The sequence below is a fragment of the Doryrhamphus excisus genome, chromosome 5, assembly GCF_030265055.1.
Source record: "Doryrhamphus excisus isolate RoL2022-K1 chromosome 5, RoL_Dexc_1.0, whole genome shotgun sequence".
In the NCBI taxonomy this organism is placed as follows: domain Eukaryota; kingdom Metazoa; phylum Chordata; class Actinopteri; order Syngnathiformes; family Syngnathidae; genus Doryrhamphus; species Doryrhamphus excisus.
Window position 1 is genome coordinate 12,411,188 of NC_080470.1, and position 121,896 is coordinate 12,533,083.

Below are 121,896 nucleotides of genomic sequence, written 5' to 3' on the forward strand. Positions count from 1 at the left end.
AGAACAACTGCACCTCGGCTTGGTGTGGCGAAGAGCGGGGGGAAGACTGCACTCTTAAATAAGCAGGCCAAGATATACGTCTAAATCAGGGGTCTCAAACATGCGGCCCGCTGGCCTATTGTGGCCCGCAGGACACTAGTTTGAGGCCCCCGCCTTGATATGAAAGTTTAATGTTAGTGCGGCCCACGCAAGTTTGATATGGATGCTGTATGGTATCATGTACCCAGAAAAAATTATTACGTTTGATTAATGTTCATGTTAAAGGTTAAATAACTGTTAATAGTTATCCTCCCTATCCGTGTGGAAGTGGTAAGCTTTTGGCTATTTAAGTTTAAAGGAAATAACTTGAAGGCTACCGTTTAGGTTGCTAGCTCTCTAGTTTGCGAGTTAGCATGTGTCTCAAGACCCTGCAGTTGCGCAATATGTTGTAAATAAAAAAAGTATAAATGTGACTATAGTTGTGTTTTGTCATGTCTACAGGGCTCTAATAATGCTTTGTTTAATCTGAAAAAAATAATTTGTCTACCCACCAATTATATGTGGTTTCTTAAGTTTTTATTATTTGCCGTTTTATTATTATATTTATTCATTACTCATTGATTGATTTTCTTTATTCTTGATTTGTTTATTTATTTTTTATCTTATTTTGTGCAGAAAAATAAAAATTAAGATATTTGAGAACAGTGGAATGTTTTATCAGAGCTTATATTGTAGAAAATCGGAACCAAAGCACTGAAAAAGTTTAATAAATGCGTTTTTTTTTTTTTTTTGGAAAACCTGATGCGGCCCAGCCTTGCCCAGACCCTAGCTCCAGTGGCCCCTAGGTAAATAGAGTTTGAGACCCCTGGTCTAAATCGTGGGCGTGCTGGTGTGTGAGAAGTGGGTCCTGGGTACACTGACTCCATCGTGACCAGCCTGGCGTTTGGTCTCCATCTCCTTCGGCGTGTACCGTGCTGTCTCGGCCTTCATCGCCTTGAGGATTAGCTGGGTCCAGTAATCGTACTTCATCAGTTGAACTAATTAGCGGTAGTAATATTACTAATAACAGTCTTTATACAACCATGAAAATGTATATATTTTTGAAAAACCGTGAAGCCACAAAATTCAATGTGCAAAGTGGTGATGTGTGACTGTAGAGTTTACTTTTGCACTTGTATATGAGGAAGTCAACCAAGGACTTAAAGTATTTCTGGGTCTTGTTCACAAGTGAGGGAAAGTTGGAGCGTGAGGACGACAAGCAAATTGGTGCAGCCTCTGTAGTAATTCAGTCGTTGTATCGGACCGTCGTGGTGAAGAGAGATCTGAGCCTGAAGGCCAAGCCCTCAATTGATCTATGTTCCCACCCCCATCCCCACCTACGGTTATGAGCTTTGGGCCATGAACGAAGGAAGATTGCAGATACAATTGGCTGAAATGAGTTTCCTCCGTTGGATGACTGGACTAACCCTAAGAGATAAAGTGAGGACCTCAGTTATCACATCAAGAGGAGCCAGCTCAGGTGTTTCGGACATCTAGTCTGGGAGCTTCCCTGGTGAAGGCCCCAGGCCAGACCTATATGTCATGCTGGAGGTATTCTGTCCCACAGCTGGTCTGGGAATGCCTTAGTGTCCTCCCAGTGGAACTAGTAGTTAGCTAGCTCATATTAACTCATTTTCTCTTCTGTTTCATATAAGGATTGTGGCTGATGGGCAAAATTCCTGCAAAGGTGCAGTTTTCCTTTAAGGGTTTTGTTGGGTTGGACAGCTTGACTCTCATTCGGGGACCCTGGTTTGAGACCGGGTGGAATATGGGGCTGACTGGACCATGCGGGAATTACAATAACTTGGAGGTCAACTGGCATCTCATTCTGGACTTTGGAGGTTCCACTGTAGTTCCCCGTCGCTGCTGCCATTTTAGTCTCCAAAATTAATTGAATTGAACATGAATTTAGTCTCCACCCTCGGCATCTCTGTGTGGAGTTTGCATGTTCTCCCCGTGCATGCGTGGGTTTTCTCCGGGTACTCTGGTTTCCTCCCACATTACAAAAACATGCTAGGTTAATTGGCGACTCCAAATTGTCCATAGGTATGAATGTGAGTGTGAATGGTTGTTTGTCTATATGTGCCCTGTGATTGGCTGGCCACCAGTCCAGGTTGTACCCCGCCTCTCGCCCGAAGACAGCTGGGATAGGCTCCAGCACCCCACCCCCGCGACCCTCGTGAGGAAAAGCGGTAGAAAATGAATGAATGAATGAATGAATTTTGTCTCCAATTTTGCAATATGAACCCTGATATGTCAGTCATATTTGCCAGTTTTCTATCATTGCATGTTTAAAAAGAACAGCTGCAGCATGTAAAATATTTTTATAATGAGTTGTTGTTTTTTTAATATAATGGTGTGTTTAGGTGTCCCATGTAGGTCACCAGAGCAGCTCCGAGGACAGACGAGCAATGGGCCTTTGGCCTGGGCCTGCCTCTCTTTCTCTCTTAACGCCTCCCTCTCCAATATAAGCGGCGGTGCTCAGAGAGGCTGCACACTCACATGACCAAGCCGCAGACACAGTCAGTCACGCACACCTGCTCGCCGTGCACAGTCCTTGCTGGCGCTTGGATGTCCAGCTATGTCCACTGACCCATCCACGCATGCTGCCCAGCATCTGCGCTTTGGAAGACTTCTAAGTGCGCCTTTTCTTCTTCTTCTTCTTCCACCGCCTGCTGTGAGTCCTCAAACGGCTTGTGGAGTATAGTGGAGTATCTCCCCACAACAACCTTCCTGTACACCTCCCGTAATAAGACGGATCGAGTATACAGCTACATCCATGGAACTCTAACTATGGAATACCACTGGATTCTGCTGCTGTCTTTTGTGCTGCAATCTACCTTTCATACAGGTATGTTTTATGTCCTTTTAACCCCACTCCTCTCCACTGCACTGTACTAGGATGGTAACTTGTTGCTCGGAGCTCATCTTTACGCATGACGCGCATAAGCCATGCATTTACTGTGCCATTCATTTTTACGCGTAAAGACGTTGTTTAGTCACACTTGTCTCTGGTGTCTCTGGAGATAACTCACGCTGAGGAGACACCGTGGATGCGGATCTTAAACACACTGCTTTAATTATTCAAACGAGGCGAGCTGGGCGCCACTGAGAATATAATGCAGGTTCAAGCACAAACTGTTGCTGGCTGTTGCAGGCTGCTTGTGTCTCACATTTTTGATATATGAATAAATATTTACACAAATAAAGTCAAACTGTCAAGGCTGGGCATCATTTATAAATATGTTCTTTTAAAGAAACATTCCATATTTGTGGAATGCAAATGTTCCATTTTGTCATAAACACCAAAGATGAGCGGTCTCACGAGGAGCCTGTATGGAATTGTGCAGAGAATATCAGCAGTCCGTCTGTAGTGCATGCACGGGCTTACTTGTCATGTGATGCAATGGGCCACGCCATGAAGTTTGCCTTAAGCCCGTTTACGCACGCAGGTGGTGCAAGCAGGTCTAAATCATCTTTAGCGTGTCACTTTCGGGAGGCTGTTGGTGCTTTGCCACAAAAGTGCATCGTCCTTGGGCACATATTGAGACGCCATTGCAAACAGAGCCTTGCAACAGACTCGACATCCGTGATGCTTTTTGCTGGCACCTCCACTTATTTGTATTTGTAGGGTTATCAAAATGGCTCTTGACACTTTTTACAGCATTACACATTTCATTTGTCAGCAGAAACAGTCCCATAATTAGGTCCATTAGTGTAAATTGCACCTTGAGGGACTAACATATGAATACTGTAACTGCATGGTCTTACTTTGATTTGATGTTGACCACTTTCAAGCATGAATCCAGTGAAGAACCGTATTGACGATGCTGTACTGGAGCGCGGTTCAACCGCAGTTGGTTTGGGGGTGTTCGGAAGGAAGAGCATTCACACGACGACTTAATTCCATTCCATTTCAGCCTGCACATACTGTACATTTGATGTTCTTTTAGCAGATACCCACAGTCAATGTCTGGAGGAGTAAAATGATACATGATGTTTTAATAATCAACAAGCAGACATGTATTGGCAAAGTGTTTCTTGGCTCACGTTTGCTGTAATGAAGTAATGTCTGTTGTGTGCAATGTTCTGGCAATACATGATGTATTTTTGTAAGATGAGAACCAAATTCTTCCATAATTTGTCACTTGGAGAAGTACTTACAAACTTATTAGTACTTTCTCATAAAGTGAATGATGGATGCATCACAACTGCAACTGTCTATTACACAGAATTTCGCATTTTTACAAATTTTTCCCAAAAGTCAAAGCCGTTTGTACATAATAGCAACATAGGAAAATGCTGTAAACGCTGGTCTTTGAATGCGGTATCAAAGCTGTAACAGAGGCGGACTGGCGCCTGTATGTAAGGGAATACTATCGTAATGTCGGGGTAAGAGCATGAGGTTTGACACCTGAGACTCACTTCTCTTGTGCTGTTGTTTTAAAAGTAATTATGGCTAATCTGAAGTATTTAATTTGTGACACGGCACGCAGACCTTAATTGTTGCATACCATAGTGCTGTGTAAAAGCACTTTGTTTGTCTTCTGCGTGAAAGGCATCTTCCTTTTTAACCTTAATGTGGCAATTTTATGGGATCTTTGTGTAAACAAGGGAAAGGTAATGCCTTGGAGCAGTTCAGGGTACTTCATAAAGTGTAAACAAATTCTATAATTCTCTTACAGACCACAGAACCTTTTTGGGGGAAAGCTAAAAAGTTCACTTTAGTTTTGTGGTTGCAGACATGCAAATAGTTTTTGCCGCTGGATACATTCCCAAAAAAAAAATGTTGACTCCACTAAATGTTCCACACGCTTGAATTTTGTTAGCTTAACAAAGACGAAAAACTAACAAAAATGCAGTTGGGCAACGTTGAATAAAGTCAACACTGATTGACTTTTTAATTGAATTAACAGAAACAATATTGCGAAGGCTTTAGGGAGTTAGGGAGGGATGCTGAAGTTTTCATCTGTTGATAAAATATGAGCTGGCTGCATGTAGGGAGTGTTGCCGCTACAAAGCTTGTGTTTTCACTGTGTTTGATGCTGCTGGGACAATCTTTTGTTTATAGGGATTGCACCTTTAAGCCCGTTTAAGGCACTGGAATCAGTATGTATGTGTGTGCGCTGACATTGGAGAACAAAATAAAAATGATGGCAAGACCATGCCGGCTAAATTTGATTCTTTTAGCGAGTATTTATGATGTCACTCATGTCTTCACTCTGTCAAGACATCAATTCAAAGTGTCCATTTTGTCATGGGTTGTACATATAAAGTGTTGCGGGAGTTCAGGCTCTGTAGGATGCACTGTGGACAATGATACCTAAATTGTGACAGGATGTTGGACAGTTTCCATATATTTTCTCCTCATTCATCCTCTATGAAGTCACTTTAATATATCACACATAATACATGTTTGGGTATTAGGTACCTAGGAGGTACCTATTAGGTCTTTGGAGAATCACTCTTGAATGTTCTGAACTCCTGTTTTCATGCCAATACTGTGCTAAGCAGAATAATGTTCCATAATTGTTTGCTAAAGAACTGTAATTGTCTTTGTAATTTTGCATATTTTTGTCAGTCACAATCCTTCTGTGAGACATGAACACCCGTCTTTCTTATTCCGCCTATTAAGCCTTCTTAAAAATACTACAAAAAGCATCAATAATGCCAATAACGCACTCACAATGACTCAGCCCACTACAACAAAGGTAAGGCTAGGTATTTGAGCTCACATCACTGCTGCTGTGTTAAGTTAAGTTAACCCTAGCCATAGGTGTTCGTTTCTATGTCACTATGTCAAATCAATCAACTTCCAGTTCCAGTAATGCTTTGATTGGGCAAAGTACATGTTATTACATGTTATCATGAATGTACCTGTTACTACATGGTCACAGCATGACCTTGTTGGAGGTTTTTGGAGGTGTTTTAATAGTGGTCTGTGTAGGCGGCATAGATGTGTCCCATTCCATGCAGTACTCACCGGTCTGTTTTTGTATCTTCAGAACACACAGAACAGAGGAAGACATGTGTTCATGTGGGCTGTGTGGTGAATGAGTGATTAGCATGTTGGCCACACAGTCAGGAAAGTTGGGTAGACCTGGGTTCGAATCTCCGCTTAGACATCTCTGTGTGGAGTTTGCATGTTCTCTCCGGGTACTCCGGTTTCCTTCCACATTCCAAAAACATGTTAGGTTAATTGCCGACTCCAAATTGTCCATAGGTATGAATGTGAGTCTGAACAGTTGATTGTCTATATGAACCCTGTGATTGGCTGGTAACCAGTCCAGGGTGTACCCTGCCCAAAGACAGCTGGGATAGGCTCCAGCATAAGCGGTACAGAAAATGGATGTATGGACAGTCCAGGGTGTAACCCGCTTCTAGCCCGAAGTCAGCTGGGACGCGGCCCTAGTGAGGATAAGCAGTATAGAAAATGGATGGATGGATGTGTTCATGTCTCACATACGGATTGTGAATTGTTGGCAAAATTTTAAAAAGTGCAGTTTTTCTTTTAGTTCTTAAAGAGCAAACAAGTTGAAAATGACTGAACAGCGCCTCTGCTGGCTGCAGCCAAGCAGTGCATTCCATCCTGCCTCAATTGCTTAAAGACACCATCAGATTGCACTCCTTATCCTTTTACTACTTTTTTTTGTGTGTTGGAGCTTGCATGTTCTTCTTAAGCTTGCATGTTTTTGTTCAGGCCACTCAGCCTCCTCAATGTTTCTGCCCCCTACAGGCTACACCAAGCCCACCATTACCCCAGCTGGTTCCCACCTTGTTGTCCCGCTTCACGCGCCCTTTGACCTGCACTGCCATGGCAATAAGGAGATGCAGTGGCAACAGGAGGGGCGTCAAAAGGTGCGAGGAGAACAGAGGGCGGACGGTGTGTCGGTGCTACGCATCACCCGGGCTCAGCCGCTCCACATGGGCCGCTACATCTGCCTGGAGAGGACAAGTGGGCAGCAGACGTCCATCTACGTCTACGTAAACGGTAGCTGTGTTGAGGCTGAAGAGAGAGTTTGCATTTGTGCGTATGGTGTAATAATAAAGGCCTACTCAGGTATCATGTATGCATGACTTTTTGACGACACGTCCCCCTGGCCTGGTGCCATCTCTGCAGGATGATATCATGTGCTGATCAGTCCCGTCAGAACACTTCTTCCTTCCGGGCAACAAACACAAACTGTTTTTTTTTTTTATGCTAAGGCCAAGTCAGACGACAACCGAGCACACAGTTTGTTATTCTGAAATGTTTAGCGTTTTCTGGCTTTTCTGTTTATACGCTGATAATAAACCCCACACTGCACCTGTGAAACCTGCACGGCAAAGAAAAATCTTCTTTGACATTACATGTTCAGGGGTAAAATGTTGGAATGTAAATGTTAATGTGAAAACACCATATTAAGGCTGTTCATTGCAATGAAAAGCACATTGCAAATTGTAGTCAAATAAAACCTTGACTTCAATTTGTGTTTTAGATGAAATTAAATAGCTGAAGTAATTAAATAGGTGTAGGTGAATATAACTTAAAATATACTAAATTGCAAATTTGATAGAGTTTCTTATGATGCCGTTATGCATCATTAAACAGTGTTTATTCCGTGTGTTTCTTTACTTTGAAAAGGCTAAATTGGGTAAAAAAGCAAACCAGCATTCCCATAACTCACTCATAAGCCACCTCTGATCCCCTTTGTTTGTTTTTTTTCCCTGCAGATCCTGACAACCCTTTCAGGAAATCGATGGTGTTCAACATTCTCACTCGCGTGGGCGATGCTGCATCCATCCCCTGCCTGGCAACCGATCCCAGTCTGACCAATTTGCACCTGGAAACATGTTCCAGCGTGCCTCTGGCTCTCGGTCTCAGTTTCTCCGCCAGCCTTGAGAAAGGCCTGGTCATCCAAGACACGCAGAAGGCCTACGAAGGCTGCTATGTGTGCACTGGGACACTGCAAGGGCGACGCGTCACCTCGCACTACTACCACCTGACAGTCAAGCCAGGTAAACGTGGCAAGGAAGGCGGCTTTAATCATGTTCATGCATTTGTTTGTTGCAAGATTGTCACAGTTCTTCTTCACTCCCTCAGTGCCAGTGGCGCCCCCTGTTATAGAGATGCAAGTACCCGAACGGGTCATTCTCACCCTGCAAGAGAGTCTGGTCCTCACCTGCAACACCACCAACGTCAACGGCGAGATCAAGCTGAAATGGGTCACGCCGCCTGGCTCGGTGAGACACTTCTGCATTCGTTCACTCTGCATGCGTCTTGTTTCCCAAAAGAAAATACTGCAACTTGTAGCATTGTCACGTATAGCGTAGTGGGAGCCTTGAGGTGGAAATAATATCCATAGAAAGCAAACTTATCACCATCATCACAGTGTAAAAACAAGTGAATCGCTGTTAATAGCAAAAGGTAATAACATTAAAACAGTCCATCTTAACTTTGATATAAAAAGTGGTTATTATTACTGTACTATGATCACTGATGGGTTCAGTGTTTGAAAGCAAAGTCATCCATTTTGGAGGGGAATATATCTACCGGAGAAAATGGCGACTTCAGTTGTTGAAACATTGTCAAGACATTTTGACTCATAAAAAAAGTCAGAAAAGTCAGAGTACAGAACTTGAAGGGAACTTCATTGACGGCAACACCGCCATTCACGACTGTTCTAACCGTATTTGACCCTTTATTTCACCATTATTGTTTCATTTAGGATTGTATTTTGTAGCTTTCTTTTGTTGATCTTGTTGATCACTGTGGATGATCATACTACTGAACAAATGTTTCTTATTATTTATTATGATCATTTCAAGCAGGGGTGTCCAAACTGCATCCCCTGGATCATTTCCGTTATTTTGTTATTGCCCCACAATAGGAAAATTATTTTAAAAAAATTGTTTTAGTATGCAGCCTTTGATGGAAAAGAAATTGGATACTCCTGGTTTATGGGTTTATAATGAATTGACCCCGATTGTGAAATAATTTTGTCCAAAAATGTGTCACAAAGCACAAATGCAGTATTTTGCGACCCTGCATAGAATCTCCCGCATGAGTACGAGCATTGGTTTGTGAATGAATGCGTAAGGGATCAAAGTTCACTGCAGTGTAAGCTTCGGGATGCGTGCAATGTATGTGGTCTCACCTTGTGCACGTGTGCTTAACCCCACCGCGTGTGTTTGTGCATGCGTAGACTTGTGTGTTTGTGTGCCAGCCCGCCGTATCAGTGTATGTGTGCTTGGCAAGGATAGGCGTGCAGACGGGGTTAATCTCTAGAGATCTCTGGGCGTTGACAGGGTGCCGTCTGGTATCCACAGCAACCAGCAAAGGTTGATGCTGCCTCGCGTATCCTGGCCGAGCACTTCAATCACATGCGTGGCGCCACATTGCACATCGCCAACGTTATGCACCAAGACGCTGGCCGTTACCAATGCGAGGCTGAGAACGAAAAGGGAGTCAGCACACGGTCGGTGTGGTTAGACGTCAATGGTGAGTACAGCAAACACTAAAGACAGTTAACGAGCTATTAAAAATGGATAATAATGCTTACTTTTAAAGGAATAAATGTAGTAATATGTTTATTATTGTGTTTGATGCACAATAATTATTAAGTTGACAGTGGCATGTTGTTTCTAATATTTTGACTACCACCATAGTAAAACCTGCTAGATTAACAGTCAAAAAGCACAACACATCTGAATTTCATTTTAACAAACTTTGTCACATGAGCAACGGAGGAACCCATTACATTTTGGCTCAAATTAGTTAAAACTCACAAGAACTAGTTGTTTGGATGTTGTCAACCACTGTTTAATATGCATGATTGCCACCTACAGGACTTTATCAAGTGTATTATCATTACAATTGTTAAATGTATATAGTGGAACCTTGGTTTCGATGAAAATTATTACCACAAATATTATGTCTTGGTTATTGTACAGCCAATTCACAGTTCACCCAACAAAGAATTAATTGTATTTTTGAGTTGAGACACTATAGACAGATTCTGACCAGGGAAGTTGGTTTATGTGTTCATAGAATGCACCCAGAAGGATGACTCTGTATCTGTCTCCTTCCTTTCAAGCACTGCACAATGCGCTGATGATGCATTCAAGCACACTGCGTATTTTGAAGTGTTAGAGGACATTGATACATTGCAAATAAAAATATTCAATATTCAATCAAAGTCAGTGTTATTTTGAACTCTCTTGTTATTTATTTTATTTTATTTATCAACAGCAGACATCCATACCTGGTTGCCAGCCAATCACAGGGCACATATAGACAAACAACCATTCACACTCACATTCATACCTATGGACAATTTAGAGTCGCCAATTTTTTGTAATGTGGGAGGAAACCGGAGTACCCAGAGAAAACCCATGCATGCACGGGGAGAACATGCAAACTCCACACAGAGATGGCCAAGCGGAGATTCGAACCCAGATCATCCCGATTGGCCTGTGTTTCACTAAGAATTGTTTTTTTTTTTAAATATTGCACCTGCAAATACTAAAACAATATTTGTTTTTGTTTTTCTATTAGATAAAGGATTCATCAACTTAATATCGGCGAGCAACAGAACCATCCACGTGCGATCTGGTGACAGTTTTTCCCTCACGGTGAACATTGAGGCTTATCCCAAGCCCCACACCATATCGTGGAGCTTCATGGGCCAAGAGCTGAAGAACACCAGTGACCATGTCATCACCACGCAAAGTCATGGCTACAGGTACAACCTCGCCTCATGATCCATGCTGGAATTTAGCACTGAGTTGGCTGCGGGCCCTCAATGCTCCACGGCAAATACAGCATAACCCGGAAAAGCCCCTCTGGGTTGTTGACCCATCAGTAATTCTAAATGGATTCCACAGAATGTGAACTTTAAGAGAAATATGACATAATGTTACTCCACATGAGTGTGACACTTTATGTCACACTTTGCAGTACAGTAACCTCTTGTTTATTGCGGTTAATGCGTTCCAGACCCGACTGGGATTAACGATTTTCCACAACGTAGAATTCCCTATTTATAGATGTTTATTTTTAGAGTTAGAGCATAGAAAACCTGTTTACGACCTTCTAAATACGGTTTGTAACATCATTAGAGCTTTCTAGACATTAAATAACACCCTTACAGTCACAGTCTATAATATCTTAGTGCTTTGTATTTTTATTGTACTTCATTTAGCCATTTTTATGCTTGAAAACGCTTGAACATCTGAAGCGTATCTGAAGTAGCCAGGGACGACTGTATGTAAATGTGATTGGAACAGGATGTGAGCTTTTACATCTGTGTTGGACTCTACTAAGTACGGTATTAGTTTGAAACATTAATCAATGAATCCATGTTTGGTTTGGAGAATACCCGTAAAGTGCATGTAAAAGAGTAAGCTTAGTGTCATTATACAGTCAATGTTCAGCAAAAGAAACACGGCTAAAATGACCCACACCAACGCCAAATAATACTCCTTTTGGTATTCTTGGTATTTGGCATCTTGGTATTCTTTGGTATTCTGGTAACGGTTCATATATTTCGGGCATGCTTGGCTAGTTACATCACATGTTTGCACTTGCACAATTCAACATGGCCAAAAAGAAGTATGAAGAAGCAGAGCTTATTTAATCCTACCCCTCAGCAATGACAGATTTTTTTTTCATTCTGTGTTTAAGATGTTAAATAGTCACACAGTAGGTACAGTGGAGCTGTCTTGTGCTTTTTAAATGTTGATTTCGGCAGACAAGCCATTTAGTTAGGGGGGCCATGTACCCCCTCCAGATATTGCAGAACCCCTATTTAAATAGGCATTTTTAAATTGCATAATTTTGTCCTTTGTCCTTCTTCTGTCTGCTGCTCTTTGTGTCTTTTAAAATACCCCACGGGGATAAATAAAGTATGAAATTGGAATTGAAATATATTTTATTTTGAACTGAAGCTACATATTTACACTTTTTTAGAAACAAATAGATCTTTTTTAAGCTATCTCAAAAAAAAATCTATCTCCTTGTTTATCAGGCACAGCAGTGAGCTGAGGTTGGTGCGACTGAAGATGTCAGAAGGCGGCGTTTACACATTTAAAGCCTCCAACCGTGATGCCTCGCTGAATGAGACCTTCACCATTTTTGTCATGAGTGAGTGTCTTTGATTTTTTTTTTGTGATGAGGAGGAGATAATCAGTAACTTCTGTATGTATGTTTCTGTGGTTGGTTGAACCTTTCCTCTCTTCTCAGCTAAACCTGAGATTGTCTCTCACGAGGGCCCAGTAGATGGGCAGGTGCGCTGTGTGGCCGAAGGTTTCCCTGCCCCGCAGATCACATGGTTCTATTGCGAGCAGTCTTATGTCAGGTAAGCTCGACAGAACAGGAAGTGGCTGAACTAAGTTAAAGTCTAGAAATATGTAGATAGATTAATCCAGCAGTCCCCAACGAGGCGAGGGGCTGTGGGTTCCAACATTATAGCGATGTAATGTGTCTTATTTGGTATGTATTGTGTAAAGTTAAGACAGTAAATCAAATTAAAAAAAGAAACTACTGTAAATTCAGACCCACCATCAAACAGTATGAGCCTGGAGGTTGTTTTTCAGAGAGAAGATTATTATCTTATTATCGTGCTTTGATGTGTGTGGTAAAAGGCAGTGAGCTAGCATGAATTAACTTAAGATTGTGTACTTACCTGCATGCATTCCCACATAGTATCAGCATTTGAGACCAAATATGAGGAGAAAAAAAACAGAAAATGTAGTATAGTACTAATAGTAATAGTAATAGTAATGGGAGCACATTGCATGGGAGAACAAGGACCATCGAACAAAGTCGAATTAGTAGTAGTAGTAGTAGTAGGAGCTGTGTTATTATTGGTAGTAGTTGGTCAAGGGGGTCATGCAGGTTGCACACACTGAGGTCACACCAGAGACGCGCCCGTCAATCAGGAATGATGATGACGATGTAATGTCAGATTGCGACATTTGAGGGGAGTTGACTTGTGATTGGCCTAGGTTGTGAGAAGTCACATGGTTGTACTACTATACAGAGACAATTTATGTTATATGGTTCCTTGAGGGAGCTGTATTGTCTTTCAGCTTTTCCCATCCCCATTTGTCTGGGTTGGGGGCCTGTACTGGACATCTCCGGTGGCTGGGACTAATTGCTGTAGATGACTTACATAAGACACATTCATTTTATGTAGTGCCTTCCTGTACTGCAGTATTCTGCACGTCTTTCTTTTGTCAAGCTGTTCCTAATCAGTTGGCAAGTACATGCGGAGCAGCGCAACCTGAGCTCACCCCATTGACTGCAAAGCACATAAATAAGCGCTGCGGTGTCAAATATGGAGCCTGGTGGAAAAATTCAAACTGCACTGAATCCAAATGTGCGTCATTGTTACGTACAGTCACAGTATGCAGATTTGTTTGTTTTACAGAAAAGAATGTATATGCTACTGTTCTAACCATAACACACATCTGCAAACAACAAAATAAATCCCTCTATCTTTGTACAGATTCTCACTTTCTTCCTTGGCCCATGCGTCAAAATTCCGCTGCGAAAAAGGTCATTAAAACATCAAAGCCAGTGTTGGCCCAAGACTTTTGCCTATACAGTACAGTGCACATCAAAAGTGTGTTAAATTAAAAAACAAATACCATAAAATAATACAAGAAGCAGTAGTATTCCTTCGCTCGGCTAGCATCGTATAGCATAGTACATAAGATTAGCATTAGCTTGACTTGCATCATTGCTGCTTTCTAAAAAACATTAACACTCAAGCAAAGGTGTGACACTAGCTCAGTTATTATAACAACAAGTACTATAAATTAATCACTTACTTCAAAACATTTTATTTTGCCGATAAAGACTTTAACCTCTGAGTTTTTACTGAACAATGAATACTGAACATTAGAACGCTTGGCTGCCCACAGAAGTGCCTGACTAAAATAGTAACAAATCATTGTCTGTATCAACCAAGACCACTAATAACAGATTGCTGATCTTGACAGATTTTTTTGTGTGTGTGTCAACAATGTCTAATCCTCTCCTCCTCCATGGTTGAACCCCCTCTTCCGCGCCTCACTCCAGGTGCTCCCAGCAGGTGAATGCCACCCAGGAAGAGAACAACATCATTACCATCACGCTGTTCAGTCCCATGTTTGGCAAGACAGAGGTTGAGAGTCGGGTGAATGTCAGCCGGGGACGCTTCAGCACCTTGGAGTGTGTGGCCACTGTGGAAGGGGAGCAGGCCTACACGCTCTTCTCCATCAGTGGTGAGGCAGCAACACAAACACAACAAAGTTACACCGAATATGCTTGTGTCGTTAACTCATTCAAAACAATATTTATGGATTTAAAAATATTTCAAAAAAGGCACATACAATTAAATGATAAAACTAATAATAATAAAACTATATCATTAAGATACCCTATACTTTTTGCTTAAATTACATTAAAAAAATATATTTATCTTCACAGAAGACGTTCTGTTTATTTGTATGGGTTTGTTTATCTGCATGGGCACGTATTCTCCCAACAAAGACGAAATTCTAATGATGATTCATACATTGAGAGCATCCTTCAAAAAAAGCTATATTTTCAGAAATCCTTTAGAAAAAAAATCATTAGATTTTTAAATTTATATTTTATTGTTTTTTAATTTTATTTTTCACTTTTGATAATTTATAAAAATGTCCATCAATGTGGAAAATATAAGAAAATATAATTAAAAAAATACTATTTTACTACATATTTTACACAGTTCACGATCTAATTACATCATTAAAATATAATAGTAATAGTAAAAGTACAACATTTGTTCCTTGTTGTTTTTTTTTTAATACAAGGTTTCCAGCTTTTGATGACATTATAAAAAATAACATCCAAACAATAATTATATTTATGAAAATGATCATTATCAAAATAATGATAAAAAATGATCATTATGAAAATAATGATCAACCCTTTTTTTAAATCCTTCTAAATGAAAACTGTAATATGTCAAACCAAATTTTAATCCTGAATTGTGTTCCTCCTGGTGTCAAATTAAATGACATTATACAGTATTATTATAGTTTTGTAAAATGCTTAACGTACAACACAATGTTCAGCTTGTATCAATTGGTTAAGCATACAGGGGTCAGTTTTGAACTCGCACTTTGACAAGGTTACCAAATATGGTTCCAGATGAGATGTCATCTTACAAGTTGTTGTTTTTTTTAAGTACAGTATAAATGCAGCCGACTGCAATAATCACATACTTAAAAGTATTAAAAGGCAAGACAGTCTGTCCCAACTCCAAATATTGATTAAATGCAAGATTTTGGCAAAGATGAACCGTCTGCCATAAACACAAGCAAAGAGAGATACGTCCCCTGAACATGATTGGCTCTGATAACTTGAGTCCATTGTTTACTTTATTACTCCAAATCCACCATGTCATAACAGCTTCCCCATCTGCCACTTCATGTCCCCCAAAGAGGCAGTACAACGCGACTGGCGGAGGTTTGAGAGGGCCGCCCACGCTCTCGCCGCAATTCTCCGCCAGACCGGGCGGAGGCAGGGGGGAGTGTGGTGGAGCGTGGCGGGAGGTGTGCTGTTTGCTGCTGCGGGGGCCTTTTCGGAGGCTCGGAGGTGTCAGTGAGCTGCAGCCAGCAGAGAACATGCAGAGCTTTAGAACTCACTGACAGGTTTACTGGGGATTTGTTCCTGCAGACTCTGCATTCTCAGATTTGAAGTGGGGAGAAAGCTTCTTATCTCTAAAGAGCTTACTTCAGCCCACTGGACAGAGGAACAACAGTAAGGCCAGGCACGAAGGAACTCAACAATGTATATACACAATGACTCACCACAGCTGGAAAAAGAAGACCACTCGGTCATTAAAACACATTTTGAAAAAATATTCAACCGTATAGGTCATGTGTTCCCAAAGCGGTCTCATAAACGGCAACATTTCAACCACCGACAAAAAATCTGTTCTTTATACTGGACATAAATTTGAAAAAAAGGGGATCAGAGTATCAAATTTGAATGGAGTTGGCAATGTTATGCACTGTACTGAGGGGAAAAAACAGTAAAGGCAGGCATGAAAGAACTGAACACATGATGAATGTAAGAACATAAAAACACTCTTTAATTATGGAATATTATGGACTGTGTTGGAAAAATTTACAAAAGTGTTGGAACAGAGTCCCTTTTAATTTTGATGGGAATCTGCCCTATAAACCATCCAAAAATTCAATGGAAAATACATTTTAAAAGTCATATTTTAAATTCTATACAATTTAAATTGAGTTTGCAATCATAGGCGGTGTATCCAAAGGCAAAACTGTAAAGGCAGAGCATTGTTGGCCTCTCTTAGAAAACTGCACAACTGCCATTGAAATGTATCTCTGTGGGTTTGTGCAGATAATCTTCTAACTAAACAGAATACCAATGATCTAGAATAGAAATAAAAGTCATATATATTAAATCTTAGCTTTATTAATGTTTGTAATGCTTTGTACTGCACTTGGTCACAGAACAATGAATAACACTACACAACATAAAACAAATATAAAAACATGGTAGTCATGTCTTTTAACCATGCTGTGTTTCTCATTTGCATAATTGATTGGGAAAAAATGGTCCCAATCAATTTTGACAGGAACCAACACATGGGTGGCGCCATAAAACATCAAAATTAAACAAAAACCAAAGGACAAGACATCTAAAAAGCCATATCTCTGAAATTATATCGAGCACTGCACCCAATAGTAAAACAGGAATAACAAATGAATGAAATGCAAAAACTCAGACGGTCGTAAAAGAAATGATATCATCGCAACAGGTTTTTGAGATTTGTTTAACCGTTTGGGTATTTAGCTTTCCAACAATATTCCCATTAAACCTTGTTGGAATGAGCTTTGCAATCGATTAGTCAATTAATTGATCATTGGGAATTCTGTCAAGCGTGTGGAATAATTAGTGATGAATCAATATCTTGAAGATACTGAGGATGAAATGGCAGACGCGCTGTTGATTCAGCACCTAGGCATGGCCATAGAAAGAAAGATTTCCCCAGCCCTACATATATTTTTGGACAACAAACTTAGTTTTAAACATCTGCTTGTCGCTGATAGACTGCTGCGTTTGTATCCCTGCAGAGAGAACTGTCCCCCATGGTCTGTTCACGCCACTGCTGATTGGCTCGGTATCAGCAGCATCCATCCTCTGTCTGATCCTTATCATGCTTTTCTACAAGTACCTGCAGGTAGGTACTCTAAACTCTCACCATGAACATTATGTTTATTTGGCATGCTTGTCATTCTTTGATTTTTATTGCTTTACTTTGATCCAGAAGCCTAAATATCAGGTTCAGTGGAAGGTGATTGAAGGAATCCACGGGAACAACTACGTGTACATTGACCCCACCCAGCTACCGTACGATCACCAGTGGGAGTTTCCCAGAAACAACCTGCGTTTTGGTGAGCATCCAGCCCGCCCTTGGCATAGTGGTGTCACACTTTTATCACACCGGTCTGCAGAGCGTGCCTTGGACCCTAGCATGAAGGTGTCATTTCTGAATCCAGTGACACAAAATTGTAAACTTTGGTAGGCTATATGCGAAGAAGAAAACATCATTATTCTGTGTAAATATAGACATGTGCCATGTGAATTAAGCCAAGCTAAGTGGACAGTTTAAAGTCATGTTGCGTCAGGGGTCAATTGGGCCACTTCTGATCATTCATTCATTCATTCATTTTCTACCGCTTTTTCCTCACGAGGGGCGCGGGGGTGCTGGAGCCTATCCCAGCTGTCTTCGGGCGAGAGGCGGGGTACACCCTGGACTGGTCGCCAGCCAATCACAGGGCCACTTCTGACCAGTTATGCTAAAATCAGATTCATTTCTTGGACAGTTCAGGCAGAGTTAGTCCAGAATCTGTGCCTGCACAAACTGACTAGAACATGCTAACTATTTTCTGAAGGTTGTTGTTTATATGTACGTATATCCCCTTCCTACAAAAGTTAGGGAAATTATGTTTTGTTGTTTTTAGCGTTACAAATTGTCTTCTTCTTATTTGGACAGTCGGCAACTGGTTAATAACACTTAAATAACACTTAACACTTAAACTATTTAAACATACAGTCTACTTTTAAAAATACATTTTCTCCTACAGAATTGAACAGACAACACAAATCAGTCATGATCCAATATAAACCTTTTAGCAGCTTCAGCAACTTGTATAGAGCAACAGATTGTTCCTGTTCCACATTTGCACTGCCTCCTGTTGCTAGGCAGAATTGATTTGTGGTAAAGCCCACAGAGTGGGGGGGAATGGCACGTACTGTATAGCGCTTAACATGTTAGCTTAACATTGATGTTCAGTCAAGAGGTTTGGTCAGCAAAGTAAATACAAACAGCATAGCGCAAAATCGTCATTGCAAAAGGAATGCTACTCTAACTCCGTGCTACCAGAGTTTTGGGGCATTTTTGCTGAACTTTCAAGACCCATGGGATATTGAGTTTTAGGACTACTCAATATGAACGTTGAAACTATGTAAGGAAACTTTAGACTCTCTTCTTTTATCAGAAAAAAAGGTTTGTTTCTAGCCTTTTTGGGTCTTTATAAATCGTCAGAAAAACATAGGGTGATTTAAAAATGAGCTTTTTCTGCAAAGAAGCAAATTCAAGCAGAATGGTGACTGACGTGCATAGTTTTTGTTTTAGTGACACGTTAAACATCTGAGCAGTTGTTTGAAACAACAAAAACAACACAGGAAAAAAATATTTAGATGACAACATAACTACATTTATTCACAGATTTAGAACATAATAAAAACATAACACAAAATCATATATTTACAGAACTTTGCTTGTGTTTGAACTATTTACAGATGTGTGTGTGTAAACTATAGACGTGTGTGTGCACGTGTGCGCGCGTGTGGGTGACGATCTTCTGGATTTGTCGCCCTTTGCCTGTCAGCATTTCGGCAATTTCATTGCCTACAGAAAATCACACACAAGATGTTTAAGACTTTGTTCTGTAGCTACCGGGAAAAAAAGCTAAATATGTCGAGAGACGAATGAATGAGTTAATACAGTGAATGAGTTAATACAGTTGAGAGCCAGCATTTCAAGAAATGCTGCAAATGTTGGACAGAAATTGCCTGTGAGAAAATACATATTACAAACGCCACAATTTTGCAACTTTACAGAGTGAAGTAACATATAAAGGAAACATATTAAAGAAAATATTGTATTATTATTTTTATTGGCACTTATAAATATTTTTTTCGGTTCTGGCTTATACAGACTGGTATATATACAGTGAAGAAAATAAGTATTTGAACACCCTGCTATTTTGCTATTTCTCCCACTTAGAAATCATGGAGGGGTCTGAAATTTTCATCGTAGGTGCATGTCCACTGTGAGAGAGATAAACTAAAAAGAAAAATCCAGAAATCACAATGCATGATTTTTTTAACAATTTATTTGTGTGATACAGCTGCTAATAAGTATTTGAACACCTGAGAAAATGAATGTTAATATTTGGTACAGTAGCCTTTGTTTGCTATTACAGAGGTCAAACGTTTCCTGTAGTTTTTCACCAGGTTTGCACACACTGCAGGAGGGATCTTGGCCCACTCCTCCACACAGATCTTCTCTAGATCAGTCAGGTTTCTGGGCTGTCGCTGAGAAACACGGAGTTTGAGCTCCCTCCAAAGATTTTCGATTGGGTTCAGGTCTGGAGACTGGCTGGGCCATGCTAGAACCTTGATATGCTTCTTACGGAGCCACTCCTTGGTTTTCCTGGCTGTGTGCTTCGGGTCGTTGTCGTGTTGGAAGACCCAGCCACGACCCATCTTCAATGCTCTGACAGAGGGAAGGAGGTTGTTCCCCAAAATCTCACAATACACGGCCCCAGTCATCCTCTCTTTAATGCAGTGCACTCGTCCTGTCCCATGTGCAGAAAAACACCCCCAAAGCATGATGCTACCACCCCCATGCTTCACAGTAGGGATGGTGTTCTTCGGATTGTACTCTTCATTCTTCTTCCTCCAAACACGCTTATTGGAATTATGACCAAAAAGTTCTATTTTGGTCTCATCTGACCATAAAACTTTCTCCCATGACTCCTCTGTATCATCCAAATGGTCATATGCAAACTTAAGACGGGCCTTGACATGTGCTGGTTTAAGCAGGGGAACCTTTCGTGCCATGCATGATTTCACATCATGACGTCTTAGTGTATTACCTACAGTAACCTTGGAAACGGTGGTCCCAGCTCTTTTCAGGTCATTGACCAAGTCCTGTCGTGTAGTTCTGGGCTGATTCCTCACCTTTCTTAGAATCATTGAGACCCCACGAGGTGATATCTTGCATGGGGCTCCACTCCGATTGAGATTGACCGTCATGTTTAGCTTCTTCCATTTTCTAATGATAGCTCCAACAGTGGACCTTTTTTCACCAAGCTGCTTGGTAATTGCTCCGTAGCCCTTTCCAGCCTTGTGGAGGTGTACAATTTTGTCTCTGGTGTCTTTGGACAGCTCTTTGGTCTTCGCCATGTTACAAGTTAAAGTCTTACTGATTGTATGGGGTGGACAGGTGTCTTTATGCAGCTAACGACCTCAAACAGGTGCATCTGATTCAGGATGATACATGGAGTGCAGGTGGACTTCTAATGGGCAGACTAACAGGTCTTTCAGGGTCAGAATTCTAGATGATACACAGGTGTTCAAATACTTATTTGCAGCTGTATCACACAAATAAATTGTTAAAAAATCATGCATTGTGATTTCTGGATTTTTCTTTTTAGTTTATCTCTCTCACAGTGGACATGCACCTACGATGAAAATTTCAGACCCCTCCATGATTTCTAAGTGGGAGAAATAGCAAAATAGCAGGGTGTTCAAATACTTATTTTCTTCACTGTATGTAATAATAATATATGTAATAATATATTTTTAAATATTACAAAACACCGGTTCAAATTCTCTGGTTAAGCACTGTACATGTCAGTCCCACCCCCTCGATTGTTTGGATTGCCCATCAGGAACAGCAATACTGTGACATTCATTCATTCATTCATTCATTCATTCATTTTCTACCGCTTATCCTCATGAGGGTCGCGGGAATACTGTGACAATGCTGCAAAAATAACACTATAAATAGTATGAAGCAATATTCTAGTTTCTATTGAATATACAGTAAATGGTGTACCTGAAAGAAAAACAGAGTTGCTACTGTTTGAAATATTGGACAGATTAGGGTAAAACTATCAGACAAACATCAGGATAATTAATGTGGCATGACATGACATCATCCATTGATGGACATGCGGACAAGACAGCAGTACTCCAGTCATGGTGGAATAAGAAGCAAAGCAGTTGCATTGTTAATCATGACGAAACCCCACTCCCTGACAGCAAACACAATACTGTTGACATATTCTGGGTGTTGTTTTTTAGCAGCGCTCCTCCAACAGGATTCTGCATGTCCTGGTGCTTGTGCACACAGCCCCAGGGCTCAACTGGTGTTGTCCCAGTAATGCTGGCAGGCGGCCAGTGGAAGGGAAGGGAGGGGGTGACGCAGGATGAGGGAATAACAACTTTGTGTCTGTCTTTATGTCCACAGGGAAGACACTGGGTTCTGGCGCCTTTGGGAAAGTGGTGGAAGCGACGGCGTATGGACTGTCCAAAGCGGACTCAGTCACCACGGTGGCGGTCAAGATGCTCAAATGTACGTTTTAGGTGGAGGTCGCTATGTGCTTAAGCAAATTTAACTGCTGCTGCTGCTACAGTATGTGCTGTTTTGACACTGTTGTGAATGAATTACTTGCCTGCAGGGGTTGAACAACACGAGTCAGATATCACATGCATTGGATTAAACAGAGACAAGATTATCAACATGATTAAGTAAAGGATGGAAATAAGTCAGGGTAAAAATATACCTAATCTAGCATATATATGATAGTCAAATTGCAAAAGTAAATTGACTTTGTTGATACACTTAGCATATGTTTCTTCTAATTTAAATTAGGGATGAGACAAAATATTGACATTACTAAGTATCACGTTGCACTTTTCATATTAATATATCTCTAGTGTTTTCCTTTCTTCAATTATATAAACACTGCAATGTAGATATTATTCTTGTATTAGTATGTCAATTATCGCTATATGGTGGTACAACTGTATGGTGATATACCGACCCAAACAATTAGAAACAGCACTATTGAGACTACTAAGAGATAGGGTGAGGAGCTCAGCCATCCGGGAGGGGCTCAGAGTAGAGCCGCTTCTCCTTCACATCGAGAGGAGTCAGTTGAGGTGGCTCGGGCACCTAGTCCGGATGCCTCCCGGACGCCTCCCCGGTGAGGTGTTTCGGGCATGCCCAGCTGGGAAAAGGCCCCGGGGCAGACCTAGGACACGCTGGAGGGACTATGTCTCACAGTTGGCCTGGGAACGCCTTGGTGTCCTCCTAGTGGAGCTGGAGGAGGTGGCTGGGGACTGGGAAGTCTGGGCTTCCCTACTAAGACTGCTGCCCACGCGACCCGGACCCGGATAAGCGGAGGAAAATGGATGGATGGATGGACTATTGTAATGCTATCATGCAACTACAACCCATCCATCCATCCAGCCATCCATTTTTTTCCACACTCACGTTCACACCTGTGGAAAATTTAGAGTCGCCAATTAACCCAACATGGATGTTTTTGTGGGAATGTGGGAGGAAGCCAGACTATCCGGAGAAAACCCACACACGAGGAGAACATGCAAATTCCAGATACCCAAAAGGACAACCATACAACTACAACCATAGGCTTTTAATAAAAACATATTGTTAACTGTCACATCAGTGAATAACCCATCTTTTTAGATTACCTATTATGCAACTGTGACTTTGTATTGATGTTCTGACAGTAATAGGTGTGTGTAGAGCCAGTTTATGATCACCAAACGTGAGAAAAATCCTTCATCTTCCTCAATTGTTTGCTCCAATTTTGAGAGAAGAGGCACTCCATCCCTTGTTCCTTCCTGATGGACATGATACCGCCTCTGACCCACCCCAAGCTAGATGAGGTCACCCTGTGTATACAGCTTTGGAACAAGCAGTCTTCATTTTACATTTGAAAATGCAGCCTGATGCGCTGCCAACCTCCAGTCAAATTTGATAATTTAGTTTCCTCATTGAATAGGCTGACGTAGTATGATGTGGCCCGAAGCAATATAGCCCACGTCGCTATGCCAGCGTTGCCAATGTTTGTGTCTTCCTGTTCCACTCTTTAATAATATAAGATTGTGGCATCTCTGTGATGGTGTGATAAAAAATTCAAAATTCCTGTTATTATTATTCTTCTGCAGCGAGCGCTCATGCCACTGAGAAGGAGGCCCTGATGTCTGAACTGAAGGTCCTCAGCTACTTGGGCAACCACATGAACATTGTCAACCTGCTGGGAGCTTGTACTGTGGGAGGTGCGTTATTCTCATTAAAAGTGGAGAACGTTAGAGCCCATGACAAAGTCGTTATGAGAGCATTGCGGTCATTTTAATTAACCATGATGTGTTTTGTGTGTCTGTGGCTGCAGGCCCCACGCTGGTGATTACAGAGTACTGCTGCTTTGGTGACCTGCTTAACTTTCTGCGCAGGAAAAGAGAATCTTTTATCATCTCTAAGATGGAGGAAGATAGCTACTATCGGAACATCCAGTCGCAGAGAGAAACTGCAGGGTCAGTTGTTATACCGCATTCAGAGTACCCACTTCCTGTTGTCACACTTTTTAGATCATCAAAAATTTTAATATTAGTCAATGACAAGGCACCTGAATACGGAATATCGAAAAAATCCAAACCTATATGGCCCTGTGTGAAAAAGTGATTTCCTCCAAACCCAATGACTGGTTGAGCCATCTTTAGCAGCAACAACTGCAATCAAGCATTTGTGATAACTTGCAATGAGTCTCTTAGAGCACTGTGGAAGAATTTTGGCTCATTGGCCTGCTGCAGAACCCAAGCTCGTTTCAGATTGAAGTCAAATGGTCACAATCTTCAGGATTTGTTGGGAGACAACAGAATTTATTCTTCCATTTATCACAGCAAGTCTTCCAGGTCCTGAAGCAGCAAAACATCCCCAGACCATCACACTACCACCACAATATTTTACTATCGGTATGATTTTTATTTCTGAAATGCGGCTTTACTTTTTTGCCAGATCGGACACATACCTTCCAAAAAGTTCAGCTTTTGTCTTGTCAGATCACAGAGTATTTTCCTAAGATCGTCAAGATGTTTTCTGGCAAAATTGAGGAAGTGGAGAGCCTTAATGTTCTTTTTGTTCAGCAGTGGTTTTCGACATGGAACTCTGCCATGAATGCCATTTGTACCCAATGTCTTTCTTATGGTGGAGTCATGAACACTAAACTGAGGCAAGTGAGGCTTGCAGTTCTTTGGATGTTGTTGTGGGTTCTTTTGTGACCTGTTGGATGAGTCATCACTGTGCTCTTTGGGGTAATTTTGGTTGGTTGGCCACTCCTGAGAAGATTCACCAATGCCCAAAAAAAGGACCATTTGGCTTTCACTGTGGTTTGCTGGAGTCCCAAAACTTTATAAATGGCCTATAACTTTTTCTAGCCTGATAGAGTTCATTCATTCATTCTTTTCCTACCGCTTATCCTCACGAGGGTCGCGGGGGGTGCTGGAGCCCATCCCAGCTGTCTTCATTCGAGAGGCGGGTTACACCCTGGACTGGTTGCCAGCCAATCACAGGGCACATATAGACAAACAACCATTCACACTCATATTCATACCTATGGACAATTTGGAGTCGCCAATTAACCTAGCATGTTTTTGGAATGTGGGAGGAAACCGGAGTACCCGGAGAAAACCCACGCATGCACGGGGAGAACATGCAAACTCCACAAAGAGATGTCCGAGGGTGGGATTGAACCCATCTCTCCTAGCTGTGAGGTCTGCGCGCTAACCACTTGACCGCCGTGCAGCCCCTGATAGAGTTCAGTTAAGTTTTAAAAGGCGGCGGCAATCATTTTCACACAGGGTCATATAGGTTTGTATTTTTTTTCTTCCCTTAACAATAATAGGTGGACTTTAAAAACAGCATTTTGGGTTCAGTTGTGTTGTCAATGACTAATGACTAAACACATTTTTTTAAATCAATTTGTTTAATCAATTCCAATAATGATACACCACATTTATAGCACTTAGGTAGTCATTAAAGCTGACATTCACTAACATATACTGTAAGTATAGTGATACTATTGTTATTGTACAAAACATTGAAATGCATTTTGGTTTTGTTACATTGTATTGATCACATTCATTGTGTTGGTATGCTATGGTTTTCATAACATTATTATTATCATGATAATATCATGATATGAAGTCGGATTGACTTCTATGTGGACAACGCAATATGTCATCCTTATGTGTATCCTTTTAAGTCAAAAATAGGTTGTATTTCAAAAGCGATGTGAACACCTACACACACAAATGAGAAAATAATCTGAATCGAGCGTGAAGGCCTGGAGTGTAAACCTAGCCTCCAGAGTGTTTAGTGTGAGCTTGAGGAAATAGCCAAGTGGTATTTACTATCCAGAACGTGCGTAGGAGGAGGGTGTTTGCACGTGGGCTCCTTCTCAGACTGCTCCTTTCCTCCTCCTCGCAGTGACAGCTTGAACGGCTACATGAGCATGAGGCCTTCTGCCGCTGGCGAGCCGCCATCATCTTCATCATCACCATCTTCATCCGGCGAGAAGAGGTGCTCGTTCCGGAAAGGCGAGTCGAACTCTCTTTGAATTCGTCCCCTCGTATTTGCAATGAAAAACATCCGAAGTGAAGTTAAAAGCCATGTTTCCTTCCTCTTTCAGGTGGTGGTTCCCACACTGGAGGAGACGACGAGGAAGAAATGTTTGATGACGATGGTCTGTGTCTTGATACTGAAGACCTTCTCAGCTTCTCCTACCAAGTGGCCAAAGGGATGGAATTCTTAGCCTCCAAGAATGTGAGTTACTTGGTCAGGTATAATTATGAATAACCAAATACAATATTATATTAGCTAACTAAATAATAACCAAGGGAAAACTTAAACTGTTGGATCTTGAGGAGGTTTGATGTGGAGCTTTAAAATGCAAAAATAAGAAATGGGAGTATTAATATAAAATATTTTTTTTGAGTAAGCAATTGATTGAAAACTCACAGGGTGTCACCAGCTGATGAAAAGACCATAGCTAAAAAACATTTTCCAACATTTGGACCGAGGATGGTCCTTTGTCTTGGACAGCCAATGGCATCCAGTGAGGCGGTGACCACTTGACTTTCTGCTCCATAACCCAGAGGATCTTTGAAGACCTTTCAAATAACTGTCTTACCGCACCCAACCTCAGCAGCAGTGGTGCACTGCGAGAGGCCTTGCTTATGCAGCTCAAGAATCTAACAGCTTTCAAAGACAGAAAGCTTTTTTGCCTTTGCCATCAAAACATTATGTCAGTGTGAACACCTGATAGAAAATGACATTGATTTTGGCTTTTAAACCTTATGGTTTTAAACTTTTGATCAGCTGGTGAACTGCCTATTTCACTTTACTGCTTCCATCCATCCATTTTCTATGCCGCTTTTCCTCACTAGGGTGGCGGGTATGCTGGAGCCTATCCCAGCTGTCTTTGGGCGAGAGGCGGGATACACCCTGGACTGGTCGCACTTTAATGCTTGTTTGCAATAAGTTACTCACTTTTTTGTCTCATTCCCATTCCTTCTGTTTGCCTTTTGAAGCTGTACTTAGAACCTCCTGAAGATCCAACAGTGGGCTTGGGCACATGTGGGCTACAATAAAATCTATATTTGTATAGATTTTTTATTTTGATTCCTCTTTTCATGTATTTTATACATTTATCTGAAAGACCTACAACAGGCACAATAATAAAAATGATAATCATCATAATAATATCACAGGCTACAGCCATAAGTCACGACAATCTAAAATTCAACCCTAAACCCCTGACGTCACTTCCTGTCCATCACCCATTCACGACCCATTCCTACCAACACCGAAACACATTTACTGTGACACACACACACACAACCTTGAGTTTTATTTATAACGTAAATGGTAGGCGTGCAACAATTTGTTTTAATAACGATTAGGTTCCTATCACGATTCGTGGTTGCCGATACAATTTAAGGATGATATTGGATCATTGAGAACGATACGATCCAGTAATTCGATTCAGTAACTTTTTAGTTAATTGATTCATTAACTTTCTAGGCAAACATTTAACCAGTGTGACTGTGAAATAAATACCCGGATGCTGGACAGTGCATGTTATTCCATTTATAAGGAAGCAATCCCATTTTGCAGAAATTCACTTCTCACAGTTGTGTCTGGAACCAATTAACCGCAATAAATGAGGTATTACTGTGTTTCCACTTCCTGTAATGCATCTCAGTACTTTTGTGGTGATCGTACTCTTGATTTATCGAATTCCTGTTATCCCTGTTTACACAAAGATTGGCTCATGTTTCCACCGCCGGTAAGCGTACCCAAAGAGCATGTTGCAGCCTGCTGGTGAAAATTTAATTTAACTTGCCAGCAGAGCCAGAGATCCTGTGGCCAAACACGTCTGCGTATTGCCGTTACAGAGTCGAGTGTCGGCACAGACACCAAGATGGAAAAACAACACTAATACGATATTGTCCATCAGTCATGCATAGAAGGTGTCTCATTAGTGCTGTGCTTTCTTCCCAGTGTATTCACAGAGACCTGGCAGCCAGGAACATACTGCTGACTCAAGGACGGGTGGCAAAGATCTGTGATTTCGGGCTGGCACGCGACATCACCACAGACTACAACTATGTGGTCAAAGGCAACGTGAGTGTGCAGCCAGGAAAACCCTAACAGAACATCTTTTCTATCATCTTTACCAAAGCCACTCTGTTCCACTCCTGTCATGTCGGGGACCGTACATATGTACACATATGTAATATACATATTACATAGAATTAGTCTCCATCCCATCCATCCATTTTCTATGCTGCTTATCCTCACTAGGGTTGCGGGTATGCTGGAGCCCATGAGTCTCCATATTTAAATCTTTTGTGATTTAACATGAATGGAATGAGTAACTATCACCTCACAAATATGAACAGTTATCCTTTATCTACACCCCGTTTTACTGTAACAAGTTCGTCCATGGGCTATGTACCACTTCTCTAATAAACTAAACGAACCCAAAAAATAAGCAAATGAAATTAATTAATTAAAAAGCATCAGAATGGAGAATCATTAAGAACCAGTATCGAAACGAGGAGTCTGAATCGTTCAAACAATGCCCAACTTGGACTTAACCAACATGGCAAATAAAGTCCCTGGCATCTTTCTATATAATACAATTACCAGGCTGCACTACCTAATGTAGTATATGTGGTAGGGCTGTCAATTGATTAAATAAAAAAATAAAATAAGATAAAAAATAATAAAATAAGATTCAAATAAATTTGTGATTAATCACATTTTGTCTACAGTTAACTCTGAATTAATCACATTGAATTGCAGATAGAAGTAAGTTTGTATCTATAATAAGTAGACATCCATTTGATCAGGAGGTGAGTTATCATAATCTGTAAATATCAGCAGGTTGCTGGTGCTAATGTTTGCAGTGCCATGCAACAATATCTTTTTGGCTAATTAACGCACAGTCTAAACTATGAGAAGTCTAAACCTCTATGTGTTTGCCAGGTTTGATGTGGAGTTTTTTTATACGCTGCTTGTTTGGTCTTGTTGGGCATACACAAATGTGACGCAAAGCTGGTCTCTTAGATGTGTTGGCATTTCCTTTGAGTTCCGCCCGTGCAGAATTGGACAGGCTTGATAGTTAGGTGGGTGATCACTGCTAGTGTTTGACATGTCTGGCTCCATCTTTAAGATCACTATGGCACCAGCCAGGTTCTCCTACCCATTAATCATGGCAGGTGAGATGTTTTTGCATCATTATTTCCCCACTTCCATTTTTTTTCCACTCAGTAAGGGATGTAATTTAAAATGTACAGTACAATACTTCAAAGTAAAAGTGAAGTAGTAAAATTACACATAAGATTAGATTAGATATGCCTTTATTCCCCTCAGTGGGGAAATTTGCATTGCACAGCAGCAAGAGTACAGAATCAGTTAAGCAGTACAAAATACACAATAGAGAAAAATAAACAATATAAACAACCCAAGTATTAACAAAATCAACAGTTTTTCCCAGAGTTATATACAATACAGTATGTAGATAATATGAAACGAGATGAGAGATATGACCAGTCTATACACTGAGATCTTGCTAGTGAGTTAATATGAGGCATTATGGAAATACTTCACATGGAACTTAGTATATTGCATTTAGAGGCCCTTAATATTGCACATGGAGGTTGACCAGATATCGCACAGTGAATGGGGTCTGGAGTAACTATACTGACTATAAAAGCAAGTATTACACAGATGTACATAGTGGTGTAGAAGTCTATTGGGAGCAGTGCTGGTTGTACAGCCTGACAGCTGCAGGAAGAAAGGACCTGCGATATCGCTCCTTCACACACTTGGGGTAAAGCAGTCTATCGCTGAAGGAGCTCTCTAGTGCTGTCAAATAAAAAGTACATGAAAGAACTGCTCTATTAGAGTAACGTGAATAAATAATTTGTTATACCCCTGCTCATTCGCCAGCTCGCCCCTTTTGCTCACCAACAAACAATGGGTGACAAAACCCTTTGCGCTGCCTTGTACTTAAAGCTGTGGCTAAATAGAAAAAGAGATACGATTCCCCAGTTCATATACAGTATTTTCAGCTCTCTTTTGTGACCAAATAAGGTGTTGTCTGCTTTAATAAATACCCTACCTCAAATAGATGCCTTGGGCTCTAATTTCGTGGCGAAGCGCAATGTGGCGCAGCTTGAGGAGTGGTAATTCGGTCCAGCGCACCAAGGGAGGTGTCCACATTTTCAGATTGGCGCAGTGACAATTTAGTGACAAAACATTGTACCAAAGGTGTGCTGAAAGCTCGCCAGCTCTGACCTGGTCTATTCTTGGCGCAGGCGAAGCGCACCGTGCATAGTGGTATATTGGCTGTCAGGCGCACGGGGTACACACATCACCAAAAAACCTCCCAGGCAGGTTTTTCAGAGTGTCGCGCACATTTCAGTGGAATGAACAATCACAGCAACCGCTATTTGATGTAACTGTCTGAACCTGCATGCACATTTTTGTATTAATTGTCCCATCACATCTGACGTCAGATCAAAGACATTATGTATAATGGGAACTGGGGCGGGGGCAGCGCCCCCCCGAAATATGTATAATATTATAATACATACTTCTCATGTCAAATAAGGTTATATAATATTATAAATAGCTATCACCCTAAGTATGTCTTTGTCAAGCTGGGAGATTTATGTAATTTTTTTGGTTAAAAGTATCAAGTGTACGCTTTTGTACAATTGTCTTTTCTTGATTTATTTGCGCCTGGGCTGCTTCCCAGATCATCATGTGCCTTCAGAGACCCAGTCAACAAAAGTTCAGTAATTCACCATGACATTTTTCCTGTTGGTTGTTTTTGGTGGTTTTAACCACAACTTTTGAAAAAAATTAAATAAAAATTCCCAATTTTGTCCCTTTTCATCTCAGGCTCGCCTCCCAGTCAAATGGATGTCTCCGGAAAGCATCTTTGAGTGTGTATACACGTTTGAGAGTGATGTGTGGTCATACGGTATCCTGCTCTGGGAGATCTTCTCACTAGGTGTGTATGCTCTCATCTGTCTATTTACCTGGGCCGCCTTTGTGAAACTGAATCTTTCCTGCTCAGGAAACAGTCCTTATCCTGGAATGCCAGTGGACGCCAAGTTCTACAAGATGATTAAAGAAGGTTACAGGCTGGAGTCTCCGGAGTTTGCGCCCAGTGAAATGTAAGTTTTGGGAGACAGAAGTGTTTTTGTTGAAAAGCGATGAGGAGTATCAAGAAATGTGAGATCTTAGGGGGGCCCACTCTCATCCTGTTGTACTGGCCGCTTGACAAGCATCTAAATTGCTAACTTTTTCTGCAGTAAATAAAAATAACAACAAGACCACACATGTTCATGAAAACACAACTTTGTATTAGCGATAAAACACAAATTGTTCATTTTCAATGTCGTGATTCACCTCAAAGAGCAGCCTCCACCCAAACAGGCACCATGTCTCAATTAAAACGCCTACTTTAAACAAGTGAGTATTCAGTGCCTCTCCCCAAATTCTATATATGACTCATTTTGGTCCTCGGGAAAAAGAAAATGTGTGGCAACTGTAAATTCCTCAAAAAAAGCACTAACATCGGAGCCCGTTTGAACTCTGATGCTAGCAGAGCAGCATTATATACCAAGACACGGTAACCAAACAGTGCAGCCCAGCCTTTGGCTCACAATAGTGCCAAGGAGAAGCCAGAGCTTCAAAACCTTCCATTTTTGTGTGTTTTTGCTATCAAAGTCCATGTAGTCACTGTTGTATTAACAAAACATTCCATCCCCCAGAATCATAATGGTTGCATGTTTGTCATCCTCCACGGACCAGGAAGTAGCCTGCTAACTACATCTAGACAAACACACATACAACCCAAAATGTATTTATTATTTTAAATGTTGTTAACAATTCAGCCTTGGTGGAAGTCTGTGCTCAGCTCAGTGACATTATAGTTTTATGTGAGCATTAAAGTATTGCAAAAACAACATACCAAATTGTAGCTTAAGACATTTAAATAGTACTGTTCATGATAATCACTGTTATCAATAGTAGTTTTTGTGTTACGCTAATGACGTACATGTGCTCCACAGGTATCAGATTATGCACTCCTGCTGGGATGCCGAGCCCATCAAGAGACCCTCATTCAGGAAGGTTGTGGAGAGGATCGAACAGCAGCTGTCTGATGCCACCAAACATGTAGGTGTTTTTTTGCTACCAAAGAAGTATTAATTGGTTTTTTTTGCAACTTGTACACCCAATCCCATGTCTTTTTTGCACAAGAGGCGAAAAGGGGTGATGACGCAACTGCACGAAAAGCATTTTTTCTGTCTTTTTTTTCTGATGAAAGATGACACTCCAATCTTTCTTTTGTCGGTACCATGTTTATATCGCCCTTGAGCACAATATTCTACGTGCCTTGAAAAATCAGTCAATATCGTCAAAAATGTCCGGTACTGATTGACTGTGGTAATGATGATTTGGAGTGCATTACAAAATGGAAATTACTGTAGCTCTCTTTGACCATATGGTAATTTATTACAAATTACAGTATATTGCAGCACACAGCAGCAACAGAACCAATGTTGTAATAATTGTAAGGAGCTCAGCCAGCATTTAATAATGTTGATGAGTTCATTGTAAACAACAGTTTAAAGTATAACGCTCATACATGAGTTTCACAGATGAGTAAGAGAAAGGACATTTTTAAGCTCATGCAGAGGTAGATAAAGCTGCTGTGTACTGACCCCTCATGATACTTAAAATACAGCTACTGTAGACTTGATCCTCCTATCTGACTTCCTTTTCAGATCTATCTGAACTTCAGCTCCAGGCTCATGGTGTCACCCAGAAATGCTACCACGGAGGAGGATCCGAGCATTCCGAGCTCTAGCACCAGCGCTCCCACTCAGCCTTTACTGGCCCAGCACGAGGTCTTCCTGGAGGGGACAGGCCTCGGAGCCCAGCGCGTGTGACAGCCCACCCAGCCCATCTGTCTGGCTGGCCTCATTGAAGAAGTGCCTCTCATGTTCTGCTACCATGACAAAACACTGCCCCTTAAATAACCTTTACAAATCACCACCTTGTGGCACTAAAACACTGGCCGCCCACAACGAAGAACAACATTTCATTATTATTAACATGACTTTTTTGTCTGTGGCTTCAAGGGAGGACAGTTCAAATGATCCCCCCAGTGCCCCCAATATCATTGTGCTTCAAGTCACATCTGTCGTCTGTATCTATTGAAGTTTTTCTGTTTTATTACATTTTTTGTTATTTGTCGTATATTGTTCGTAAAGGAAAAGTAAAAAACGCACTGGAGGCACTTCATATCATTCCATACATAGTGCAGCTTTGGTGTTTTTTTTATGTCAGTATTATTATCAAAATGAAGGTGACATTTATTCAGGGTTCAATTTCAAATGGAGCTACTGGGACACTGTTTATAATAAGCTATTAGCTTTTGAGGAGCTTTCAGATTCCTTTCACTGCCACGCCGCTGGACCACGTTGATGGTCCCAATGTACAATACGGTACACAAGACCTTCACGGACATGCTTTTTTGTCGCTGGGTTGCAATTTAATGTGAGTACGACAAAGGAGAAGCTACATGTAAAATATGTGTTTCCATCCCCTGTCCGACCATTGTTTACATGCTGTGGTACTGCCATTTCTGAGATTTGTTTTTTGTTTTTGTGTTGGCCGCGAGTACTACTGTTTTGGACTCATCACTGTTGTACTAACATTGGACTCATTTGGCTGCAGGTCGTTAAGTGTTGTTCATCTCATTGTTCCTCTCGTCCTCCTTTGACTCCAGATGTTCCCTACACAAAACTTCCTATCTTTGTTATGAAGATCACCGGGAAAAGTGTCCTGTTTGTTAGCATGAATGAACATTGTGTGTGTGCGTGTGTGTGTGAGAAAGAGAGAGAGAGAGAGAGAGAGAGAGAGAGAGAGAGAGCGAGAGAGAGAGAGACAGAAAATGCAACATCTTGTCTTTGTGTGCTTCTCTGAATGTTTAAACCAAATCATTTTTATTATTACTATTATATGAGGTGCCACTACTATTCATCAGACGATTTGAAACCAGATAAAACCAGTGTCGTTTTTGGGTGTTCGTTTACATGGCAACAATATTTTGGAAGCAAAAATATTGGAATAACAAATAATGATTAACTAATCAATTGATTGTCATTTTTATAACAATATTTATTTTTGCTTGATTATCGCGTAGCTGTTCAGCATCACAGAATAAACTAGTTGAGACCGGATCAACAGCACCTCTGCTGGTCACAGCGTAGTAGTGCACTCCATTATACCTCCATGGCTTTAAGTCACGATTAAATGACAATTAACTCCACTCATTGACAGATCGCAAATCAGCCTTTTTTTTTGTTATGTTACATTGTACATATGGTGACAAATAGTATTTTGAGAACTATTACGGATAAAACCTGGCACTCAATATTTCCTGTTTACATTATTCGACAATTAACACCACCCAATTAATTAATTAATCAAATGCAAAAATTATAACCCATCACAAATTTGAAGTTTTATTTGTTGTCTTTTACATCTAAATGCTGAAAGCAATTGAATTGGTTAGCATAGGCAAGGCAAAACAATGGCAGACCACGTGTCTCTCTTTGTTTTTAAACATATTGCCAGCTAAGATTTGTTTGCGCTGCTTACATCTGCCAAATTCTCCATAGTGTATCTAAAAGACTATTTGTGAAAAAACCCAGCACTCTTTTTTTTTTTTTTTCCCAAGACGCGGTTAACGGCTATTGATAGAATTCTACGCTATTAAATCGACTGATTAATCGAATGCTATGCCCTTCTCTAATGCAAAAATCACAAAAAGGATTTCTAATTGAACTTTTTGGGGGGCATTTGCATCAAAAGGCTGAAAACAATCATTTACACATGTGTGCTAAGTCTTGATTTATCTGCATTTAATTCCATTCAACAGGTAGAATTCTCAACAATATTAAGCAATAATTTCAATTATTATATTCCGTGTAAAAAAAAAATACATTTTTTTTGGTCAGTTTTTTGTTCGTTTCTTTACTGTGTTCGCTTTGCTGTCATGTAACGAATACCCAAAAACTCTGTACAGTACATTTCAGTGTGCATATATTGTAAAGTATTGTCAGAAGGTGATGATCTTAATGAAGAAATGGTACATGAATATCAAAAGTTCTGTTGCTGTTTTTCTCCATGCTTGTACTTGGCGACTTGGTTGCCACGACAACAATTTTTTTTTTCATCATTTCAGGAAGTAAACGAAGCCTGCCGGTCACATTTTAATGTTTTCCTCCCTCTGCAGTTTGCTTCATATTTATTGAACCTGAGGCTTGATGACTGCAGTGTTGCTGTGTATAACGGTTGTGTTACATGTGTCATTGTAAATAAAGAAAAGTCTATATTGAATTACCAATAAACACCGCCTTCAAATGCATTACATTCCACGCAAAAAATAACCATTATGTTTAATCCAAGCAGCAATAAATTAGGCGTATGTCTCGATAGCCGGATGTGTTTGGTCAGTGGAACATGCCAATAAGTGTTTGTCCCCTAGGGCGCATGTCACAAGTAATTCCCATAATCTCTTTGTTGTGAAATGGAGCTTAACGGGCTCTTACTATTGCCAAATGCAAAGACATGGCGTGCCAATGCGCTGCAGTGAGTTATCTCAGGTCACCTTTCGTTTAGAGCGGGTCACATGTGTCCTGTCAATGATGAGCTGGTCTGAAAGTAAATACAAGCTAGGTCTAGCTGAAATAACATGACGCCTATGACCTTAAAAAAAACAAGTGATTACAAAAGGATAATGGGCCTAATTTATATTTTATTTTCAAACTATTCCTTTGAAAACCAGAGTTTAAAATAAAATGTATTATCGACCTGTAAGTTTGCTTTTTCCACTTTTCTGACCTATAAATGAAGTTTGAATGTTGTATTCTCATGTTAAATGAGGACAAAGTTTCACATCATGAGGTTTGCATATTTGAAAATGAGCGCTGAAAGAAGTTTGGGATGGCTATGAACGCTCAGTTTCAGCAAGTTTTTTTCTAACACCTTCCTTATTTGGTGTGCTCGGGTACAAGTTGTAGGCTGCCGCACTGTTTCACTGCTCTGATTTCACACTATTAGCACAAACAATGGCTTCCAGGATATATTTGCTCAGGTTTGAAGGACAGCCAACTTGCCTAAAGAGGCGGGCAGAAGGGAAAAATGGCCATTTGTGCCCCCAAAACCTAATAACTAGTTGGGCCACCCTAAGCAGCAACTGCAATCAAGTGTTTGCAAAAACTTGCAATAAAAATTGTTGTCGTTCAGGATTCAGATTAGGCTACTTTGACTAGGCTACTCCAAGGTCCTCATTTTGTTTTTCTTTAGCTATTAGGTGGACTTCCTGATGTGTTCTGGATCGATGTCCTGCTGCAGAACCCAAGCTCGTTTCAGCTTGAGGCCATGAACAGATGGCCGGACATTCTTCTTTTTTTTTTGGTAGACAGCAGAATTCATGGTTCCATTTATCACAGCAAGTCTTCCAGGTCCTGAAGCAGAACAACAACCCCGGGGAAATTATGGCAGGCCACTACTGGGAAGTTTCACCATTGTTCCACGTTTTGGCCGTTTCCTTATAATGGATCTCACTATGGTTTGCTGGACTCCCAAAGCTTTTGAAATGACTTTGTAACCTTTTCCAGACGGATAGATCTCAATTAATCTCAGTTAAGCTATGATCACTTTCACACCGGGCCATGTACTCTAGGTTTTGTCCTTTAATAAAAAAAAACTGGACTTGTTTTTCGAAGAGGTTGTGCACCGGCCAGTGCACAAAAAATAGTGCCAATATTTGACAGCACAGTATAGTACTCCATTGCTGAGAACCATCATGTGAGAAGAGGAGCAGGTGCGTTTAGTGACGGTCAAACAGAATGGGACAAATCACTGCTTGCATTAAACATTTAAAAAACTGTATATTATTTTTGAAGCCAAATGTGAGGTGGAAAAAATACAAATACAGTGGTAGTGCAACATTCGTCGTACTGTCGTAGCACTATGCAGTGTGGGACAAAGTTGCAATGAGGTGCAAGGTGCATTCAAGGACTGTGGGAAAAACATTTTTGAATAAAACAATGGCCCGTATTTTCTTTATATTAACCCTTTACATAACATTTAATGGCGTTATCATTGTAGTTACTGTTGTGACGAGACATGGGAAGGAGGGCCCAAAGGCACAATTGGCAGGCACCACACATGGTAAGGTTCAAGGGTGACAGTTCGGTACCCTAGAAGTCAGTCTAATAAGGCAAAGGTACCCAAAAATGACAGACAGAAGAAGGGGTCGAAAAAACAGACAAGGGTGTTTAAAAAAAAAAAAAACAAAAAAAAAACAGGCAAAGCGATAATGAGGAGTGCTAGCACGTGACATGGAAGTACAATGAACTTGCAACAAAGAGAAGGAATCAGAGGGAATAAATAGGAAGCAGGTAATCAGGTGATGAGGAACACCTGAGTGCAATCAAGCTGAAGGCAGGAGCTCCAAGGTGAAGGAGGGGTACAAGGTAACAGTCACGACAGTTACGTATCAAATTGTTCTCCACAAAGAGATTTACATCCCCACTTTTTCTAGATCAGAACTTTTTTCATCTATGATTAAATATGATTGGTCGCGATTAAATATTCTAATTGACTCACAACCCATCAGAGAATGGGAAAAAAAAACATTGATATGCCCATATAAATGTCTGATGCATTCAAGGACGGCTAAGCAAAGTATGACATCATCAATGAAGCACAAAGATATTAACATGTACAAATTGTGGGCTTTTGAACAGTAGTGCATGTATGTTATACATTTTACCGGTATTATTATTGAACTGACTTATTGTGTGACGTTTTCTGCTGGGAAAAAAGGGCCAATTTTCACAGAAACATTTGTTTTTCATGAAAGCATATTTTTAAAACTGCAGATTTGCAAGACTGAAGGCTGAATCACAACTGTGTGGGGATCCACTGGATTATAAAAATGTTTTTTTAAAGTAAAATTAACTAATATTGATATGATAATCAAAAAAATACGTAAAAATCAAAATATAGAATAATTTACAATGAGTATAGAGCATATCTGTGAAATAACTGATACCTAATTATAACAATCTGAAAAAAAGAAACATAATATTGTGAAAAATATCTACAATTAAAGTAAAACAATCAAAAATAATACTAATAAAATGATAACTGATAATAATTCAAATGAAAACCTGATAATAAATGTGCGACAAGTCTAATCAGCACAAATGCTAAAAGAACAGCCAACAATTTTGTTATAAATATTAATGAAATATATTGTGTAAAGTGCGTGCCTGGGATTTTTTTTCGGATACTCCCGTTTCCACCCACATTCCAAAAACATGCTAGGAAACGCAATCTTTTAGCATAATGTACATATAATAAGATAAAATAATAATCCTGATAGAACATTTTAACATTTACCAGGTAAGAGCCTCCTATTGGATAATTCTTTGGTTGTAGTTGGTTGTTTCATCTTTTCAGATTCAAATGAAAAGTAACCACCTAAAACTTTCCAAAATGGATCCAGTAAAAAACATACTGCACCTGTCACCCACACACACCAAACCACGCTGTTATCATACCAATGGTGAGTCAGTATGACTTTTCCAGTTTTAATTTGTTGATGTAGCAATCTCCCTTGTCCTTAAAATCTAGTGATGCTCTGGTTTTGGACATGGAAATTTCGTCATGATGGAAAAAACTATGTAAAACAACTAAAAATATATTAAACAAATTCTCCATGAACTACTTATGGGTGAAATTCCAAACTTCTCGGTACTTGATGAAGTACTATGAAATCTTTGCTAAAGATCGATTTGTACCAGTGGAGGAAATGGCCGTCGGACACAAGCGGTTGGGATTTTGACATGGCTGTGGTGATGTTTGTCTTATAAAAAAAATTGTTTACAAAAAAAACATGAAAAACATGTCTGGAATGGATCTGATTTGTGGGTTCTTCCTGTTCTCCGCTGTCTCTGCTGACATCCAGAAGAGGACATCTGGTGGCAAGGAGGAACGCCACATTAGAACTCGACAAAACGACAAAAAATCCCAGTAATCCTGCGTGGGCAGCCCATTGTTTTTGTGATCAAACTGATAAGCGACGGGGAAGGAAATCCCACCATTGAGCGGATGAATGCCAAAGTTTGTTTGTCAGACGCGAGAGAACGTCGTTAGAGGAAGAGTGAGAGATAAAGTCATCAAGGGATTACTGTAACACTTCTCAACAGTCATTGCAAGGCCACGAAACATGTATGAATGTGTGTTTTTATGACCGCCTGCCCACACCATTAATCCCTCTGCTCAAAGAGTAAAAAAAAAAGTCATAGTTTTCATTAAGTTCTATTCAGAGCTGCTCATAACATCCACTCTTTGTTCCGAGTCATAATAATGGATCGTACTGAACCTCAGGCTTTTGGCATGCCTTTAGGGGGCCACACAACAAAATTGAAGTAATGAATATGAACATGTTTCACTTCAAGGGAGCGGACAGGAACCTTAGTAATATTGGCATTAACACTTTTTTTCACCTTCAGTCGCACTTATTATATCTCATTCGACTGTATGATGAGTGTATGTTTGCAATATCTGCAATTTTAGCATCTACTGTAGCCCCGATGTAAAAGTAAGCAGGTTCATTAGCATATACTATGATTATGCACATTGTATATCTGAGTACATATGCAACTTAAATATGAAAACAGTTTTCCTCAAAATGTATGTACCACAAAAATGTCTATTCAGACTTAAAATAAAATTTTCCCTTTTCTGTGGAAGCTAGCAAGTTTAAAACGGAAACTTTAGCATATATTATGAGCATATAACTTGTATATCTGAGTAAATGTGCTATTTATTTATGTAATAGGTATATTGTTTCCCTCAAAATGCATGTACTTTTAAAAAAAAAAGCCTATTCGGACACCAGATAAAATGTGAATACTAGCATCTAGCCTTCTTCTGTGGAAGTTAGCTAGTTTAAACCAGATTCTTTAGCATATATTTTGAGTGTATAACTTGTATATCTGAGTAAATATTCTATTTATGTACTCGATAGGTGTTTTTTTTTTACTTCAAAATATGTGTACTTGAAAAAAAGCCTATTCAGAGTACAGATAAAATGCTAATGCTAACATATAGCCTTATATAGCCATATAGCCTTAACATATATAGTTCAAAGTGAATACTTCAGCATATATTATGTGTACAACTTGTATCTGTGAGTAGATATGCTATTTATGTACACGTAGGTATATTTTTTCTGTCGAAATGCCTGTACTTTAAAAAAAAAGCAGTCAGACTCCAGATAAAACGCTAGCACTAGCACACTAGCATCGAGCCCACTTCTGTTGATGTTAGCAAGTTCAAAACAGCTAAATTAGCATATATGACAATATTTTATTTCTATTCAGTCTTTACATGTAATGATAAATGCTAGCATCTAGTCTTGTTCTACAACACTTAGCCAGTTGGGTACATTAGCATTTATTATTTCAGCCAATGATGTGCAATCTCAATTTTTTCCAATTAAATTAGTTATTCAGACTCCAAATGTAATTCTAATGCATGCACCTAGCAGCGTTCGGCAAAAGCTCAACCGTCCCCAACTGTTTTCAACTGTTCATCTGTTATATCAGAAGACATAAGGTGTGTTTTGACGGTGACAGAGTGCGATGTAGCCACTCAAACGTTCCGCTCCTCTGCGGTTAACCCGATGCGGTCATAAATTTCACCAGCATGTCATTCTCCTTCCGACGCAGTTAAACGTCTTCGAGGAAAGGAGGAAACGGTTGTAGAAAGCTAGCGTGGAGAATACACATACTGTGATGGAAACCCAAGTCTGTATACTCTACCACTTTACAGGATTGAGTTTTCTACCATGTGATGCTTGAAGTCCATCACGTTTAAGTTTTGGTCACATTCTTTTAAGTCACAAGACTCCAATGAAGGCTGCCGTTGTTGCACACACACGCTGTTCTGCAGTGATGCCGCAGCACTGGAGTCAATGTATGGATCACCTCAGTTATTGTACGTGATGTAACTACAGTTGCAGAGGGAGAAGTTGGCCACATATGGCTTTCTTAATGGGTCACTTCCCATTTTGTGCTCAAGCTGCTCAGGAAACCCACCACCCCTCATGAGGTACCAAAGGTGGTTATCGGGGGGCCGCCAGAGTGTGTGCTGAGCTTTCCCCAGCGCTATAGACACCGTCCCTGAAGCGGTCATGGAGCTTTAACAGATGGCTGCCAGATCCCTGCTGCACAGATACTAACAAACAAGGTGTGCTTGACTGTACTGTAAGTGTACAAAACTGAGGCATTCAAGAACCCTGGGAAAACTCCTCTACTCCCACTCCTGGTTTGTTTTTTTCTGTTCTGTCATTATTTCCTGTTATGTGCTTCATTTTGTTATTTCTGATTCCATTTCTGTTATGTTTCTTTGTGGGAGCTAGGAGAGTGCCTGTTTGCTATTGCTAATTAGGGTTCTATTTAGGTTGAGCTTCAACTAGTTGCTGATTCATTTGCTTTCGTTTTGTGTTTATTTCTGCTTGGACTTGTATTTCACTTTGGAGTGTGTGCTCGATTCTCCCCTTTGGTATTCCCGTTAGCACATTGTCCTGTTACCTGGATTCATTCTCCCTTTGAGATTTGAAATTGGACCAAGTTGTTCCTCCTAGTCTTTCTTTATTATACCCTGCCATGTGAGTTTATCTTTTGTTTAAGAAAATAATTGATGTCCTTTTCCTTGCATCGCAACACTAGACAAAATAATAATAAAACATACGAGTATCACTCTACTCTTGAAAAAGAGTAGGGTGAAAATTTGTCATAAGATGCATGCTTACTGTGTTACCTGTGCTATTATTTTTCTGACAAATACACACATGATGGCGATGTTGTTGACTTGAAATATCTCACATCTCATATTTGTCGCCATTTGCCCTGAAATTTGGGGACATATAGGGAAGAGACCAGCACGTATGTATAAAATTTGAACAAGGCGGGTTGAAAAACATGGAAATAAGGAAATAATTGTCCATATTTCATTGATGATTTGTCTAATAATTGTAAGACTTTGATGATAACTGTATTAAACTTATGATAGCATGTCTTCCAAAGCATTGTGTCCACAGCCCTTAGGGGGCGCCACAAAATGAGCAAATAATTTTTTAAACTTTGTTGTATTAGAATTTTTATTTTGTATGTTCTTGTTTCGGAACTGGTTCCCATTCGTTTGAGTGCTTGGAATAATGAACAGCGCGTTTATAAGAAAATATATGTTGACAGTTTTGCTGTTAAAGAAAATATGAGGAGACAGCTTGTCGAAATTCCTGGAGTGCCTGGGAAAAGACATTCCGACATTACCGCTAAGCTTAGTTTGCTTTTAAAGGTTCAAGAGCAGTTATGGAATGCTGCAAATACAAACAACCAAAATATGAATAGAAAATCGGCCTAAAAGTCAAACAAAAGACCTCAGTCAGCATTTAAAGGAGTATGTTTCACTTTTTATTTGCCTTTCCTGGAGTTTGTTGTTGCTGTTGTTGTTTACCAATGATGGCAGAGTTCAATGATAGCCATAGAAGACATAGGAACATAGGAAGGGGCTACTCAATATAATATGAGCCACGAAAAAAGAACTGGAAGATATTGCAAAGTGATGGCCATGTCTCTGTACTGGCTGCTCAGTACAAAATAGCAGAATCAACACTGATGCAGAATAACTTTTAATGTGAAGGGACTTGCTCACCATACACATTCAACACTCACACATGTATTGTTTTATTAAAAGTTTCATATACAGTTCTTTACTTCTTTTTACACTTGTAAAAATATTTTTTCCAAGAATATTGGCAGATTAAATCCAAATTGGTCTGTCACGCAACATCAAAGGCCAAGTGTTTTTCATTTTTATATAGTTTTATTATACATCAATTAATGTCTACAGGGCTCTAATAAGGGTACAAATCTCTAACTGCTCTAACTGCTAAACTTCTATGCGGAAATTTACTTATTGTGGTCGGGTCTGGAACTAATTAACTACGACAAACAAGGGTGACTGTACAGCGGTGAACTTATTCCACTTGTGGTTTTTTTTCAGTACTAAATAATTTAATTATTCAGTGCTTAACATTGTTTTACACTTGCATGACAGTTAAGAATAATTTTAAAAAACGCTATGAAAGAAGTCGACTCCCTTGCATTGCCACAACAAGCTATACATACAATTTATTGTTTTTTTTTTAAGATTTAATATGGTACATTGATGACTTTTGTACACTGCTTTGAGTCATTGGAGTCTTGTGACACTTGTATAGAACTTAGGAGCATTGGAAAGCATGACACATTAAGTCTGGATTTCATCAAAGGGATAGTGTTTTAAATTTTTATATATAGTTTTGTTATACTGCGGTCAACTTATTTTTAGCCTTTTAGCACCGTTATAAAATATACGTGCTGAAGGACACAGTTTGACACTTGAACAGGTTAATTCCATTCCAATTCCTATATTAGACTTTTGTCCAACAACTTTCCAGCGGGGTCAGCCACTGCCCAGAAGGTTCCAGTGGGCAAGACGATATCACCTGTCCGCTCATCAAATATTAAACAGGTGCGTGGAGGTATTGGATTCAGGTTCATCTCCGGTTTCTTTGGATATAACAGATGACAACAGAGGTCTGCTAAACATGCCACTATTGTTCCGTACGCTTTCATGTTCCTCTGTGGGGAAGTAAGGTGCAACACAAGCCACTGTATACGTTATGCTGACTATATTGGAAAGTTTCATTCCTCCAGTGAATTTAACTCTCTCATTAAGGGAACACTGATTGGATTTTTCAATTTGAATCAAAACATGTTTTTTGCACCTTTTGCAAGTGGGTCCAGAAATAGAGAAGGGAGGAAAAAAAGTATTATTTAGCGTAGGATTTATGATATTTTTCATCCCCTTATTTTGCACAGGTTCTATTGTCAAACTACAAGACAAAAGTGAACATGTGAAGTAAAATGTGAGGGGTCACATAACGAAGACAGACAGAGGCCCCTCATGGGTTTGTTAATGATGTGTGTATGTTGACAAGGTGCTTGAGGCATGTCTGTGTCTGAGAGTTGTTTTGTTCATTTACAGCAGTCATGCGTGCGTAAAGTGTCTAGTAATCAGTCACGCGCTGCACAGTGGGAGTCAGTGCAAGCTGTTTGCACTACTCTTCACATGTGCGGCCAATGAAAGAATCACGAGGGGTCAACATGTCAGGAGTGTCTACTTTACTGCAAAACTTGTGAAATTGCCCATTTTTATTTATAATCTAATCTCTCTGTTCCCGGGTTCTTTATTTTAAAATGTTCTCAGCAGTAAAAACCACTTGGACAAATAAGGCTGTCTTCCATGATCACAATAGGACCATTAATACTTACTGTACATGTTAGAAAATGTAATCTTCTGATATAGAGCATAACTGCCTCCTAATTTAGTTACAAAAATGAATGTTCCCATAGAAAATAATGTAAAGAGAATGAATCTCTTCCAGTGTCAAACTGCAGGCATCATATAACCTATATTAACTTTACAGGCAATGTTATATACACATTTTAACACCCTTAAATATCATGCGATTGTAAATAAAACTAAAATCCAGTAAAACTACTCACATGGCTATACCAATAATGTTTTATGAAATATTTTAACACTCTGAACTGTCATATGAGTTTTAATTAAGTGTAAATATACTCAATACAATTGTTTTTGCTCCCATTTTTTCATGAGATGGACTCAAAGATCTAAAATTCATTCCAGATAAACAATATTACAATTTCTTTCAAATGTTGTTCACAAATCTGTCTAAATGTTTGATAGTGAGCACTTCTGATTTGCTGAGATAATCCATCCCATCTCACTGGTGTGCCACATCAAGATGCTGATCTGACATCATGATTAGTGCACAGGTGTTAACCAGATCTGTTGCTCGTGCATTGACTGTTCATTCCTCCACAATAAGCCGATGGACGAAGCACACATGTGAATTTTAAATGCACAGAGATCCTGAGGTCCATTGTTGTGCCATACATCCATGAACATCACCTCATGTGTCAGCAAGATCATGCACGGCCATGTTGCAAGGATCTGTACACAATTCGTGGAACCTGAAAATGTCCCAGTTCTTCCATGGCCAGCATATTAACTGGACATGTCACCCATTGAGCATGTTTGGGATATGCTTGACCGGCATATACAACAGCGTGTACCACTTCCCACTGATATCCAGCAACTTCCCACAGCAATTGAAGAGGGGTGGACCAACATTCCACAGACCACAATTGACAATCTAATAAACTCAATGCGAAGAAGATGTGTTGCACTGCATGAGGCAAATGGTGATCACACCGGATACTGACTGGTTCTGAGTCCCCAGACCCCCAATAAAGCAAAGAAAATGCACATTTCAGGGTAGCCTTTTATTGTGGACAGTCTAAGGCACAACAATGGGCCTCAGGATCTCTGTGCATTCAAAATTCACCTGTGTGCTTCGTCCGTCGGCTTATTGTGGAGGAATGAACATTCAATGCACGAGCAACAGATCTGGTTGACACCTGTGCACTAATCATGGCGTCTGATCAGCATCTTGATGTTCACCTGTGAGGTGGGATGGATTATCTCAGCAAAGCAGAAGTGCTCACTACTGCACATTTAGACAGATTTGTGAACAATGTTTCAGAGAAATGGTAATATTGTTTATCTGGAATGAATTCTAGATCTTTAAGTCCATGTCATGAAAAATGCGGGCAAAAACAAAAGTGTTGCGTTTATATGTTTGCTGCAACAAAAATACAGTAAAACCACTGACTCAAATTGTGATTAAGTGAATTAATTAGTCCCAATGTTTTAAACATTGTTTTATTCATTGTTTATCATTATTAAAATTATTAAAAGTCATACAAATGCAAAAAGAAGTTAACCAGTCAGGGATTGGCTGGCGACCAGTCCAGGGTGTACCCCGCCTCTCACCCAAAGACAGCTGGGATAGGCTCCAGCACCCCCTGCAACCCTCGTGAGGATAAGCGGTAGAAAATGAATGAATGAAAGTTATGTATGATTGTGAGTGTGAATGGTTGTTTGTCTATATGTGCCCTGTTTTTGGCTGGTGACCAGTCCAGGGTGTACCCTGCCTCTCGCCCGAAGACAGCTGGGATAGGCTCCAGCAACCCTAGAGAGGATAAACGGCATAGAAAATAGATGGATGAAATGTTTTTTGTCCAGGGCACATTTATAATCCATAAAAGTCTGTAAAATTGTGAAAGGTGTTGACAATGTGATCAAATGTGATCTTTAACCTCAACTACTTTGCAAACTAATGCAGTCCTTGCTTTGATGTGCTCAGGAGTTAAGGCTGCTGTCAACAGGCGCGCTAAGCGATACTCCCAAATCTGTCATTATTGCACTTACAGTAAATTATCACACTTTGATTATCCTGAGAGATTCCTCTGCTGTGACGTCAACCTCAGAAAAAGGCAACAGCATTTCATGCCAATCTAACACAGATAGATGCATCCATCTGCATACAGACAATCATCACCTTCAGCGAAGCACCTAAATGGAGCAGGGGTGCATGACTCTTGTAGTTTGACCTTTTGAGAGGTCACAGTGACGATGATTCATCCTCTGTGGACAAATTCATATGTTCTGTAGACAAGCAGCAGCATGTCCGGCTTGCCTTTAGACGGTGTCATTACATTAAGCTTGAAGGTTAAATATAGTGGATTTTCCATGCAATCTGCCAAGGCTTCAAAGGCGCTGTGGCGCTAATGCAGCCTGGCTTTCATGGCAGTCATTGACTGTCTTGGAGGATTTGCAAGCAATGTTCAGTGTCCGGCTGAAAAGAACAATAAATACAAAAGATGTAAAGTCTCCAATATCATTCATTCATTCATTTTCTACTGCTTATCCTCACGAGGGTCGCGGGGCACTGGAGCTTATCCCAGCTGTCTTCGGGGTGGTAGGCGGGGTACACCCTAGACTGGTGGCCAGCCAATCACGGTGCACATATAGACAAACAACCATTCACACTCACATTCATACATATGGACAATTTGGAGTCACCAATTAACCTAGCATGTTTTTGGAATGTGGGAGGAAACCGGAGTACCCAGAGAAAAACCCACACGTGCACAGGGAGAACATGTAAACTCCACACAGAGATGGACGAGGGTGGAATTGAACTTGGGTCTCCTAGCTGTGAGGCCTGCACTAATCACTTCATTCACTGCAAAAAAAACTTATTCAATTGAAGATTATCCACAGAATACAAAGACTATATACTATAAAGACTATATATGAACTTATTGCTCACAGCCCACCACAGACAATTACTACATGCATGCTTTCTGGCACTGTACATCAATGAGAAGATTTGGGTACAAGATCATATATTAAGCCGCTACATGCCTCTGTCGGCGCAATTCTGCATCTCAGGAGACATGTCATCTGAACAATCATCCTAATTTCCAGAGTGGTCACAGTTGCACCCACTAAATTAGAGAGAAAAACAGATTTGTACATATATTTATAAGTGATGTGTTTTCCCCCTTCCTGATTTGTTTGTCACACTTAGTAAATGTTTCCGAATATCAAACAAATTGAAATATTAGTCAATGGCAAAACAACTGATTAGAAAATGCTGTTTTTAAATGACATTTTTCATTATTAGAGGTGAAAAAAGCCCTGTGTGCCCCCTAAACCTAATAACTGGTTGGGCCGCCATTAGGAGCAACAACTGCAATCAAGCGTTCGCGCTAACTTGCAATGAGTCTCTTACAGCGCTGTGGAGCAATTTTGGCCCAAACACCTTAGCAGAATTGTTGTCTTTTATCCACATTGGAGGCTTTTCCAACATGAACCCCATTTTTAAGGTCATGCCACAATATCTCAATAGGATTCAGGTCAGGACTTTGACTAAAAACTCCAAACTCCAAAATGAAGACTCCAAAAGTCTTCATTTTGTTTTTCTTCAGCCATTCAGAGGTGGACTTGCTGGTGTGTTTTGGTTCATTGTCCCCACCCAAGTTGGTTTCAGCTTGATGTCACGGACAGATGGCCAGACATTGTCCTTCATGATTTTTTGGTAGACGGCAGAATTCATGATTCCAGCAACGTGCAAATGGGTCTTCACTAAGGATTGTGTGGATATTGGAGCAAACCAACATCCTTCACTAATGGGGGTGTTCTGATACAGAGATCTTACCCAAAGATAAAGTACTGTTGCAGCTTTTTTGTGAAATAGACTTCATTCAAATATTGCCTCTGATTGTCGCTTCTCATATAATAATAATACCAACTTATTTTATCCACTGAAAAGAAGATAGTAACAAACAATCCTTCTTTCCTTCAACCTTAATAAGGGTTTTGCTGTGTTTACTAGCAGGTGGCCGCCGTGGTATAGTGGTTAGCTTTCTGGCCCCAGGTTTGAAGCTCCACTAGTCAGCATCATTGGTATTGGTCAGGAAGGGCATCCGGAATATTAAGTGCTCAAGCCAAAATCAGTATGCAGATCAAACAAGATCTGCTGTGGCGACTCCGTAATCAGGAAAAAGACGAAAGAAACAAACAAAACTGTGTGTACTAGCAGGTACTTAAGTCGGGCTCCCTAACAAGTCATACGTTAGTCTGGTCAGGGTCTTTTTTAGTCTCTGAGGTCACGTCGTCTCACTTGGCAACACAGTCCTCCTCCTCAGTCCTGTCATCAATAGTCTGTGTCTCAGTGTCTCGCTCAATTTCAGCATCCTGTTTCTGTGTTGCGAATCTGTGCTTCAGCGCTGTCCAAATCCAGACTGACAGGGTCGGAGTTTTTATCGTTTTGTAGTTCCACTTCTTCAGACTCTTTTGCTTTATAAAAAAAAAAACAAAAAAAAAACGGCATGGAGCTCAGTCAGCTGCAGACATGAGAGCTGCAAGTTTGATCATTTTGTTTTTCACTGTTGCCTGATGTATGGGAAATATGGCATATATTACATACAGAGATACACTGTATATGTAAATTGGATAATGTGCTCAATATTATCTGCTTGGAGACACATACTCTACACACCATTAAAGCTACAAACACACAAAATATTGCATTGTCTGTAGGGCTTACTAAAAGCACTTTTGAACCGTCTACATTCCAGCATCAAGGCCAGATTTTGGACCACTATTGTGGGACCTCTGAGACCGGAAACAAAGTAGATAGACATGTTGATACCACATTCCAACAAGTTGAAATGAGAGGCCCTAAAACAACAGTGAGTGTCCTCAGGGCAGTCTGCCTTCAGCCTTCATGTTAAACGTACAAATATTAAATATTATCATCTTTGCATTCACTGGGACTGTTATGACACATTATTAGCACTTGACCTCTGACCTAGTGTTTGTTGCTGTCACTCACCCACCCAACGCGACTTTGACGTCCACACAAGCTGGGGTTGAATGACGTGAGCATCCTGTGTTAGCGGTGATAACCTGAGAGGTTCCTGCCTTCCTGTCCAGCTGCACTTGACCAGTACAACAACACACACAAATCAATTATTCATGCTAACACACACACACACACACACACCAGTGATATACAACCACTTGCCACAACATTAGGAACACCAGCACTACCTAATGGAAGAACATTATGCTGAATATTTTGCCTTTACAGAGATAATAATGCAAATTTTAAAGTGATTTAATATTTGCAAATAACTTGCTTGCAGTGTTGTAGTTGTATAAATTACATACTTTTGTAATATTTCATATATTTACGTCCCTTAACACTATCTTACTGGATGTCGTCATAGATGTCGTCATAGATGTCTTGCGGCTTATTCATGATTTATTAAAATAAAATTAAACTTCTGTTGCTGCTGTGTTTTGTAATATTGTTATTAATAAATGAACATGTTGTCAAAGAGAGCTACATTTTGCCTTTCCACTTTCTCATGCACTCCAAATCATTATTAAAGTTGAACTTGCTATATATGATGGGGTTTTTTTTATGATTGTAAGTAGGGTGCTCCAATCGATTGGCCACCAATCAGTATCGGCCAATCAGCTCCGCCCCTATTGCAGCAGCCAGTCTAAAGCAACCGTTTCCTGCCCACTTTCCCATCACAAAACAAGCATGTCTGCCATATGGGATTTCTTGTCCTCGTAACAGGGATATAAGTTTTGCACCCAGTAAAACATGCCTTAAAATGCTTTAGTTTGGTGTGGCATTTGGGGTGCGGACACTTGGCAGGGTGTGTTGAGTTTTTGCGGCTCGCAATGTGATTGTCAGTCAGGCGGTAGAGCCCCCAATGACGACATGAGGAGCCTGCAAGCCTACTTTTCCTACAGGTTTTCAGTTAACAATGTGAGAAGACTGTGGATAACATTCTGGTACATTTAATCTATGTGATCGATAGCAGTATTGCTATCTGCTGATTTGATCCATGCATGATCAGTATTGGCAGCATCAAAACCTGATCAGAGCTTCTCTAATTTTAAATCAAGTCGACCATCCTGTGTTGTCATGACCCCCTGCTGGCCGTCCAGCAGCTGCGTGACCTCATGTGAGATTTGTGAATGGATAGCCATTTACGCCAAATCTGACTCACAATAACAGTGAAGCAGCGTTTCCTGCTTTGCTGCTCACATAATGTCTAATTGTGTGATCTAAACATATGCACACACACTCTCATTGCGTATGTCGCATTCACTTCACGTCCTGACAGCAGCTGCACATATTTAAACAATGTTGGACCGTTTTAATTGTTTCCTCTTGCATTAAAAAATTGTTGTGACAGGTGAAAAGTACCATGGGAAACCTCTGGTCAAATACAAAAAGGAGAAACACTCCACTTTTGTGTGTCTATTTATTAGCTTTGGAAAGTCACATTTTCAAGTTTTGCATACACAACATCAGTCATCCACCCTCGGCCATCTCTGTGTGGAGTTTGCATGTTCTCCCCGTGCATACGTGGGTTTTCTCCGTGTACTCTGGTTTCCTCCCTCATTCCAAAAACATGCTAGGTTAATTGGCGACTCCAAATTGTCCATAGGCATGAATGTGAGTGTGAATGGTTGTTTGTCTATATGTGCCCCTGTGATTGGCTGGCGACCAGTCCAGGGTGTTCGAGTGAGACCAGTCCTCTCACCCGAAGACAGCTGTGATAGGCTCCAGCACCCCCCACGACCCTCGTGAGGATAAGCGGTAGAAAATGAATGAATGAATGAACATCAGTCATGCTGCATTTACACATACGTATGACAGCCCATATGTACATATAACCCCTGCCCCAGGGACCACTTAAGACCTCTGGAATGACAAATATGTTCTTCATAGCTCAGTGCTCATCCAGCACAATTTCAGCTATATCATGTTACATAAGAAAGGATAGCCAGCACTGTCCACAACACACATCACACAGAAAACAAAATTGCTGCCAACCTGGGAGTCTTAGAGTATTAGTCTCATGGGCCTGTTAAAGCCCTCAAAAAGGTTATTTAGTTGCCAGAATAATAATAATATGTAGTGCTCCGGTGGTGAGCATATATAAAAGACAGCAAAGAATAAATATGAAATAGCAGCATTATACGCAAAGCCAACATAATAATATTTATAATAATGAATCTTGATTCATTATATTATTATTGTATTATATTTATATTATCATTGTTAGGATTTATATCATTACTTATTATAATTAAAATGTGAAGAATATCAAAGTAGCGCCCTTCATTTTTTCTATATGTGGCCAATTTAAAAAATATATTAAAAAAGTAAGCGCTATTGACTTGAATGTGTGATATAGCTCTTGTATTGGATTTTCTATGGTGCGAGTGTTTCTGATTTTGTGTCCGGTGGCTTTGTATTCCATTATTTATGTGCATGAAGCATTTTTAAGGTCAAAGGTAATTCATAAAGCATATTTAAACATGTCTTCAAACCCACTTAATTGTACATAGTACAAGACAATAACTGTTGATAATAGTGCTGAAAGTGTCTTTGAAAAGGGAAGTGGGGACAGCCATCATGGCTGCCTCCAGCCTTAGGCCACAGTGACGGACGGACAGGTGAGTTCTGCCCACTTGCTGCCACAAACAATAATACAGGGGACTAGGATAGTCTGTTGTGTGATGGATGTGCTCTCCGTGAGAGCTGCGTTCCGCCTCAATGATCCGTCTCCGCCAACTGAAGAGGTCAAAGATACTCCTTTTACACACATGAACAGCTTAATCAACTAGAAAAATCCTAGTATAAAGACTTTAACTTTCTATCTAGGGCCATCAATATTTCAAAATGATCTTATCTGCATAAATTAGGAATTCATGTAAATCAAATAGAGGTGATGTTTTAAGTCAACTTTTTTTTAAATTATTGGTTATTGTGCAAGTGTAAAAAGAAGTTAACCGCTCCCCTTTAATAAAGTCATACATCCATCCATTTTCTACGTCCCTTGTTTTCACTATCACTATAACAGCTGACTTTGGTTGAGAGGCGGGGTACACCCCGGACTGGTCCCCCAGTTTTTGTGCGAAACGTCTGCCTCGTACAACTTTGGTGGCAGATTCTCCCCAAATTACCCAAACTTTTAGGCATGTTCCTCTCGTCATTAAATTGATAACTCTCTGACAGTTTCAATGGGAAGGCAGCATTATTATCTTCAGACAATATGCAAAGTAAGGACGTCCAGGTACGGTCCAGTAGCAGTAACGCTTAATGCCATCATCACCCAGTGCGGCGTGTCGAAACAGCTTTACTGCATTGGCCCTGAAGGATTATGATCTTTTCCCTGTCAAGACGATTCCCCCCCACCAGAACCCCTCCACCCTGTCAAGCATTCAGCCACAAATATGAGAAGACGTGTCCCTGTCAACATTGAGTTGTCAGACTACTTCCCCCTGTCAGACTATCCATCCATCCATCCATCCGTATTCAACTGCATGATTTATTAATATTTGTAAAACACAGCGATAAAGTGAAGCCATGTACATAATTCCAACCGCGGAGCAGCGAGGGACAACTACGCTTACACGTATATCTTGACCTACACTGAAATATTCTTAAAAATACAAATGTGCAGAATATCAAAAAGGTCCTTTTCATTTTTCCTTGTCGGAAAATGTTTTGACACCCCTGTCCCACATAGTCTTTGCCCAGGGGCTAGACTCCAGCAGGACTCCCAAATTTCCTCCCCGCTCAAGTCAACAGCACCCTATACCTCAGTACTGGATTTTTTGTGGGGGAAACTGAGATTAACCAAACAACTCCAATTAACTGTACCCGTCATGCTGCGTTGTTGTTGGATTAATCACCACAGCGGTGAGCTTAGTTGGAAAAGAGATTCACACACACTTTTGATGCAATAATAACAGGAAACTATTAGCATAGCTTGACTGAGTGACAAGCTTGTACTAGCATGACAAGATGAGATAAGGTTGCCTGCAACAAACATATAGATCAAATCTGTCTGTGCCTGTAAATTCGTAAACTCAAAAGGGATAACCCTGCCCCATGACTATCAAGTGTTGATAGACGGATCACTTTCCTGGATTAGGTGCTGATTTGTGAGCTGACACCGACGGAGGCAGCATCTATTTGTTATCTCCAAGTGGCATGCCTCAATCTGACGGCTTATAACAAGACCTCTGTCAACTGGAGGTGTGTGTGTCAATGTGTGTGTGTGTAGATATGTCAGTGATGTGATCCAACAGGTGAGTGGAATTTCTTTTTTTTTTTTTTTTGCAAGGCAATCATCTGTCTTAACGTTCTAAGTAGGGGCTTTTGGAATCCTGACACTTGACTTTTACAACTTGGTATCACACCTGAACTTTTGCAGCCTTGGAAAAGGTCTAGCCATTTCCCTTCGGGGTACGTTTTGCAGGGTTGAATCTTCAAAACAAAGTCCATAACAATGTTTCCCATGGGAAATAATGTAACGTGAATTCATCACTTCCAGGGTCATACTCTCAATATTTACAGAAAGGGTAGTCATTATAGCCATGTGTATTAAATGAACTGCATTACTCATATTGTACTGAGCCACCAGGCCTTTTTGAGTTCCATTTCTGGTTCTGGTTATTTTTTGTTCCACTGGTTGTTGTCTTGTCTTTTGAGGCACACCTTTGCAATAAATGCCACCCCAATTATTTGAAGAGTCCATTCTATGTTGTTATTCTGAAGGACGGTTTATTATTTTAACTTTTGTAGTAGACAAAATAGCCACAAATAATCACAGACCTGATTTTACAATTTTCACAATTTTGTAACATTGCTACACAATGTCCACTTTGCAGTCCTCAGTCTCCTCTGGAATAAAAATAAAATGAATAAATAAATAGAATAAGCTCCTTACTGTACCTTAAGAGTAAATACAGGAGGCAATCATTGTCCTCTATTGTTGTTGCTTGGTTAGCATGTCTATTGCTACGCTGCGTCTCAACTGTAATACCTCCGTCACACTTTAATGTCTATATTATGTCCACTCCGTGATTACAGATACTGACAGATTTATCATACTTCTCAGTGTGGACACACTTATGCACTTCAAAATGCTGAGTGTAAACAAGGAACACAGCTACAACCTATTACTGTACTTTACTGATGCGTTCAGTGTACCCGGTTTTTTACAAATACGGGTTGCTATTTGAGGCGGAAGTAATGGTTGTAATAGTAGAAGTAAGTCAGACAGGCACACACACACAGACAAAATACATAGCGCCAAAAAGTACACGGATACAACTTCATTTTGCAAGCGGATCAAGTCAATCGACTTTCCATAGTTTAACGACTCCACCATCTGCTGGCTGTAGTGAGGCACTGCACTACTGACGCCTCATACCTCATTTCTCGACAAAGGACCTGTTTGTCCATATGTCAAATAAGTAGCAATTTACTGTAGGTGATTGCATCTTTTGTGCAACAGAGGGCACTGTGACTGTGCGGACTTCAATGAAGGATGTCGTGTCCTCGAACGCCAAAAAACACATTCATTCAAATTACAGGCCCCGATTTAGCCTTTTTTGTGGAGAGTAAAATATGTAGTACAGCATGAGTATTAGAATTACAACTTTCCTTTTTCAGAATCTTATGGCTTTATTCTCCTAATAAATTATCCTATACTCCATAAATAGTCCTCGTCATATTCCCTTTTTTGTAATTTTCTTAATAATTTTGTAAATTATCATAAAGTTCAGTTTTTTCACTGTAATTTGACATTATTCTTGTAACTTCATGCCCCCCTCCCCTTTTTTGGTAACTCCGTGTTGTTTTGTGTCAATAATACTCCATTGTTGTCGCAATTAGTACTGTACATGTGGAAGCCTGTTAACCACTCGCTATAATTAGTTTGTAGTTGCTGACTGCAGACAAAACACGGTGCTTTCATGCATCATCACTCATCGGCCACTCAAGATGGATCACTAATGCTAACATAAACAACAAACCAGACGCGTCAACGCTCATTCTTAGCATATTGTTGTTAATAAACTGCAATTGAAAAGTATTCTATGTTTTATAAAACTAGTTCATTTATTGGTCATACTGCATATCGTTATGAGTAAGCAACTGTACACACTTTAAATAAAGAGAGAACTGCCTCCATACGAGAAGAGAGGAGAAAGAGGGCTGACGCACGTTTCTAAAAATGCATTTCCTGCCACACAGGAAGTAGATGGACCGTGGCTCAGGACGTGGGCGTGTCCTCCATTCAGGCGGCTGTGTAAACACGATAGCATTTACAAGCTTCTCGTGTGACGTCAAATGCTGTCAACAACGCAGCTCTACTCATTGTTCCTATCACATGATACTGTACAGAGTGGGCAAATGTGGCTGTCAAAGGTCACACCGGCGGCGTGCTGTAGCGAATGTCAGCGTTGAACTTGTCGGCGAGAGGAGCGGGAGGAGGAGGAGGCTTCTTCAGCATGTTGTGCTTCATGATGGCCTCTTCGTTGGCGTAGACGGGCGCTTCGGCGTCGTCCGAGTGGTAGCCTGACTGGTAGCCGCTCGTCTGATTGGACGACTCAGATGCCAGCGACTCCTTGCTCTTGCAGCGCAGTAGCTGACTGACAAGGGGAATCGAGTCGGAAAGATTACAAACTATAAAATGTTGCCACAAAATATCATGCTGGTGCTCACCTCAAGTTGGGCGTGGTTATCTGCTGTGAACTTAAACCTTTTACATCCTCTGGAGAACAGTCCATGTGACCTTCCTGGGGGAAGAAAATGGCTTTCTTGACAGATATTTCATTTGCATTTTTGCCATAACTCCTTGAAAACAGAGGAGCGCCCTGTCATATAAAAGATCTTTGACTAGCGTTTTTGCTGTAAAGCTTCAAAAACACCAGAGTAGTTCTTTGTGTAATGTGTTTAACTTAAAAAATGAAAGGATTGAAGGGCTGTGTTGATACTTTCCATATCTTTGCCTGCTGTAGGTCCTGTCCTTGAAAAGAGCACAGCCCTCCCATCACATTGAAGATCTTTGACAAGGGCTTATGTTGCAGCAAAAGCATTTTTCACTAGCATTTTTACTGTGAATTCCAATCATTTTGCTACTGTTATATCCTGTTATCTAGAGCAGTGTTTGTCAACTGGTTTGGCTGCAGGACCCACCATCACCCCTCAAAGACAAGCAGCCACCAAAATTGCACAGATCTTTCAACTCAAACTTCTCAGATATATTTTGTTTAAAGAGAGTTCCTAGGCAGGAATATTGTGGCGGCGTAGCAAGCAAATATGCAGACAAGGTGCATTCAAAGACATTGGGCCCATCCATCCATCCGGGTCGTATGGGTAGCAGCCTAAGCAGGGAAGCCCAGACTTCCCTCTGACTACTTTGTCCAGCTTCTCCCAGTTGATTCCCAGGACAATTGAGAGACATAGTCTCGCCAACCTGTCCTGGATCCCCCCCACTCTCCTACCAGTCGGACGTGCCCTGAACACCTCCTCAGAAAGGCGTCCAGGGGCATCCTGACCAGATGCCACAGGCACCTCATCTAGCGCCTCTCAATGAGGAGGAGCAGTGGTTCTACGCCGAGCTTCTCCCAGAAGACAGTGCTTCTCTCACCTTATCTCTAACTAAGGGAGTGGCCATGCCCCTGTCATATAGAAGATCTTTGACGAGTATTGTTGTTGCGATTAGGTTTTTGACTTCCCATAACAGTTTTATTGCAATTCTCCAACTTTGTTTGTGGAATTTTCGACCCTATTTCTTAATAAATAATTTATTTTGGAAATGTGCTGTTAGCAAAGAATAATGTTCCTCACCATTACACTGCTGTGCTCCAAGGGGATGTCATCAAAAGTCTTCACGCTGAGTCGGCACCGCTCGCTCTGCCTGCACAGACAACATATGTACAATACGTTTCATCAGTGGAGAGCCTGTGAGGAAATTGAACATGTGGCATAGAATGCGCCTACCCCAGAGTCAGAGTGTTGTTGTAGTGAAGTTGACCATCCAGGGTCTCTCCACTTTGAGGTCTTCTGGGGTGGGAGGTGACTGGAGTGGACGCCACATCACTTCCTGCAGTCAGAGGGATGTAGTCCTTCCCATCCTGCAGGTGGACAACACCTTATGTTTCAATGCTCAAGGCTCTCCACAAACGAGCAACCACGCTTTAGGGGTATATACAGTATGTATTGTATCTGTAGATTGCTATGATATGTTGTGATATTTCAACCTGCATTTTAGGCTGCCATTCAATTATTCCTTGTCGTTTTCCCTCAATTTGAGACATTTTTGTTGTCATTTATATTCCCACCATAATATAAAATGAGTGTTCAGTTGGTAACTCACCTGACGAGCACTGGCCTGCAGCAGGTTTCCCAGATGTTCCACCAGTTCTGCAAAGGTGGGCCTGTCTGTGGGATGATCCAGCCAGCAGTCCAACATGGTCTGGTATCTACCAACCCCAGTGGTTTATCAGACAATGAATGTGTACAGTGTTTTGATTTGGATCCTGTGATCTACTCGTCACTCACATCTCAGAGGTGGCGTACTCTGGAGGTCTCATCCTGGTTCCTTCTTTAAGTCTTCTGCAAAAGGACTCGTCGATGCAGACCCCAGGATAAGGAGAAGCTCCTGGAGACAGGACAGAAGCTTTATTGTAGGACTATCAGAAACGTGCCTCCAAAGTGGAGATGGATTAACCCTGTAAGTGTATCTTATTTGGCTTTTTTGTTAATGATGGCACGATAGAAGGGTACAAGTAATGCTCAACAGAAAAACTGTAATGATAGCCATAGAACCAGAGATAAAACAAAAAAGATTTACTTACCCAAGGAGAAGATCTCCCAGAGAAGGACCCCAAATGACCACACGTCACTTTGTGTGGTGTAGACTCTATCAAAGATGGTCTCAGGAGCCATCCACTTCAAAGGTAGACGTGCCTGCATTAAGAGAACCATGAAGATGCCAGTTTCATTTGTTTAAAATCAAGAGCAATCAAACTCACATCTCCCTTGCGGACATAGTCGGGGTCTTTGTAGACGTCCCTCGCCAGGCCAAAGTCACAGATCTTCACCACGTTGTTTTCTGAAAGCAGGATGTTTCTGGCTGCCAGGTCTCTGTGGATGCACTGAAGACAGAGAAGGTCGTTAGCTTGGAGAAAATCAATGTGCAGGTGCATAGAAGTTGACATATTTCACCTTGCGAGAGGAGAGGAACTCCATGCCTTTGGCCACCTGGAAGCTGTAGCAGATCAGGTCCTCCATGGTCAGGTGGTCATCATCTGAGCTCTCTGAAAGCCACATTTAGGACATTTAGGACATTTTAGGACTGAGGAACATGAAAGAAAGACAAGTAGTCTTCCATACCATCCTGAGGATTCACTGTGCTGCCTGAATCTTCACTTCTGGAGCAGACGGCCGTTCCCGTACAGATGTCCAACTGGGCGATCTTGCCCAGACCAAGATCGCCGTCAGTTACATGTTCCTCTGCAGATGTCCATCTCTGACTGTCCATTCTCTTCCTCTGTAGACTACAGAAATGAGTATCTTCTACACTATCTTGTGTGAGGTCAACTCTTTTTCACCTTGTATGGACTGTATTCTCCACGCTTGCTCTTCAGGTAGCTGGAGAGGTTTCCATGTTTGCAGTATTCTACAATCACCATCAGAGGGCCTGAGGAGAGAATAGTCAAATAGCAGATACATTGGAGGTATATATAGATGGCATGATGTTTGAAGGATGTGCCGTGCCGTACCTCCAGGTTTAGTGCAGGCTCCCAGCAGGTTAACCACATTGAGATGGTGCCCGATATGGATGAGAATTTTTAGTTCCGACATCAAGGCTCGGTACTCGCTGGACGTGGCTCCCTCTGACACACAATTAGAGAGCAACATGTTGATGGATGTTGTATGTGAACATTTACAACACATGTATGTGATCGGTGTTGGACAATTTCACTCGTGGATTATCGGGATCGGCATCGGCAGCATAAAACCCTGATTGGAACATCCTGAGTAAAGAGATTAGTATAAAAGATCTGATACTTCACCTTTAAGCATCTTGACTGCCACAGTTGTACAGGTGGTGGCTTTCTCAATACCGAAGGCAGCAGCTTCCACAACCTGGCCAAACGCCCCTCGGCCCAAAGGTTCACCTTTGTCAAAGAATACATATGTCATTTATTGTTTGAATATTGTTTTGATTCAAAACTGCTGGGAAGTCAAGTATTGTACTTGGAGCTTACATGATTGTACCTTAGCATTCCAGTCAAATGGATGACGGCCATAATGAAGTAGTATTTGAATTGTTCATTTTGTAATTATAAACAATGCATATATCATATAATAAATGTTAAATAGATGAAAATACCAATAAATCACCACTGTTTATGAAATGTATATGATATTTATGTATATATTTTATTTCATTCATTCATTCATTTTCTACCGTTATCCTCACGAGGGTCACGCGGGTGCTGGAGCCTATCCCAGCTGTCTTTGGGCGAGAGCCGGGGCACACCCTGGACTGGTCGCCAGCCAATCACAGGGCACATATAGACAAACAACCATTCACACTCACATTCATACCTATGGACAATTTGGAGTCGGCAATTAACCTAGCATGTTTTTGGAATGTGGGAGGAAACCAGAGTACCTGAAGAAAACCCATGCATGCACGGGGAGAACATGCAAACTCCGAGTTATTAATCTCAGTGTAGCAATATTGCACTGTGCTGCACTTTGTAAACATGGGGTGTTTCCAAATTAATGTCCACAAGCTTTACCGAGCTTCAGCCTATCCCGAGGGAACTCCCATTTGTTGGCATCGTAAGTGAGCCTCTCACACTGCTCGTCCATCGGCACATCTTCTGAGTCCAGGATCATGGACAAGTAGCCCGTTTTAAAATCACCACCGGTTGGCTGAAACAGGAGACATTTGCATACGTGGTCAGTTGGATACTCCCGCCCTTTACTCTTCATTACAGTGCAGCAGTGTTACAGTTCAACAGGGAAAAAGGGAACAAAATCGGGTCCAGCGGGTGTACGTGACTTATGGGAGCAGAAAGTGACCCCGTTGTTCTTGGACACAAAAGAGATGAGCCAATGAAAGCCAGACCAGTCACTTCCAATCAGTCATAGTCTTTGTGCGTGTGTTGTAGTTGGATTTACTGTGAGCTCCACGTGTGTGGCAGCAGAGGGAAAAAAGAATGGAATAGCGTGGCAGAAGGAGGACAGACGAGGAAGTTCTTACCCTTTTTCTGCCACGGATGACAAAGACAATCAGCAGCCAGAAAAACATGGCGATGACCACCGAGCCAATTGGAACTATGAGCTCTACGTTGGTCTTTTCTTCTGCACCTGAAAAAAGAACCACAATCATTCAAATGTATTGAACTCGGAAAAAAATGAAGTAAAGTCATATTTCATGCATATTTTATGGTCATAACAAATGGTTTGGGATCCCGCTCCAACTGGGTCTACATCGTCCTGGCAAGGACAGGGTCACGTAGGCTCCCGTCGGTCCCGCTTTGACCGTTTGTTTGTGTTCTGGTGGCCCTGTTGGACGGGAGACCAGAAGCAAGCCCACACCCCCCACCCCTCCACTCCATACACACACACACCACTCAACTCCCCACTAGTTCTTCCATTGTCTTGGCTTTAGAAACTCCTGGGGGATGTGCACAAACGGAGCCAGTTTCCTGTCGTGAGGAAGTTGTTTTTAAATCTTTGATATAAAAAAATAGGAATGTGTCGTACAGTGATGTGAGGCCTTGAGGCCAAATATAACAATACAGTACCTGACAAATGTGAATTCAGTACGGCCATCACATTTCAGCAACCATTTTATTCCATTATATATTCTCAAGGGGACAATACTTTGAAATGAAACTTGGACATACTTTAGACCAGGGGTCTCAAACACGCGACCCGTGGGCCAAATGTGGCCCGCAGGACACTAGTTTGAGGCCCCCGCCTTGATATGAAAGTTTAATGTTAGTGCGGCCCGCGCAAGTTTGATATGGATGCTGTATGGTATCATGTACCCAGAAAAAATTATTACGTTTGATTAATGTTCATGTTAAAGGTTAAATAACTGTTAATAGTTATCCTCCCTATCCGTGTGGAAGTGGTAAGTTTTTGGCTATTTAAGTTTAAAGGAAATAACTTGAAGGCTACCGTCGCTAGCTCTCTAGTTTGCGAGTTAGCATGTGTCACAAGACCCTGCAGTTGCGCAATATGTTGTAAATAAAAAGAGTATAAATGTGACTATAGTCGTGTTTTGTCATGTCTACAGGGCTCTAATAATGCTTTGTTAATTTTAATCTGAAAAAAATAATTTGTCTACCCACCAACTATAAATAGTTTCTTAAGTTTTTATTATTTGCCGTTTTATTATTATTATTATATTTATTTATTTATTACTGATTGATTGATTTTCTTTATTCTTGATTTGTTTATTTATTTTTCATTGTATTTTGTGTAGAAAAATAAAAAGTAAGATATTTGAGAACAGTGGAATGTTTTATCAGAGCTTTTCTAATAGAAAATTGGAACCAAAGCGACATTTTTTAAATTTTTTGTTTTTAATGAATGCGGTTTTTTTTTGTTTTTTTTGGAAAACCTGATGCAGCCCAGTCTCACCCAGACCCGAGCTCCAATGGCCCCCTAGTAAATTGAGTTTGAGACCCCTGCTTTAGACGATTGTATACCTAAAGTATATCCAAGTTGCATTTTTACGATATTTCTTCTTGAGATGATATACTAAGATATGCCTTTATTCGTCCCTCAGTGGGGAAATTTGTACTATGTAAAAGTGTACTCACTTTTGCGGGATGCAGTATATTCTTTTATATCAACAAACAGACAATACAATTTTGGAATGCTGGAGATAAACAAAAACATATCTTTTTGAAGTGAATGCTTTTGCTTCAAGTGGTCCTAAACCTGCATTTGTTTTGGATCTGCACCAGAATTGTATTGGTCTATCCTACCAACTAAGCCAGCAAGAATGGAGGTGACAATGGAGGGAAATCAGTGGATTTTAGAGTGACCATTTCTAATGGACATGGCATGCCATACCACACATATTGTATTTCTTGGTGGTCAGGGATCTCTAGAGAATTTTCCATCCCTTTTTCATCTCCATACTCACCTTCAATCGTCAAGAAAGCCTGCAGGCTGTCACATCCACGGCTGTTACAAGCAGAGCAGCTGTACAAGCCGGCGTCCTCCTTCTTCACACGCTGGATGGTCAGAACGTGACTGCGGCGGCTCAGAATCACACCTGAAATATGTTAAGATGTCTAAAGCTACAAAACAACAAAAGTATCTGAGTTCATTTCACACTGCATGTCCTACCAGAGCCCTCCATCACGGTATGGTTGTTTTTGGTCCACACCACCAACGGATCAGGGGTCCCGGTGGCGTCACACAGGAGCGTGACGGTGGCGCTCACATTGACTCTTTGGTCTGTTAAGTTGTTGAGGATCCTTGGAGCCTCAAGACCTAGAAAAAACAATAAAAAAGATATAAATATATTTTTAGGTGCTACATTTGTTTACTGTTGACACAACATGTTTATTAGATATTTTGGCTTGTGGAAACAAGCAATATTGAAATACTTATTACATACAGTTGTTGTAATGAGTTCAAATTGTCGTTATTATTATAATTTTAAACAGTTATGCTAAATCAATGCAATTCTATTGTGTTAAAATGTTATTATTATTATTTTTCAAACAAATGATGCGGGTCTACTACCTCATTTCAAGGCAGGCAGGGCACATTTTTATCAATTGTGTCAACAATGTCCATCCATCCATCCATCCATCCATTTTCTATACCACTTATCCGCTTAGGGTCACAGGCATGCTGGAGCCTATCCCAGCTGTCTTCACGCGAGAGGCAAGGTACACCTGGACTGGTCGCCAGCCAATCACAGAGCTTATATAGACAAACAACCATTCACACTCACATTTGTGTCAGCAATGTCTGACACATAAAAAGGCAGCCACAAAAAACAGATAAATAAGCAGCAGAGAAAAAATGGCCTACGAATCACACTTTGGACGCCCTGTCTTCCACTGGCTTATCTTACATAGCTTATTACTTAAAATTAGCAAAATAATGGCTGATTATTCCAGAAATGAATGTAAATCCAAATGATTATAACAATAATATTCCACCTCTGAGAGACAGATGGCGCAGTAGGCAGGTTCTCTCCCTGGTCTCGATGTTTTCCACCTGGCAGGCGTACAGGCCCTCGTCCTGGCGGGAGGCATTAGGCAGCAGCAGCTCCAAGGTCAGGTTAGCGCCGCTCTCGCCAGACAGCACGGCATGTGACAGCATCTTACGCTGCAGCGCCATCGAGCGGCAAGGCTGCAATGACGGCGCCTGCTCCGACTCCGAGTCATTGGCGACGCGGAACCAGGCAAGGTTTCTGTACACCAGCCTGTCCGCCTTGCAACGTAGGACAACATGGTCCTCTTCCAAAGGGTCATTGGATGGGGACACACTCAGCTCAAGGCCCCCTGGGAGTGCATAATGTAAATATGACATTGGGATGTCCACAGAAGCACCAGTAATGTAATGAGCGTACTTACGGGTCACATGGAAAAAAATTATGCGTGAATCCTCTCCGACTTTGTTAGTCGCTGTGCATCGGTAGAGCGCTTGGACCTTTGCTTTCTGGATCTTCAAAGAGCTCACAATTTTCTGTTAAAAATAATAAAAATGAGCTGAATGCTGTCCAGCGCTATTGTTTTTGAAAAGTTTACCTTCTGGCTGTGATCGATGTCAGTGGAGATGCGCTCCACAGGGTTGTGTGCAGTGCTGTTGTTGATGTCCTGCCAAGCTTTACAGTGCAGTAAAGGGATCTCAGCCTTCGACAGCCCAGGTCTGATCCACAAAAAGCAAGTTGAATATTTGTGCAAACAAAAACAACTATAGCACAGACCTCCGCCAAGGCCGACTTTGATACACCACAACATGCCAGATGATACTTCCATTCCAGTCCTCTAGGTAACGTAGGTAATCTTCACAAATTACACACTGCATTTTTCTCAACACCACAGCTGCATCAGCTGGATCTGGCGGGACCCAATGTAAGTGGATTGTAACAGATTCTCACTAAGATTTAAACGTTTCTTTCTTGACCCACAATCCATATCTCTACAAAGTTTATTGGAAATTGGTGGTGTAATGCTGCTAACGTTTCCCAGCCTATCCTAGCTGGCTTTGGGCGAAAGGCTGGGTACAGCCAATCACAGGGCACATATAGACAAACAACCATTCACACTCACATTCAGACCTATGGACAATTTGGAGTCGCCAATTAAACTAACATGCATTTTTTTTTGGAGAAAACAGAGAACAGCAAGCTGTGCTAAGTGCTCAAATAAGTTCATCTGTAAACTGGCAACCAGTCCAGCGTGTACCCTGCATCTCGCCCAAAAGTCAGCTGGGATAGGCGCCAGCATACCCCTACAAGCAGTACAAGCAGTATAGAAAATGTATGAATTATTATTATTAGCAATAATATTAAGTGTCCTTATGTGGTTGGTTATTTTGTTTTCTTAATTGTTTAAAAAAAAAATATATATATATATATATATTATTGTTGAATGTATACATGTTCGTACGATTATCAATGCTCAATTTTATTAAAGGGTAATTCAACTAAATCAGGCACATTGGACTCAACAGAAGAAAAAGAAAAAGATGGAGAACAACAGGAAACTCAGTGCAGGACTGACAAAAGGAAGTTGCAAGATGTGCAGACAGAAGATAAGGAGTTTCTTGGGTCAAAGCAGATGGACTGAATACCGAAGGAGCCTATTGCGTAACCATATGTATCTGATAACTCGTAGCAGACTATCACTGTTCCAAGTCAGTAAATAGACTTGATATCCTAAAAATGGACTGAGTGTGACGTCATATCCTCAGCCTCATTGTCTGTACCCTTGTTTTGTCAACAGCACAAAGAGCCTCTCCCGAACAAACAACCTGTTGACAATGTGCAATCGTGACTCACACGAAGGCCTCAGGACAGTCGTCTTTGGACATCCACTGCCACTGGATGTGTGCCGGTGTGGGGAAGCCCCGGGCGGTGCACCTTAGCGTGGGGCTGCTTGCATACAGGTACACATCTGTGTCCACTGCCATGTCCTTCTCGATGATATGAGGAGGAACTGTAGAAGGAATCAGAATGATCGCCATGGTCCGTAATTTAACTGTGATTTTAGAGGCGATTACATGCCATTGACCAGAAGTTGGAAAGATCTCCTGTGCTCCTCTTTGGTGATCTTGTTGGTGAGGACCATGGTGTAGTTTCCTGCGTCTGTGTCTATGACTCCATAGAAAATAAGAGCGTCACTTTTCTGCTTGATCCTGTAGTCATCCTTCAGCGGGAGGCTATTTTTTAACCTGGAAAGACAAGAGGATAAACACCTACAGTATAACATACCCAGCAGGCAAGGATCGACTTCCCAAGGTCATTAGATGTTGAATACACTAAAAGGTCACTAAGCATCCCCCAATTTGTGAGGATTATGTACAGCATCTCCCAAACGTGAGTACAACCCACAAAATTAAGCAAGCATTTTCAATACTATAGCAACAAATACTTTGGAGCAGTCAGTGTACACCTTGTATACATATTGATTTAATAGATATTGATTTACTATAGGGCGGCACGGCGGGCAAGTGGCTAGCGCGCAGACCTCACAGCTAGGAGACCAGGGTTCAATTCCACCCTCGGCCATCTCTGTGTGGAGTTTACATAATCTCCCCATGCATGTGTGGGTTTTCTCCGGGTACTCCGGTTTCCTCCCACATTCCAAAAACATGCTAGGTTAATTGGCCACTCCAAATTGCCCATAGGTATGAATGTGAGTGTGAATGGTTGTTTGTTTATATGGCGACCAGTCCAGGGTGTATCCCGCCTCTCGCCCAAAGACAGCTGGGATAGGCTCCAGCACCCCCGCGACCCTCGTGAGGAAAAAGCGGTAGAAAATGAATGAATGAATGAATGATTTACTATAAAATGAGTCAACAAACTGCCATTATTGTCTAAATAACACAAATGATTTGTGTGTGAAATAGTGTGACCACCATTAATTATCTTCCCCTCCTCCATGATGACATCACTAGTGTAGCTGTAGGATGTCAGACACCTTACGCTTTTTGGGACACGTCCCCCACAGGTGTTGAATTGGGTTCAGGCCTGGAGAAGACAAACTTGGCCACTCCACTAACCCAATCACCTTCAGTTTCCTCAGCATGGCACCTGTCATCTTGGAGGTGTGTGTGGAATCCTTATCATATTGGAAAACTGCCATGCAGGTCATTATTCTCGTCATCAGAATGCTGGAATTTCTCCACAACAAACCACAGTGCCCCGCTGCTGGGAGCACTCCTGCACCATATTTGACTGTTGGGAAGATACCATAATCTTGCTACTCACTTGTTGCCAACTATTTTGGCTGCGTGTTGACTCATTTTCCGTGAAAAGTAACTCTATATTGTTGTACAAGCTCTAACTAAAGTCTAGCCATTCTATAGTAATGTCCCTTGACAAAATATAATAACATGCCCGCTGAAATGTGAGTTTATATCTTAAGGGATTTTTTTAGTACAGTTTCAAACCAAAAATAAAGTGGAGACAAAAATTACCATTTAAAGCTGGGTTCAGGGTATGCTGAGTACTTGACCGGTATGACTGTTGAAGACTGATCCCCCAAATTCACCTCCCATACCTTCGTCCACGGCTCTTTCATGTCAATGAAAGGTTTTTCTGTAAAAAAAAAAAAAAAAAAACATGGGAATGGTCACAAAATCAGAAGGTTTTTCGAGATGGTGGTTATGTTTTTGCATTTTTTTCTCGATTGCTTTGGCCCATTTCTTCACACAGAAATTACATTCTCAAAATTTTAATTTTGCATTGCCTCTGAGTACAACTTAACTTAGCAAATTAGCCAGTACAGGTAGCCTACTGTTAGCACAGTTAGCCATAGTGCTTCTTTCGGGCTTTTTGTTTTTTTTACAGTTTTATACACGATTGTATTATAATAGTTAGATCAAAAAAAACAACTTCAGTAACCAGTGTCAATGAAGGACTGGGCTAAGACTGAGAAGAGGAGATGAGGGATATTTTAGCATCCAAACATTTTGACATGCAGTACTTACACAGTGCCAAAGGCACGGTGCATTTGGGGAGCAGTGAATTTATAAAGGAAAAACAATTTGTTTTGACACATAGGGGAGCTATATAAGCTTTTGTAGGCGAACCATGTTGTTGTACTGAAACTGTAACATGCTTACACACCGTAAACAACAAGGAAGGCCGAGGTGCTTATCTCCATCTGTCCACTGGAGGCAGAGCATGTGTATTTGCCAGAGTGCTCCACTGTCACATTGTCCACGATGAGCGTGTTGGACAGCTCCAGTGAGTTCCACAGCTTCTTCTTGTGTGCTATGGTGTGGGCAGACCCTGAAACACCCTCTGCGGTCTATATAAAAGCACACACAGGACGCCATTTTATAGATGATGTAGTCCAATCCAAGATACAATATATAAAGCATTTATGAGACCATTGAATGATTGATTGATTACCAGTTGAGTGTGGGTGTCGGTGGTACTGTCGGAGGTCAGACCAGTGTGCGTCCAGTTGAATGCAATGCCAACGTTGAGTTCAGTGTGCGCAGTACAACTCAGCATCAGCCGCTCGCCAACACACAGCTTGACTCGAGTGGGGGTCAGGGTGAGGTCGTAGATTTTGTATCCTGCGGAAAAGGGAGGGGGAGACAGAGGCATTGTTCTCCAAAAAACTTTAGTTAGACCCTTGCGTTTGTTTTTACCCCCAACTCACTCACCAACCACCGCAACGATGTAGAGGGGAGACCTGAAGGTCTCGTTCCCAATGCGAGTCTGGCAGGACACCACACCGGCGTAGCTGATGAGGTGACTAGGAATGGTGAAACCGGTCCTGGCGTTCCACAGGGTATCTTTCCCATCAGGATGAAATTCTTTGTCTGGATACTTCTGACAGACAAGGGATTTGCAGAGTTTTGGAGAGAGACAGAAAAGACAAGATCAAATGAATAATACCATATTTTGCTTCTAATGCCCTACATTTAATGCCCAGATATGGTTTCTTGCCTTCAAATCAAATCACATTACCCAATGCTTTTCTTCCTGTATTCAAAGCAAGCCATTGTGTTGAGAGAATGATGTAAGTGCAGAGTAGGATGTGGAAACTTAGCATGCTACCATAACATTGTTTCACAAACATCATCAATGTAGTGTAATATAATGTATGTTTTTATGTACGGTAACTTAATGAAGTGATTTAATGTCAAAAAGGTTCATTTATCAATGTTATAATTTTTAGAAGTTTCCTAACATATTGATTTTCTTTGAAAAGAATGGAGCTCTCAATTTTGTGATCTTTTTTTCACATCCAAGTCACATCAAAGTCGATTATTATTGAGTTAACATTTTGAAAAAATCATGACTTGCTTATAATATTGAACAGTAAAACACTATTTTCTATATTATTGCCATCCATCCATTTTCTATGCCGCTTATCCTCACTAGGGTCACAGGTATGCTGGAGCCTATCCCAGCTGTCTTCAGGCGAGAGGCAGGGTACACCCTGGACTAGTCGCCAGCCAATCACGGGGCACATATAGGCAAACAACCATTCACACTCACATTCATAACGATGGACAATTTGGAGTCACTAATTAACCTGACATGTTTTCGGAATGTGGGAGGAAACCGGAGTTCAGTCCAGGTTGTACCCTGCCTCTCGCCCGAAGACAGGCTCCAGCATACCCGCGACCCCAGTGAGGATAAGCGGCATAGCAGCACACTCATCTAAAGGACAAAAGAAACAAGTTCCTTACATTGTAAAATAAGTTTCTTACAGTATGAAGCGTCACATCCAGATTCTCCAGAGATCCTCGACATGGGATGACCACTCGCTCGCCTTCACGGATGACCACCACCTCGTACTCCTTCTCCGAGGGAACAAATGGTGCCTTGTGGTCTGAAATCAGAAGAAAGTACATGCTGTAGTCTACTGTATTGATTCATCATTCTGTAAAATAACCCCTCAGCTCGTCTAGCATCCATACCGTGAACAAACACATAAACGGCCACTGAAGTCTTGCCGTTTTCCACTTTGAGGTCCCGATAGGAGCACTGGTACTGCCCTGTCTCATTGACGGTGGCGTTAGAGATCCGCAGCATGGTGCAAAAGAGTCCTGACCCGCTGCAGTCGATGGTGGATAAGCGAGCGCTGGTAGGAGGAGTGGACCACCTCAGGTACTGGCGACCTCTGTTGGAATGAAGAAACATCTAGAAGTTGACCTTTGCTGCAGGGGCGTCAGATGCCAAACAGTGTACGTGCCTGCATGTGAGCTCCAGATTGTCAGATTTGTTCATCCTGTGGACGCCATGGATGTTCAGCATCGGTGGGTCGGGCATGAAGCGCAGCTCGGTGGCTTTGGAGAAAGAACATGTGAGAGGATTAACGCCAAGACTCAAGGGACACTTTGCTCATGAAACACGCCAAACACATCTAGGAAAACTAATCTAATTAGTGCCAGGTCAAAATGCTTGTTCATGAATGACAATGTCGTCAAACACTTTTATGTTTTACTTTTGGCTTTCTCATGCACTCCGTATCATTAATATAGTTACAATAATGAACTTATGGCTCTACTATTGGCTCTATTGACTTACTTACAGTAAGTCAAGATGTGCTGATAGCGGAAGAGATGCTGCATGCTGATACTTCTAGATTATGCCACAAGCCGGTAGAAAGAATGAGCAGCAGGCCACAAATGGCTGCCGTCCCTCACTTTGGACACCCCATCTTCAAATACAGCAATGGTGGTTTGGCAGTTAAGGCAACCACTTGGGAATATGTAACATGGATTTGCTGGAATTATGCAAATATGAGAAAGTACATATACACTATATAGTGTATATATATTTTGAGGTCAGAGGTGACTGATTTTGCTGTTCAAGGTCACACCAAAGGTGTTCGATGGGATTCTTCAGCACCTAGCTCAACAAAGAAAAGGGCACAAAATCGGAAGCATACAATCGTCCAAAAATGTCTCGTTAAGATGGAGAAGTCTCAACTGATGATGTTTAGCGCTATGATTTTTGTGACTTGCTCTCTTCAAATGTTCCCAGTACAGCAGCAAAATGGCTGTGGTTGTGTCAAAACAGGAAGCCGGGAAGAGGTGGGCTGGGTCAGGCTCAATAGTGCAGCCTAGGTGGGGTTCCTGTTTCGGAGGATACAGGCGGACCCCCTCCCCATTCCCTCCTCCCACTGGGTCAAACATTGAATGGAAAAAAACAAGTTGTACAAAAACACAAAAGAACCTTACTATAACGGCTGTGTCATAGTTGTCTTTTTTATGGTTTCAAGTGTGATTGATTTTTGTCAAGCACAATAATGACTTTGTCAAACTTTGATTAAATATAGAAAGTCATCATCCCATCTGAGGATGGCACAATATAAAGTGCAGACATGCAAAGACAGATGATCATCTTACCGGCAACAAGTTCCAGACCAAAAACAAGCAGCGGAACCACAAACACCACCTGAGCCATTATTCCACAGACAGAAACATTAAAGATTAATTTAAAAAAAAAATTTTACGGTAAGAACAATCCGGCACAGTCAACACAGATCCATCAATTCCACTTTTCTTTTGAACGTCTTTTGAATGTTGAACGCCAGCGGACAGCGCTCATCTGTGTGTGAAGCAGGTCTCCATGGATCCAGATCTGAGGTTGGGAGGGCAGAGAGGAGCACCAGAGCTGGACAGCTTGCAGGGGGAGGAGCATCCCATTACTCCATCCCACACCTCCATTTGCCGCCTGGTGGCTGGACCAACACTGGACTGGACTCTTCTGATTCATGAATTGGAATTTAGCTCAGAGGAAATCATAAAACCTGATAAACTAGCTTTAATTAAAGTGAAGTCAATCTCGGGGGGGGGGGGGGGGGGGGGGGGTGGCAGTCCACAAGTGCAGAATCCAATGGCACATTGCTGATGTAAGAAGCTTGTTTGCAATGTGTGCTGTGATTTCACGTGTTATTTTGTATGATGATTATATGTTTTTGAGTTAAGACCAATACATCGACAGTTGATCCCTAAAGGGAATCATTTACATGGTCTTATATTGATATATTTATGTAGCGTACAATTAGATTTTTTATTATTTTTGTTTGCTTAAAGTGTTTGTCTTTTGTTTTATTGTGATAATAATCATGATCAATAAATTAAAGGTAAAATCACAAATTAATTTAATAATCTTGTGATTTTTTTGTAAAAACTATCAGTATCAGTATCTGCAATACTGGCCCAGTGCATACCTATTATCGGATCAATACCAACATTTGCAGTGACGCCCACTTCCAGCATCCAATGAGTGAGGGTCTCGACTCCAGCTCTTGGCACAGTCAAAGACATACCGGGAAGCAGGAAACAGGAAGCAGTCCACGCTTCCTGTGACTGACAGCCAGGATGCTGGTGCTAAGAGGCATCCTGGAATCCATAATCTCAAAGGCTTTGCTGACTTTTTTTAAACACACACATGCAGTGTTTTTACGAGTTGACACATTTTTGTGACAGTGAGCAGGCAAACTCAGCAGAATGGAAGCATGGTGACATGATGAAGTGTGACGGCTTTTACATTAAATTTGACATACACTTTTTTTTTGTGACTTACTTATATTGTTTGAACCACTCCATATTGAACCACTACTAAGGTTCCACTACTGTCCCCTGCAGTACACTTTTGTAAACTCTAAGAAATTAAAAAACAGATGAATATTATCACCACTGAAATAAAGAAATATGTCTCATGACTCAAGATTATTAGCTGTGTCCTGAGATCAATATTTCAGTATTTCATAATCACATTTCAGGTCTATTCTGTGTTTATTTTCACAAATATCGTGCTTTTGTGACCTTTAAGTATATTTGTATATTTATATTATAATGTTATATTGCTACAATCCGTAAGTTGTTGGACACAGAATGGTTTGGGGGCACAAATGATTTGAATGAGAGCCAACAGAATTTGCTAATTGTACGTATGTAATAAAAGTGAACAAGTGGAATAATTGTATTTACCTTACAAATGAAAATGTGAAATGTGTATTTTAATATGTATGATCAACAATGAAATAAATATACCTTGCACACACCTGTAACATTTACTTCGTTTACTTCCACCGGGAAACATTGTATGCCATTTTCCCAGCTGAATTTACACCCGGAACCATTTATTTTCATGTATTTTCGACCGAAGCTATTCAGTGTTGCACATAACACCACAGTTGAAAATGAGTTGGAGTTATGTTGGTTTCCGCCTCATTGATATTGTGTGGTTAGTTTTGTCTTTATCGTTCTTTGTGGCACTCGGAGCTCACGTAATCTTAAAACGTTTGCCCGCAAAATACGAAACATGTCGTCTTTACGTGTTGTTCCAGGATCTGGTTCGATATGGAAAGACAAAGCAGAATCTCAAACGCGACGACTGGATGTCTGTGTTTGACGTCCCAAAGAGGTAAACATCCACAAAACAATATCTTAAAATGTACGCTAATGGGGTTGGTCAAATCATTTTTCCTAGGTGGTTCTGGCACTTTTACGCCACTTCCGTTGTTTGGAATGGTGGTCTTCTGTTGGCATTCAGCATGAACATCATTTTACGGCAACAGTTATGTCCACAATGGCTCACGAGCTTAACAAATCTTCTATCTGGATCAAGGGACATAGGAAATGAAGGTAAATGGCATTTTTTTTACGCCCACACAACTTTAATGCCAGGTACACCACCGCCATATTCCACATTAAACAGATGTGACGTATTCATAATACAATTGTTTTAAGTGTAATGTACTGAGGGTAGTATTGTGCTGATAAGCTGTACGTAGAATTCCAACAATTTTGCAGTGGTGAGCGAGTGAAATGTAAACATAGTAAATATTCAAAATTCTACCCAAAAAGTATTTAAGTTGAATTTATTCTATCTAAATAGAAATTAAAAAATACAAATGTGTATGCAGATGTAATTCACTTTCAGTTCAAATCAATGCAAGTGCATTCAGACCCTGAGATTTCTTCCAAATGTTATCAAATTAGCTCGTAATTTGTTGTTTATGTGTAGGATCTTATTGTATTTGTCTTTGGACAAAAATATTGTGCTCTTGTCTCTTGGCATTTTGCATAGCTCCTCATCTTAGCACAGTCCTGGTACAGCTGCTACTGTGGTTGCATTCTCTCAGGAGGCTTCTGGAGTGTCTCTATGTCAGCATCTTCTCTGATGGCGTCATCCATGTGGTGCAGTACATCTTCGGACTGGGCTACTACGTCCTGCTGGGGGTGACTGTGCTCTGCTCAGACCGCCTATTTAAAGGTTAGGAGCCTCTCTAATTAATAGCATGCTTGTTACGCTGCAAGATGTTCATGAATAGCTTGTTGTTTTTAAGGGAATGGAACTCTCTTATCCCAGTTGGAGTGGTTTCACTGTGCAGGAATTGTGCTTTTTATTCTGGCTTCTGCACTGCAGCATCAATCCATGGTCCTTCTCGCTGGACTCCGCACTGGAAAGTCAGGTAAGTGGCTTCTGTCTCCACATTATATACACCAGAACAACCTGACGAGGTCCAATAACTGATCATCCTGAGAGGTTGCCTCTCTCATGTAAAAATAAAAAAGCTCTAAGATTCCAAGATGCTTGTCTGTTCCCAATTTGTATTCATCCCAATGGAAATAGAAATCACTTTCACCATTATAAGCATGGAATCAGAATCAGACTTAATTGGTCCCACAACTTACTTTGTCTAGTCCAGGTTTCAGCTTGGTGCGAAGTGCACATTCACATCAAAGGGGGCGTTTGACATTAAATATCTCTACTTCCTCTGATAAGTGCAGCAATCCCAGCCAGTGTATTTTACAAAATATGAGTATTTAATTATTTGGAGCGTTATGAGAAGTTCCCAAAAGATTATGACTGCTAAAAGCAACACTGCATCCCCCAATTGAGCGAGGAAGGGCTGCTGACAGAATAATGCTGAACATGTAATGCATAAATTAACACTGATTTATTATAGTAACTATACACTGCTATTCTGTCATGAATCAACGGTCAACATTGCACGTGTAGACTGTGTAGATTATTCATGTCAAACATGTCTCCAATTATATTATTGACTATTTTGCTGCATGTTGTCACTGGTTCCATTGCCACTGGTGTTTTATAGATGAGTGGAGTGTCAGCAATCTGCAGACAACGGACACCACTACCATGGAATCAAGTTGCTGGAGGCCTAAAATATGTGAAAGGCCAACACCACCACATCCTTTATTTATGTTTAATGTGGCTTTTTAAAAAAATAACACCACTCTTCCCCAATTGTATGCTTGAAAGTCGGGTATTGCTAACAACGGGTAAGCATATTGCTGAGTAATAGTTCATGTGTCTTTCTTGTCTTTTGTCCTGCAGGAAAGGTGGAGACGTTGGCTCACAGGCTGCCACAGGGGGGCTGCTTTGAGCTGGTTTCATGCCCTCATTACTTAGCAGAGTTGCTCATCTACGGCTCCCTGTGTTTAGTTTTGGGAGGGCAGTCTCTCACCTGGTGGCTTGTGGTCCTATATGTGCTCTTCAACCAGGCGCTGGCCGCCCTGCTTTGTCATGATCTCTACGTCAGCAAATACAAGTCCTATCCTAGGCAGAGAAAAGCTTTTATACCTTTTGTGATGTAAACTCCATCCATCCATTTTCTGTACTGCTCATCCTCATGAGGGTCGCAGACATGCTGGAGCCTATCCCAGCTGTCTTCAAGCAAGAGGCAGGGTACGCACTGGACTGGTCGCCAGCCAATCACAGGGCACATATAGGCAAACAACCATTCACACTCACATTCATGCCGATGGACAATTTGGAGTTGCCAATTAACCTAACATGTTTTTTTGATAATAAATAGATATGCCTATTGTATTGCAATGTTGTCAGTTGCTATTACATATACTCACCAGAAGTTGCTACTCACGAACAACACCGAGTCATGTCAAACACAGCATAATCTGTTATTTGCTGTGCAATTGTGTTCATTTTAAAAAGTTCTCAATTGCCAACGTTTGATGGGAGAACTTGAAGAGAAGCTGGCCAAGATAAAATATTAAAGTTCCAAACGACCAAACTTCCCAGGTTTGGTAGCCTGAGCTGACAAGTATGATCAGTTTCTCAGAGTGGGGGACAGATGTTACTATGAGTGAAGAGCTTTGTATTTTTGACTTTTTGTTGGAGTCATCAGACTTGGTCATAGAGCATAGGCACTGATGACTGTTGAGTACCAACGAGTGTTCTTCTCTGAGGCAGGCCATATGCCCTGAGCCGTTTATGTGCAGGTCTGCAGCTACAGCTCCCAGTGTATCCACACCTGCTGCTTGGTCGCTCGCCTGTCAACACAGGACTTTCTTACTGGTGAATGAAGGGTGTGGTGACGTGATTAAGTGATTATTACTCACACACACGTGCATTTTTTTATAAAATATGTGCAACGAGCAAAAAGAGAAATCAACAAAGAAAATACTGATGGCTTAATATTAAATGGTAATAAATGTATATGTATACGGTTAGGTTTGTCCAATTAGTGCAATTTAAGGGGTTTGCTATAGTAAATCAATATTGACAGTGTATGATAAATATATGAGTATACATACTGTTAACGTGCGTGTGTGCCTAATGAAGTGTCCATTTGAATGCATTCCAGAACTTTCTAACAACCGGAAAACTTTGATGGTCTTCATCAGCCACACGTTTGGAATTATATTTGTGATTGGCAGTAGTCCCGTCCAATCGGTGAGGTTGTAACTGACACATCAAAGTAATTCTGCCCAATCAGTGCGGCCGTCAGTACCCAATGCGACGCTTCCTCTGGAGTTCGCTCTGTTTCCCCTTCTGTCCGTGGCGTGTTGTATTTTTGTGTGTGTGGTATCTCTTAAATCATAGGCGGCCCGTGAACATGAATCGAGCTTTCATTGGTGCTGCCGGTGGGCCGAAGTGAATCGCTGGATGGAAAAGTTCTCCATTAGGCGGCTAAGAAGCTAATCATAATCATGCCTCTGACGGTCGGCGGACGGCTTGCTGGTAGAACCGCAACGAGCTTCTTTCTTCCGCTCGCCGCCTCCTTGGTGTTGTTGTCGGTCGGAGTCGCTGCTATTCCGGAGGAGCAAAAGCCCGTGCAAGAACAGGCCACGATTCTGGTATGTCCGACTGTCTTGCCATCACACTTTAATTGCTTCATTATCCGGGGGAATCTGTTTTCTATCCACGCTTCCGGTTTTAGCATTCAAGCTAGCCGCTACACGCTAACTAAGACGCGTCACCACATTCGGCTTTTTGACCAAGCATGTAAAGTTACTTTTTCATTCATTCATTCATTCATGTTCATAACAAAGCTAACATGGAGAGCTCCCGCCACTGCAGTCTTGGAAAATAATTATTTGACCACCTTTGTATCTACATTTTCTTGTTCATTTCAATGCCTGGTACAACTAAAGGTACATTTGTTTTGATAAGTATCACTGACTACCAAACTGCTCGCAAGAGTTCATTCTTTTGTCAGTGCAATGCCATATGCTATTGAGTTAAGAACTTTCTCTTATGATCCATTTGTATTATTATATTTGTCCAAACAAATGTACTTGTAGTACTAGGCAAACTGAATAAACAAGGGTGGTATAGTATTTTTTCCTTGACTATATATTAGGAGTGTATTGATGTTGTTAAGAATCTTAATAGTCAAAGATAATCTATGTGTCAGGAACACACTGCTGCTTTTACTGCAAAAAACATGAGTAAAAGATCCTCTGTGTGTCAGGAGGTCTGTAACCTACTGCACAAAAATAAGTCAAAGATCCTCTGTCAGGAGCGGTCAGCTGTTTTCAAGGACCTACTGCAAAGATGCAAATCGGAGATCCATTGTACTACAGGATTGCCTTGCTATCTTGTAGAACCCACTTCAACAACAACAGATGTCAAATATGTTGGAAATATCACAGTGCTCTGGTCAGAAATCTGCAAAAAAAAGTTTAGAACTGAACTTGCAGGCTAGCTTGGTCATTCTTGTACACTTATTGAACACGTACAACACACTCACTGGCCATAACTTTAGGTACACCCTTAAATGTCATCCAATACAACACGAACAAAGATAATATCGTCTTGTGTACTTGCAGAAGGCATCCAGTTCTAACCTTGTGGTCCCGGTGGTGAAAGAAGATGACTCCAGCAAAGCAAACCTGGGATTTATTCATGCCTTTGTGGCCTCCATCTCCGTCATCATTGTGTCAGAGTTGGGAGATAAGACTTTCTTCATTGCTGCCATCATGGCCATGCGGTACAATCGCCTCACGGTGCTGACGGGTGCCATGCTGGCCCTTGGGCTCATGACCTGCTTGTCTGGTGAGTGGTTTATAAGAAAAATTTGGGATCGACCGATATGTTTTTTTTCCGGCCGATGGCCGATTTTGCTTGGGCCAATATTTGTGGCCGATACTGCTCTTGCTCCCTCAATTTATATGAAAAAAGTAAAATAACAAATATTACAGGTCTCAAGTTTAAACAAATATTTATTGAAATGTAAAAACTGAACACTGTAGGATTCACCTTTCTTAAACACACATATAAACAGCATTATCAACTTTAAAAGGAATAAATATTAAACCATGTGCAAAACATTTCTGTCTTAATTTAATTTTTTTCTAGCATCGACTGATTTGGCGACTGCTCCTCCGCAGTGTGACGCACACCCCTGCCCCCCGGCGCCTCCACACGCAAACATATCACACTGAAACAATTTAGTACGATATACAAAACATTTCTCTCATCATTAAAGTTTGTGTTGTGCACGCTAAAGACCTCTCATAAGCAGACACGGCTGCTCCAATTCCTTCTCTGTGTGTGTGTGTGTGTGTGCGTGCGTGCGTGGGGAGAGCACACACACAACACGACACGCATTTAAACCTCAGCCCAGCGTTGGCTGAATGAAACTCCTACAAACACCATGGGACTGCATTGCCCACATTGACATTAAAGCGGTGTTGGTAACAGCTGTACATATTAGCCTCCAACTACATCAACAGCTCCCTAATTCCAACGGTAGGCACTTTTAAAGATGAAGCATTCAGCAGCATTCCTGGTTTTCAGACCCACAAACTAAACTATATTGTAGCGTCGCTACAAAGTACAAACTACAAAGTAAGGAATTCACAGTAAAGTTGACGAAAAGTTCACATCATTAAACAATTCATGGAGACCTTCAGACGTTTCATCCAAAAAGAACTCTAGTTAGCTCTCTCTGCTAACTTTTATGAGCCTGCCTCTTGAAAGCATCTGAATCCAGAATCATTAGGATCCAGAATTGGAACCGGAATCATTCAAATTCAAACAATACCCAACCCTGCCTCTAAGACCCCATGGAAAGTCATGAAAATAGAAATAGTATGAACCACGGTCAAACTGTGGCCATCATAAGACCATGATCATAATTCCATTAGTATCATGCTTTCCATGCTTCACGCTCATAATTTAGAACATTTTGAAGAAGCAGAGCACCAAGAACCAATCCTCTGATGCTCGCTGAGCTGAATGGAGTGAAAACCTTTGAAAAGTCTTCGCTTCCCCTTGTCTACTCCAGTTCTGTTTGGCTACGCCACCACCATCATCCCCAGGATCTACACATACTACGTGTCCACCGCCCTTTTTGCCATATTTGGCGTACGCATGCTGAGGGAGGGGCTTCGGATGAGTCCCGACGAGGGCCAGGAGGAGCTGGAGGAGGTGCAGGCCGAGATCAAGAAGAAGGACGAAGAGGTAAGAGACAAACCACACAAAGATGAGGGATGTGTCCCCCTGCAGTCTTAAATCGTGTTGTCCTCCCAGCTGCAGCGCTCCAAGCTGGTCAATGGGGCTCCGGATGTGGAGGCAGGGGCCGGCGCCACATCGCCTCCATCGTCCAAGTGGCACAGCGTCATTTCACCTATCTTCATTCAGGCGCTCACTCTGACCTTCCTCGCAGAGTGGGGTGATCGCTCACAGTTGACCACCATCATCCTGGCTGCCCGAGAGGTTTGTGACATATGACATGATACAATGTTTCAGAATTTTTTGTGTTCATTTTATTTTTTTACAAATCCAAACCAGGATCCGTTTGGAGTGGCTGTGGGAGGCACCCTGGGTCACTGCTTGTGTACAGGCCTGGCTGTTATTGGTGGGAGGATGATTGCACAGAAGATTTCGGTCAGGACAGGTGAGACCACCACAATAAAACAAACAGGGGTCCAGTAAGATGCTCAAGAAAGACTCTCGGAGGGACTCTATTAATATAGCGGCCAAGACAAATGCTAATGGAAAGCTATCATTACAATAATTGACATGACAAAAAAAGTCATGACAAATTAATAAAAATGTAAAGAGTTTGCAGTATGTTAACAAGAAATTAAATAAAATGATGTAATTTAAAGATATGTAATTAATATATTAATATATTTAATGTTAAAATAGCTCACATTAAACTCAGTTGCCCTTTTTTAAATATATTTTAAAAAATAGTTTAGCCAAAAATGAACAAATGTTAATGCAATTGATTGCATGTCGCTGTCGGCTTACGGTTATGTCTCTGTGTCAGCAGGGAATCACTCAACTCTCTCAAGCTGAGTAGAACAACAATTATATAGATTTTGGAACACACATAAAGCGCACCACATTAAAAGGCGCATCATCGATTTTTTTTATTAGTTATTTTTTTATTATAGTGCTGAAAATACCTAATACTTACAGTATCTTGCCGTAGTTTGATGATTTAAAACACCACCCAAACTTCTTTCCTCGGCGCATTGATGGTAACTAACTAACTAGACACCTCGCTGACAGCTTGCCTCGGAGTCGTTCAGACAGAAAAAAAAAAAATTGCGGTTGTTTTAAATAGGTTTGTCTTCCAGAACTTGTTGAACACAGCTCAATGTGGATGGATCATAGTAATATAAATCAATGCATGGATGTAGTAGATTAATTAGGATTATAGTTAAATGGTAAAATAGTTACTTCCATTGGTGTGTTATTTTTGACAGCCCTGTAAATAACATTAATTATTAAACCAGCAATGCATTCATTTTATACAGAAATAAAATTTCATTACCATTTACCTGTAATCAGTTAACATTTATGTATCACTGCTAACAGTCAATAAGTAAACACATGTAAATGTTTTTTATGCTCTCTAACCACAAAAACACACACATGGAAAAAAATAATAGTCTATCGTATTGTGTTTTTCTGACATAGTCACAATCATCGGGGGGATCGTGTTCCTGGCCTTTGCCTTCTCCGCCCTCTTCATCAAACCAGATGCTGGACTGTGAGACACGGCATCCTGAAAAGACTCTTTAGCGTGTACATACGTGTTCAAGTGTACGTTAGTTGCTGTAGAGAGATTGTCAACTGCTGTGGACAACGGTGTGGAGACGGAGCAGAAAGTGCCGTCCTTCCTTTCCACTCCCTCTTGGAGCTCAAAGCATCATGGGAAATGTGTGATGGAGATGTACGACATAGAGGCACATGTTATTTTTTGGGGTACTAAGCGCTTTGACCCACGTTAGAGGCCCAGTCCTTCCCTCACAGCCTTTTTCCTCTTCATTTTAAACGTGTTACTCAACAGTGGCTTCTTTGGTGATCTTTTACATAGATGTAAATTGAACCTGTTTCCTTTATTTCTGTTATTCTTTGCGATATTGGACACAGAACATTGATATTGTACATAGAGCTCGCATCACTCCAATTTTAATTTAAAATGATCTATTTATTTAGTGTCATTTCCCATTGTTTTAAAGCTGACAGAGGTTCATAGATTGGAGCGTGAGGGAGGTTGTGAGGAACATGTATTTTTTCAAAATGTTTTACTGTATGGGCTCAGCTGGGAAACCTTCACAACTCTGTTTGCAATAAATAATGATTGACCAGATTGAATGCCTTTTTAAGTGAAGAAATGCTCAATAAAAAGTTTTCTTTGTCTACCTAATCATTTACATGTGTTTAAAAACAGGTTTGATTCCGAAATATATTCAAAGTTAATTACTTTTAAATTATTTTAAATGCCCTCACATCATTTACTGAAAGGTTAATAAGGAACATTTAGAAACATTTTAACCACCACAACAGCAGGTGGCGGTAGTGACAACGCTGCATTCAAGGTGGCTTGTTTACCAAATGTAATTAAAGGTTTGACAATAAATAAAACCTTCAACCTCTGTTTTTAGTTATTTCATGCATTAATGGTGAGTACATCTCAATATTCCGCTTACTTTCACAATTAAGAAGCTTTTTTTTCCACATTTCCACAAAGAACTAAACAGGTGAACTGGAGTTTGCAAAGAACACCATTGATGTTTGAGAGTTTATTGATATCTTATTTTGAAGCATGATGGCTAACCAGAGAATGAGCTGAAGTCTACATGTGAAACTTGCTAATAAAGGTCGAAAACGAAACAACTTTTTTCATCTTCCAATACTAGAAAAAGAGCATAATCATCTCATATAAAATAGTCTCTCCAATGTGTATTTACATTATATATTATGTACAGTTTATCTGGACCTTATAAATTGTTTAGGTCTCAGATAATATTCTTAAAAATTACTGCGGCTGTTCTGCAGTGACAGTAAACACGTTTCAATTCTCTTCCCGCCACACGAGAGCGCCATTTTGGCTTCTCGGCTCCGGGGGCACGTTCTGGCACGCCGCCTGGAGGCTGTAAGCGGCTACGGCAGCTGTGCCACAGATGGATTGGGCAAAGTGTCTCTTCTGTTGGAGGGCTGTTGCTGTTGTTTGTGTTGTGTTACGTGTTGTTGATGCTGCTTGCTGGGAGTGCTGGTGTTTTTGTTGGCAGTGGTGGTGGTGAATGCCGCCGGCATGATGAGCTGTGTGGGCTGGAGCATCTGCTGAGCCTTGAGCAACAGGCAAGACATTTTATTTATTTTTACTTTAAAAGCCTTTTCGACTGTTTTAAAAATAAATGGTAATGAGTAAAGAAAAAAAATCAATTATTGTTGTGACTTTTTCTCACAATGTTATTATTTAAAAAGTCACAAATTAGTAGATACACTTGTTCAATTGAACAGTGACAAGAAATGTTTTTAGAACAAAACAGAAAAAAAGTGGAAGTTGAAATTGGAACAGAGGTAAAAAAAAAAAACAACAAATTGACTTCATGTGTAGGCCTATACCTGATCCTGCGGCTGCTGTGGTGGCTGCTGGGAAATGCTGATGGTTTGCTGGGGAGCGAACGCCGTCACCACTTGTCCCATGAACATGGTGGACGGGACCATGACGGCGCCACATGCCATTTGTCCTGTGACCAACTTGGTGAGCAGCTGACGAGCGTCAGGAAACCTTGTACGAGGTGAGGACATAGGGTTATTGTTTCGATATACGTAGTTTACTTTACATGTTGTTCATAGTCCCAAAAGGAAGGAATATGCTAACCTTATTTGGGCGTCCTGTGTGAACACAGCGGGAGCGTTTGTCCCTGTGTTGGGCGCAATCTGCACCACGTTTGCTGGGTTTTGCTGAGGGATCATCACGGTGTTGTAGAGAGAAGCTGCCAGTGTATTCTGTGGTTTGCGTACAAGTGTATTTTCTCAAAATGCGAACATGTTCACGTGTTTGCACATGACAGCTCTTGGAGTGAGTCAGACCTGTGCCGGTGTCGTGTTGTGTTGGGATTGGACAGCATTTTGCCGTTGTTGGATTGTGGTCTGCAAAGGCCCCGCAGAGACCGCCTGGCCCTGCATGCCGAGTGTAGGACCTTGCTGCACAGTCCCCGAAGCCATCGGCACCGTGTTCACGTTCAGTCCTATAGCTCCTTTCTGCACCAGCATCTGCAACACAGCACAACATTTATATTCTCACTACACCAATCTGATCTCGGAAATACTATGACTTCACATATATATTATCAAGTGCAGTACTATACCATTTGTCACATTCATAATTATTTTTCTGTACAAAAAATTATTTATTATAGAGTTTAAGGCAAAAAAAATAATTAAATGCTTTATTTGTTAAAAAGCACTGTATTTTTGGCTGTATGGTTTGGCTGGTGCTGCAACTTATAGTCCAGAAAATACAGTATTTTTGGAAAATGTTGAATGTTGTGCTAATGGAAATATTTGGATGTCCCACATGATTATATATTTGGTAAATATATGGGATGAGAATGTATGCATGAAAGACAGATATTTGTCAAAGATTCAAAAAAGCCATCGTGAGAAAATAGGGAAAGGAGGACACCACTACACAGGATCAGTAGACTGCGATGGTGGACCAATCTGGATAATGGAAAGACTGACATATTCATAAAAACTCCTGAATGCCCCCTACTTGCAAACCCTGCTCCTGCACCCTCTGCAGCTCCTGCTGAATCCCCCACAGCTCATGGAGCTGCAGTTGGATGTTGGCCTCAATCATCTGCGTGCGTTGCTCCAGCTCCTTCTTCATTTGCTGCATGGCTTCTAGCTGGCTGGCAAACTGGAGGACAAACAAAGTGAAAAAAAACCTGCTTGAACAAAGATGCTCACTTTTGGCAGTCATTCATTTAACACTGCAAAGTACAATAATTAAGAATCCTTGGAATAAGCCAAATGTCTTATTTGAGCACTAGTCGGTACTTGCTGTTGTTGCTGTGAAACCATTGATGAGGTCTGTGCTGTGTTTTGGGAGCTTATTGACTGAATGAGATAACCACACAAAATAAATATCAATTATCCAATGAAGAAGAGACAAGCTGATCAACATTTGACATCCGTGTGGTAAAACTTAATATACTTCTCACTGTTATGAGATTTCACATTCATTTAAATTCAGTTTTACACATGAATAAACAATTCCAGGCATACAGTATACCATATTGTAGTTCATGCAGTTACACATCACGTTTTGTCAAAGCATCTTCCTGCTGGAAAAAGTTGAATGAGTGAATTCCATTGTAATTAATTGCCATCAGACTTTCTATTTACAGTAAGTTAACAAAATATTCATATTTACAATTTAAAAGAGAGAAAGGGAGTCCGAGAAAGGTGGGGATTTAGTTCATATAACTGGAGATGATCTCCCAGCACTCCAGTTTATGACAAAGGAAATGTCATAACTTCATGAGAATTGACAAAAAGGACACGATTTTTGACTTGACACTTTGGGCTCTAATTTCGTGGCATGGCAAAACAGCACGCCAAAGGTGCCCTGAAAGATCGCCAGCTCCGACCTTGTTTATTGTTGGTGTAAGCAAAGCGCACCCTGCACAGTGGTAAATTTGGCTGTAGAATATATTTTTTTACTGTTCATTTTTTCTCAAGGAGGATGGTTCTCATATTTGTCGATGTAGAGCAGGAATGCACGTTCACAAGCAAGATGCCTGGATTAGACTGTGCTGCTCACGAAAATTGCGAAGCGCACAGGCCACACGCCATTGGCACAGCGCTGTGCCGGTCTACGAAAATAGAGCCCTTCTTGTATCTTCCAACTATGTTCACCACTCAGTCAGACCAACCTGACTCCCAACTGATGATCTTCTTTGTGATGCGACGCCCACGTTGGACTCAGTGCTTACTTCACCTTGCGGATGAGAATCACGCCTACAGGTGTCTGACACCACAGTGTGAGAGGATTTATGCGAACTTCGAGACGATGTCGATGGCGTCCGGCTGCGGGTTAATCGGTCCAGGGCCTCCTTGAGGGTGGATGTGTTGGGTTGTGACTCTAAGCTAGAGTCCTGCAACTGAAAGGACATGCAGAAGGAAGCGCTCGTCACCTGGCTTTGTGACATCACATAAGGCTCCGCCCCTTTGTGCTCACCTTGTCTAGCGTCATCTCAGTCGGCCGCACTTCCAGTCCCAGTTCTCGCCGCTGTTCTGCTCTCACTTCACTGTAACTGAGACAAACACACCATTCCAATCCAAGGAAGCCACAGCAAAGTCCTCTGTGTGGCTAACTTCTTTATACACTTGTACAACAAGTAAAAAGGATCCAAGAGTGATCATGTCCATGACACATTTAAGGCTGTTCTTATGAACAGTGGTTAACTTCTTTTTACACTAGTATGGCACTTTGTACATAGTAAAGTTCTTATGAGAGCTTGTGATTGTTATTATTCATAAACTACAGTTAATGCCTCCATCTAATTAACTCATTCAATCCCAGGTTCCATCAATACTAATACTAATACTAATACTAATACTAATACTAATACTAATACTAACACTAACACTAACACTAAAACTTAAACACTGTGAATACTTAATGAATACTTAAACATCCATCTAATTAACTCATTCAATCCCAGGTTCCCACCAATATATATATATATATATATATATACATATGTACATATATATATATATATACGTATCCTAATGTGTATATATATGTTTGTGTATATGTACATATATATATGTATATGAAAAATTTATACATACGTGTATATATATATATATATATATATATACAGTATGTCACAAAAGTGAGTACACCCTTCACATTTCTGCAAATATTTTATTATATCTTTTCATGGGACAACACTGAAGAAATGAAACTTTGCTACAATGTAAAGTAGTCAGTGTACAGCTTGTATAACAGTGTAAATGTACTGTCCCCTCAAAATAACTCAATACACAGACCTTAATGTCTAAACTGCAGGCAACAAAAGTGAATACACCCCTAAGTGAAAATGTCCAAATTGGGCCAAAAGTGTCAATATTTTGTGTGGCCACCATTATTTTCCAGCACTGCCTTAACCCTCTTGGGCATGGAGTTCACCAGAGCTTCACAGGTTGCCACTGGAATCCTCTTCCACTCCTCCATGACGACATCACGGAGCTGGTGGATGTTAGAGACCTTGTGCTCCTTCACCTTCAGTTTGAGGATGCCCCACAGATGCTCAATAGGATTTAGGTCCGGAGACATGCTTGGCCAGTCCATCACATTCACCCTTAACTTCTTTAGCAAAGCAGTGGTTGTCTTGGAGGTGTGTTTGGGGTCGTTGTCATGTTGGAATACTGCCCTGCGGCCCAGTTTCCAAAGGGAGGGGATCATGCTCTGCTTCAGGATGTCACAGTACATGTTGGCATTCATGGTTCCCTCAATGAACTGTAGCTCCCCAGTGCCGGCAGCACTCATGCAGCCCCAGACCATGACACTCCCACCACCATGTTTGACTGTAGGTAAAACACACTCGTCTTTGTACTCCTCACCTGGTTTCCGCCACACACGGTTGACACCATCTGAACCAAATAAGCTTATCTTGGTCTCATCAGACCACAGGACATGGTTCCAGTAATCCATGTCTTTAGTCTGCTTATCTTCAGCAAACTGTTTGCGGGCTTTCTTATGCATCATCTTTAGAAGAGGCTTCTTTCTGGGATGACAGCCATGCAGACCAATTTGATGCAGAGTGCGACGTATGGTCTGAGCACTGACAGGTTGACCACCCATCCCTTCAACCTCTGCAGCAATGCTGGCAGCACTCAGGCGTCTATTTTCCAAAGACAACCTCTGGATATGACGCTGGGCACGTGCACTCAACTTCTTTGGTCGACCATGGCGAGGCCTGTTCTGAGTGGAACCTGTGATGTTAAACCACTGTATGGTCTTGGCCACCGTGCTGCTGCTCAGTTTCAGAGTGTTGGCAATCTTCTTCTAGCCTAAGCCATCTTCGTGTAGCGCAGCAATTCTTTTTTTCAGATCCTCAGAGAGTTCTTTGCCATGAGGTGCCATGTTAAACTTCCAGTGACCAGTATGAGAGAGTGTGAGAGTGATAAAACCAAATTTAACACACATGCTCCCCATTCAGACCCGAGACCTTGTAACACTAATGGGTCACATGACACTGGGGAAAGAAAATGGCTAATTGGGCCCAATTTGGACATTTTCACTTAGGGGTGTATTCACTTTTGTTGCCTGCAGTTTAGACAATAAGGTCTGTGTATTGAGTTATTTTGAGGGGACAGTACATTTACACTGTTATACAAGCTGTACACTGACTACTTTACATTGTAGCAAAGTTTCATTTCTTCAGTGTTGTCCCATGAAAAGATATAATAAAATATTTGCGGAAATGTGAGGGGTGTACTCACTTTTGTGACATACTGTATGTGTGTGTGTATATACATATGCATACATATATGTGTATATACATATGCATACATATATATGTATATATACATTTAGCCAAAATATGCCACAACATGACACAAAAAAGTTTAAATGAATAATAACAATTTATTCACAAATGTGACTTTGGAATTTAATTGTGTGTGCATGCGTTGGCATGCGTGTGCATGCAGTAAAATTTCCCTTCCAATGCTTAACCTGGTGCACGCTACGGGGATCAATGCTTTTTGACTTCCTGGTTGCTATGAGCGAATGAGTTAACCACTGAGTCTCCTATAGCTAACCGGTGCATGGTAAGAGAAAATAACTGCGGCTGTAGGCAAGCTCCTACAAGATGGCGGCCTTTTACGTTGCTAACACGTTTGGTTCCTGTACCTGACCACAGTGTGAGTGCAGACAATAAACTCAGGTCTGGAGTTCCACTGGTGGTAGGTGATATAGTAGTGCGTCTGGAGCCAAATCCACTGCTGCCCTTTGGTGAGGAATCGGTAATAGCAGGACTTTCCTTTGCCGTATTGCAACACTGCAGACACACAATGACATAAAGGAGAGTATCGCCTGAAGCAACAGCTACTCCTTTTTAACAGAAGTGTGGTGCTCACGATGCTCGTGACATTTGGCCAGCGTTCCCAGGTCGTCCACATGGTAGTAATCATAGCCAGACGTGCCCAGCACTTCAAACGGCAGGTAGCCTATAATGGGCGGAGCTCTGGATACCACAAATAGTAATGAGTATTTTGATTTTAAAGCACAATTGTTGACACTTCCATTGGAGCACATAGAATTTTACCAGTATACCTGTGGTCCAAGAAGAGGAACTTCCATTCTAAACTATGTCTGGAGGTAAATTCTTCACTGTGCTCCTCTACAGTGCACATCTCCTGTGGCGCAAACATGCAAAGTAGCTTAGACAGGCAATACTATGAAATACTGTACTTATTTGTGCAGTGAGAGTTCCATCGTAATTGCAACATATTTTACTGAAATATGAAATGTACTGATGCTTACCTTAATGAATTTGGGTTTGGCGAGCCTCACGGTGGCCACGAGACACACTTGCTCCTCAAAGCCTGAGTGGATCGATCCCCGAATGACCATCTTAGTGAATCCATTGTGACTGCATTTAGGGACTGAGGGGTTAATAGTAGGACAAACAAGTATGTTTCTAGTTAGAACTTCGAGTAGTAACTGGCATAATTAAAGCCTTAAAGTATATATAATTAATATAATTAAAGTCTACTTACCATTGTTGAGGGCCTTGAAGTTTCCAATGAATTTGACATATTCATACACAGGGGGCTCTTTGGGGTCTATCGTCCCTCTGAGCATGTGGCAACAGAACTCCAGCTGGTTTTTGTCTGCAATTGGTGGAAGAAGTATGACAACTAGAAAAGCACTCAGAGAGCACAGACCTGGGCAAAGGCTCCATATTGTGATTGACACCGAAATAATAACTCTATGTTTTTGGATCCGTTTTTGATATTTTGTAGAACCAAATTGCCCCCTAAACCTAATAACTAGCTGGGCCCCCATTAGCAGCAACAACTGCAATCAAGCGTTTGCGATAACTTTCAATGAGTCTCTTATAGCGCTGTGTAGGAATTTTGGCTCAATCATCTTTGCAGAATTGTTGTCTTTGACTAGATCACTCCAAAGTCTTCATTTTGTTTTTCTTCAGCCATTCAGAGGTGGATTTGCTGGTGTGTTTCAGATCATTGTCCTGCTGTAGAACCCAAGTTGGTTTCAGTTTGAGATCACAAACAGATGGCTGGAAATTATCCTTCGGGATTTTTTGGTAGACAACAGAAAACAGCCTCAGACCATCACATTACCAACTTACTTAACGCCAGATGTGACGGGACACACATCTTCTAAAAAGTTAAACTTTCTCGTCAGACCACAGAGTATTTCCCCAAAGGTCTTGGCGATCATCAACATGTTTTCTGGCAAAACTGAGACAAGAATTAATGTTTTGCCCACCATCTTTCTTATGGTGGAGTCATGAACACAGACCTTAGCTGAGGCAAGTGAGGCCTGCAGTTCTTTGGATGTTGTTGTGGGGTCTTTTGTGACCTCTTGAATTAATTGTTGTGCCACTTTTTTGCTTTTATTGGGAAAAAATTAACCCTGTTTTATATGTTGAATAGCAATTCAAAACCGCCTAAACATGGAAATGTATGCTTTTTTTTAGACAATAATTACATTCAAAATTAATATTAAATATTATGTAAAACTATGACGCACTATATTATTTTGATGGCAAGTTTTTTAATCTAAATCTAAATGTAAATGCCCACAACATGCTGGAGAAACCAACTAAAACCACTTACTATTCATCTTTACTTATTTTCTACCGCTTATCCTCACGAGGGGAGGTTGCTGGAGCCTATCCAAGCAGTCTTCGGGCGAGAGGAGGGGTACATCCTGGACTGGTTGCCAGCCAATCACAGGGCACATATAGACAAACAACCATTCACACTCACATTCATACCTATGGACAATTTGGAGTCGCCAATTAACCTAGCATGTTTTTGGAATGTGGGAGGAAAACGGAGTACCCGGAGAAAACCCGCGCATGCACATTTGCACATGCAAACTCCACACAGAGATGGCCGAGGGTGGAATTGAACCCTGGTCTCCTAGCTGTGAGGTCTGCACGCTAACCACTCACCCGCCGTGCAGCCTTACTAATCATACCATGATTAGTATCATACCATGATTAGTAAGTGGTATGGACAAGGACTTACTCTTCAGATACTCGGGCATCAGTGTCTCCTCGTCCGTGAAATGAGAGGACAGCACCTTGTAGACATCTGAGTGCTCCCCCCTGGGCAGGAAGTTCAACAGGTTCTGATCCACAAGGTCCGACTGAAACCCGTCACATGTACAGTACATTTAATGCTGGCTGCCACAACTCGTATGTCCAAAGGGACTCACAGGAAGGTGCTCCAGTAGCGACGTGACACTCTCAGAGGCGTAGATGATGTTCCCTTGGGTTGTGATGGCCAAGAAGAATCCATCTAAGGCCTGAGGAAAGATGATTGAGTTCCACTTTAGTCACATGTTTAAAGACATCTATAAGCAATTCACCTCCAACATCAGCTGGGTGAACTCCTCGTTGCTCAGAAACGCAGGTTTCCAATCCTGTCTGATCTCTGTTGACTCGGACTGGGCGGCAACTTCTGATGGTGGAGAAGTTGTCAAAGATGACTTGTGAGCAGCAACAGCTCAGTTGCCTTTTTTTTTTACCTTTATGCGTTTGCAGGAAGTTGATGCTCTTCTGTAAAATAGTGGACTTGTCCATCTTGCGAGTGTTGCCTGGCAACATGGTGCCCAGCTCCTTGATGAGGATGTTGAAGTGATCCCGGCGCTTCTTCTCTGACTTGTTGCGGGACACACTGCAAGACACAAACAGCGGCTCTGAATGAAAAGACTGATCCACATTCAAGATAAACACATTCCTCACCGTTTTGCTTTGTCCTTGTCATCTTCGTCCAGCAAGTCAAAAATGCTGCTGTCATTCCTGCAGGACATAAACCAAAAAGTGTAATTTGTGTAAAGATGACAAAATGAAATGTCGTCCAAAGTCTTGACAGATTCTATGTTTGCACTCATGGAGCCCTGTTTTATACTGCAAGGAATAGAAGTATCAATACCATAGTAAACGTAATACTATGGTAGTACTCAGTTCACAATGCCTGACAAAGGACTTCCAGAGGAGTAACCTCATGCTGTATGTCTAAATCCATGGAGAACATTTGGGCGTGGATGGCAAGGGTGCCCTCCATGAAGCCATCTTCACCACTTGGAGCAGCACCTTGGAAATGCTGACTTCAAGCATGCCCAAACCAATTTTTCAGGCGATTAACGGTGCGGGTACTCATTACTGACTCCTTTTATGAACATTTGATGTCTACTTTAGGGAGGTTTTATGTTGTTTTTTTACCTATGGTCTTAAACAGTGATGAACAGTGCATTTCAAATTAAGGGTTGTTTGAAGCTCTACCCAGCACCTCCTCGGGATGGTAATATAGGCACCCTGATAAGAAATTGAAAACAAATTGGAAAAAGTGCAGGAATTTACATTTTCCGCTGTTGGATCTTAAGGAGGTTAACATTAGAGTAACATTACTGACACTGAGTGACCAGTTTAGAATACTACATATTATCACAGTGTCTTTAAATGTGTCTTCTGAATGTATTTTTATTTCTGAAACCGCTTAATCTAGGCAAAAAATATGTAAAATGTGTTTAAATATGCTTTTTTTTTTACTATTAATAGGCCATATTTAACCAGGATGATTTATTAATTCATATAGTTTGGAATATAGATAGAGTGAAGCCACAAAATGGAAAATGTACATAACTGCTGGGAGTACCAGCTCTTAATGTTTAAACTCCACCAAAAATTTCAGCTTCACAGATGCAATGTCGGTTCTGTATGATTTATATGAACGAAGCGGCCATTATTTCAGGAAAGGCGTATTTAGAAATGCTAACAGTTTGACTCACTGGTCAATGCTTGAGGTCATTTTGATCCTGTTGAGGGTTAACGTGGCAGGAAGGGGTCTTTCAAGTGTGAGGAAGACATTTGTGATCCAACCTTCGAGAAAAAGAGAGAGACAGTGAGGGGGAAAAAAACAGAGAATGACTTTGGCAGTTTCCGTTCCTACCTTACGGACAGCTATCTGGCCTGGTGAGAGGAAGATGAGGAAAAGAAGAACAGATGAAGGTAGGCTGGAGGTGCATGGTTTAGAGCGTGGAGAACTGGCGTGAGAACCTCACACATAGCAGCAACATTGGAATCTACCGGATTAAAGAAACATTTGAACACGTCATTAGACACGTCCCAACCCGAAACAGTGACATCCCGACTTCACTTTAGGTACACCCGCGTAGTCAAACTACAGCCAGGGTAAGAATTGCCTGACAAAGTCTGAGAGTAAAAAAAAATGGAATAATTCATTTAACATTTATTCAAATTGGTAATTTTTTCAACTTTTGTGGACCGAAATTGCTCGGAAAACGTATCAAACGTATCAAGTCAGCCTACAATAGACTGACTAATTAAAAAGAGGAAGCCCGCTGGGTCTGTAGCCTAAATATTTGACCCATTTATTTTGTGAACCATTTACTGTCAGTACCTGTGTGATAACTTGTGTCTCATAGTTCCCAGAAAATCCCCTTGTCACCATGCTTCTCACACCTGACAAAATTATTTGGATTGTCTCTTAAAAGATCCCCTATGATGCAACGTGACATACATCATATCAACAGTAAAATATGGTGGTGGTAGTGTGATGGTCTGATGCTGTTTTGCTGCTTCTTTAAAATGAAATGCAGTCCGAATCTCTGCCAAGCATCTACTAAATGTGAGTTTAATGTTAGGACTATAGCTCACATAGCTATGCTTTGCTTTTTATGTGATTCAGACCCAAACAAGTCCCCCCTCACCAAGGCTGTGCAGTCGCAGCACCAGAATGACATTTACAGACAGAATTGTGTGTAAAAAAGCACCAATTTACAACCAATCAGCGGAACCAGAAGCTGCAGAGTGAGCGTTTTGTAAGCAGGAGAGCAGAGGTTGTGTAACTGTGATGTCATCTGTGCTTCACTGACCTGCTGGCCCAATGACCTACTTTCCCGCCTCCTCCAAACTTAATCTCAGCTCCATGGGCACCACCAACAACGCCACGCTCTGACCAACAACGCCACCTACCCCTCCCCTGACAACTTCAATCCCTCAGAGGCCTTCAGCACAGGAGGGTCCCGTCGCTTGAATCTGGAAAGGCTTTCCTCTGCTTGGCAACTGTGGCAAGACCAGAGCCAAACTAACATAATCATCACACAGCACGCCCAAGATGTAGGCCAGTGAATCTCCCAGGATATGAGTCACTGCGAGGTGGATCCGCCTTGCCGCGCGTCACGCACCCCGCCATGCCTGAAGCTGGCACTGGCGCCAACCATGGTGTGCCATAGCAACGGCACAAAAATAGTCCAGACTTCCTTCTCAGCAACCACGAATGTCCTCTGAAAACAACACCAATTGTCAGAAGACCTGATGCGAATGTAAATACGGCCAATCATAAGCAAGCCAAGCATTGTTGTGTGCAACTTCCTAATAACAATATAGGGTTGATTTAACAGGTGTTTTTTCAATTCATAATTTTTTCAGTTCATGGCAGGAAACACGACACCTAAACCTTGTATCTAAACCACTATACCTATAAGGGAGCTGACGACAAGGTTGTAAACCCATCAGAAACCGCAGGAGGTCGTTACAGATTTACAGTGCCATCATAGAAATAATGCTAATCATCACACAGCAACTTAACACTCAAAATGTAGGAAAGAAATATACAAGTACCAATACGAGTTCAGGAAAAAAAAACATTTGAACGTTTTTTCTGTCATGCATTTCATCCCAGCAAAGCATTTCATTGGCCATGGCTGCTGGGGGGCTGCAATGATTCATTCAGCTGTCTCCGGCCACCAGAGAGAAGCTCCCTATTGCTCCCTCTTGGTTTGCATTAAATCCCCAATGGAACCTACCCACTTGGTAGGTGCACCAAGTGGTGCCCCAGCATGCCACCACAAGGCATTCTGGGTATTTTGCTGGATTATTTGCTGTGCTTTGGCTTTATTGCAAAACATACGGAGGAGATCATTGTGGAAGTAAATGAGTATTTAGTTGTTTCTAGTACATTCTGGGTGTCTTATTCAAATACTAAAACCTGTAAAAGTTGGTTCTGCTTTTTGAGGTGGTCAGCCATTATAAAATGTTTAGCATTCACATATGATCATTCATGAATTCATTTTGGTCAGTGACAAATGTTTAAAACCCTATTGGTAAAAGTCACTTTTTAATTATGTAACTATAATCTCTCTAGAGCCTGTCTATGAGAACCAAACATGAAATCTCAATCATAAATCTACAATAGTCCTTGGTGACATAAAAAATATACCTGTTGGACAGAAAAAATGCAACCCTAATGAGGATAAGCAGCATAGAAAATGGATGGATGGATGGACATTGTATGCAAACTGACATCTAAATGCTTAACGTTGCTTGTAAAGTGTTGCCCCATCAACTATTAAGAAGATAAGAAAAAGCATAAATAGCATTAAATATTTTGGGTTGTAGTTAGCCAGCTTCTCATGTCTTCTTTTTCATTCCATCCATTCCACTTTTTTTTTTTGCTGCAGGGGCAGCAGTCTCAGAGGGAAGTCCAGACTTTGTCACGTCTGGACATCAAAGCTAGCTGTGAGACCCTCCAGCTTGTCCAAGGCCTGCCCTGGGACCTTCTCCCAGATGGGCATGCTTGGAACACCTCTCCATGCAGGGAGGCGTCCGGGAGATGTCTGGACTAGATGCTCAAGCCACCTCAACTGACCTCCTCCGAGATGACCGAGCTCCTCACCCTATCTTTTAGGGTCTTTGTCAAATTTGTGGATGAAACAGTTAGTTTTTTGACCCAACATGACCCTTAGGTAAGTGTAATGTACGTAGTGTAATGTCTAGTGTTACACCGTCACACCTCACGGTCATGTTGTGCTACTGTATTATAGCATGGAGCGCCACCCCAGGATTCAAGGACATTGTGTGGGTGCAATCAATTAAGTATTTTAATTCATGGAAAAAGAGTAGACACAAAGTATGTGTGAGCCACAAAATACAAAAATGCAGGAATGGAAAGGCATGTTATAGGGCCAAACAAAATGCTCACCAAAATGCAATAAGCAAGCAGGTAGGAAAAGTAGCAAATGTAGTAAATCCACACAAGCAAACAATAATGAGGTGACAAGAGGGTCCCAGCCTAGGACACTAGAATTGAACAGGACTGTCAACTCGTCATCAACTTCTGTAGAATGCTTTGCACAAGGAGTCCAGAAACAATGCATGCTCAGGCATGAATTGCTCTAACAAATGGTCCAAAATACCAAATATGTCATTTTACCCCAAAACAAAGACAGGTACTGTATGTGTCATAACAATGTTGTAGATTTATAACACTGATTGTTGTAAATGAACAGGACAGTGGACAAGATTCACAAAGTGTATATTCTGCGGGACTCCCACATATATATTAATTGTGTTCAGTAAATAACATTCATCCATTTTATACATTGTATACTGTTGTCCGCCAAGCTCCGCCCACCCGTCTTGCTCACCATTATGGAGGACTTTCTGCTCCATGGTATACTACACACAGTTCCATTCACTAGTAGTCAGTAGTAGTAGTCAGTTTAAAAATAGTGGTCTGATTAACAATTACCAACAGGTGCTTCTGTCAGAGGTTGTAACACATGATCCCAAAACAGGAAAGCGAAAACCAAGTTAAGACCACCAAATAGGAAACAATGTAAAAACAAAAAAAGGCCAACCTGTCATGAAGATGTTATCCTGAAGGTAGCAATCTATGGCATGATTAGGTTAAATGAGATGCCAACCCTTGTTTTTGTCTTCCTCACCTGCGTCACACCGGGACATTTGTAATCCCTCAAAAGGTCCCCGCTGTCAGAGCACAGACGGAAGATTAGACGAGTTACACAAGAAATGTTTACATTTATTTCTTCCTGAGAAGTCTTTCTGGTCTTGGTAGGATCTTGGCCCATTTTGCCACTAACGCAGTACAATTTCAATACCCGGGATACCCTCTACTGTTTTTATGGACCAAGGACTAAAAACACATGATCGCCTTCATAATGCACTTTACAAATGCATTAGAACGCATGAATTTAATCAATAAATTGATTAAATCTATGACCCTAATTCATGACAATTACCCACAAACTAAACTGAAATCTTCCCTGAACTGCCAGACATCATTCCACTCTTTAGCACAAAAAGACTCTTTGTTTCACCTTTTCCTTCCCCAGGCAGCAGACAGGAATGTTTGCAGCAGTGGTGGCGGTGGTGATGGCTGGCATTCGGCCCACGACGCCTTCTAGCCTCAGCTGGGTAGGAATCCTGCCAGAGGCCTCGTACTGGTGCCAAGTGGGTCACTGGAATTGAGAGGGACGACCAGCAGCCAGAGAGTACCCACTGCGAATGACTGTGGAGCTGAGCCACGTAAAAAGACCACGCTCTGTGGATCACACTATGACCCATGTGTGACACCGAAAGATGTTTGACTACCCTCGCAAAGCACACACTCCAAAACCAGCTATTAGCAAAAGTGACTTTTTTTATATTTGTCCCTAGAGCCTGGATCACCCGATTAAGGAGGACCAGATTGTGAATGATGGGCAAAATTCCAAAAAGCGCAGTTCCCCTTTAAACTTGTTTATAACTACACAGTGCATTTTTTTTTTCAAGACAGCAGACACGATCGGGCATCGGTCACTGATGCGGTTTTTTTTTGTCAGCCTATTTCGTGTGGTTTGGCTGGTCACTTGGAAAACTGCTTGTAGTCCTGAACGAGATGCTTTTAAGAAAACGCCGTCAATCGATTATTATTATATTTTAATAGTGATTAATTGTATTTTGTCCATAGAATTAATTGCATTTAATCGCAGATCAAAATAAGTTTAGGGGAGATCTCTTTGTAGGAAACATTCGATATGCAACTACAACAATAATTACATAACATTTTATGTAAAACGACATCAATTATGGAACTATGAGCCATTATTTAAAACAATACAGTCAGCAAGCAAATTTTTGTATTACTATTTTTCTTTACATAGCCCTTAAACTCGCCCACAAACGTTCAGCAAATACAAAATGTGAGCGAGTGAGACCTCTCACATTGACACAAATATGTTTTTTTGATTACAGTGTCAGCTCAAAATAAGATTTGGTACTGTTTTAAATTCTAAATGTTTATAAGTAAAAAAGCCTATTTAGGAACATTCAGAAAGGATTATCATTAAAGATTTTCCTCAATGCACCTTACCTTGAAAATGAAAATGAAAATAACTAAAACACAGGACAATTGTCATGAAACATTTCATCAAAATTGCAAACTCATATGTTGATCCGAAATCCGATCCAAGGAGATTGACAACGTCAAGCTTGCAGGAGGGTTTTTGAAGGGGGAGTGGAGTGAGCTGTGTGTCAAAATAGACATTTTTATCGACGTAACAATTACTTGTGTTTTTCAGTCGCTGGTGGTCCCGGATTGTAACACCCATGAGATAAAAAGCGGTAAAAGTGCGTCCTGGATACACACACTCTGTCAGGGACAAAACAGCTCATTAGCATTAAAGCGACAGACGCAGAAAGGAGGACTTGGTAAAAGCACACTAAACTGTCTAAATTCTAGCATGAAGGCAACATTTTCTACAACACGCTTCCAGTACATTATTGCGGCACCTTGAAGAAAACTATAATCAGGAATCTGTAGTGGTAATGAACATCAGTGGTGTCTTCAGGTATATAATACGCCTGCTGTAAACAAAAGAAACTCTTCTGTATTGTGGTGATTTTCCCTCATCTCCATGGTAACAAGAAAAGATGAGAAAGAGGACACTGCCCCACATGTTAACAATGACCATTATGAGCGTTATAACCATCATGACAGTCCATTCATTCAAGCCGAGGCAACACAAAAGGCCATGCCTTACCTTTGACCTCCTAGCAAGGGCTGAACCTCAAACGCCTCATGTCGCTGCAGCTCAGCGTGCCGTCAAGATCTCGTCTCGAAGTCTTCCTCTAATAAAAAACAAGAAGTAGCCTTTTACTTCTTGTAAAAAGGGTACATTAACAAAAAAAATGAGGGAGCTGAGTATGCTCACATTAGTGAATCAGAACATCTAGGTCACCGCCAGCCTCCCACATGCAGCACGGCCGGAATATGAGAAGAGAACACACACACACACACACGCATATCTTGGAAGTTCATTCATAAGCATACCCACCCGTTAGCTGGGACTTCCAAGAAAGGTAAACAGGAACATCTGTTCTTGGAAGAATGGAACCTCTCAAACACCTTAAAGTTCGTACCTATTTGCCAAATTGTTGCTAAACTATGTCTTCAATGTCATTTTTTTTGGGTGGGGGACACCAAACCGTACTGTTTTACTTCCTGTTTTTAAGTTCCCATTCCCTTACAAGCTGATATTGATAGGACTCCCAGCCAATAGGAAGCAGCCTTTTGTGCACAAAGGACTTTGATTTCGATCTTCTGTGACATAGTTTTAAGGTGCACTGACTTACAGCAAGATGTTGACTGTTAAACTAGCTTCTAGCTAAGCAGGTGCCATACAAACTTGTACTCAACTACTTTATGTTTCAACATTTTACCTACAAAAAATGTGATAGTTAATTCTGGGGGGAAAAAATTAAGATGCATGAAGGAATACTTGGCCACCTCATTCATCATTAACATCAACAAACTGTGAAACAAGAGAAGGGTTGGCTTATTTTTCCACTGTTTTGACAGTTAACAATGTTACCTAAAAGATTGCAACGAAGCATAAATTTCAATGCTTTATTACCATACTGCACCGCACTGTTCAACAACTGTTTTGTTCAACAAAAAGCATCTACTTATTCCGAAATGTGACAAAACTCCAAATTGTCCATAGCTATGAATGTGAGTGTGAATGGTTGTTTGTCTGTATGTGCCCTGTGATTGGCTGGCAACCAGTCCAGGGTGTACCCCATCTCTCGCCCGAAGACAGCTGGGATAGGCTCCAGCACGCCCGCAACCGTAATGAGGATAAGCGGTATATAAAATGGATTGATGGTAAAATGTATTACATTATTACATATTGCACCATTATTACAAAATATGGCTCTATAAGGTACAGGCCTGCAGGTTTGGTACTGTGGGTGAAGTAGTTTTGTGGATGGCTGCATGTGAAAAGCTACTTAGACCATCAAAAGGTTGTCTCTGATTAACTCTGACAATATTTGCAAGTCATTTTGCCAGCTTGTATGGTAAAAGTTTCAATTAAAATACCTTGAAAGCAACAGTCAGGCTGACGTTTGGCCACCTCTGTCATCTCTTGTAACACTGCCGTCATCTAGTGGATAAACATTGTAGCTCACATGTGTGTTTGCAGGTCAATGATGCACTAGTACAAATTGTCCAAAGCTCTTGTACACTTGTTGGAATAATGTCAGATATAATGACCCATTTAAGATTAATTTCTAAATGCCTTACCTTATCCACAGGTCACACTTCATACTCTTCATGAAGGTGCAGAGGCCCATCCTGAAAGCAATGCCTGGGAAAATGCCCTGCCACGACTGGCCCATCCTTCCTTTTCAACCTTTTCAACCCAAGTCATTATTATTATCCTCAACTATGAAAAAAGAATCTTTCCACTTTGATATGCGCACTGATTCTATGGAGTCAACATATTAAGTATGTTTAAGGTTTTACTGAGATGCCTTTTAATGGTATTTTATAGACGAAATACAAATTTGGCATTTTGAAGCACATTCTAAATCGGGTCTGGGTGGTGGTAGGGAAGCCGAGACTTCCCGGTCCCCGGCCACCTCCTCCAGCTCCACCGGGAGGACACTAGGCCAGATGTGAGATATAATCCCTCCAGCGTGTACTAGGTCTGCCCTGGGGCCTTCTCCCGGAACACCTTACCACTGTGGAGTCACTACATTCGTAAAAAATAAAAACAGTGTTCTTTTTAATTCTAATTTATGTGCCAAACTTGAGTATATATTATAACTGAGGATCATAAGGTCTCTACTCTCTGGTCAGTCTCCGGTGTGGTTGGTGCAGGGAACTGTGCTGGCCTGCACCCATGGCTGTGACGCTTATACATACTTTTAATTGGCAATAAGCAATAAGATGCAATGGAAAAATGTGCGATTTTATGTATTTATTTTTTTACAAAAACACTGAATGACCGTTATAAACATGACTATCAATGGTGGATGCAGTCACACAAAAGTGGCTTCAATTGAGTTGAGTATTTAGCATGAGCACACACCTTTGCAATTGCTAAAGTACAGGCATAACACCACACAGCAGCACAAGATGAGAAGCACCATATGAAGTCTAAAATATACACAGTACACATTATTAAACAAGCTGTTGTGTTTGAGGGTATTTAAGTCCCTGCAGCTTCCATGACGGTTGCACACTTGTGTTTGCCGACCTGATACTTATAAGTGAACTTTTTATCGCATACGTTGCAACTGAACGGTTTCTCCCCAGTGTGCGTTCTCATGTGTATCATGACATAATGCTTACTGGTGAATTTTTTACAGCAGAGCGAGCAGGTAAATTGCTTGTCCTCCGCATGTGTTCTCATGTGTGTGGTCATACAGTACTTGCTGGAAAAACTCTTCCTGCAAACGGAGCAAGCAAAAGGTTTCTCATCGGTGTGTATTTTCATGTGTGATATCATATCATATTTATGTCGGAATCGTTTATCACAAATTGAACAAGGAAAGGAATTGCCCACTGAATGTATCATCATGTGTCTTTTCAAGTAATCGTTTGACGAGAATCTTCTCGCGCAAATAAAGCAAGCATACGGTTTCTCTCCGGTGTGTGTTCTCATGTGTAATATCATGTGTTTTTGATCTGTGAATCGTTTACCACAAACTGAACAGGAAAACTGATTCACCCCTGCGTGCATCATCATGTGTCTTTTCATGTGTTCCTTTGAATAGAATGGTTTAGCGCAAAATGAGCAAGCAAAAGGTTTCTCTCCAGTGAGCACTGTCACGTGTCTTTTCAGACTCCCCCTTTTGTCGCGTGATTTCCCAATTTCAGAGGAGTCAATGTAGTCGGAGTGATGTCTCATTCCACCTTTAGAGTCCTTGTTACTCTGCAAAAGTTCCTGGGTGTTGTCGCTCTCATCGGTGTCAGAAGAGTCTGACAACATGTCGCCCATGTCTGACAGTGGGGCAAAGATGCTGTCTGGTTCTGAGTGGATATCTTTGCAATGCTCTCCATCAGCTCCTGCTGTCATGTGTTGAGTTAGAGGCTTGGACCCTCTGTTTGGCTCACTTGACTGTTCCTCCGCTTCTACTTTAATATGGGGCAGCTCTGACTCCTGCTGTTCAGATGGAACCTCTTCTTGACTCTCTACTGACACCTGTTGGATGTCTGCAAAACAACATAGAACATCAATTATTTGTTTTAGTTTTCAGTTCTTAATCAAACAATTAGGTATGTCCCGATCGACCGGCCACTGAGAAGGTGAAAATTCACAGTACCTTGCAAGTCGATTTCTGTGTGTGCCCCTACATTTTCTGCTTGCTCTCCTAAAACTGTAAGCTAGGAGTCGCTATGCTCATCATAAAAAGGACGTCTGGAGCCCTTCATTACATCTGAATGGGATGCTAACAATAGTGATACCAGCCAAACGACCATAGTTGGTGGACAGACGTCTCACCCATAGTATCTTAACGATCATCACCAAATAGCTACATTGAAATGGTTTGGTCCACTACTACCGTCACGGTACTTGTCTGTTGGCATTTGCGGCAGAACAGAGTGAAACTATGCCGCTCGTGCCTCGTAAAATAAAGCCTTGGGGTCAAAAAAGGAAAGACAGCTGGCAGAGTGTTAGCATGTTATGTTAGCCTACATCTCATTTGGCAAATCTTTATTTGTAAGTTGACTGTTACGCGTTGGTAACACCGTAAAGAAGGGGAAAAAGTCACCTCAGAGCAACTGAATACATTGTATACTATTGTTCACTTAGCCCCGCCCACCTCTCGTGCTCACCATCATGGCGGACTTTCTCCTCCGTAACATAATATTCTCATTTTCATTCATTTGCGTCTGATTCGACAAACCTGTTTTAACTCTAGAATCATTGCTATTCCGAATGTATAGTGCGAATGCAACTGTGCGAATTGAGACACAGCCAATAGCTTAGTTTGTATTTTGTAGCATTATAGCACCTCTTTTTATTATTACACCTCTAATATATGTGGTGCATCGCATAATTTACCAAAATCTTAATTTATATTACAGTTTAAAAAGTAAAAGTGCGGAATTGCTGATAATAAATTGACTGATACCAGCCTCGGTAGACGGTATGGACTGTGTACTTGGGAGCGTACACGTCCGGGTTTCTATTGTGTAATAATAAGTTACTAAACTAGATGCAACGTGCCGATTCGGTGTGACTATTTTAAGTCACACGATGAGGTAGATGGATGTAAACAAACCTGGTCTGTGTAGCAAATCTTGAGGTTTGAGAAAAGCGTCCAACAGTTCTTGTTGTCGCGCGTTCTCCTCTTTTGTTCTCGAAAGTTCCTCCTCGTACTCCGCTATGGTTCTTTCAAACAGTCCAAATATCTCTTCCACGGCAGCATTTAGTCGCTGCTCCATCAACGCTCTTAGCATTTGGACTTTACACATTTTGTCCACACTCAAACCCCGCGTGTTGCTAACTTCCGGCGTTTCTTCTTCGCCGCCTCTGTCTCCGCAGTTTTCAAACACGTGGACAAAAAGCTTATTTTAAAAGTTCAATCAAGTGGACTTCCTTTTGGTGGTTGAAGGCGTTATACCTTGGACGCAAAATGTTTCTTCTGTTCGATAAAATTTGGCGCAGAGTTGCTGCTATATGTATCAGTGTTGTGGGTGTGTCCTATGGGCTAGTGAATGGCCGTTTTTGCATATAGATAGGCCGTCCCCCTCGCTCTCAGCGATTACTTCCCCTATGGTGTGAGACATTCTTCTGAAGAAAGATATTAGATAACAATTGAAAACTTCTGTTAGTAAGCTTCATTATGCATATACAGCGGCGTAGCACCAAATTCTGGGCCCCCAAATCTAACCTTCCTGAGGGGCCCCCTTCAAGGATGTATGTAGTCTCAGATAGTCTTAATTTCAAACAACCTTACTATTAAACATTTACTTATTAAACTAAACAAAAAATTAAAATAAATTATAAATTAAAGTAAATTGTGCTTGAATGTTGACAAAATTACCCTTTTTTTGATTATCACCACAGAAAATGAAAGGATCAGAAAGAGGAGGAGGACGTGATATCACTTTGAGAACACACTTGGAATACATTGGTTTAATATTGTTGTGGAGTATTTTTTGTAGATTTTCCACTCAGTTAATGGTAAGCTTTTGCTGGACCACTTGAGCAGACGGTGGAAGCATTGTCGTTTTTCCAAAAGTTGACATTCGCCGTGAGATTCTTTCGGACAGTTGTTTTGATACTGAAAGTGTGGGACTGAATGTGTACCACCTGGCCCGATCTTCTTTTTCTACTTCATTGGAAATCAACATTATTATTATTGACTGTGAAAACAATGCTGGTGTCCTTTATATTTATCAATTTACTTTGTGTGCAGAACTTGAGTATGTACAATAACTGTAAGAGGATGAAAATGTCTCCACTGGAGGTAGGCCCAGGCCCAGTTGGATCTACCTATGATGGGGGCTGGGGCAAATGGCCTCCTCCTGGTGGCAGTGATTGGCCTGCATTTCCGGGCAGGCTCAGAGCTCACTTTCCTTATAGCATGGGGCCTCTCGCTGCTAACACACACTGGTGGGGTCTGCTGCCCTTTGATAGCATTCATGAGCTCAAGTCAAGTGAGCCCTGCCTGCAGAGGTGGCGAGGCATGGGATTGGGCAGGCAGCGTCCCAGTGCCAATGAGGACCTTGAGGGATGGGGAGGAGGGTCACCCACTTCACCTTGGACAATCCCCATGCCCTGCACCTCTGTCATCGAAAAGGCAGTTATTTTTTTTAATTGGCCCGTGCTACACTCACAAAATATGATTAAACAGAAAAAGAAAAAAAAAACAGTAAAAATTGAAAATAAGTAATTTTACAGACAAAACACAACATATGGTCAAATAAAGTCATAACATTAAGAGAAAAAAATAGCAAAAAGTTTAAATATTAAAGACTAAAATACAGTATGTATTTTTAAAATAAAAGTTGGTCTATTATGAGAAACAAAAAGAGAAAGAATAAGGTTGCAATTTTCGGAAAATTAGGTTTGGTAAAAGCTATAATATTGTGACAATAAAGTCCAAATATCATGAGTGTAAGAAAACAGAAGGGAAATAGGAGCAAACAAGTGTAATGTAAGAAGAAAAAGTTCATACTAATAATATATCAATATGAGCTTGCAGCACTTCGATAAACTTGGGTAAGCGGCATAGAAAATAAACGAATAGTCCATTTTCATAACAAAACAGCAAGTTTTTTGTAATCAGATATTTTTGAAAAAGTGTGATAGAGTGAAGCTGCGAAAAAAGGGACGTCTGTATTAGACTAATCAGTGGGCAAAAGAAAGCTAAAAATACACAAAATTTTGGAATCAAGCAATTAAACAACTTCCTTTTTGGTTAGGAAATTAAGATTCATCTTTTCAAAAAACGTTTGCTTGGTGTAAACATGATAGAAATGATGCTGCTGAGACAGGAAGTGTGGTCGTGGATCAGTGTCTGGCAGCCTTACAGATTTTGTCATAAACTTCCGGAAAGGCCTCCTTGCAGTCAAGCTCCTGTCTCAATTTGTGATACAGCTTGCCGTCAAACATCTCCCAAAACTCATCGCGGTCCATGTAGACGTCTGCATACAGCATCTGGAAGCTGCAGTCGTAACATTAAACATCAAGCAACACCACATATGGACAAATTACATCCTTACATTTCAATTTATGAATTAAAAAAAGCAGGCTTTGCTACACATCTTAAAATTAAGTCTGGAGCTCTGCCAGCTAGTATCTGTCAGTCAGCTACAGATGTGGGACCTGTAAATTTGATCATTTTCTTGTTCTTAAATGAAGAAGCTATCATACCCGTGCACTTCTCGAACAAATTTCTCCAGCTGCCGCGTTGACACCGTCGCCTCAAAGTGTTTGACTTTAGGTTCGCCATATGCACCAATATCCACATACAACTCCTCCTCTTGACCTTTGGGGTGAACCATCCCTTTACCAGGTGGCAAGAGGAACGGACACAGCCAAAGAGGGTACACCTGAAATCATAGAAAATGGCACGCCTGTAGTGTAGATTTTGTAGTCAGTTCTCTTGACTGAGCCCTACCTGAATGTCCTGGTGAAAGCGCATGATGGCAGAGCGAAGGTGTCTCATGGGTACCAGCATGTCCTGGACCACATGGTGCTGCTCATATAGCCGTCTGATGGTTTCTCCCTGTGTTAGCTTCAACAGGGAAATCTTGGGAGGAACCATCCACCCAAAGAGGTAGCGGAACACTGGGTGGTTGCCAAAGGGAATGATATCCTGCAGTATATGATTTCCAAAATCAACAAATGTTGACAGAACAAATACAAAAATAAATATGTAAAACTCAAAAATTGCATGTTAACGGCGGTAACTCATTTATTTATTTAATTATTACTCTTTATTATGTTAAACACTTTAGCATCATTAACACATGCACATCACTATTAAGCCACATCTCTGTTATGACGGCAGACAGAGCCACAATAGTGTCAACACACAGAGTCTGTCACTGTTTAATGACTTTATTCTTACATGAATACATCAACAGCAGTGTAATTCCAACACCATATATGTATCTCCAACTCACAAACACATCTCTACTCAGCTCGTCCTCTGAACGACACTTCCTCATTGTCACTAGATGACAGTGAGATGCATTCACTGACACTCAGAAAATCATAACAATGTCTTTATTATGCGTGTATACTAAGGATCGACCGATACATTGGCTGGCCGATATATCGGGCCGATATTTGCGTTCTTTATTTGAATCGGCATCGGCCGATACGTGCGTGGGTTCGCCGATGTATTTTTCCGCCGCATGATTTACAGACAGGCATCCGCCAGGCAGCTTTGTGTTGCTAGAGGACCCTGCAACACATGCAGTCGCGGTACCCCTCCCACACTGCAACAGCGGTGAATCACTGTTTTCAATCACGTTTTAATCACGTTTTCAACTTTTAATTAGCCTCTAACAGTTAAACTTAGTTGAAATATTTCCACCTGGTTTGAAATAGGAAACATGAACGCCAAGTGCATGCAATATACGTGCTTGAAAATATAGTTTAGTTTGTGGGTCTGAAAACCAGGAATGCTGCTGAATGCTTCATCTTTAAAAGGGCCTACCCTTGGAATTAGAGAGCTGTTGATGTAGTTGTAGGCTAATATGTACAGCTGTTACCAACACCGCTTTAATGTCAACGTGGGCAATGCAGTCCTATGGTGTTTGTAGGAGTTTCATTCAGTGAACACCGGGCTGAGGTTAAATGCGTATCGTGTTATGTGTATGCGCTCTCTCCGAGCACGCAAACGCACAAAACAAATTGGAGCAGCCGTGTCTGCTATCAGAGGTCTTTATCGTACACAACATGAACTTTAATGATGAGAGAAATGTCTTATATATCATACTAAATTGTGTCAGTGTGATGTGTTTGTGTGTGTGGAGGCGGGGTTGTGTTGTCACTGCGGAGGAGCAGTCATCACATTGATGCTCGATAAAACTTAAAATACGACAGAAATGTTTTGCACATGGTTTAATATTTATTCCTTTTAAAGTTCATTCATTCATTCATTCGTTTTCTACCGCTTTTCCTCACGAGGGTCGCGGGGGCCTATCCCAGCTGTCTTCGAGCGAGAGGCGGGGTACACCCTGGAGTTTGCCGAGGGTGGGAATTGAACCCTGGTCTCCTAGCTGTGAGGTCTGCGCGATAACCACTAGACCGCCGTGCCGCCCTCCGTTTTAAGTTGATAATTCCATTTAAATGTGTGTTTAAGAAAGCTGAATCCGACTGTGTTCAGTGTTTACATTTCAATAAATATATTGAATATATTGAATACTTGAGACCTGTAATATTTGTTATCATTGTCATTTTTTCATGTAAATTGAGGGAGCAAAAGCAGTATCACAAATATCTGCCAAAGCAAAATCAGCCATCAGCTAAGGGTTATGGAAAAAAATCGGTATCGGCATCGGCCCGAAAAAAAAACATATCGGTCGATCCCTAGTGTATACGCAAACCTTCATGGCCGATAATAATGCGGTTATGTGTGAGTCAAGCATTTAGGTCCTAAAAGACTTGAAGTTCAGAGCATCTCGTAAATTAGCTGAGTGAGACCTCTCTCATACAAACCAACAGACGGCATGCAAAAAGTCAGCAGATGGAAGTGTGTTAGACCAACACACATGCATAATTAAACACACCATTAACTGCTATGCAAGACAAGGGATGGCTAATGGCTTGATGGGTTGCACATGTCACGAACACAAGGTGAGGGTGCAAAAATGGAAGCCAATGACGAGCTAAAGTCTGGCAGATATGTGCAGTGTCTGTACCTGAAGCTCCCAGAAGATGCTGCGCGTGTGTCTGTGGTAGTATTGTCTCAGAGGGATGTACTCCACTCCGGCCTTGTCGCCTGTCAGGTAGCCCTCCACATGTTTGAAGAACCACGGTTTAAAGTGCAGGCCGATTCTGTTGATCTGACGTCAAAACAAAGTGAATGCGACGCGACAGAATATTACGTGGGGTCCTGGCCAACTTGTACCTTATTCGGTTCTGCGTACTCGCTCATGCCTCCCGTCATGATGACAGCAGAGTCCAGGGAGTACTGGATGCCCTCAACAAACGTGTTGTTTTTGTCTTGGGATGCCTCGGAAAAGCGACGGCAGATGTTCTCCAGGCCTCGCACCGGCTCGTAGTGTAGCTTGACCCACGGTTTAGCCGGCACGATTTTGATCTCAGCCGCCACCAGGAAGCCCAGAGTGCCACAAGACCATGGGATGGCATGGAAGAGGTCAGAGTTCTCCTCCTGTTGGTCAATGATAATAGTGTATCATCACGATGAATAAGATATTATCAAACACTCAACAATGTACACAACGTGGACAAAAGTATTGATATATGGCTTAGATGGAGGAGTTTGGAGTGGTGAACTCTGACATGACAAATATTAATCCAAGATCTTGTAGAATGCTTTCCTAGAACAGTGAAAGCAATAAAAAGGGCAAAGCAAGTCTTCCATGTTTACTTCCTGCAGGCGGAAAAGCTACATGTCCCGATACTTTTGTTCCCATATTTACACCTCAGCATAACATCTCAAAGATTAACCACACAAGGGCCTTCACTGTTTCTTTTTTTTTTTTGTGTAGTTTATGGTGATGTGTCCACAGGTTACCCAAGATGGTATATATAAAGTGTGATGATAACCATACCTGAAATACCCATCAAAAATACCCATCAAAGCTGTCTTTGGGCGAGAGGCGGTGTACACCCTGGAAGCCAATCACAGTGTGCATATAGACAAACAACCATTCACACTCACATTCATACCTACGGACAATTTGGAGTTGCCAATTAAACTAGCATGTTTTTGGAATATGGGAGGAAACCGGAGTCCCCGGAAAAAACCCACGCATGGACGGGAAGAACATGCAAACTCCACACAGAGATGGCCGAGGGTGGAATTGAACCATCGTGCCGCCCCTAAATAATCATTAATTACCAAAATTATTGTTGATTAATTAGGTACCACATTAAGTGGTAATCAGTGCACACACAGATGCTTGTTTGAAAATACAAACATAACCGGACATACCACAGTAATCCAGGCTGAAAAAAAATAGTTGGTATTGTCAAACTTTGAGAAAATGTCTCATTCGCATTGACGACTTGATAAGTATTCATATCCCCTTTCACCACATACGCAATGCTGCGATTCGAATATATCAATATAATGCACCCTGTGTGGTTGCGTTTTGAAGTTGGGATAAAATGCCTGAGTTTGACACGTTTGTTCTAGAACATGCAATCACTTAAACAGTAACTACTGTTCAAAAATATACTAAATTCCGGCAATACCTATAAAAGGCCAGTAGGAGGTGATATTGCTCTGCCACCTCTCTGGTGTATTCGAAGTGTCAGTAGTTTTACTTTATTCAAGGTTTATTAAGTTTTATTATTGTTGTTATCTATACATGGACAGTGAAGACTATTACAGTGTTAACAGTTAATATGTCAACAGTTCAAGGTAGAAGTAGAATTTACCTTACATTTTACATGTATAATTCATTTTCTTGCTGCTGATCAGAATTTGGTCAGATTTGGCATTTTTTAAATGTAAAAGGCATAATAAAAAGAAAAAAAATGGAACACATTTTCTGCATCGGCTTTAAAAAAATGAAGAACGCTGTTTGCTTGCATCTCACCTCAGTGCAGCGCACAAAGCTGCCATCAGCCAACACCAGCTCAAAGGCCACACAGATGTGCTGAAAGAGGCCATAAATATGTGAGGACGACTCGATACCGGTGCCCATCACCAAACCACCTGAGACGAGGGAGAGAAGGGAAAGCGCGCCGTGATTTCATTTCTTGAACAAAACAACAGAGGCCGTGGATACACACAGATGTCAGGATAAATGAGCGCACAGTGGCTTGATGGGAAAACATTAGGCCACTGATGCGCAGTTTATGGCATCAGGAAATCCATTATGAAACCCGATCCATGGGTGGCTCCAACTCTGCGGCCATTTCCGCTCCGTTTTATCTGTGGACCTTCTCTAACAGAATTAGGAACGTCCAAACAGGAAGAAGTGATTTATGTGAGCACAGAAATCCCTGCCCCCAAAAGCCAGCCTCCCCTAGTACTGTTGATGATTCTGGAGAAAATAATGTGTGCCATGACGTACCTACAGTGAGGTCGTCCAGCTCGGGGAGCACTGGCAGGGTCCAGCCAATGGAGTTGAGGAGGGCAGTCACCTGACCCATGTTGGCCAGGGGCTCCACTCTCACCACCTAAACAACAACCAAACCAACATTTGCGTAACTTTTTTGGCCACACTGTTAAAGCACGAACAAGAATCAAAATATGTGAAGGTTTATTCTTAGCTGAACGTATGTAAGGAATGCAATGCTGTGCTGTTCTAGTGTCAACCATTTTTTTTATATATTAAGCAGCACAAATGCAACAACACCGTTGTGGTCCACCATTGTTATTTTGGTTGTGATGTACTCAAACATGCCTACACCAAACAGGTACATATATGTGCTCAGTTTTCCCAGACGGGAAAACCCAGTCTTCTCAGTTTTAACAGACACCCATTTTCATAATATTTTTAACTGTAGTTAACAAGCAAACAAAAAAAAATTTTTATCATAATGCATCATCAAACTTTGCGATCACTTTAGTTCGTCTACGACTGTCAGCTGCTTCTTCATTTGAACCATCAGCCATTTCCTCATCGTCTGATTCCCTTCTTGTTCAAATTGGATGGGTGGAGTCACGTGACTACTCGCTGTACCTCATCTTAAAGGCGAATGAACTTAGCCTACCAACACACAAAGTCAAAACAGACAAAAAATATTTTTATTTTATTTTTTCCTAAAACATATACATAATTAACCAACATGGGCAAAATGATGTTGATTATCGTAGTAAATTTTCGATAACGGTACATTTTCGGTTTATCGCCGAGGCAGAGGAAGCATGCTAGTATTCTACATTGACCACTCGGCATTGATTACAGTTTAAATGATCTCACAACAGGCCCAATAATAACATACTAATCATGATAATAACAACACAGGTTACTGTTGGGACCATAACCCACGACACGCTAAAACTCAACTCTGAAGCTCCGATGTCTGAAGCTTCCTGTCCTCTATGTATAGAGTAGAGAGTATAGAGTGACCCTTCTATGACCCCCCCACCACTACGGTCCCCTAAGAGACATTATATACGTATGTATATATATATATATATATTTTTTTTTTTTTTCTAAGAGACATATTTACTGGAACACACACAAGCAGAAGTTTTATTTACGTCGTAAATGGCTTATCTACTCTTATTACATCTACGATGTTGGGTAATCCGGTTCCAATTCTCACCTGCTTCTTAGTGTCCACCTCCAGAATGTCCATCATACTTATATTGATGTTCTTGTGTGTTTTCTTGTATTTTCCCACTCGCAAAGACACAGTGAGCCAACCAGGTCGACCCGTGCACATGAAACTCTTGCTGCCCTCCTTCCTCCACTCACGCACCTGAAATGTAAATAATGTAACTTATTACATGAAGGATGTTCAAATGTTACTCAAAACATTGGCAGCACAGCACAGTTAGTAAAGGTTATGTGATAGCAACAGTTTGACCATGGAACACATTGTTTTATTATTTTCCATTATTTCAAGAATTAAAATAGATGACGAATAACAATGTTGAAATCCAAGAAGGAAAATATATCAAATCATAAAAAACCTACATCCAGGTGCAAAATATAAGTTGCAAAAATGCATAACAGAAGTAACAGTGAACAACTACCTCAGAGAGTGCAAACTGAATGAATGTCGCAGGTAGTGCAAATATAACATAGCAGAATATTGAATGAACACCTCAGGTAGTGCAAATATGCATACCAGAACCCAGTACCCCAAATATAACTCAACAAAAGTAATAGTGATAGTGCTACAGTGCAAATATAACAGCGAGATAAAACTTAAGAATATAAATGTAAATAAAGGAAAACAGTTGACTGGATGAGATGGATGTGACAGTTTTGTAGCATTTTCACACTCTTACAAAGTCCGTTTATGGATAATAGTGCAAGAGTCGTGATTTCTTTGTTACTACAAGTGTGAATTTGTGTATGTCGATGTATTAACCATCTTTTGTTTTCAATACAATATGTTAAAATTGACTGGATGGTGTCCTCTCCACTGTACAACCACTATTATTATTATGGAGTGATTTGCATTTAATATAAGAACAATGATAATACACACAGCACACAGTGGCTGTCGCCTTTTGCACATGCGCAGAACTATTACTCATCTTGCTGCTTCGCACCCACCTGTCGCTGGATGTCCCGTACGCGCTGCTCGTGCATTTTGGGCGCCGAGCACATCTTGAAAATGATCCATGCTCTTAGGTAGAAGTAAACGTCAAAAACCATAGAGAGAGGCAACAGGAACAAACAAACGAAAATCCAACGCTGGTGTATCAGCACGTAGTCGACACCTTTCATTTTGATCCACAACGCCAACAACAGAGCCACGGAGGCCACATAGAGCAGCGTCTCCATTTGTATTATAAGGATAAATCAAAAACTATCTAACTTTCTGACACACGAAGCAAACGTCAAACACACAGTTGTCAAACTTCCACAGACAAGCGTGACGAGTCGGGATTGGGTTACTTAAAAAGCCAAAAAGCGACCGCCGATCACCTCTTCCTCCTGATAGGTGAGCAGGGGTAGGTGGACGCGTTGCTACCACCAGGGAAGACACCCATTGGGGAATGAGATCTGAAGAGGCGGGAGAAGCTGTCAGATACCTCACACTGATTGGCCGAACTTGTGAGAGGGACAACATGTTGTTCAGCCGTCTTCCTTAGATTTGACCAATCACAAATCAGGAAATCTGTCACACCATCCACCCTCTTGGCTTGGTTTTGGCCACAATGCATATTAGTTGAAAAAAATAAAACACATTTACACAGTGCTGGTTTAAAAAATAACACATTAGCAATACATACATAATCAAAAATAACACATTTGTCTAAATTAGAAAATAATCATTTGTCAATTGGTCACTGGGTTATGGACAATTGATTGCTAAGTCCTGCCTGCGCCTATGGGAAAAAAGTTTTGCTAGATGGTGGCCATGTTTTCAACCAATTTAGCTCAAATTTTCGTGTCCGTCTCCGAAAGGTTTGGTCCAAATTTTGTGGCCATTTGACAAAACACCCTAAAGAATTACACCGGCTGTTTGTGGAGCTGTGTGAAAGATTTAAAGTGAATCTGACTTACAGGGATTCCAAATTATGGACTTTTGATAGCAGTGCCACTGTGTATAAATATATGCCTGGAAAAAAGCATAGGCACCCAGTCCGGATGCATGATTTGGCAAATTTTCACCTTTTCGTGTCAAGGAGCAGAGGAATTACACCAAGGGGTGACCACATTTAAAAAAAAAATATTTACTTAGACTGTTATTGTAATCTTTTATTTGACTTTAATTTAGGGAAAACATTCTACAGGCATAATTGGAAGTAAAAAAAAATGCATTATTTCGGTCACAACAGGCCAATTTGACAATGACTTTATTGACAGCAAATATTCAAGACTAGTGGCTACATTTCCTATTAAAACCTGTTGGTTTATTGTACTGTATGGCCTACAATGTATATAATGTATGCCATTTGATGACCAGCATTATCATGTTGTTAGAATGGTTAGACATGCTCTTATTTCTGTAACTGATGTCACGCGCACGCATCAACCCAGTCATGTTTTCATGTCATCATTTTCCAGTGCACACACACACACACACACACACACACTAAAGTGGTACCCTTCAGACACATTAGACTGAGGAGGGTGGGGCGCCAGTAAAGATTTCTTAATGGGCTCTTCAGTCTTCTGGTCCATCTGCTGTGATGATAAACACACAGCTTGTCCACATCAGCAGATGACATCCTCTTCAAACAAGTCCTTTTTGATTCTTTTAGCTCAAAAAAAGTCCTTTTAGCGTCTTAACAGGAGCTGGGCACCTAAAGGAATGGAAAGAGTGAGGAGTCGTCTTTTGTGCCACTTGAGGATTTCAAATTTTTTGGATGTGTGATCACCTTGCATGCACATGGGGTGCTCCATCCCGTCCGGACCCAAGTGACACCATCTCCCAGGCCTCGGAGGCAACCTCGAAACCGGGAGGATGCCTTCCCTGCACCACGGAGCCATCTTCATCGGCGCCTTCCTCATCGTGACAGGGGGCTCCACAGCCTTCCTGGCCTCATCCCAGAGCCGCCTGCAGCCCTTCTCGCTGTGTTGCGTGGTGCTGGGGGTGGTCATGCTCATCCTGGGGCTCTTCTGGGCCATGAACAGCAAGAGCACAGGAAACTACAACCAACAGGAGTTTGATCCTGAGTGTCCTCACTACCCTTACAACGAGTACGCTGGTTACAGCAGCCATGCCCTCTTTGCGCACGGCGGTAGTCGCTTCCCTGAGTCCCAGTCGGTCTTTCTACCAGGGTGAGTTTACATGCTCTTTATTGACAGAATGAATTAAAGATCACAGCCATGTTCATTTGTAAGTTTTAAGTCATTTTTACATCAAGACTAAAAAGGAAGAAAGTGGAAAGTAGTCTATGTCATCTGGATCTGAAGCTTCTACTGTAACTGTCTTGAAGCAGTTGAGGCCAAATGGTGGTGCAGTACCTACTGAAAACAGCAGAGGCGCTCTTGATTCACTGGCAACTAGAGAAGAATATCATGACGTCAGCTGTTGGACGTTGAAGAACATTATCAAAGAACTTTGCTCGTCCTGGCAAGGAAAGAGGTGTACAGGACACTAAAAACAACACCCCCCCCAAATGGATGCATTCATTGTTAATTTCCATGCATCGTCAATAACTAATCAATATTGTTTTTAAAGTTGTCTTTATTCATAACAATTCAAAATCGTTAAAAATGGACTGATAGAGTTACTCCTTAGTGTGGCACTTGTGTATCCTATCTCTTCCTGTTCAAGGTCATGGCATTGGTCCCGGAGCCCATCTCAGCTGATTTAAGAAGAAAGGCAGACTAGGTCATTGTCGAGGAAATTGTGTGTAAAAGTAAAAGTAATAATCAAAAGTAATCAAAATCAAAGTAGTGAGTCAGCTGGTGGAAAAAACTGCAGAACAAGAGCAGCAGTGACGCAAATACGAATGTCAAAAGGGCTGCACTAAATGTGATATGCAGGCCGTACTTTGCCCACCACTGTGTGACCTAGTGTGATAGCATATGCGGGTGAAGGGATACAACTCAGGAATAAAAGTCTATATTAGAGCTGCAACAATTAATCGATTAATCCATGCTTAATGTGGTACCTAATTAATCAACAATAATTTTGGTAATTAATGATTATTTAGGGGGCTGCACGGCGGTCTAGTGGTTAGCGCACAGACCTCACAGCTAGGAGACCAGGATTCAATTCCACCTTCAGCCATCTCTGTGTGGAGTTTGCATGTTCTCCCCGTGCATGCGTGGGTTTTCTCCAGGTACTCCGGTTTCCTCCTACATTCCAAAAACATGCTAGGTTAATTGGCGACTCCAAATGAGTGTGAATGGTTGTTTGTCTATATGTGCCCTGTGATTGGCTGGCGACCAGTCCAGGGTGTACCCCGCCTCTCGCCCAAAGACAGCAAGAGAAAGACAGCCTCTCACCCCGCGACCCTTGTGAGGAAAAAGTGGTGGAAAATTAATGAATGAATGATTATTTAATTTAAATATGTAAATATCCTCTGATTTCAGCCTCTCAAATGTGAATAGTTTTTACATTTCCTAAGTCATTCATGAAAGCAGATCTACTATCTTCCTGTTTTAGCCAAAGATATTCACGTATAAAACAGTGATGGGTATTTTGCCTCTTTTATGATATGTTGTGGACCCAAACGCTAACTGTAGGTGTTTGCTTCATATTAATCTGGTCCATCTATGGTCTAACCAATTCCACCATTAATTGAAACATCAGGCTTCAGATTAATCGACTAAGAAAATGATTGTGTTTGTATTTTTGAGTACATTTATTGTTTTACATTTAGATTTTTTTTTTTATTACTTAACATAAATGAACGATTAGCTGGTTATTAAACTAATTGTTAATTGCAGCCCTATATTATAGTGCTTCTAGTAAGCGTTAGTTTTGTGTCTATCGCTTAAATGCTAATGAGCTGTTTGTTTTCAGTCATATCGTAACAGCAACATTATGCTAGCCTATTTGCTGAAGAAAAACAACATGATCAAACTTACAGCTCATACATCTGGCTAATAGTTGGCAGGGCTTTGTTTTAAGCTGTGTAGAGAAGCCTATTTTTGTTATTGCAAAGCTGTCCTCCATGAAGAGGTGACAGTGGGCATAATATATGGGTCGGCCTTATCTAACCGGGGGGCGTGTCAGAGTTGCTATGGTGTCCATAAAGGAGCAGGTTTGTCCTTCATGACGTCATGAAAAACTGCAGCTTTCTAAGTGAGTGTTTGAGCGCCTCTTCAAGTGTGGGAAATGATAGCTTTTCACACGTTTGGCGCTAACTGTTAGAACATCATCAACAAGTACTTTTGTATATTAGCCCACCTGATTAGATTTTGATCTCTCCCCTTGTAGAACTTTGGAATGCCAAAGACATGGAGCTCGTGGTGAGGAGTTTGACTATCCCCCCATGGACTCAGGTGGCTTCAGTCCGCCCCCTCACCTTCCTCCCTGGCTGGGGCCGCCACCTCCCTACGAAGTGGCCATCAAAACCACATGCAGCTCCACACACCTGAGACGCGCCTACTCCGACACGCACTTAGCGGCCGAGCCGCTATTTGGACGGTCCAGAGAGATAAGCTTCGAGGTGTGATGGTGGGAAGACCAAAGATGGGGAACACCAATGGGACACCAGAAGCATGTCTCTCTCTGATGTTGGCATGTTTCCTATAACTTTGCTGGAATCTGATCATCAACTGTGTTGACCAAAGAGCACTAAGACACTTTGTGTGTTTTGGGGTCACCAGAGTTCATCTCTACAGAGGTTATTCAGGACTTACAGCCCACATCCCAATTAGGTTAACCCTTTAGCTCACAATTCCAAGTAGGAGAAGGCTGCTAGTAAGTGTTCAGAAAAGGGAAAGCACATCTACTGATAAACGTGCTGCTACCTTATCATCCACACTGATATCTCTAGGGATTGGGTTGCTCCCTCGTCTCTTACCTGTGTATTTTTTATTTTTTTTGCATTTCTTTGGTTTGATTGAGGCCGAGTGTCTGCCAAAAACATGTTAGGTTAATTGGCGACTCCAAATTGTCCATACGTATGAATGTGAATGGTTGTTTGTCTAGCAACCAGTCGAGGGTGTACCCCGCCTTTCATCGGAAGACAGCTGGGATAGGCTCCAGCACTCCCGCGACCCTCGTGAGGATAAGTGGTATAGAAAATGAATGAATATTAATATATTGGATTATTAGAAATATTCTTGTTTGAATAAAAATCTCCAAGTCTCTATTATTTATGTATTAATGTATTTTTGTATTTAACAATAGGCTAAAAATTCCCAATATTGTAAAACATCTGTTTTATACTGACTGAAGTTGCTGTCGAGGTTAGATTTATTTATTTTATTTTTTAAATTTATTTTCATAGTTTTGTAATGTTTACAGGTATGCACATATGATTATTTATTAATACATATGAACTACTTATATAACAACAACATTGATTTTGTTCAATGGAGGTTTCTGTGGTGGAAAAAAGTGGGCATTTATACAGTCAGTTAAAAAAATGGCACCCAAAGAGTTATGATTAAAGGATCGCAGGTGATCCACTAAGTTGCTTTGGACATATTATGCATGTTTTAAGATGTTAAGATGCATCGCTAGTGGGAAAGACGAAGAATCATGAGACACATGTCGCCCTCTGTGTGTGTGTGTATGTATTGATGTTGATGGAATAAACTTAAGATTAACAAACCAACTTTGTATTTTGATCATTTAGTGTCCGAAGAGGGACTTTAACGACTACAAAATGATGCTGAGAATTTCCAGATCGACTTGACTTACCTAAAGGATGCATGATGACAACCTTCCTCCTCAAGGCAACGCTTTATGATCTGACAAACAGAGGACACAAATAGAGCAAACATTGTGTCAGCATAGTACAAACATTCAAAATGTACTCTACAAACATTGTGTAAATATTGTGCCAACAGTGATAATATTGTTTAAATATCATTAAAACATTGATTGAAATTGTGCAGAGCCCAAACTGTGTAAATATTATATAACTACAATGCCAATATTGTGTGATAATCATCCAAACATGGTGCAAACATAGTGTAATCATTGTGCAAATACTGCATAATTGTATACATTGTATACATAATAAATATATCATGCAAACATCATAAAATTATCATGCAAACATTGTGTAAATATCATACAAAATATGTCAAAATATTATGTACAGCAACTATCATGCAACATGGTAACAAACATTGCTGTAATTGTGTAATAATCATCCAAACATGGTGCCATAATGGGGCAAATACTGAGTAACTATTGTTTGAATATCATATATGTATATATATGATGCAAATATCATATAACACTCATGCAAATATCAACATGAGTGTTATATCGTAATATTATCATGCTAACAGCATGCCAATATCATGTAACTACTATGCAAACACATACAAACAGTATCATGTAATAATTGGCCAAACATGTTGCAAATACTACCATAATTGGGCAAATACTGAGTAATTACTGGTTGAATATCACAACAATGTATATACCTCAAATATGGCACAACTATCATATAGCTATCATGCAAATATCAATAAACCCATATAACCATCATCCAAACATTGTGTAAATATCATCCAAATACCATAGTCACGCAAAAAACTCGTGTATGCAAACGTAGAGAATGTTGTGAAAGTTGCCATAATTGTGCAACTACTGAGTAACTATCCATAGTACATGTCATATACAAATATCGTCCAAATATCATAAAACAGCATACCAATACCATCTAAGAATGAGCAAACACTGTGGAAATATCATCCAAATATTGTACAGCCAGCATTCAAAAAACATCAAAATATTATATAACTAGGATGAAAACGGTGTGAAAATATCGTCCAACTCTGAAAAAAAATATTGCATAATAATCACCCCATCATGGAGTAGTGCTGGCATTCAAACAGTGCTAAAATTGTGCAAGTACTGGGTAAGTATCGCTTAAATATTGTAAATCATATATAAGTCATCCCAACATTATGTAACTGTCATGCAAACATGACGAAAATATGAAAACATTGTACAAAAACTGAGCAAATATCATAAAACTAAGACGCAAAAATCATGAAAATATCATCCAAATTACCACAATCTTACCGGCGCACCAGGATTCCTCAGAAAAATCACATTCTCATGAGAAATTCATGAGAATGAAACACAACCCATGCATACTCATATATTTGGCATTAGGTATTGAGCAAAGCATGAGCAGAATACAACAATTATTGCAGATTACCTATGGCTCTCTCAAAACAGTACCATTCACGAGCTCCCCCTGCTGGCGAGTGGTCGTAGTTACAATAATTTCCATTTTATGATTATTATATATTTTTAGAAATGTTTACAATTGGAAATTAATCTTTTATCACTACCACTCTATGAAGATTTTATTACATTGTGGATGTTAAATATTACTTCACTCTATACTTACTAAGGCTCAAGTTGGACCCTGGAACGGATCATGTCCATTGCCTGCCAGTATGTCTGTATAGAAAAAAACGCTATGACATCAGAAATATGATAATGATGCATGATGTTTTGCAGCATTGAGCAGACATTGAGCTGCAACAGGGAAGCATGGTGAGAGCGTCCAGCCCACCCTGCTCTCGTCACAGAAAACCCCTCCTTGTAAAAAAAAAAAAAAAACACTTCCACACTTCCTTTGCAGCCACAAAGCAAAAAGACTTCCCAGTCTGTCTGCCTACTTGAGACATCTAATCGGTGAAGACATTAGTGCCACCATACCGGATATGTTATCGCACCAGCAGGCGCGGACGGAAGCGATGGGAGTGTTTCCCCCGCCTTGTGAAGCGCTTGTGCGGGGACGTGATGAGTGTTGATGCGGGGAAGAAAAGCAATGCTTGAACAAGTCAACACTCTTTGCAATCAGGTAGGAAGTGGTTGAATGTTGCACTTTTCTTCTTCTGCACTTTAAAATGTTTAAGGAGAGTGTCTTACTTATCTGCGGGAGGTGTTGATAGGGGGGACTCCGGAGATGCCGCTGCCCCAGGGAGTGCTGCTCTTCCTGGGCGTGCTCCTCATGATCGCCGGGGGGGTGGTGGCTCTGTGCGTGGGCTTGCCGAGCCATTCGGCGCCGCTGTTCGGCGTCGGCCTCTTCCTGGGCCTGGGGGGCGTGGGCCTGCTGGTGAGCGGGCTGTGCATGGCCATGAAGAACCTGCAGGTGGCGGTGCCGGGACACTTCCTGCTGCACCCGCGCACGGGGACCCGATTCAGCCCGCAACAGTCTCTCGCCATACAGAGGTGGGCTAGGCATATTTCATATATATATATAACATATTTCCTCTTATGAAATCATAAATGTAATCCTAATAGCATGCAGAGGCGTTTATTATTTGAGAAATATTTAAGACACGCCCACTGGGGGTGTTTTCTTGGGAACTCATACCCAATAAAGGACAGGGAGATGTGGCAGGGAACACATAGGGAATTAGGCTTCTCAGAGGTTGTAGGAAAGATTTAGTTTGCGAGTAAATGACTGCTCTGTATTACCTATGAAATACACATTAGACTGGCCATTTCATTAGGCACACCTGCACTCATCTGTTGCAAAAACTGTGCATTTATAAAGATATTAATGCTCAGTCAAAATGGCTCCAACTCCTCACATTGACCTAATGTTCCTGCGTGCAAAGTGTGTGTGTCTGTGTGTGTGTGTGTGTAAGGATCAATCGTTTCACCTCTGCCAAAGCTCATGTAAGCAAAGGCTAAACAGACCTCATCCATTATTTAACGTCTCCTTCCTTGTGACTCCTTTTCTCGCCTGTAAAACATCTCTGTTGTTGTCAGATGTTGCATTAAAGTGCATCTTTTAAAAAGGAAAACCTTTATTCGGGGTAAAGTGTATACAGTATGTGATGTGTTCAAGCTGGATGACACATTTTAGATGGACTATTTGAGGAAAAAGCGCTGGATCTGAATTCCTGTGAGGATTTATTGGAAGTGAGGTGCTTATTTGCTCCGGTAAACAACACACCTGGCTATTGACTGACACGTGTTGATAAGAGCGGAGGCCAGCATTTGAATTCCTGATGTTTATTTGAGGCAAGGCGAGTATGGAGCGGTAATGAAGTAATGAAGGGAGTCAATTGGGGGCATTTATTTCTTAACTTGTACGATGTACCTCGTGATCAACTGTGGAATGGCGTTGAATAGATTGGGGACTTTATTTGAGGAACTACAGTATGTCGGCATTTGATGTGAATTCCTGTGCAAACACCAGGCACCATTTTTTTTAGACGAGCCTATTTTTTAGGTTAATGACACACCAGGCAATTAACTGTGGGATGGTGTTTAATCGAACATGTTTTGTTTTGGCATGAATTCCTGTGGAGTGTAGCATCTGAAAATGCAGAAGGGGTGAAATATTTATTAAAAAAAATTATTTTAGTTGAGGTGGTTGTGCAGTTTGTGATCAGTTGAGGCAAGGCATTGATTAAAGCTAAATAAATGTTTATTTGAGGTAAGTTGTTTCAGACAATGTATTGAAGCTCTGCATTGATTATTGGCTATTCATTAAGGTGTGGCATTTGTTTGAATGGAGAAATAGGGTATTTTTCCATATTGGGCGTAGTAGGACATCGAGTTTATAGTTTGTCTTGTAGCAGTGTCGTGCGGGAGGCAGCACTTTTATGGATTACTGGGGAATGTCTTGCAGACACGTGTGCATATGCTTGACAGA

General features: G+C 41.1%; 7 protein-coding genes and 1 long non-coding RNA gene across 15 annotated transcripts; 3 read left to right on the top strand and 5 right to left on the bottom strand.

Annotated features, from left to right (window-relative positions):
- The first annotated feature begins 2,528 nt into the window (after positions 1-2,528).
- On the top strand, positions 2,529-35,176 carry kita (KIT proto-oncogene, receptor tyrosine kinase a). Of its 2 annotated transcripts, none has more exons than XM_058072748.1 (21): positions 2,529-2,869; positions 6,755-7,009; positions 7,732-8,016; positions 8,102-8,241; positions 9,307-9,499; positions 10,556-10,742; positions 12,027-12,142; positions 12,242-12,356; positions 14,084-14,268; positions 17,140-17,246; positions 17,334-17,460; positions 21,612-21,716; positions 23,342-23,452; positions 23,566-23,707; positions 25,659-25,768; positions 25,861-25,994; positions 27,735-27,857; positions 30,648-30,759; positions 30,826-30,925; positions 31,826-31,931; positions 32,543-35,176. In XM_058072748.1, exons 1-21 carry the CDS (start codon positions 2,812-2,814, stop codon positions 32,705-32,707), a joined length of 2,976 nt encoding a protein of 991 aa, XP_057928731.1. In that variant the 5' UTR covers positions 2,529-2,811; the 3' UTR covers positions 32,708-35,176. The 2 variants fall into 2 exon arrangements, with proteins under 2 accessions (XP_057928731.1, XP_057928732.1); XM_058072749.1 differs by having other exon boundaries at positions 9,328-9,499.
- Positions 35,177-55,312: 20,136 nt separating this feature from the next.
- kdr (kinase insert domain receptor (a type III receptor tyrosine kinase)) lies at positions 55,313-71,047 on the bottom strand. Of its 4 annotated transcripts, none has more exons than XM_058073787.1 (30): positions 70,828-71,047; positions 69,669-69,762; positions 69,394-69,596; positions 69,184-69,305; positions 68,128-68,293; positions 67,868-68,037; positions 67,580-67,763; positions 66,928-67,048; positions 65,513-65,679; positions 65,288-65,444; positions 64,032-64,152; positions 63,858-63,969; positions 63,441-63,785; positions 62,614-62,760; positions 62,408-62,539; positions 60,506-60,612; positions 60,039-60,174; positions 59,304-59,408; positions 59,010-59,123; positions 58,839-58,927; positions 58,621-58,777; positions 58,453-58,544; positions 58,260-58,382; positions 58,083-58,194; positions 57,787-57,886; positions 57,602-57,707; positions 57,226-57,359; positions 57,073-57,142; positions 55,945-56,018; positions 55,313-55,871 (listed from the first exon to the last, which is right to left on the bottom strand). In XM_058073787.1, the coding sequence occupies exons 1-30, from the start codon at positions 70,883-70,885 to the stop codon at positions 55,649-55,651; spliced, it is 4,041 nt and encodes a 1,346-aa protein (XP_057929770.1). In that variant the 5' UTR covers positions 70,886-71,047; the 3' UTR covers positions 55,313-55,648. The 4 variants fall into 4 exon arrangements, with proteins under 4 accessions (XP_057929770.1, XP_057929769.1, XP_057929768.1 ...); XM_058073786.1 differs by having other exon boundaries at positions 68,128-68,296; XM_058073785.1 differs by having other exon boundaries at positions 69,163-69,305.
- Positions 71,048-72,602: 1,555 nt separating this feature from the next.
- On the top strand, positions 72,603-75,289 carry srd5a3 (steroid 5 alpha-reductase 3). 2 transcript variants are annotated; one of them, XM_058073367.1, is made up of 5 exons: positions 72,603-72,853; positions 72,920-73,074; positions 73,520-73,705; positions 73,779-73,904; positions 74,795-75,289. In XM_058073367.1, the coding sequence occupies exons 1-5, from the start codon at positions 72,630-72,632 to the stop codon at positions 75,052-75,054; spliced, it is 951 nt and encodes a 316-aa protein (XP_057929350.1). In that variant the 5' UTR covers positions 72,603-72,629; the 3' UTR covers positions 75,055-75,289. The 2 variants fall into 2 exon arrangements, with proteins under 2 accessions (XP_057929350.1, XP_057929351.1); XM_058073368.1 differs by lacking the exon at positions 74,795-75,289 and adding an exon at positions 74,553-74,759.
- A 904-nt stretch (positions 75,290-76,193) lies between these two features.
- tmem165 (transmembrane protein 165) lies at positions 76,194-81,371 on the top strand. Its single transcript, XM_058073369.1, has 6 exons — positions 76,194-76,557; positions 77,533-77,758; positions 78,993-79,168; positions 79,238-79,423; positions 79,499-79,604; positions 80,639-81,371. Exons 1-6 carry the CDS (start codon positions 76,411-76,413, stop codon positions 80,713-80,715), a joined length of 918 nt encoding a protein of 305 aa, XP_057929352.1. The 5' UTR covers positions 76,194-76,410; the 3' UTR covers positions 80,716-81,371.
- Positions 81,372-81,710: 339 nt separating this feature from the next.
- clocka (clock circadian regulator a) lies at positions 81,711-98,520 on the bottom strand. The gene is made up of 21 exons (XM_058073366.1): positions 98,253-98,520; positions 96,378-98,169; positions 92,186-92,318; positions 92,025-92,115; positions 90,979-91,035; positions 90,762-90,910; positions 90,603-90,694; positions 90,450-90,539; positions 90,260-90,380; positions 88,757-88,870; positions 88,521-88,642; positions 88,311-88,393; positions 88,115-88,221; positions 87,888-88,035; positions 85,200-85,275; positions 84,895-85,122; positions 83,730-83,876; positions 83,045-83,227; positions 82,833-82,960; positions 82,574-82,739; positions 81,711-82,294 (listed from the first exon to the last, which is right to left on the bottom strand). Exons 4-21 carry the CDS (start codon positions 92,042-92,044, stop codon positions 82,109-82,111), a joined length of 2,217 nt encoding a protein of 738 aa, XP_057929349.1. The 5' UTR covers positions 92,045-92,115; positions 92,186-92,318; positions 96,378-98,169; positions 98,253-98,520; the 3' UTR covers positions 81,711-82,108.
- Positions 98,521-100,296: 1,776 nt separating this feature from the next.
- On the bottom strand, positions 100,297-103,023 carry LOC131129996 (zinc finger protein OZF-like). Its single transcript, XM_058074003.1, has 2 exons — positions 102,616-103,023; positions 100,297-101,542 (listed from the first exon to the last, which is right to left on the bottom strand). Exons 1-2 carry the CDS (start codon positions 102,806-102,808, stop codon positions 100,536-100,538), a joined length of 1,200 nt encoding a protein of 399 aa, XP_057929986.1. The 5' UTR covers positions 102,809-103,023; the 3' UTR covers positions 100,297-100,535.
- A 417-nt stretch (positions 103,024-103,440) lies between these two features.
- On the bottom strand, positions 103,441-112,646 carry dhcr24 (24-dehydrocholesterol reductase). The gene is made up of 9 exons (XM_058074002.1): positions 112,229-112,646; positions 111,267-111,422; positions 110,066-110,171; positions 109,586-109,704; positions 107,926-108,189; positions 107,717-107,860; positions 105,463-105,660; positions 105,216-105,394; positions 103,441-105,006 (listed from the first exon to the last, which is right to left on the bottom strand). The coding sequence occupies exons 1-9, from the start codon at positions 112,457-112,459 to the stop codon at positions 104,853-104,855; spliced, it is 1,551 nt and encodes a 516-aa protein (XP_057929985.1). The 5' UTR covers positions 112,460-112,646; the 3' UTR covers positions 103,441-104,852.
- Positions 112,647-113,407: 761 nt separating this feature from the next.
- Positions 113,408-120,316, bottom strand: LOC131130202 (uncharacterized). 3 transcript variants are annotated; one of them, XR_009129976.1, is made up of 5 exons: positions 120,156-120,316; positions 117,954-118,003; positions 115,324-115,432; positions 114,004-114,936; positions 113,408-113,928 (listed from the first exon to the last, which is right to left on the bottom strand). It is a non-coding gene; the product is annotated as an uncharacterized LOC131130202 (long non-coding RNA). The 3 variants fall into 3 exon arrangements; XR_009129975.1 differs by having other exon boundaries at positions 114,004-115,432; XR_009129974.1 differs by having other exon boundaries at positions 114,004-118,003.
- Between the last annotated feature and the right edge of the window lie 1,580 nt (positions 120,317-121,896).

What these genes read in the sequence shown, in the direction of transcription:
- clocka (XM_058073366.1), bottom strand. Translation starts at nt 92,044, where the DNA reads ATGACCTCAAGCATTGACCA. An exon ending in GATCATCAGTTGGGAGTCAG is followed by an intron (nt 83,877 to 84,894) that starts GTTGGTCTGACT and finishes TTTGTCCTCCAG; the next exon opens with TTTGCCAGCCAGCTAGAAGC. An exon ending in ACACAGGACGCCCAAATAAG is followed by an intron (nt 82,740 to 82,832) that starts GTTAGCATATTC and finishes ACCTCGTACAAG; the next exon opens with GTTTCCTGACGCTCGTCAGC.
- dhcr24 (XM_058074002.1), bottom strand. Translation starts at nt 112,459, where the DNA reads ATGGAGACGCTGCTCTATGTGGCCTCCGTGGCTCTGTTGTTGGCGTTG. An exon ending in AGGTGGACACTAAGAAGCAG is followed by an intron (nt 110,172 to 111,266) that starts GTGAGAATTGGA and finishes GTTGTTGTTTAG; the next exon opens with GTGGTGAGAGTGGAGCCCCT. An exon ending in GCTTTCACCAGGACATTCAG is followed by an intron (nt 105,395 to 105,462) that starts GTAGGGCTCAGT and finishes CTATGATTTCAG; the next exon opens with GTGTACCCTCTTTGGCTGTG.
- kita (XM_058072748.1), top strand. Translation starts at nt 2,812, where the DNA reads ATGGAATACCACTGGATTCTGCTGCTGTCTTTTGTGCTGCAATCTACC. An exon ending in ACGCAAAGTCATGGCTACAG is followed by an intron (nt 10,743 to 12,026) that starts GTACAACCTCGC and finishes CTTGTTTATCAG; the next exon opens with GCACAGCAGTGAGCTGAGGT. An exon ending in GAGGTGCTCGTTCCGGAAAG is followed by an intron (nt 25,769 to 25,860) that starts GCGAGTCGAACT and finishes TTCCTCTTTCAG; the next exon opens with GTGGTGGTTCCCACACTGGA.
- LOC131129996 (XM_058074003.1), bottom strand. Translation starts at nt 102,808, where the DNA reads ATGTGTAAAGTCCAAATGCTAAGAGCGTTGATGGAGCAGCGACTAAAT. An exon ending in AGATTTGCTACACAGACCAG is followed by an intron (nt 101,543 to 102,615) that starts GTTTGTTTACAT and finishes GTTGTTTTGCAG; the next exon opens with ACATCCAACAGGTGTCAGTA.
- kdr (XM_058073784.1), bottom strand. Translation starts at nt 70,885, where the DNA reads ATGGCTCAGGTGGTGTTTGTGGTTCCGCTGCTTGTTTTTGGTCTGGAA. An exon ending in CTACATCGTTGCGGTGGTTG is followed by an intron (nt 68,038 to 68,127) that starts GTGAGTGAGTTG and finishes CCTTTTCCGCAG; the next exon opens with GATACAAAATCTACGACCTC. An exon ending in GACTGTCCTGAGGCCTTCGT is followed by an intron (nt 64,153 to 65,287) that starts GTGAGTCACGAT and finishes TTTGTGGATCAG; the next exon opens with ACCTGGGCTGTCGAAGGCTG.
- tmem165 (XM_058073369.1), top strand. Translation starts at nt 76,411, where the DNA reads ATGCCTCTGACGGTCGGCGGACGGCTTGCTGGTAGAACCGCAACGAGC. An exon ending in GCTCATGACCTGCTTGTCTG is followed by an intron (nt 77,759 to 78,992) that starts GTGAGTGGTTTA and finishes TGTCTACTCCAG; the next exon opens with TTCTGTTTGGCTACGCCACC. An exon ending in TCAAGAAGAAGGACGAAGAG is followed by an intron (nt 79,169 to 79,237) that starts GTAAGAGACAAA and finishes TTGTCCTCCCAG; the next exon opens with CTGCAGCGCTCCAAGCTGGT.
- srd5a3 (XM_058073367.1), top strand. Translation starts at nt 72,630, where the DNA reads ATGAGTTGGAGTTATGTTGGTTTCCGCCTCATTGATATTGTGTGGTTA. An exon ending in GTGTTTGACGTCCCAAAGAG is followed by an intron (nt 72,854 to 72,919) that starts GTAAACATCCAC and finishes CATTTTTCCTAG; the next exon opens with GTGGTTCTGGCACTTTTACG. An exon ending in CTCAGACCGCCTATTTAAAG is followed by an intron (nt 73,706 to 73,778) that starts GTTAGGAGCCTC and finishes GTTGTTTTTAAG; the next exon opens with GGAATGGAACTCTCTTATCC.